The sequence below is a fragment of the Eubalaena glacialis genome, chromosome 20 (genome assembly GCF_028564815.1).
Source record: "Eubalaena glacialis isolate mEubGla1 chromosome 20, mEubGla1.1.hap2.+ XY, whole genome shotgun sequence".
Classification (NCBI taxonomy): domain Eukaryota; kingdom Metazoa; phylum Chordata; class Mammalia; order Artiodactyla; family Balaenidae; genus Eubalaena; species Eubalaena glacialis.
In genome coordinates, this window is record NC_083735.1 from 27,088,687 (window position 1) to 27,232,865 (window position 144,179).

At 41.3% G+C, this 144,179-nt stretch overlaps 1 long non-coding RNA gene across 4 annotated transcripts; it reads left to right on the forward strand.

Annotated features, from left to right (window-relative positions):
- The first annotated feature begins 2,768 nt into the window (after positions 1-2,768).
- LOC133081360 (uncharacterized) lies at positions 2,769-96,731 on the forward strand. Of its 4 annotated transcripts, none has more exons than XR_009698790.1 (9): positions 2,769-2,975; positions 14,333-14,603; positions 35,716-35,814; positions 70,482-70,571; positions 73,391-73,781; positions 83,001-83,040; positions 85,066-85,122; positions 90,520-90,577; positions 95,868-96,731. It is a non-coding gene; the product is annotated as an uncharacterized LOC133081360 (long non-coding RNA). The 4 variants fall into 4 exon arrangements; XR_009698791.1 differs by having other exon boundaries at positions 85,083-85,122; XR_009698792.1 differs by lacking the exon at positions 70,482-70,571.
- Positions 96,732-144,179: the final 47,448 nt, after the last annotated feature.

Here is a 144,179-nt window from a genome sequence, read left to right on the forward strand (position 1 = left end):
GATGGGGATGGGAGAAATAGGTTACCACACCAAGGCTAAGTGTTTTGAAGTCAAGCATTCTGTTCCTGTTTCTTTGTGTTCCCCGCATGAAATGCAGATGTATAATAAATGCCATGTACGTATTGAAATGGATTCTCCTGCTCTTTTGAATTCAGCAGCAAAACCAAAGAGAATATAAATAGCAAGTAAATAATGTTACAGATTATGGCCCAGATCCACACCTTGGACTTTATGTTTTTTGGGTTCATGCTGCTGTTGTCTGAAATATTTCTGTATGCAGAGTGATGTTTTCCTCTGGGGCCCTAGAGACTCCTTGGCTAAAGCTCAGAGCACATGATTTTATTTTAACTGCATAACCGATCTTATAGGAATCCTATCTCATCTATTCTAAGTTGGTGAGCAAATAGTTATCTACCAGGGCCAAATAATGAGTGGTAATATGCCAATAATATCCATCTCCCAGCTTAGGAAAGAAAATTCTGAAATTACTCACTGCAGTATGAATTTGATAAGAGATGCCATTTACAGAACACCCTATGACATAAATCACAGCAAGATCCTTTTTGACCTACCTCCTAGAGAAATGGAAATAAAAACAAAAATAAACAAATGGGACCTAATGAAACTTGAAAGCTTTTGCACAGCAAAGGAAACCATAAACAAAATGAAAAGACAACCCTCAGAATGGGAGAAAATATTTGCAAATGAAGCAACTGAAAAAGGATTAATCTCCAAAATTTACAAGCAGCTCATTCAGCTCAGTATCAAAAAACCAAACAACCCAATCCAAAAATGGGCAGAAGACCTAAATAGACATTTCTCCAAAGAAGATATACAGATTGCCAACAAACACATGAAAGGATGCTCAACATCTCTAATCATTAGAGAAATGCAAATCAAAACTACAATGAGGTATCACCTCACACCAGTCAGAATGGCCATCATCAAAAAATCTAGAAACAATAAATGCTGGAGAGGGTGTGGAGAAAAGGAAACCCTCCTGCACTGTTGGTGGGAATGTAAATTGATAGAGCCACTATGGAGAACAGTATGGAGGTTCCTTAAAAAACTAAAAATAGAACTACCATATGACCCAGCAATCCCACTACTGGGCATATACCCTGAGAAAACCATAATTCAGAAAGAGTCATGTACCAAAATATTCATTGCAGCTCTGTTTACAATAGCCAGGACATGGAAGCAACCTAGGTGTCCATCATCGGATGAATGGATAAAGAAGATGTGGCACATATATACAATGGAATATTACTCAGCCATAAAAAGAAATGAAATGGAGGTATTTGTAATGAGGTGGATGGAGTTAGAGTCTGTCATACAGAGTGAAGTAAGTCAGAAAGAGAAAAAGAAATACAGTATGCTAACACATATATATGGAATCTAAGGGAAAAAAAAAAAAAAAGAGGTCATGAAGAACCTAGTGGCAAGATGGGAATAAAGACACAGACCTACTAGAGAATGGACTTGAGGATATGGGGAGGGGGAAGGGTGAGGTGTGACAGGGTGAGAGAGTGATACGGACATATATACAGTACCAAACATAAAATAGATAACTAGTGGGAAGCAGCCGCATAGCACAGGGAGATCAGCTCGGTGCTTTGTGACCACCTAGAGGGGTGGGATAGGGAGGGTGGGAGGGAGGGAGATGCAAGAGGGAAGAGATATGGCAACATATGTATATGTGTAACTGATTCACTTTGTTGTAAAGCAGAAGCTAGCACACCATTGTAAAGCAATTATACTTCAATAAAGATGTTTAAAAAAAAAAAAAAAAAAAAGAGTCATGAACCACAATGTTCATTGCAGCTCTATTTACAATAGCCAGGACATGGAAGCAACCTAAGTGTCCATTGACAGATGAATGGATAAAGAAGATGTGGCACATTTATACAATGGAATATTACTCAGCCATAAAAAGAAACAAAATTGAGTTTTTTGTAGTGAGGTGGATGGACCTAGAGTCTGTCATACAGAGTGAAGTAAGTCAGAAAGAGAAAAACAAATACCGTATGCTAACACATATATATGGAATCTAAAAAAAAAAAAAAAAGGTTCTGAAGAAACTAGGGGCAGGACAGGAATAAAGTTGCAGACATAGAGAGTGGACTTGAGGACACGGGGAGGGGGAAAGGTAAGCTGGGACAAAGTGAGAGAGTAGCATGGACATATATACACTACCATATGTAAAATAGATAGCTAGTGGGAAGCAGCCACATAGCACAGGGAGATCAGCTCAGTGCTTTGTGTCCACCAAGACGGGGGGTGGGGGGATAGGGAGGGTGGGAGGGAGATGCAAGAGGGAGGAGATATGGGGATATATGTATACACATAGCTGATTCACTTTGTTATAAAGCAGAAACTAACACACCAGTGTAAAGCAATTATACTCCAGTAAAGATGTTAAAAAAAAAAAAGAGATGCCATTTAATTTAGCCTTTGCTGGAGCTGTAAGGAAAACTCATCTGGCAAAGGGTCCTTCTACATAGTTTTCCTATTAAAGTTTAGATTTCTCTTTTTTGTTTATTTGTTTTGTTTTTTTTGGCCACACCACACAGCATGTGGGATCTTAGTTCCCTGACCAGGGATCAAACCTGCGCCCCCTGCAGTGGAAGCACGGAGTCTTAACCACTGGACCCCCAGGGAAGTCCCAACATACCAATATTTGAGGGTAGTTAATATATTAAGTAATTAGGCACAGTAACTTGGCTTTCAGTTTATGTGATTTGCCAGAAACAATTAACCAGATCATTCAGGAGTGGAAACTGGGGTAGTAAGTTTCCATGGGGGTGTGTGGTCAGTGGTGCTTGAGGGGGAAATCTGGAAAGGTCCGAGTCTGGGAGGTCCCAGATTTTACAATACGCTTCGTTGAGTATCTCTGAAAGATGTTGGACAACTAAAGCTCATCAAAAGTTGTGGGCATGGAAAGCAGGAGAAACGGGAAAATACATCTCCAAAAGGTGAGTAGAATGCTGAACATTAACTTGGCTTATGTCATAAGTTTTCTGAAATCTGGCTCCATCTCTGTTTTGCTTAATTGTACTTAGGTCAGTGTGTGTACATTTCAGGCGCAATAGAGGGTCCGAACATTCTATGTTTAACTAAATATTCTTTTAATGCCTACATATTAAACAAAGTCTCCTACTCAGTATACCTGGGTGTATACATATATAAAACTTAAGAGGAGAAATGTGATGGGTGTGCACTTATTATGTCTCCCTTGTACTCAGGCTATTTTTTTTTTTAAATTGGAGGATAGTTGATTTACAATGTTGTGTTCGTTTCAGCGGTACAGCAAAGCGACTCAGTTATACATAGGTGATTGTATATCTATTCTTTTTCGGATTCTTTTCCCTTATAGGTTCTTACAAAATACTGAGTAGAGTTCCCTGTGCTGTGTAGTAGGTCCTTGTTGGTTATCTATTTTATATATAGTAGTGGTACACAGGCTATTTTTGAGACACGAGGAGATGGTCTCATAATGGTCTTATAATGACGGGGCTCATCGTAAATTCTGACACTACAAACAGTGTTTCAACATTAAGTAATCCATCTTGAGTAAACGAAAGGAAAGAAAACAGAAAGCCTAGTTGCTGCATAAGGGGCGAAGTCTGTAAAACAATGTAGGTAAAAGGGTAAGTTAGCAAAACAGCCAGATGAGTGTAGGTAAGTGGAAGGGTAACCTAATTCAATAATGTGCTGAGCTACTGGGATAACAGAATATTTACCTAAGACAAGGAGCACACATTTGCCATGGCATCAATGATCTTTTCATTCTTTCCATCCGAGGAAAGCGATTTCACTTCCATACAGCAGGTGGCAGCATTGTGGGCCACAACCCCTGCTCAGCCATGGTTGGCTGACTTTGATGAATCCGACAAGGCAGACATGCTTGTTTGCATTACAAGAGACTGTAGCTTTTTAGAATTTCATTAGGAAGAGAAAGACCACACTTATTGCTTTACAATCATTTAACATTTTCAATATGTCCTTAGAGCAGGCAAATAAGGTAGCTGTGTTACAAGCTCCTGGGTGGCTATTTCAAAATCAGAGATAAGATTTTGTTAAATTCTTGCCCTCAGTGAAAATAGATCTGCTTTTAATTATATTTACAAAATAATATTAGTGGCTACATCTTGGTGAGGTTACAGTCTGAAAACAATCATTGTGTTGCTAAAGCCAGACTCTTAGTTTTCAGCTGGAGAAGTTATTCTTTTACATATTTTATTTTCTTGATTCTGTTCATATTTTGAAGAATGCCTTCTTTAACAATAATAACTGGTAAGTTTCTACCATTTGCTGAGTTTTGTTCAGAACATTTAAATTCTTAGATTATGAGCTCCTCGAGAGTAGCCATTGTGTCTTAATTATGGTGTATTATCAACACTTTTTTTTTCTTTTTTTTTTTGGGCCACACCACGATGTGGCACGCAGGATCTTAGTTCCCCGACCAGGGATTGAACCTGTGCCCACCTGCAGTGGAATTGCGGAGGCTTAACCACTGGACCACCAGGGAAGTCCCTGTGGTGTATTAATTATCAATACTGATAGAATACATGTAAAAATAATGATATTTAATATTTATTGAGGGCCTACTCTGTGCCAGTCACTGTTCCAAATGCTTTACAGGTATTAATACATTTAATTCTCATCACAAGGCTCTAAGGAAGATACTATTATTATCTCTGTTTTATAGATGAGGAAAGGAGGCATAGAGAGATTAAGCAGCCTCTAGAGAATTTCCGGGATGTGATAATCTTGGTTATTTTCTGGTTTCTGAATGGTTTTCTGGTTTGGTATCCCTCAGAATGCTAAACTTGTGAGTTCCTTAAAAGTTGATGCAAAGCAACGTTTCATATATTTTATAAATTTTATTTTGCGATGTATGGAAATGCTGTGTGATTCCACTTATAGGAGGTCCCTAGAGTAGTGAAATTCATGGAAATAGGAAGTAGAATGGTGGTTACCAGGCCCTGGGGAAAAGGAGAAATGAGGACTTCTTTAATGGATATAGGATTTTACTTTGCGAGATGAAAAAATTTCTGGAGATGTGTCAACACATCAGTGTGAATATACTTAACACTACTGAACTGTACACTCAAAAATTGTTAAGATGGTAAATTTTGTGTTATGTTTTTATCATAATTAAAAATGAAAAAAAAAAAAAGAAACTTGTCCAAGAGGGACAAACTAAACATCATATTTTGTCATTATGTAGTAGATTGTTTGTAGTTAATTAAAATTTTGTTTGAGGCTCTTAACACATTAAAATCATATTTGTTGGACCAGGAAGCAAAGTAGCATGTTTGCTTCTATTCTTTTAATATTCCTGACAATGAACTCTTAAAGAAAATCCATTTGAAATGCCAAAGCCCTTGATAAGGAGCTTTAATGGTATGCAAACGTTTTTGTGTGTGTATGTGATAAAAAACACACCACAATTTACCGTTTTAACCATTTTTAAGTGTATATTCAGTTCTGTTAAGTGTATTCACATTGTAGTGCAACAGATATCTACAACCTTTTCATCTTGCAACACTGAAAGTCTATACCCACTAAACCCTAATTTGTTACCCCCCGACCCCAGCCTTTTCTGCTTTCTGTTTCTATGACTTTGACTACTTTAGATGCTTCATATGCATGCAATTGTACAGGATTTGTCCTTTTGTGACTGGTTTATTTTGCTTAGCATAATGTCCTTGAAGTTCATCCATGTTAATGCATGTGACAGGATTTTTCTTCTTTTTTAAGGCTGCGTAACATTCCATTGTATGTATATACCACATTTTCTTTATCCATTCATCTGTTGATCGACATTTGGGTTGCTTCCACCTCTTGGCTATTGTGAATGATACTGAGATGAACTTGGGTGTGTAGATATCTCTTCAAGATCCTGCTTTGAATTCTTTTGGATACATCCCCAAAAGCGGGATTGCTGGATCATGTGGTAATTTTATTTTTAATTTTTTGAGAGACCTCATACTGTTTTCCATAATGGTTGCACCATATTATATTCCCACCAACAAGATTTCCAATTTTTTCACATCTTTGCCAACACACGTTATTTTCTGTTCTTTTGATAGCGACCATCCTAATGGGTGTGAGGTGATATCTTGTTGTGATTTTGATTTGTGTTTCTCTCGTGATTAGTGATGTTGAACAGTTTCATATGGTTATTCATATATCTTCTTTGGAGAATTGTCTACTCAAATCCTTTGACCATTTTTAAATTGGGTTATTTATTTTCTTGTTGTTGAGTTGTAGAAATTCCTTATATCTTCTGGATATTAACTCCATCAGATATATGACTTGCAAATATTTTCTTCCATTCCTTAGGCTGCCTTTTCACTCTGTTGATTGTTTCCTTTGATGTGCAGAAGTTTCCAGGTTTGATGTAATACTATTTGTCTCTTTTAGCTTTTGTTGCCTGTGCTTTTGGTGTCATATCCAAGAAACCATTGCCAAATCCAATGTCCCAAAGCTCCCCCTCCAATGTTTTCTTCCAGTTTTATAGTTTTAGGTCTTACATTTAAATATTTAATTCATTTGGAATTAATTTTTGTATGTGGTATAAGGTAAGGGTCCAACTTCATTCATTTGCATGTGGATATCCAGTTTTCTCAGCACAATTTGTTGAAGGAGCTGTCTTTTTCCCATTGTGTAGTCTTGGCACCCTTGTTGAAAATCATTTGCCATATATGCAGGGGTTTATTTCTGGGCTCTCTGTTCTATTCCATTGGTCTATGTATCTGTCTTTATGCCAGTACCACACTGTCTTAATTACTGTTGCTTTGTAGTAGGTTTTGAAATCAGGAAGTGTGAGGCCTCCAAGTTTGTCCTTCTTTTTCAAGATTGTTTTGGCTATTCAGGGTTTCTTGAGATTCCTTATTAATTTTAGGATGGTTCTAATTCTGAAAAAGTGCCATTGGGATTTTGATAGGGATTGCATTGAATCTATAGATTGCTCTGGGTAGTATGGATACTCCATAAACAGTTTTTAAATGGAGATGTAAAGTGTCAATAAAGGCACAATGTGTTAATGTACTAATTACTCCTAGTTTGTAAATATTACCATAAATATGGTACAGTGGGAAGAATCCTAGACTTTGAAACAGAAGATTTGGATTTAAATAATTACTTTGCTCTGTGACCTCATGCAAATTACTGCATATCTCTGAGCCATAGTTTTTTCATCTTTAATGAGGATAATAATCCTTTGTGTCTCCTAGAATTACTGAATGGATTGAATGAGTTAATGGCAAAAAAGCACTTAGGAATATTAATGATTATAATTATAAAATTGTGATCAATACTAGTAATGCTTTACATTTACATGACAAATTATATAGGAAGTCTATGCTTTATGTCAGAGTAGACTATCTTAGCTTGTGAAATGATAGAAGACAAAGAGTAGTGCTTGTTTACTTTTTGTATGTGTCACGTAGAAACACAAACAACAAATCTCTGGGCAAGCTTTCTGGTGATGCTGCCAATGATAGTTAAGATGGTCATGGATGATATTCCCAAACAGCAAAAGACAGTTTTACTTAGGAAAGAGATATATCTGTAGTTTGACTCTCTTAAGTGAGCCCACTTAAGATAACCCCTTATTATAAGTGTGGACTTTTTAGAAAGTGGAATTTCTTTTTTTTTTTCTTGTTGTTTTGTTCATCCTACCACCTAGAGATCTAGCACCCACCGCTGTTAACATTCTGGGACAAATTTCCTTCCTGTTTTTTTATACATATTTTTACATAGCTGAGCTCAAACTCTAGATGTAATTTTGCATCCTACTTTTCATATTTAAAAACATACTGTAGTCATTTTCCTATGTCTTTAACGCTCCATAAAATCATATTGATGGCTGCATAATATGATGCATTTAACCAATTGCCTACTGTTGGACTTTTAATATTATTCAATTTTTAACATTAATACTAGGATTTTGTTGCTTCCACTAAGGAAGAACTGATCCAGACCCGACTTTGTTCCTTTCTTAGGAGAACGATCCAGATTCTCTGGGCCTAAGAACTATGGTTCCTATGAGAATTTTCCATCAAGGGGGATGTGGAGGTCTCTCTGAGATTTAATGGGGTCTTCAAGGACTCTCTGAAATCTGTACCCGTGTTGGTCCCCCAACCTTTTCTTTTGTGAAGATGGGAACAGCACGTGGTATTGCCATTTCCTCTTTTTAAACCATCACCAGGCTGTCATTTCAACAACGTCTTAACAAATGAAAATCCTCCTCTGAGTCAATAGTAATTATAGGAATTTATCACAATTGCCAATCAAGGTGTTCTGAAGAGACTCATCTTTCTTGTTAAATTATCTTTCACTGCACGCAAACAGTGAGTTATCTTTAGGAAATCAATTGCAGGGAAATTACAGCTTTCATGGAGGGATATAACCTTGCCAACTGTCTTGTTATACATAATTCCTCTACCAAGAAATTCTGCTGGGCTCATATGACTTACTTTTTGGATTCATATTTCAACGCAGAAAAAGTGGACAAGTCAACTTCTAAAAGCCCAGGAAGGAGGTGGAGGCAAGGACCAAGACACTTGCAGCTACTTAAATCATCACCCCAGTAGAGGTCAGTAGGCTGGAGCTTGTCGTCACAAGGGACTTTGATCCAATGGATTTGGGGGGAACATTTGGTTACAGGTGGTAGATGTTATTGACTACTCTTTTTATGTTTTAAACATCCTTATTGGAGTATAATTGCTTTACAATGGTGTGTTAGTTTCTGCTTTATAACAAAGTGAATCAGCTATACGTATACATACATCCCCATATCTCCTCCCTCCCTATCCTCACCTCTAGGTGGTCACAAAGCACCGAGCTGATCTCCCTGTGCTATGTGGCTGCTTCCCAATAGCTAACTGACTACTGTTTACATACCTACACTAGAAGAAACTCTAGTTGGAGGATACTTTAGGCAATTAGTGAGCTCTTAAAAAAACAGTAACATAGGAGGTTTTTCTGAAAAGCCATGGCGATATGCAGTGATCAGGGATCATTTCATGCAGCAGTAGGAGAAAGTTCATTTTAGTATTTAATCTCTGCTGCAGGTTCCCACATCAAATGTATGGCTCATTGATGCTATAACAAGATGGTAATTAACATGTTATTAACCCAGAATTACTAGGGATTTACCATGTGGTTTTTAAATGAACTTGACTTAGCAATTTTTATAATTATTGGCTGTGCCCAGTGCATGTTTTCTTCTTGGAACATGTGTGAATATACTACGTGATGCCAGTGGTCATGAAAATCAGACAAAATCTTAGACTCTCACATTAGCATGATCTACCTTGGCTTGGCATGTGTATAAAATAGATATGCTATTATACACTTTGGGATTGGGAGGTTATTAGCAGAAGGCAGAAGGACTTCTTTTAAGTTACGCGTCAGTACCATGTTAATCACTTCTTCTGTGAGTTATCTCATTTAATTCTCACCTCAACACTATGGGATCAGACTGTTACTGTTCCCATTTTACAGATCAGGAAACTGAAACACTTGCCCAAGGTCACAAAGCTAGGAAATGGCAGAGGAAGGGTTTGAACCCAGCCAGTGGACTCTGAAGTCCATTTTCAATGGCTCTTTCCTTACTGTGTTCTCTAACAAGGACCCCTGGGGCCCCTGCACTAACAGTCATGCACGAAAGCACAACACCTTCATTATCTCAGTCTGTTGGGTATTGCCTTTCTTGAGAATATCAGAGACCATTTCCCTATATAGAAGCTTGGTCTCTCCTTGGTAGATGGATAAATGCAGCTTCCGGGGAAGGACAGATTGCAAGGGCTGCACTCGACTCCTAGTTTTGCACAAACACTTGTCTGACTTGGGGTAAGTCACTTAATATTTCTAGCCTCAGTTGCTTCATTTTCTTTTTTTTTTAATATACAATTTTTAAAGGTTACTTTCCATTTACAGTTACTAAAAAATATTGGCTGTATTCCCCACGCTGTACAATACATCCTTGAGCCTATCTTGCTTCCATATTTGGCAATTGTAAATAAGTCTGCTATGAACATTAGGATGAATGTATCTTTTTGAATTAGTGTTTTTGGTCTTTTTTGGATATAAACCCATGAGTGGAACTGCTGGGTCATGCTTCATTTTCTTTTTAAAAGATAAAATTGCATCAGTTGAAGGTTTCGACCCCTTCCAGAAACTGGATTTTTAATTCTATGGAACTAATCGTTTTAGACACCTTCCTGAATTCTCATACAGTTTCAGGGCTCTGTAACATAGTTCTAAAGTTGTGAATTCAGACAGAAGGCCTGGTTAGGAACATGATGACATTATTCTCAAAGGGCCACTAAGGCTGGAAGAAGGAAGGTGCGAGGCAAGGAAGACAAAGCTCCGAGGGAGGGTGGCCAATGCAAGAGGATCTCATGGGGACAGTCAAGGAGAAGGGAGTAAGGCTGGCATTGTCAGGGGTCAAACACAGGGGAACTTGCAAGGGAAAACGACTGAACATAAGAACCGTTGATGGTGGGACCTAAAAGGAAAATCTGATTTGGAAGTTAAATGAAGCCTAGGGTAGTTTGTCGGTGTCTAAAGAATTTTTAAAATAGAGTGGAATGGAATAGAATAGAATTGAATAGAATAAAGTAAAACAAAATAAAACAGAATAAAGTAAAATAAAATAAAATAAAATAAAATAAAATAAAATGCTAGGCTTCTCTATCTGGACAGTCGATGCCCAGTTTTCAGGCAGATTTCTGTGCTATTCGGATATGGGACACAGACACGTGTTGGATGGCTTTCTGGTTTTGCACAGGTAGGGCTGTTGCTGTTACGTTCGGTGCTTTGTGTGGAAAAGGTCCCCCAGGGCAGGCACAGCCCCTTAGGAATGTGGCTTGCGAGCCAATCATGTGTTTGTGGGAAAGGTGCTCCTTCTCGCAGGCAGCTCTCCACGTGCCAGGGGCGTGACCAGGTGCGGGGCCCAGATGCTGGAGGTCACCCCGCTTTCCCGCTCAGCCAGGCACCTTTGTGTGTATTCAGCTTGCACACCGACCCGCAGCGCCTCCACCTTGGGAACAGGGGTCCTGGTGCTGGAAGAATCAGAGGCTTAGCCCATGTCTCTACAGGGTTAAATGTTCTCTGTCTATGTGACTGGCCTTCTGTCTGCAGAGCGAAATTGAGATGTCTCCCTGATTCTGTTCCTCCTGTTTATAGGCTGCGGCTTCTGATGGATGTCAAGGGTGCTAATACTCATTGGTTCTACAGGTTGATAGACTGGGGAGATAGCACAAGGGCATAAAATCAACCTGCCTGTCCTAGTTTCTCTCCTTGATCTAGTTATGAGCTTAGCAGCCAAAATAGTTTATGACCCTCTCCTGTCTGGAGAGGATGTTGGGGGCAACCCTGCTCCGAGAAATAATGTCCTTGCACTAATTCAGCCAGCATCTGAGCAAATCAAAACGAGGGTCGCAAGCATCTGGAGTCAGTACCTTTTCTTTCAGAGTGGGAAGGGTGAGGGCCTTGGAAACAGCAGCCTTTGAATCAGAGCCCAAGGCCAAACACAGTTTGATGGCACTTCCCGTGCCCTCAGCATCCTCTGGAGCCCTGACTCGCAAATCTGTAGAAGGCGGCAGCTCTTTACCCTGAAAGGGCCTTGGAGCATCCTCCGGTTCTGTGCAAGCTTCTGTCATTGCTAGAAGCAAATGCTACCCTCTGAGCCTCCAGGGCTTAATGGTACAGGGCCTCCGAGCATCTTGGAAGCTGGTGGGGGCAGGGATTGTGGGTAAGTAGTCAGCAGAGAAACCAGCTGATAAACGTTTACAAAAGGAATGTATTACTTTTTCTCTTGTCCTCATTTGTTACGGCAAAAACAATAAAACAACATAAAATGAAATTAAAAAAAGAAAAATGTAACCCACAGCCCCCCATCTCTACACAGCTATTTTCCCTTTTGCACATTGACTCCCGTTCTTGTATCGGTATAGTTACACAGTTCTACATCAGCGATGCAATTTGTAATATATTAGGTGAAGGTAGTCAAATACTAAATGCCTTCTCCTGTTTCTTCTTCCTGTCTTCCTGTTTCTCAATTTTAATGGCTGGATAATATTCATATGTTAAAGTAAGAACATACTTTCAAAACCTTGCTCTTTTTTTTTTTTTTATAAACTTACAATGTATTTTTTTTGTTTGTTTTGCTTTTTTCTTTAATTTTATTTATTTATTTATTTATTTATTTATGGCTGTGTTGGGTCTTCATTTCTGTGCGAGGGCTTTCTCTAGTTGTGGCAAGCGGGGGCCACTCTTCATCGCGGTGCGCGGGCCTCTCACTGTCGCGGCCTCTCTTGTTGCGGAGCACAGGCTTCAGACGCGCAGGCTCAGTAGTTGTGGCTCCCGGGCTTAGTTGCTCCGCGGCATGTGGGATCTTCCCAGACCAGGGCTCGAACCCGTGTCCCCTGCGTTGGCAGGCAGATTCTCAACCACTGCGCCACCAGGGAAGCCCCCAAAACCTTGCTCTTTAACCTTTATTCCTTCTCTGCCCTTCCATCTTTCTTAACTCCATCCTGCATGGATAGGAAGGAGTGCATATCATGTTTAAACTTTAGAAAATATTCTGGGCTGGCCAAAGCCGAGATAATGGAAACATGAAGGTCTTGCCTTCAATAATTATACTTTATATCACTTGTCATCAGTAAATTTATATTGGAAAATCCTCCTGTAGTTTGTAAAACCATTTCAGGCATGTTATCTCATGAGATCCTCACCACAAGTGTATGGTGGATCTTGTCTCACTTTTATAGATGAGGAAAAAGAACCACATAAAAGGAAGTGGCAGTTCCAGGACGTAAAGTCAGACTTCTGACTCATTGTCCGGTGAACGCCTATTCACCCTTCAAAGCCCAGATCACACATAATGATTTCTCAGTAACTTTTTTTTTTTAAAGTGAATAATTCAGTGGCAATCCATTATTATTATTATTTTTTTAATATCTTTTTTTTAAAAATAAATTTATTTATTTATTTATTTTTGGCTGTGCTGGGTCTTCGTTTCTGTGCGAGGGCTTTCTCCAGTTGCGGTGAGCGGGGGCCACTCTTCATCGCGGTGCGCGGGCCTCCCACTGTCGTGGCCTCTCTTGTTGCGGAGCACGGGCTCCAGACGCGCAGGCTCAGTAGTTGTGGCTCACGGGCCTAGTTGCTCCGCGGCATGTGGGATCTTCCCAGACCAGGGCTCGAACCCGTGTCCCCTGCATTGGCAGGCAGATTCTCAACCACTGTGCCACCAGGGAAGCCTGATTTCTCAGTAACTTTTGTTATCAGTGTTCTCCTAAATTTCATTCTGGTAGAGTGAAAATTTCCCTTCCTTGCTTTAAAAAAAATTGTGGTAAAATGGACACAACATAAAATTGACCATCTTAACCATTATTAAGTCCACAGTTCAGGGGCATGAAGTACATACACTCTGTTGTGCGGCCATCACCACCATCCATCTCCAGAATGTTTTCATCATCCCAGACAGAAACTCTGTACCCATTAAATACTAAGCTCCCCATCCCCTTCAGCCTCTGGTAACCTCCCTTATTCTTTCTGTCTTTATGAATTTGCCTGTCCTAGGTACCTCATATAAGTGGGATCATACAATATTTGTCCTTTGTGCCTGATTTATTTTACTTAGCATAATGTCCTCAAGGTTCTTTCATGTTATAGCATGTATCAGAATTTCCTTTCTTTCGAAGGCTGTAAAATATACCTCTGTGTGTGTGTGTGTATCACATTTTGTTTATCTAGTTATCTGTTGGTGGAGACTTGGGTTTTTCTATCTTTTGCCTTTTATATATAATGCTGCTGTGAACATGGGTGTTTAAGTGTTTGGGTCCCAACTTTTAATTTTTTGAAAGTGGAATTGCTGGATCCTAGAAGTGGAATTGCTGGACCCTGTGATAAATCTATGTTTAACTTTTTGAGGAACCACCCAACAGTTTTCCATAATGGCTGCACCATTTTATATTCCCACTCGTGATGCCCGAGAGTTCCAATTTCTCCTCACTAACAGTTGTTTTTGATAATAACCATCCTAATGGGTGTGAAGTGGTACCTTCATTGCCTTTTAAACATCTATTAAACGTGTCTCTATTGCCCGCTCCACGCCACGTGCCATCTTGGGTGCTTTATGTGCCTGAATCCTGTGGGAGACGGTGAGGCGCCTGAAGATGGGAACGGCACATCCCCAGCCCCTAGCATGGTGCCTGGCAGAGCACAGGTGCTCATGAAATGCTTGTCGAGTTGAATTCTGACTGCTTACTAGCTCCCCATTCTGATTTACCCACTGCCATTTCTTTTTCAGAAGTGCCCTTTCGTTGTTTTGGCATAGGAGGGCATGATGACGACGAAAAGGGTTTTTGTCCCCTGAGGAGTCTGGAATAATGAACCATTGCTGGACATCATTTGGCCTTTCCATTTCTTCACAGCTACCAAGAGCCTCACAACTTCACTGCACCTTCCCTGGTTTTTACTGAACGAAATGCTTGAGAGCACCTCTTGTATGATAGACAGTGGGTTGGCGCTCAAGATGCAAAGTTGAACAAGACACAGTGCCTGCACTCAAGAAGTTCCTGGTCTGTTGGGGGAAATACGTATAAACAGAGCAATAAAACAGCGTGGAAAGGGCATTGTGTACTATACTATGACAAGAACGAGGAAGATGGAACTGATCGTGTGGAGGAGCTGGCGGGGGGGTCTAACAGAGGAGTTAATATTTAATTTGTCTCTTAAGTATGAGTAGGGAGAGGTGGGGAGAGGGGGGATCCCAGGAAGTAGGACCAGCCGTGCAAAGTCAGGGAGGGAGGTGAGAATGAGAATCTCGGAGTAATGGAGTATTGGGCAAGACTGTGAGCCAAAGGGAAGTCATGGAAGAATTGTAAACAGGAAAGGGAAGGGTGGATTAGAGGAGGCTGAGGTAGGAGGCAAGGAGACCCATCGGGAGGGTCTTGTCATCCACAGTCTTGGAGAGAGAAGACGGGGGCTGGAGCCACATCATTGACCGTGGGAGTGAGAGGCAGGGAGAGGCGCTACAGGTATTTCTAGGTATTTGTAGGTAGTGGCCAATTGAATAGAGGGGATGAGAAAGAAGAAAGTGATGTATATGGCTCCAAAATGTCTGCATAGGGTAATTCCTCTCTCTTCATCAATGTTTTAAGAGTATCTTATACTGAACACTGCGTGATAAGTCTTTTACCAGACTTTTGAATGTGTCTCAAAATACCAAAGGTGCATTTATTTATTTATGTTTAGTTCTTTAGAGGATAATGTTTGCATGTGTTTGGCTCATCTTCCTTGTCATGTCTTCATATATCAGTATCAATTTTTAGGAGTCTCTTTATTATGTGCCAGGTGCTTTACATATATGCATCCTACCCAAATTCCCACAGGGTAGTTATCACTTTTCCCAGGTAGCAGAGAGACGCATTTGTTATGTCATAGACAGGGGTGTTGAAGAAGTCATATTATTAAATCAACTCTATTCCAATATAAAATAAAAATTTAAAAAAAGAAGTCATATTATCTTATCTTAATGGAATCAATCTAACTTCATGTATCCATTGGAGTGGCAGGAAATTCAATCTGTCATTATTGGAATTCTTTTATCACCCTCTCCCTTGGGTCTTAAGGGTCTTGCCTCAAACAGAAGCTTTGGAGAAAGCCCTTTGGTTTCCTATCCATGCTGATCACAGCTCATTTGCACATTGCCAAGTCCACATGTTTTTTTAAAGGCATCCTTGTCAAGACTGGGCATAAAGGTACTCATGGTTTTGACTTCCCTGTGAAACTATTCAGCCATCCCCTCTTATGTACTGCATTCTCTTAGGGATCCTGCCAGGTTAGGCTTTTTGAAAACAAAAGCCAAGAGAAAAGCTGTCTTCAGTCATCATAAAACCCCCTGAGTTGAGGGAGGCCTAGATACCTTCTTAGAATGGGAAGGTCAAAATGCAGCAATAACAAAATAAAACAAAAGAATAGTAATTCAGTAAAGCATCCTGCCTTTTAGAGTTGAGGATCGTTACTCAGGTGATTTGCCAAAGTCATTCTCCAACATATAATAATAGTGGCTCCACAAAGGTGTCCACGCCCTAATCCCTGGAAGTTGTGAATATGTTACTTTACATGGCACAAGGGAAATTACAGATGGACTTAAAGGGAGAATGATTATGGATAATTTGAGTGGGTCCAGTCTAATCACATGAATCCTTAAAAGTGGAAGAGGGAAGCAGTAGGTGGGTCAGATGTGAGTGAGGACTTGACTCCATATTGCTGGCTTTGCAGGAATATGGCAGACGTTAGAAACCTCTAGAAGCCGTGAACAGCCCTTAGCTACAGCCAACAAGAAAACAGGGATCTTGGTCCTACAGCCACATAGAACAGAACTCTGCCAACAACTGGATGAACAAGGTAACAGACCCTCCCCTAGAACTTCTGGAAAGAAACACAGCCTTGCCAACACCTGAGTCTGTAGGTATGACTTAATAACTTAAGTTCTCAAGAACTTAAGAACTGTAAGATAATACATTTTTGTATTGTTTTTTTGGCCGCAGGGCATGTGGGATCTCAGTTCCCCGACCAGGGATTGAACCCATGTCCCCTGCAGTGGAAGCGCAGAGTCTTAACCACTGGACTGCCAGGGAAGTCCCTAAATTTGTGTTGTTTAAACTGCTAAGTTTGTGATAATTTGTTATGGTAGCAGTAGAAAGCGAATATAGTCACAAAGCTAGTAAAAGCGAAGATTGCACCTGAGGTCATATTCCAAAGCCCACGTTCTCTCCATTATATAATGTTTCAGGTTAAAAATGTTTCCAGGTCCAGCACTATCCTACACTAAGTTAAATTAGAAAACAGAAGATGTGATTTTTCTTTTTTTCTTTTGTTGAAAAAACAATAGATCTTCTTTAAAGAGAGTCAAACAATACATAAAAATACACAAAAGTAAGTAAAAGCTCCCAGAAATTGCATAACCTAAAAGTCATCGCTAACACCATTTTCACAAACATCTTTCCAGAAAAGTTGCTTTGCATGTGTGTATGATATTTATATTTTTATATATGTTTCTGTAATGGCTTTCTTTTTTTTTTTTTTGGAATTTTAATTAATTAATTAATTAATTAATTTTATTTCATTTTTGGCTGCGTTTGGTCTTCGTTGCTGTGTGCAGGCTTTCTCTAGTTGCAGCGAGTGGGGCTACTCTTCATTGCAGTGTGCAGGCTTCTCACTGTGGTGGCTTCTCTTTTTGCAAAGTTCAGGCTGTAGGTGCTTGGGCTTCAGTAGTTGCAGTATGCGGGCTCAGTAGTTGTGGCTCACGGTCTCTAGAGCACAGGCTCAGTAGTTGTGGCGCACGGGCTTAGTTGCTCCGCGGCATGTGGGATCTTCCCGGACCAGGGCTTGAACCCGTGTCCCCTGCATTGGCAGGTGGATTCTTAACCACTGTGCCACCAGGGAAGTCCCTGTAATTGCTTTCTTGACTGGACAATTTTTCATCAATATCTTTGTGTCAGTAAATATAGATCAACACCATTATTTTAGGTGACTGAATACTATTCTATTGGATGGATGTTTCATAATTTATTTAAGCAATTCTTATAAATGGACATTTATGTGTTTACAATATTTTGCTCTTAAAAACAATACTGTGGGGCTTCCCTGGTGGCGCAGTGGTTAAGAATCTGCCTGCCAATGCAGGGCACACAGGTTCGAGCCCTGGTCTGGGAAGATCCCACATGCCACAGAGCAACTAAGCCCATGAGCCACAACTACTGAGCCTGCGCATCTGGAGCCTGTGCTCCGCAACAGGAGAGGCCGCGATAGTGAGAGGCCCGCGCACCGCGATGAAGAGTGGCCCCCGCTCGCCGCAACTGGAGAAAGCCCTCGCACAGAAACGAAGACCCAACACAGCCAAAAATAAATAAATAAATAATAAATAAATTTATTAAAAAAACAAAAAAAAAACCAATACTGTGATTAATGCCTTTTTATCTTATCTTACTCATTTAAATATCCCATAAAGGTAATTCCTGGGAGTGGAGATTTTCAAGGAGCATGCATAAATTACATTTTTATATACTTTGAAAAAGCTACCTTCCAGGATGATTTTATAACTGGCATGCTCACCAGCACTACATAAGTGAGTTAGTGTTTCCATAGAGCCATTATCACTAGGCTTTGTTAATCTTAATCTTTGTCTACCTGATAAGCAAATAAATAAATAAATTCATCATTATTCTTTTGGTTTAGACTTTTTGGTTACTATCACAATGAAATGTTTTAAAAATGTTTTTTGGTCACTTATATTTCTTTCTTTGTGGGCCGCCTGTGAAAAATTGATGTGACATGTGTAAAAGTACAGACTTTCAACAGACAGACCTGGTCTGAATCATTGTTTCATCATCTGCTAGTTGTGAGAGCTTGAGCAAGTTACTCAAATGATCTAAGCCTCAGTTTTTCCATCTGCCAAATGGGTATAGCATTATTTACCTCCTAAAGTATCTGAGAGATTTAAGGGAGATAATTTAAAGCTTTTAGGCTATGCCTGGTATGTAGTAAGGTTTTCATAAATATTAGTTATTATTAATGCTTATGCTTTGTGATTTGCAGGAGCTTAGCAGCTCTTTAATTATTAAGGCTATTTATCCTTTGACATGGATGTTGCAAAATGTTTTGTGCAAGTATGTTTTAAACTGGTAGAAATGGAGAGGAAAAACACACCTGTAGGGCTTCCCTGGTGGCGCAGTGGTTGAGAATCTGCCTGCCAATGCAGGGGACACGGGTTTGAGCCCTGGTCTGGGAAGATCCCACATGCCGCGGAGCAACTGGGCCTGTGAGCCACAATTACTGAGCCTGCGCGTCTGGAGCCTGTGCTCTGCAGCAACAGAGGCCGCGATAGTGAGAGGCCCGTGCACTGCGATGAAGAGTGGCCTCCGCTTGCCGCAACTAGAGAAAGCCCTCGCACAGAAACGAAGACCCAACACAGCCAAAAAATAAATAAATAAATAAATAAATAAAAAGACATTCATGGAGTGAAACGTTTATTTAAAAAAAAAAAAAAAAAAAGAATAAAGGGCCAGTTAGGAAATTCAGAAAAGAAGGAAAAATGACATATTTAAAACAACCCCCCCCCAAAAAAACACACCTGTACAGTCATATACACGGTGGAGGGCCACACCATCAAAACTTAAGCTGTACCCCAAACAAAACCTGGTAGTCTTCTTAGCAGGTTAGACCCGGCCTCACAAACCCTTTCATTAGCATGATATTAGCAGATCTAAATTCTAGGTCTTTAGGGGGCCAGGAGCCCTGCCCTTTATGGCTTCTTCTTGGCTATGAGGCCCTGTACGGGGGTTTCTGGTTGACCTTTATGTCTCTAACTGGTGTGCATCTCCTTGGGGCCTTGTTGCTATGCTGAGTCCTCCTCTCCTTCCTTGTAGGCGGTAGCTGGCTCAGGTTGGAACAGGGGCCAATGCCCTGGTCCCTTCCCTTGCTGAGACTTGCCCTGAATCGTCAGCTTTCTTTCTCTTTACCGATTGACTCGGGGGCCCAGCCTGACAGCCGCTGACAGAGGAGTGATCCGTTGATTCATGTTAACAACTATTAATAGGGCTCGTTATGTCCCAGGAAACCGACAGGATGATGCTCCTCCTTGTCTTCTGTTTTCAGGGCGCAGTTGATTCCTCTTCACCACATTAAGTGGCAGCCGTTTAAATCAAATTGATGTCTCCAGTTCAAAGTGATGCCTCTGCTGTCTTACCTGTTAATAAATTAAATATGGACGCTGGACTCCTGAGCGTGCCATTTCCCTGCTTTCCGACACGGGATGGAGCTCATTGCTTGGAGTGAGGCAATGGGGTTTTTTATTCTGAGGCATAAGTGTGGGCATACAGCCTATTTGTGTGGAGTTTCCATAGACGTGTCTTTGCGTCTGTCATCTGTCTCTGTATGCATTTTTTTTCCTGGATTTCCCTCTTTTTATTTATTGCTAAGTTTTATTTTACACCCCCAGTGCCTCAGTGGAATTAATCAAGAGGATTTTACAAGGTCTGGGCTTTCTGGTCTCTTCTAGAAGGATGCTGAATTTGTTTAAAGTGCATATGTATTGGGTAGGTGGAATGGACAGTCAGGCGAGTGTGAATAAGAAGTTAAAGTGGGCTTGGAAGGAGAAAACATAAGATTCAAGATAAGTTACCTCTAAAAAGATGTTAAAAAACGTCTAAAATAAAGTCACCTAATATGGATAGCAGCACAGCCTGAAATAACCCAGGACACTGGACTATTATGGTTTACCAGTTGTTTTTTATTGAAAACAAAATGCAAATGAACAAAACCATTGTCCTTTCATCTACTGTGGCCTACCTGCTTGCATTGTTTGTTTTTTTTTCAATTTTTTTTCACTGAAGTATAGTTGATTTATAATGTTGTGTCAGTCTCTGCTGTACAGCAAAGTGACTCAGTTATACACATAGAGACATTCTTTTTTTATATTCTTTGCCATTATGGTTTATTACAGGATATTGAATATAGTTCCCTGTGCTATATGTTAGGACCTTCTTGTTTATCCATTCTAAATGTAATAGTTTGCATCTACCAACCTTAAACACCCAATCCATCCCTCTCCCTCCCCACCTCCCCCCTTGTCAACCACAAGTCTGTTCTCTATGTCTGTGAGTCTGTTTCTGTTTTGTAGATATGTTCATTTGTGCCATATTTTAGATTCCACACATAAGTGATATCCCATGGTATTTGTCTTCCTCTTTATGACTTACTTCACTTAGTATGATCATCTCTAGTTGCATCCATGTTGCTGCAAATGACATTGTTTTGTTCTTTTTTATGGATGAGTAATATTCCATTTATAAATGTATCACATCTTCTTTATCCATTCATCTGTCGATGGACATTTAGATTATTTCCCATGTTTTGGCTGTTGTGAATAATGCTTCTATGAACATACGGGTGCATGTATCTTTTTGAATTATAGTTTTGTCTGGATATATGCCCAGGAGTGGGATTGCTGGATCATATAGTAATTCCATTTTTAGTTTTCCGAGGAACCTCCATACTGTTTTCCATAGTGATTGCACCGACTTATATTCCCACCAGCAGTGTAGGTGGGTTCCCTTTTCCCTACACCCTCTCTAGCATTTATTTGTAGACTTTTTGATGATGGCCATTCTGACTGGTGTGAGGTGGTACCTCATTGTAGCTTTGATTTGCATTTCTCTAATAATTAGCGAAGTTGAGCATCTTTTCATGTGCCTACTGGCCATCTGTATGTCTTCTTTGGAGAAATGTCTATTAAGGTCTTCTGCCCATTTTTTGATTGGGTTGTTTGTTTTTTTGTTGTTGAGTTGTATGAGCTGTTTGTATATTTTGGAGATTAAGCCCTTGTCTGCTGCATCATTTGCAAATATTATCTCTCATTCTCTAGGTTGTCTTTTCATTTTGTTTATGGTTTCCTTTGCTGTGCAAAAGCTTATAAGTTTGATTAGGTCAAGAGGGGACATTGTTGATTGATCTTCTCTTTTCCTCTGACATGTCATTTCTTCAGGGAGGGGTCTGCACCATGTGACCTGGTCAGCGAGACTGCGGTACTGCCAGTGGTCCTGTGCCCCAGGGGGTATGCATCCTTCCAATTGTCTGCGGGAGGATGCTCCCCGCTCCCTGGGGAAGCCTATTTCTGTGTGGGTGCATTTCAGAATATATGTGGCTTGCCTGGGAGTTACTGATTAACCAAGTGCAGCCCAAAGCCATTGAGGGAGGAAAGACCCCTGAAGGATTGATGTGTAATGGCTTCACAAAGTGGACTGGACTCAAATAAAACCTCCCAGAGAAGGAGCTGACGTGGCGATTGCTTCCCTCAAACCTCTTAAGTGAGTTGGCAGGCCCAGTTTCTGTGGGTGGCACACCTGATGGATTGATTGAACATTACAGCCTGGAAAAACATGGAGGAGCGGTGATTGCTGCTGGTGGTGGCTGTCAGCCTCCTGCTGAGTGAGTGACTGGTACCTGAGAGACCCCCAGGGTGTGGGGGGAAGCTCCTGCTAGCTCAGAGCCAGAGGGCTCCCTTCTCTTTTTTTTTTTTTTTTAATTTTATTTTATGGCCACACCACACAGCATGCGGATCTTGGTTCCCCAACCAGGGACCTGCGCCCACTGCAATGGAAGCATGGAGTCTTAACCACTGGACTTTCAGGGAAGTCCCGAGGGCTCCCTTCTTGTTTCACCAGCCTTGCTGTTGCTTAGCTGACCCTGGGGTGTCCAGACAGTTTAAGAACTCTGAAGGTCATTGTGCAGACAACACGCACATGCATGCATGCACGTGCGCACACGTGGTATCTTCTGGGGTCTCACAGCCAAGGGGCAAAAGGAACGAGACCAGTGAGCTAGCTATTTATTGGAGCAGAGTCACAGAAGAGTCCCTGCATGCAGGCCTAACATGCTGGCTGTGTGTGTGTGGGACAGGTGCGCCACAGAAAAAGAATACAGTGCAGGCAAGCAGGAAATGTGTTTACCCCCAGGGGACTCCACATCCTCCTTCTGGAACAGTCAAGGAAACCACTTTGAGTTGTATGGGCAGCCCTACTATTTTCTCAGGAGGTGGCCACAGAGGAATGTGAGTCCAAGGCCACTGACCCTTACATTCCCTTAGTCTGTGGCCAGATATTTCATTACTTTGTCCCTTGGTTTAGGGTGTTGGCTACGTTAAAGCTCCAGTATCCCTAGGGGAGGAGTGTTTTCACTTGTTTCTTCTTTTACTCATTTACCCCCTACTGTGAGTTGATTTATTAGATCCCCTTCCATGAACATGTTTTGAGGGGGTGAGTGAGCGGGTATGGTGGGCACCAGAGGATTCCTTAGGAGATAACTAGCCCTGCTGTCTAGGGGGATGGATGTGATGACTCACAATCTAATTGAATGTGACTCCGGGGACACTTGGCTGTCCTCTTGAAATCGAGCGGGACCTTGTGGGCCTTACCAGGTATAAAAGGCTTTCCATGCCCCCCATTTCTTGTTTGTAGGAAAAAGACTCAGCCTCCTAGACTTGCCCTGAGTTCCAAGGGGCAGATTCAAACAGATCCTAATTAGGGAAGTGAGGGGATGCAGAAAGTAACAATAGTGCAATGATGGGCTAGGGTCCTGGTCCCTCCTTGGGTGATGTACATGACGATCTCATACACATCTCTGAGTTCTTCTACAGGAACGCAGGCCCCCACCCAGGTAGAGGATGGTCACTTCAGGCTGAGCGCAAGCACGTGAACCCAGACTGGTTGGAATCGGAAGGCTGATGCCTGGAACGCCACCCTCTCACCTCACCACCAACCAATCAGAGGATGGTCACATACCTTGCAGACCTCCCCTCAAATTTTGCCGATAAAAACTCTTCCCCCAAAACCATCTGGGAGTTTGGGCTTTTTAAGCACGAGCTGCCCATTCTCCTTGCTTGGCCCTGCAATAAACCTTTCTCTCCTCCAGACTCTGATGTTTCAGCTTGTTTGGCCTCACTGTGCATCAGACACATGAACTTGGGTTCGACAACACTCTTGAAGAGGTGGCAGAGGTGGTGGGCGTGGGGAGACATTCATATAGGGGGAACTAAATCCACTCATGCTTCTTTCGATCTTTGTTTCTTTAGATTTGTTTGTTCCATTGCATGGGGGAAACTGAGGGCTTAAAATATGCTTCAGGACAATTCTTGCTGAACGTGGCCTGAAGGCCAATGGCATCGATAAATGATGTGCTGCATCTTACATCCAGGCCAAGCTACAGGGAGATGTGGGAGGTGTGAGGTCTGTGCTTGCTGCATCCCCTCTAAGCCCCCACCTCCTCTTGCCACTTCACCCCAAACTCCTGATCTTCCACCCCCACCTACTCAGTGGCAGCCTTCCCTGTCTCAGTTGACAAGTTGACAGCCACTTCATCCTTCCAGTAGCTCAGGGCCAAGACCTTGTACATCACTCCTTCCGGTGAGCCTGGTGGTCCCACCCTCAGCATCTAGACAGGAGCTAAGCCTCTTCATGCCTCCACTGCTGTCGTCCTGGCTCAACCACTCTCAGTGCTTGCCTGTGAAGTTCAATATAAGGGTCTCCCAGAAGCTCACCTGCATCTACCTTTGTCTCTATAGGCTTGAGTCTGTTCTTAGCACAATAGTCAATGTGGTCCATCTGACCATAATCCAGATCAGGCCACTTTGGCTCACAACCTGGTCATAGCTCCCTACTACAGAGTGAAACCAAATTCCTTACAGTGGCCTGCGAGGCCCTGCACGATTCAGCCCCTTCAGCTGTTTCACCTCTTGTCCTCTAGTCTCTTCCTTATGGACCCAGCTCCAACTGTACTGGTTTCATTATTCTTGGAACAGCCCAGAAAGCTCCCACCTGGGCTTTTGCTCTAGACGTCCCTTTTGCCTGGAAAGCTCTTCTCCATTGAGATCTGTGTGGCTAACTCCCTCACCTCCTTCAACGCTTTACTCATCTTTTCAATTATCATTTCCTTGATCATCCTATTTAAAACGGAATCTCCCACTCTTTATTCCCCCAATCATTCTTTACCTTTTCTTCTTTTCTATAGAATATATTACCTTTTAATATACTATATCAACTTAATTATGTTTATTTATTTACCTGTTTTTTGGTCTGTTCCTTACATTCACCAGAATGTAAGTTCCATGAATTGCTGTGTCCATCAGTGATGTATTCCCAATATCTAGAACAATGGCTTGCACAGTATAGGTGCTCAGGATATGGGTTGCTTGCTTTTTGATTGATTTCCTCTCTTAGTTTTGTGCCCTCGCCTTAAAAACTCTCCTCTGACTACTCATTCTGACCTTGTAAACTTATCTACCTTCCCAGGCAATGCCTTGAGCTTCTAGATATTTTTAGATTTTCTATCCATCCCCTTTATAAAAACTTACACATTCTGTGTTCTGTTCTTTGGGGACTTTGCTTTTAGGTAGATAGTTACTCAATCATCCCTGCTACAATGCTATCATTCATTTTTTTGCCCTTTGAGGTGTTTACAGTATAATATACAGTTGAGTCCCCTACATACAAACCTTCAAGTTTTGGACTTTCAAAGATGTGAACATGCGCTCCATCAGCGTCAGGCATGAGGGAAATGGCAGCTTGCCCTCCGTCTCCTATTGCTGACGATCCTTCAGCTCTACCATCTCCCACCTGCTCTCCCTCCTCCCGTCAGTAACTCTTCTTGCCTGTTCACTTGATGCCAGCCCCTGTATACCGGCTGTTGTACTGTACTACTGTACTTTTCAAGGTACTGTACTGTAAGATAAAAAATGTTTTTTTAATTTTTTGTGTTTGTTTGTTTTTTCATGTATTATTTATGTGAGAAGTATTATAAACCTATTAGAGTGCAGTACTATATAGCCGATTGTGTTAGTTGGGTATCTAGGCTAACTTGCTGGACTTAACGAAGAAACTGGACTTACAAATGCGCTCTCGGAATGAAACTCGTTCGTATGTAGGGGACTTACTGTATTTTGTTTCTAAAAACCAAACATGCTACTCCCACGAGTTGCTACTGTTTGCTTTTCAAGTTTCCAGCAGGGCAGTGGGGCAGATAGCTTTCAATGGTGGAGGAAAAAACTTATATCTCAAATCAGGTAATAATATAGGCGGTGCCATCTGGGCTGGCCCTGCCTCTTTCAGTGCCTCTTTCAGTCTGGAATCCTAGTCCCAGCCTCTGCCCCAAGTTCCTCATATAATTCTCCTATTATTCTTAGTTAAGCAAACATTGACTGTGTGTCTATACTTATTACTTCATTTTAACCTTTGCAACATTTCTATCTGGAAGATATTATCATTCTCATTTTTGTAGATGAGGCCACTGAGGCCCAGAGAAGCCGAGTAATTTGTCCAAGTTGGCACAGCCAGACTGAGACCAAGACCATGATAGAATTAGACTCCATATATTTTGAGTCCAAGTTTAATACTTTTTTGTTTTATGAATAAATTTTATTTATTAAAAATTTTTTTTTTATTTTTTAGGCCACGCCGTGCAGCATGTGGGATCTTAGTTCCCCAACCAGGGATCAAACCCGTGCCCCTGCAGTGGAAGCGTGTAGTCTTAACCACTGGACCGCCAGGGAAGTCCCTAAACTTTATTTTTTATGAGCAGTTTTAGGTTCATAGCAAAATTGAGCAGAAAATACGGAAAGTTCCCATACATTCCCTGTTCTCACACATGTACAAAAGCCCCTGACCACAGTGGTACATTTGTTACAATCAATGAACTTACATTGATACCTCACCATCACTCAAAGTCTTAGTTGACAGACACTAGGGTTCACTCTTGGTGTTGTATGTTTCATGGGTTTGGACAAATGTATGAATGACATATATCCATCATAATATCATACCAAATCGTCTCACTGCCCTAAAAATCCTCTGTGCTCTATCTGTTTATCCCTCTCTCCCTCCTGCCTCTAAAAACCGCAGGTCTTGTTACTGTCTCCTTAGTTTTACCTTTTCCAGAATGTCATGGAGTTGGAATCGTAAGGCATGTAGCCTTTTCAGGTGGCTTCTTTCACTTAGTAATATGCACTTAATGCTCTTTTCAATATAACAGATGCCTCTTGGGTCCAAAAAAGTACCCTCTATTGCCCAGAGTATAAAGGCACTCAAACGTGGCTGATTTTGTCATTGTAATGCATTTGTATAATACGTATTTATAAGATGCCTTAATTATAGCCGATTGTGAACATGCAATATGATTTCATTTATTCTGACTTCCCTCCTCCTGGTCCTCAGCCTCTCTTGAAGACAGACCCTCTCCCAAGCCCATAGCAACACACTCTGAGCTGGTGGCTTCCTTATAACTAATGAGGTGCAAATGGTAAGACAAACAAGATGGGGAGGGAGAAGCCAGGAAGGAAGCGGGGGACAAGGACGCAGACACAGAGATGTGGTGACCTCTGATTATCCAAAGCTGTTTATTGAACACATTCTTGTGCTGAGACCGCCTGCTGTCTCCAGTCTGCATGCTGCCTTCACTCCTCCTAATTAAAGCCAGCGGGCTAGGATGGAAGAAAACAATTTCAAGGCAAGGGGGTGGGGGAGGGAGCCAGCAATCACTTTCTTTTCTCTTTTTTTAGGGAGACTCTGAGCTTGTTCTAGGTGAAGCTGGCCTGAAGGACATGCCTGGGAAATTAAAATCCAAGGTAGTCAAAGGCAACCTTTGAATTTACTGTGTTCTATTTCACCCAGGCCTCTGGGACTTCCCTGGCGGTCCAGTGGTTAAGACTCCACGCTCCCAATGCAGGGGGCACGGGTTCGATCCCTGTTCAGGGAACTAAGATCCTGCGTGCCATAACGGGGATGCCAAAAAAAGAAAAAAAAGAAAAGAATATACAACGTGTCACCCAGGACTCTGGACCTAGGGCTCAGCCTGCCGTAAGAAAGGGAACCATGAATGAGGACAAGTTAGCCTTTGTCAGGCTGATGCTCCCAATCTGCATGACTCTCTCTCCTTGCCTGGATTATTGCTGGAGTCTCAGCTGGAGGAAATAGCTATTCAGAAATGACTGCATTTGCCATCCCTCTCCTTTCTTCAGTCTACGACACAAGAGGTCCTCAAATTTTGGTGGACGTCAGAATGACCCAGAGGGCTTTTTAAAATACAGATAACTGGGCCCCATCCCTGAGTTTCTGATTCAGTAGAACCGGGTGGGATCCAAGAATATGCGTTTCTAACAAGTTCCCAGGTGGTTTTGATACTGCTGGTCTGGGGACCACACTTGGAGAAGCACTGCCTCAATCAGCTCTTCCCAGACTTTCTCATGTATAGACCTTCAAAGTCACACATTCTTTTTTATATTCTTCCAAATTTTACTTTATTTTATTTTAAGAATGATAAACTTTATTTTTTAATTTTTTAAAATTTATTTTTCATTGAAGTGTAGTTGAATTACAATGTTGTGTTAATTATAGCAAATTTACTCAGTTATACATATATATAAATTCTTTTTCATATTCTTTTCCATTATGGTTTATCACGGATTGAACATAGTTCCCTGTGCTATACAGTAGGACCTTGTTGTTTATCCATTCCATATATACCAGTTTGCATCTGTTAATCCCAAACTCCCAATCCAACCCTCTCCTATCCCCCTCCCTCTTGGCAACCACCAGTCTGTTCTCTATGTCCCTGATTCTATTTCTGTTTCATAGATAGGTTCATTTGTGTCATATTTTAGATTCCACATATAAGTGATGTATGGTATTTGTCTTTTTCTGACTTACTTCACTTAGGATGATCATCTCTAGTTGCACCCATGTTGCTGCAAATGGCATTATTTTGTTCTTTCTTATGGCTAATATTCCATTGTATATATGTACCACATCTTCTTTATCCATTCATCTGTCACTGGACATATAGGTTGTTTCCATGTCTTGGCTATTTTGAATAGTGCTGCTATCAACATAGGGGTGCATGTATCTATTTGAATTATAGTTTTGTCTGGATATATGCCCAGGAGAGGGATTGCTGGATCATATAGTAATTCTATTTTTAGTTTTCTGAGGAACCTCCATACCGTTTTCCACAGTGGGTGCATCAACCTACATTCCCAGCTAACAGTGTAGGAGGGTTCCCTTTTCCCTACACCCTCTCCAGCATTTGTTATTTGTAGACTTTTTAGTGATGGCCATTCTGACCAGCGCAAAGTCATGCATTCTTCAATTTTCCTGATTTGTATTATCCCCACGATACATGGAGCTGAATTGTGCCATCATGAGAGGTAATGTTTTCAGCTGAGGGCATTTGTATTGCTAAGGCCGTGGGGCAGGGAGTGGGGAGGCTTTACTATTGGATTATAATTTCTGTTTGGAAGACAAAATCTATACCTGTTTTTCTGGTTCCACTAAAACTTCTTGGCTGGTGGGAATACTCAGCGGGGCGGCCCTGTGTTTCCTCTCCAGGGGGCCTGTGAGAGTGTATGTTTATCAGAAGGGGTTGCCGGTGACCGGGTTTAATAAACGTATCCACAAAATGCAGCCCCTTGGCTTGTTGAATATTTCAAGCTGAAGGAATTTGAGAAACAGCAGGTGCAGGAAGGATTTTCTGACCCTCCCCTGAAGCAAATCATAAGACCCTCCCATAAGAGATGTCCTCCCTGTACCCAGAGGAAAGGAACCGCTTGTCTCTGAAGATGGAGGGATGCTGACAGCATGTGAACCAACAGGCCTTGCTCAGTTTCTTCCAGTTTACTAGTCTTAGCTTTTTGTCCTGTCACGTTTTTCCATGACCCTCTTCTTCTCCTCAAACCTGGCACAGAAGGCCGTTTCTGGGGTCTTTATTTCCTATGAAGGCTCCTGTATCACGTAAAGCTTGTGTTAAATACATTTGTATGCTTTTCTGTTGCTAATCTGTCTTTGGTTTTAGGGGTCTCAGGTGAGAACTTAGAAGGGTGGAGGAAAAAGATATTTTTTCTCCCCTACACGGGGTTAAGAAACTTCAGAAAGATTACCGGATGCCTCTTAGACACTTTTTAATCTCTGGTTCTGAGGATCCAAATCGTCTTTGTCATCTAGATTGGCCACTGAGGCAGGGGGGATGTCAGGTACCCTGGAAGACGTCTCTGTCCCTCTGCCCCCTGCCCCTTCCACCCTTCCTCAACGGGCTGCAGGCACACGTGGGAAGTTAAACCTTCCGTCTCTTCCCAGTATCTGACATGCTTTTTAAAGAGAGGAAAAGGTAAAAGCATAAGGACCAGTTGAAGCCCTGGAGTGAGATGGGTGGGGCAGGGTGAAAACGGAAAACAATCAGGTATTTTGCATCCTTGATTGTAAGGAAAGGCATGGGTTTGGCTTCAGACAGGCCCAAGGTTGAATTCTAGCAACTCCACTTAGACTTTGGGCCAAATACTTAAGCTTTCTTTGTCATCCATGAAATGAAAACAATGATGATGATGATGATGGTGATAAATTTAGTGCCTGCTTCTCCATTGCCCCATCCTCTCCTGCTCAGGTGAGAAGTGTTTGCTTTTGTCTGGGCTTCACATTTTAGGGGAGAAAGACATAAACTGCGTCAATCTACATCAGATGCTGCCTTTGCGATGGGAATCGCCTTTTAAAAGGGAGCGTTGGGCTTCCCTGGTGGCGCAGTGGTTGAGAGTCTGCCTGCTAATGCAGGGGACACGGGTTCGGGCCCTGGTCTGGGAGGATCCCACGTGCCGCGGAGCAGCTGGGCCCGTGGGCCACGGCGTCTGGAGCCTGTGCTCCGCAGGGAGAGGGGCCGCGATGGTGAGGGGCCCCGCGCGCCGCGATGGGGTGGGTGGCCCTCGCTCGCTGCAGCTGGGGAGGGCCCTCGCACAGAAGCGAGGACCCAACACAGCCAAAAATAAATGAATAAAAAAAAGGGAGCGTTCTGTGGAGAAGGTGAAGCTTAATACCCAAGCTAGAATTTCAGTCTTCCAAGGCAAAACTCAGTTGGGGTGAGGGTGGATCGGAGACTTTCTGGTGTCGGTCAGAACCCCGCTCCAAATCACCTGTCTGGTTCTCATCCCTGGATCTTAGAAAGTGGGTATTTGCACCACGTTTGCAATTGGCATGCTCGCTGCGGGAGAGGCTTCTCTGTGAGAGCAAGCGGGTAAGCAAGACCCTTTCTGGCCCTTAACAGGGTTCTGTTAGTTTCTGCCCACAATCTGGTGGTGATGCTGGTGGTGATGCTGGTGGTGCATGTGTGTGTGTGTGTGTGTGTGTGTGTAAAATTATATATACATATAAAATAGCTATATAGAAAAATAAATAGATAAATATGTATATATAATAGCTGTATATATAATAGTTATATATATAAAGTAGTACTATATATGATAACTCTGTAGATGGTAAAATTATATATATTACATATATGTATATATAATAGCTATATAAAAATATATAAAGATAAACATATAAATAGATACATATTTATATATGTACATATAATAGCTATATTAATAATAGCTATATATAATAGTTATATATATTATATATATAAAGTAGTACTATATATGATAACTCTGTAGATGGTAAAATTATATATATTATATATATGTATATATAATAGCTATATATAAATATATAATATATATAGATACATATTTGTATATGTATATGTAATAGCTATATATAAATATATAAAATATATATAAATAGATACATATTTATATATGTATATATAAGAGCTATATATAAATATATAAAATATATATAAATAGATACATATTTATATATGTATATATAATAGCTATATATAAATATATAAAATATATATAAATAGATACATATTTATATATGTATATATAATAGCTATATATAAATATATAAAATATATATAAATAGATACATATTTATATATGTATATATAATAGCTATATATAAATATATAAAATATATATAGATACATATTTATATATGTATATATACTAGCTCTATATATTTGTATATATATTAAATAGCACTATATATAGTAACACTGTAGATGTGACTTGTTGTTGTTACTTGTTTCCAAGATAGGCTGTGACAAATGCTACACTAGTGGTAGCAGTGAAGGGCCCCGGGGCACAGGTGAGTTGGTTGGCGGTGCTTGGAGGAAGAGGAGTGCAGCTGGCAGGAAGGGCACCTCGGGCAGAGGGAGGGGCCCGAGCAAAGGCGCTTATCCAGACAGCTCGCATCCTGGGTGAAGTGATGGAGGGCAGTGCAGGAGCACGGATAGAGCTGTGGCCTCTGGTCCCGGGTTCCTGTCCCCTCCCCATCACCTCAGGGCCTTCCAAACCACTGAGCTGATAGCAATTCATTTGTCTTGAAGGACAAACTCCATACCCTTGCTTTACTCTAATGCTGCATTCTTTGGGTGTCAGATTCCAAACAGCCCAGGAATGGTGCAGCTCTGTCCACACGTGGCTTTTTGAGAGGCTGATCGTAACCTTTTGGGTCCCTGGGTAGCTCACCTCTGCGGCTGTTTGGCCCATTTGCTATAAATGACTATCTCTAGCATTTGGTTAATTATGTGATTACAGCACTCAGTGACAAGGAGAAAATTAAAAACCCGTGCTGCATTTTCTATAACACTTTATTGCTCTATGCAAAAGAGGGCAAAGGCAATTTAGCTGAGCTGCGGTGGGCAAGAGCTGTTTCCTTTCCCTCATTTCGGCCCCTCTCTCGTCTTGCCCTGGGGAGAAGTTGTGTTCGCAGTTGACTAAAGCAGGGAAGAGAGCAGGTGTGGAAGAAAACATAAATTACCATTATCCCTGACAATTCTGGGCAGTGCCCCCCACAGAGAAGGCGCTCAGCCAGACATTTCCCCTCCTAATTTCAATAAAGGCCAGGAAGTTGTGGGCTTTGGGTTGAGTGCATTACACTGCATAGAACACAGATTCAGCCTGGGCTCTGCATTGGATCTTTATTTCCTTATGTTCACCTGTTGTGATTGTGCCTCCTTAGAAAAACCCAAGAGACACAGACGAGGATGCACTAATGCACTTTGCTAATATGCAAAGACTACATTTCTTGGAGCCAAGAGACCCGAGTTTGCTTCCTAATTCTTCCACCTGCCTGGTGTCTGATGCTGGGCCAGTGCTTACTCTCTCTAAGCTTTGGTTTCCTCACTTATAAAATGGAGAGTTTTAAGATGCACTTTTTTTTTTCTCACATTTTACCATCTCTGAAATCAGGATGCCCTTGTAACAGATGGTGTCTGGGCAGGTGTCAAAGTTTAACTGACCTCATTTTTTCTTTTTTAGTGTTCCATAAAATAATATTGGGTCTTAGAATTGGCATTTTAGGCTTGATGAATTAAGGTACTGTGTAGTCTCATAGGGATCTGAAGAGGAAATAGATGTAATCCACGTGGCTCCCTATAATATTGTAAGACTCTGAGGATATGAATTCTAATTCTGGCACCTTGGTGTCACCTAGGCAAGTTATTCAAACTTGACTCTCTCATCTGGACAGTAGAATAATCCCCCAAATCGCCTTAAGAATTATCATAAGGCAGTCTAGGACTGAAGAAGTAAACAAGGATTAGAAGGCAATATTATCTGTACCGTCTCTACCTTCAACAGATGTTTGTGGATATGCAAAGATTCATGGAGGATAGAAAGATGAAGAAAAGCTGGTCTCAGATGGGGCTTATGGTTTATGGGTGGAGGTGGCATATCTGGACGCAATAATATTAATATACTATGTACTATTAATACACTAATATTAATAATACAAATCCAAGGTGGAATGGGATACATGTGGTAATTGAAGTACAAAAAGCATTGTGAATAGAAGAGAGAATTTCAGCAGACAAATGCAGGAAATAGAACATTGGCTTTGAATCTTGAACTATGTCTAGGGTTTGAAAATGCAGAAATGAAGGAAATGGACAATGAAACATACTAGAAAAGAGCAGGGTGTGCTCAAGAGGTGACATGTGATCTCGTTTGACTCTAGTGTTTGGGGGCTTGAGGGACACGTAAGAGGACACGACAGCAACTCTGTAAATGGCACCACTGTCGGCCTGCATGCTCAAGCCAAGCACTTCGAAGTCATCTCTGACGTCTTTCACTCTTCTTTTTCCTCTGCCTCTCTCACGTGTGATCCAAGAGTACATTTTGGTGATCTACATCCCCGACATACCAAGACTCAGTTCATCTCTCTCTGTCTCTCTTGCTTCCACTCTGGTCCAAGCCACAATCATCTCTCACTTGAACTTGACCTCAGCTTCCGACTGGGCTCTCAGCTTCATCCCTTGCCCCACTGCCACCCCTTGTAACTGACCCACTTAAATTGAATATCACATTAGTTTGCTTCCTTGCTTAAAATCTACTAATGGCTTCTCATCAGACATGGAGTAAAAATCCAGATTTCTCCCCTTGCCTGCAAGGCCTCAGTGGTCCACGCATGTCCCCTCCCCACCCTCATCTTACACTGCTCTTCCCCATGTATCAGATAACCTGCCCTCTGTGGTCTTCTTCATGGTTCCGCCAGGTCTTTGTCTTGGCTGGGTCCTTTATTTGACACCCTTACCCCCTAGAGGGTCACATGGCTTGCCCTTTGTTCTTCACATCTCAGCTTAAATGTCAGTTGCTCTGATGCTCTAGCAAAACTCCCCTGCCATCCTCTGTCACTCAGCTTCTTTTTTCTTCACAGCATTTATCACCATTTGAAATTTTTGCTTGCTTGCTTAATTTATCTCCCTTCTACTATTGTACTATGAAACTAGGAATCTTTTTTTTAAAATTTCTCTTTGACATTAAAAAGATTGAGATATAGTTGATATATGATATTATATAAGTTATAGGTGTACAATATAGTGACTCACAATTTTTAAAGGTTATTCTTCATATATAGTTATTTTAAAACATTTGCTCTATTCCTCGTGTTGTACAACATATCCTTGTAGCTTATCTATTTTTTTATTTTTTTGTTTTTTGGCCACGCCATGCGGCTTGTGGGATCTTAGTTCCCCGACCAGGGATTGAACCCGTGCCCCCTGTAGTGGAAGCTCCACGGAGTCCTAACCACTGGACAGCCAGGGAATTCCCGACATACCCTCGTAGCTTATCTTACACTTCATGAAACTAGAAGTCTTGACGGTCTTGTTTCCCCAGTATCTCTCGTGTCCGGAACAGTGCCTGACACTTACTAGATATGTATTGAATAAATAAGCAAGGCTGGAACGGAGGTGGAGGCTGGGTTTTGGAGTGCTTGGTGCCATGCTAAGCAGTCTGGACTCCGCTTAATAATCAAGAGGAGAAGCATTGCAAGTCTTTCAGCAGGGGATTAACCCAATTAGAATTAAACTTTAGGAGTATTACCTAGTGGCAGGATGAAAGAGGAATTAGGAAGGAGACTAGAAGTAAGAGGTTACTTAGGAAACCAAACCTCAAGTACTAGACTACTTGACTTTTTCTAAAATATTTGTTGATTTTCTGCCTTCTTTCTTTAGCCTTGTGCACAAGAAATAGTATTTGGATGCTCATATAATCCCCTGGGCATAAACCATTACAGCATCTATCACTTTCAGATGTCCTTCTTTGTACTCATTTGTTTCCTCCTCCTTTCCTCCCATCACTAGGCTCTGGCCTCATCGAGGCTGTGGACCATGTCTTGCTTTTCTCTTGCTCTCAGAGTCTGACACAATGTAAGGCACATGGCAAGTGCTTAATACATATTTGTGGAGTGAACAGATGTGAACAGTAAACACCTTCAAGTGTTTGTGGAAGGCTATTATCCTGACTCCTTTCAGGTTGGTCAATAGGCAAAAGCCTTTCTTGTTGCAGAAATCTAGAAATGAAGGCTTTAACGACTTGGGAGGCTGAGGTACAGAGATAAAAGAATGATGAGTGAAAAGATGATGAGATTTTATTTTAGTCTCTTCTCTAGACTTTGACCTATTACAGAGTTTTTCAGGTCGTAAATGAAGAAGAGATGTTTAGATCATTTCTAGGAGTGCTGAGAAGGTGTCTGTGGTCATAATTCAGTATGTTTTATTTTGGGGAATGAGAAATCCTGTTTTCATTTCATTTGTTGTTTCTAAGCTCTGAAGATTGCCAATTAGCCCTTGCCCTCACTGGATGCCTCTGTAAATTTTTAAAATTCATGGTCCTTGAAAAAACAAAGCAAACAACCCTATTATTTTTTCTGCACTTTTGTATCTTTATTATAGCACTCATTATAGCCTGCTTTTTTTTTTTTTCAGGCCACACCATGCAGCATGTGGGATCTTAGTTCCCCGACCAGGGATCGAACCCGGGCCCTCTGCGGTGGGAGCGCAGAGTCTTAACCACTGGACCGCCAGGTAAGTCCCTATAGCCTGCTTTATATTATGGTTATTCTTTGGTGAGTCTTCTCTGCTAGATTTTTTTAAAAAAATTAATTAATTTATTATTTGTTTTTGGTTGCATTGGGTCTTTGTTACTGTGCTCGGGCTTTCTCTAGTTGCAGCGAGCCAGGGGTACTCTTCGTTGAGGTGCGCGGGCTTCTCGTTGCGGTGGCTTCTCTTGTTGTGGAGCACGGGCTCTAGGTGTGTGGGTTTCAGTAGTTGTGGCACACAGGCTCAGTAGTTGTGGCTTGTGGGCTCTAGAGCACAGGCTCAGTAGTTGTGGTGCACGGGCTTAGTTGCTCTGCGGCATGTGGGATCATCCCAGACCAGGGCTCGAACCAGTGTCCCCTGAATTGGCAGGTGGGTTCTTAACCACTGTGTCACCAGGGAAGCCCTCTGCTAGATTTTTAAGGCAGGCACTATGCTCATTCATTTCTTAGCATGGAGCCAGGTACATGGAAGGAGCTTAATTGATGCAGGTTGTATTGAATTTATTAAAATTGTTCATTAAGAAACAGAGAAGGGACTGTTTAGCTTTTTCTCAATCCCCACAGAAACTAGGAGTTCACGTCATGTTTTTTCATCTTTGCTAAAGCTGAAAACATTTGTACATTGCCTTCAGATAATTCACAAAAATTGTATATACCTGTTGTATGGGTCTATCTATCATCTATGTATGTAAGTATGTATGTATATATGTTTCTGTCCATTTTCTGTCTATCTATATCTATCTATCTACCTATCTATCTATCTACCTATCTATAATGTATGTATGTACATATTGATCATCTATATATGTAAGTATGTATGTATCTATTATCTATCATCTATGTATGTATGTAGTACGTATCTGGCTATTATCTATCTATCATCTATCTATCTATCTATCTATCTATCTATCTATCTATCTATCTATCTATCTATCTACCAATCTATCTATCTATATCTATCTGAGTCTAACAATACAGACGTCTCTCTCACATTAGATACCTGTTCAGAAACTGGGTGGTATCTGTGGTATGAAGATTGCCCTTGAAAGACCTCTATTGATGTCTTTTTGACATTTTTGCATTATTTTGCAGCTTCCGGGGTGTGGGCAGGAGGGATTTCCTGAGTCTTTGTCAACGATGACTTCTGTGGAGTTTTCCTAAGAGGAGGACTCTGTCTGAGGTGGTGGGTAGAACCAGAGCTTAAAGCCATTCTTCCTTGAAGAGCGGGTAGCTGCAAAGCCTCTCTGTGGTCTTGGGCTGAACTTGAGCTGTACAGATATATTTAGCCCTGGCGCAGGCACTCAGAACCCCAGGAGATGTTGGTTCTGAATCTTGAGGGGGCCTTGGAAATCCCTAATGGGATTGCTGGAGCTGCCATCACTGGCACATTTATCCCCAAAGGTCTGATTCTCTAGACTCAGTCAGAGTTTGGTCAGGCAACCCCCTTCTTTTTCCCCTTAACTCAAGAGGAAATCAGCAAACTGGGAATGGGAAAGCCAACTTCCAAACAGCAGCTTGGTAGGACCTGTGAAACATAGGCAGGTACTGGTGGCAAACGGTCTTCTTGGCTGCCGGACTGTGGTCATGCTGGAAATCAGGATTCAGTCCATACATCCAGGTAGACATCCAAGTTACTTTACTCCATGAGCCCTAGTTTCTTTTTGGGTTTTGATTTTAAGTCTAGGTTTCACAGAGCTAATTAAAAAATCATAGTATTGATGTATGTATGTATGGAGCCCGGAGAAGAGAAACCTGAGGCCTTGGGGAAATGCATCAGAGTGAGGCCGGGAGACAGTCAGTGCCCTTAAAAGATTCACAAAGGTGGCCCCAGCAGTTAAAAGGAACCCCTGTGAGCCAGCCCCGAGCTAGCCATCTTCAAATGATAGCCTGGGAGGGAAAATTTCCAACAGCCGTCCATTAGCGGCTGACAGTTACTGATTTCCAGAGGAAGCCATGGCACTAAGGTATAACTGGCCACAGAGAAGAGTATTATACAGAATGGTACCTGTAAGAATGAACAAGTTACTGATCCTCTCAAGGTAAATCAGTATAAAAGATTTTTACATAAGTGGTCACGTCAATGATGGAGAAAAATGATTACGGTCAAATGAACTAAATAGATTCTGGAGATGGAAGAGAGAGGACTTTGGGATGAACAGGCACCATGCCCACAAGCCAGGCCAGGTGATGATTTCTTGGCTTCTGGGTTATTTTCTAACCTGGGTCACTGAAGGGGAGGGTGTTAGCCACGAAGTTCCTACTGCAGAGATAAAAACCATCAATTTATTCTTCTTGCCAATGGACCACCTGTAGAAATGACCTAGAGGGCATGATAGATAGCTCTTTCTTGTCTGGCAGGGGGGAGGTTAGGGACAGTTCTGCACAGAGGCAGAAGAATGGCCATACCACCCTGTGGCTGCAGCTCCCTCGAAGAGGTCGGGAGCCCTCAGGGTGGATGAACAGGCAGCTGCAAGGCGTCGCACAGGGAGACGGTCGTGAGACTGTAGTTATGGGTCTAGCTGGTAGATTCCTTGGTGTGTGCCCAGCACAGACACTCATGACCCGTGGGACCTGGCAAGTATTTCCTGTTTTGGTGCCTTGGATTCCTTACCTGTCAAGTGGGGATAATAAAGGTACCTCCTGCATAGGCTTTTGCTGGGGAAAAAACCCACTAAGTATTATTATAGAGCAGGTGTCCACAAACTATAGCCAGTGGGCTAAATCCAGCAAGCCACCTGTTTTTGTAAATAAAGCTTGATTGGACCTCCGCCACACCCATTCGTTTCCTGTTGTCTGTGGCTGCTTTCAGGCCACAACGGCAGAGCTGAGTAGTTGTGACAGATGCCATACATCCCACAAAGCCTAACATATTTATTCTCTGGCCCTTACAGAAAAAGTTTCCCGACCTCTGTTAGAAGCATAAAAATCAAGAGGAACAACTATGAAAGAGAATTTGCAAAGTGTCAGTGTTGGTAGATAAGAAGACTAGGGGTGGGGTACATGTGGGGAGGTAGGGTTTGACTCACAACCTTAATTTTTCCAAAATGTGTGTGTGTCAGTCATATTTAGAATGCAGCCCTGTGGTATTTTCCACTGCATCTCACATACAGAGTTACGCTACCTGGCTGCCAGCGCACCAGGCTTTATCCCCTGCCAGGGAAGTGTGTTGGCTGTTCCTACTGGGCCTCTCTTTTGACCTTTGGGCTTTCTACCCATCCTTCTCTGATCGTGGAACACAGTTGTATGTTGGGATCTCAGGTTGGTAGGAATGAGATGCCAGAGCAGGAGACACAGGAATGCATTTTTGTTTACTGTGTTTGAGTTAACGTGTTTCCATGAACTCCCTTCAGGCAGAAGGGAGTCTGCAGCCTCATAAAAAAAAAATCAGTGTACTTTCCTAGTGATCAGAGATTTGGGCTCACTCAGGGGAATGCTCAGAAAATGCTTTGAATTTGAAGCCTGATGGGGCAGGACCAGGCTTTGTGGTATAATTGGAAGAATTCATATAAACCAGCTTTAACTGAAATATCCCTGTTCCCTCTCAGGGACTGAAGCCTGAGGGTTGATACCTAATAGGCTTCAGGAATCATCCTGAAGCGTCCTTAGGAAGGAGATCTGGGTTTTGATGGTATTTATAATATGCTGTTACCTGGGGGAGCTGACTCCCAAACTAACAAACGCATTTGAAGGATTAGGGTCTTAGAATCACAAAATGACAGGGACAGCAAGGCCCTAGAGACCATCCAACTGCATCCTCTTCAGGAGGCAGAAGAAGAGACCCAGAAATGAGATGAGACCAATCCAAAGCCATACTGTCAGTCACAAACCAATGCTCCGACGTTAAAGAAGGTGACATGAAAGGTCTGACTCAGTGGGACCCCTAGACCTCTAGGCTGTTTTGAAGCTTTTATTAGGAGATTTGTGAGTGGTTTTCTGTACCTATATTTATACGTGTTTAGGTCAAATAGGTTAACTTGAATGTCAGGTTTTATTATTTTGGTTAGAAATATATTAACCTAGTGTGTTAACACTGGTTCTTGCCTGCAACTAGAAAACTCTGGTTGGCATTATATATATGTTTATATATATACATATAAATCAGAGCTTATTACTGTGCAAATATATAATAGATATCATATAGTATATTTATAATTCAGTTGGAGAACTAATTCTATCCAGAAAATGCAGTGGATTTGATAGATACAATATTTCTAAGTATGGCATCTATTAGGTGATGGCTAATAAGAGGGTTTCCCAGTAGGGAAATAATTTGGGACCACTGATCTAGACCAGGGTCAACAAACTATAGCTGGCAGGCCAAACTTGTTTTTGCAAGTAAAAATTTATTAGAACCCAGACACACTCACTGTACTGTCTGTGGCTGCTCTCCTAATAGCAGCGGAGATGAGAAGTTACACAGAGACCACATAGCCCCCCCCAAAGCCTAAAATGTTTGCCTTCTGGCCCATTACAGGAAAAACCTGTAGACCTCTGACCTGGTCTGCCCTCTCATTTCTCATATCCCGTGAGGACACTAGCCTGGGAGGTAGAGTGACCTGCCCTGGGTCCTGTGGCTGCACCAGGCAGAGCCTGAACGGAAACCATCTTTTCTGTTTCCCTCTTTGTGCTTCTGGGCCTACATCACAGGGTACCGCCCACACCGTCCCAAGATTCTGCTCCTCCAGTTACCATCCATTTACATCAGGAGGAAATGGGTCCTATGAAGTGTAAGGTTTTGAAAAGGGAAATGGAGGGAAAGGTCTGGAACATGGTGACTCTTGGGGTCCAGGGAGGTCACAGTGGGAGATTTGGGCAGGGTCCACAGTAAGAGAGAATTCATAGTTAGGTGTCATCAACTTCTTCAACTTAACATTTTTAGTTTTTCTGCTGTAGGAGGCTTAGGTCCCTGCCTTTACAGAGCATGTATTATGTGCCAAGCCCTGGCTATGTCTTTGTAAGGGTATGTCATCAATTCTTATGACAAACATATGGGGTAGGGGGTATTTTTATTCCTATTTCAAAGAGGATGAGACAGAGTCACAGAGATGTAAAGTCACATGGCCACTATCACAGAGCTGGAACATGGTAGGGCTGGGGTTTGGACCTGTGAAGATAAACTCTAGGGCTAGCCTCATCTTAATAGTCCCTTGTATACAACATTCTTGCTTCTTTTCTGATGCTGGGCCTGTCGTAATGCGGAGAAGCTCTTATTTCTTCTTTGGGAAAAAAAAGCAGAATTTGCATTTATATTAACTCTAGTTTCCTTCTCTGTGACTCAGCACAGAGAATCTTTCTTACAGGGTTCTGTTTTCTTCCAGGATGAAGCTGCTGATCCTTCAGACACCGCATACAGAAGAAGCAACTAATAATAATAATAATGCTTACCTCCTGTTTACAGGACCCCTTTCCATATAATTTACTCCAAGAGACCAGGATGCTCCAAGACAGAGAAAGAATAAGATTAATTTCTAGGGAAGGAAGTTCTGTAACTGAATCCAAATTATAGTTTGAAAATAATAAACAAATCCAAATGGAATTATCTTTGAAACTGTCTTTAGTGTGATTAGAAAGGAAATCATCTTTAGAAAAATAACGGTTAACATTTTATTTATTTATTTATTTATTTTTGGCTGCCTTGGGTCTTCGTTGCTGCATGCGGGCTTTCTCTAGTTGTGGCGAACAGGGGCTACTCTCCGTTGCAGTGGGTGGGCTTCTCATTACGGTAGCTTCTCTTGTTGTGGAACACGGGCTCTAGAGTGCAGGCTCAGTAGTTGTGGCACATGGGCTCAGTAGTTGTGGCATGCAGGCTCAGTAGTTGTGGCTCGTGGGCTCTAGAGTGCAGGCTCAGTAGTTGTGGTGCACGGGCTTAGTTGCTCCGTGGCATGTGGGATCTTCCTGGACCAGGGCTCGAACCCGTGTCCCCTGCATTGGCAGGTGGATTCTTAACCACTGCACCACCAGGGAAGTCCCGACAACTAATATTTTTTTAGAAACGTTTTTTTTGTAAATCACTAGAGACTCATAGAAAGTTACAAGAAAAGAAAAAAATATATATACAGGGAAGACCTATTTTTCCCGAATGGTAATATCTTGCATAGCTAGAGGATAATATCAAAACCAGGAAATTGACATTGGTACAAACGTCCACCCACAAAACTTATCCAGATTTCAGTAGTTTGACATATACTCATTTGTGTCCATATATGTATAGTTCTTTGCAATTTTATCACATGTGTACATTTGTGTAGCCATGACTGCAATCAAGATATGAATTGTTTCATCACCACCAGGCTCCCTTGTGCAACTGCTTTATAACCACCCCCATGGCCCCTCTCAACCATGTCTCTGTTATCACTCTGTATAATATTGTTATTTCAAGACTCATGTTAAATGCAGTCATGCAGTATTTAGCCTTCTGAGACTGATTTTCTTTTTCCCTTTTTTTTTTTTGGCCACACTGCGGGGCTTGCGGGATCTTAGTTCCCGACCAGGGATTTAACCAGGGCCCTCTGCAGTGAAAGCACTGAGTCCTAACCACTGGACCACCAGGGAATTCTCCGAGGCTGATTTTTTTAACTCAGCAGAATGCCCTTGAGATCCATCTAAGTTGTTACATGTGTCAGTGGTTCATTCCTTTTTATGGCTGTGTAGTATTCCATGGTGAGGATGTACCACTGTTTGTTTAACAATTCACCTGTTGAAGGACATTTTAGTTGTTTCCAGTTTGCTTGACTATAATAAATAAGCTTCTATGTACATTCAAGTACAGGTTTTTTTTTTTTTTGACGTAAATTTTCATTTCTGGAACTTCCCTGGTGGTCCAGTGGTTAAGACTCCACACTTCCAATGCAGGGGGCATGGGTTCGATCCCTGGTTGGGGAACTAAGATCCAAAACGCTGTGTGGTATGGCCAAATAATTTTTTTTTTTCATTTCTCTGGGATGAATGCACAGGAGTACCATGTTGGGTCATACAGTAAGGACATGCTTAGTTTCTAAGAAACTGCCAAACTGCTTTCCAGAGTAGCTGAACCATGTTACAGTGTATGAGTGACCCCATTTCTCTGCATCTTCACCAGCATTAGGTGTTATCACTATTTTTCATTTTAACAGTTCTAATATGTGCATAATGATATATTATTATGGTTTTAATTTGCATTTCCCTAATGGCTAATAATGTTGATTATGCTTTCATGTGCTTGTTTGTCATCTGTATATCCTTTTCAGTGAAATGTCTATTCATGTGTGATGCTTATTATCTAATTGGATCATTTGTTTTTTATTGCTGAGTTTTGAGAGTCTTTTATATACTTTATATCTGAGTCCATTGTTGAATGTGTAGTGTAGTGTGTATTTTCTCCCACTCTGTGGCTTGGCTTGTCATTTTCTTCACAGGTAGTTTTTTTTTTCAGAGTAAAATTTTTTATTTTCATGAAGTTCAATTTTATCAGTTTTTCCTTTTATGGATTGTGCTTTTGGTGTCAAATGAAATGATCTTTTACTGGAAGGTGGGAGTTGGCTGGGAGTAGTGAGAGGGCAAGAACAAGGGGGTTAATGATAAAGCCCTAAAAAGCTAAGTGACCTTTTTATTCTCCCTGCATGAAGGGTGGTCTTGGGCCTTGTTTTAGCATCAAGCCATCAGGGGAGTGCGAGTCAAGCCCTCGGCATGCCACGAGGCTTCAGGGAAGGAGACAGAGGCGGGGTGTCAGTGGTGTGGGCTCAGAATAAAATCCTCAAGAGCCAAGAGCTCTCTGTGAGAATTAATGGACTGCTTTCCTCCAGCCTAGTCAAATAATCCAGCTCATTTCATGTGAGATAAATTACAGGACCTCGTCACCCTGGCTCCTAGGGGAGGACACTTCTGTGATTCATGGCGTTCGCCCCCTGGGAGCCCAAGGCGGCAGAGGACCTGCCTTGCTGACTGATGACTTGTGGCTCTGTGACCTCGCCACAAGGCTGCTATTCAAGGAGACGGGGTGGGGTGGGAGGCGTGTGCTGGGGAGGATTTCAAATGAAGTCACTGCTCCCGGCACAGACTCGGAGCCGGCCACCCAAGAAGGACAGTCTTTAGGACTACTGTCAGGTTATACCCAGCATCACTATTTAGTCTTCTGAGGGGCCTGGCCTGACTCAAGCAAATGTCCCAAACAGTCAGCGTTCAGCTTCGTGGTGCTTGGCGTTTGTGGGTGGCTGTGCTGTTTGGTGCTGTTGCATATGCGTTCAGTGTGTGGAGGGCTGTTTGGCAAGGGAGTGGAGAATGCTGGGTGTATGCCAGTACGAATGGGGCTGGCAGAAATGGAATGGATCGTGATCTTGGGGGCACAAGGGATTCTACCAAGTGGCATGTGTATCTGGTCCTTTGAACGATGGAGATGAATGGAAATTAACCACGGAGCAGCATCCTGCCACCATTGCCCCTTTAAACCTATTCACAGCAGCTGGTTTTCTTGCCGCTAGATAACAACTCAGATATCTGCTGACTTTCCTGGTCACTCGGAGGTAGTATAAAATCCAACAATTCTTTTCAGTAACTAACAGCCTAGTTTCAGAATGTAGAATGCCTACTGCCTGATAGTAACCTGTAAGTCAATTCTAACTCACAGTTAAGACTTCTCCCCTTCCTCCAGCCCTAGCCAAGTCTAAGAGAGAAGCCTATAGCAGATGAAGAGGGCTGTGGTCAGCTTCTCCTACATTTCCTTCTCCTACATTCCTGCTTTCCTACATTTCCTACATTTTCTGTCTGACTCCCTGTTATTTCTGACCCTTCCAGGTTAGAGATGAGAGGCCAGATGGAGGTGACCAGGGGAGCAGAATATTATTTAATGGACCTCGTAAGGAGCTGGCTTCAAGCTCTCTAAGCTTGACAGATATTTAAAATAGAATCTTTCTGTCTTATGGTACTCTGGTTGGTTCTTTGGACATGCTTCACCTCCCAGTTGCTGGAGGTCTCTCACCAGCTGTCTCCTGACTGCAGCTGGAGATACCTGTATTCTGGCCAGTCACTTAACTTCTTCTACAGCCCTTGGGAATTTGGCAATACCTTCAGCTAGCATCTCTCTAGTACAGTGTCTGAATGGGGGTGATTTTTTCTTCCAGGGCACATTTGGCAATATCTGGAAACACTTTTGGTTGTCACAACTATCGGCATCTAGTAGATAGTGACCAGGAATGCTACTATGCATCGTACAAGGCATAGGACAGCCCCACACAACAAAGAATGATCCATCCCCAAATGTCAATAGTACCAAGGTTGAACAACCCAACTCTAGTACAAGGAAAACTCTCATACATCCTTTGCGCTAACAAATTCTGGGCTTGCAGGTGGCTATCGTTGGAGTCCGTCTCCTTCAGCTTACCTGTCAACAGCCAGCCGGCACATCCCTTGCCTGAATCCACCAAACTGCAGTTCTCTGAGTGGTCCTGCTGAAATCTGGCTTCCTTGGCTTGGGGGTGGGGCACACAGTACAACGTTTTTCAGAGAAATTTTCCTAATAAATCTCTCTTCTTCCACTTTTACTCCCTTGGTGTGGGTAATGGACTTAGGAGTTATCTAACTGAGTATTATAAAATTTATCAGCTATTTATTGTCGCAAGAATTCTGTGTAACAACCTCAAAACCTCCATGGTGTACAACAATGTGCATATTTATTACCTGTGTCCTTCGTGTGGTCGACTAAGGTTCTGTTAATCTGAACTTGCTCATATATCTGGGGGTCAACTGGCCATTTCCGGATCTGGGCTGGGGCTTGGTTGGGGCGATTGCCCTATGTGTCTTTCATCCTCCGGATGCCTTGCTTGGACACGTTCCCATGGCAATGACAGAGGAGCAAGAGTGTGGGCAAGTTCAATTAGCTTTTTAAGCCTCTGCTTGTGTCATATTTGCTAATACCCCAATCACCAAACCTAGTCACATAGCCAGGTCTAGAAGTCCAGAGTCAGCGTGGCAGAGCACAGGAAGGCAAAGTGGATGGATACAAGAAGGGGTGAAAGATTGGAGACACTGATGCCAGAGACCTATCCCACTTCCTTTCAAGTTTCTACAATGTATTCACTTAAGAATGTGGCATCTCTTAGCTTCAAGGCTCAGCTGAAACATACACAGGAAGATTCTCATATTAACATACAATAAACACATATATATGTTTATCTTACACACTGTTGTACGTAGAGTTGGCATGCAACTGATATAATTGCTTTTATTGCAAAAAATAAAGAAAATAAATGAATGAATGGGTGAGTAGATGAATGAGATGGGAGCAGCTTGATAGCCAGCATCTGAGGAGGCAAAAACCTACTAGCTCTATCTGACCTGGCCTCTCTCAGCCACTTGTTACCACGTCCCCAAGAAACACAGGTTATAAACCCATACCCGATCTCACACCTTCAAATCAGGGAAATAAAAAGTAGAAACTTTTCAGGAAAAAGACAAGAAACTCCAGAGGTATAGGAAAGAAATGTTAGGATTTCTTTGAATTCAGATAGGCACCAAAGCGGAAAAGCTCAGTAAGACAGGGTTGGACTTACCCACACCTGTCTTTTCTTCTTCTTTTCTCCTTTCTCTGTTATGTAACAATCTCAGACATTTATTGGGAGCTAAATATGTGTAAGGCACTGACATACCAGTTTCACAAGCGTTATTTCTTTACAACAACTTGGAGAGGCCTGTATGATGGTTATTTTACTACGGAGGAAACTGAGGCTTGGAGAGAGGTTACAGAACTTGTTTAATCTCACAGAGCTGGTAACTAGTCAAATAAAAAAAAGTTGAATTCAAGTCTGTCTGGCATTTAATCACTGTATTTTTCTGCCTCATACCTTAAGTTTGGGTGTGCTTTGTTTGAAAAAAAGAAATCTCAAGCCATACTTTGTTCATACTTTCCTCTAGTTTGGTGGAAGAAATGGGTTGATTCATTTCAAGCACTGAGAAAGCTTTACCCCTTCAAACATCAGCCCTTCACCCCATACGTCTGTCACCCAGAGATGTGTTTTCTTCTCCTCCTCTGGGCCACTTAATTACATTCCCTCTTCTTTAGGAGGAAAGCTGACGTGTAATTACTTCCACGATTAGCACTCTTGTGCAGCTAATTGTAATTATGCCTTATAATCACAGTTATAATCATCAATTACTCATTGCTGCTTCATTTGAATGTTTTCCTTTATCCCAGCTTCACAAAGTTGATGGAGGTAATGTGCCTGCTTACACACACACACACACACACACACACACACACTTATAAATCATGCATGGTCATTATTTGGTCTTCTCTGTTCTCACCTTTGTTCTTGTCCCAAATTTCATTACAGTATTTCACTGGCCACTGCCCAGTTGGTATCGCCTCTCGTTTCTGGCTTGGCTTGCTTTAAGCACCTTCTATTGACCCTACAGGTGAGGGAGGGATTCTTACCCTAGAATCTGGGGGATGGCTAAACACATGACACTGGACACTGGGCAGGTGAGATGGACAGCAGTTGATTAATCACATATACTCACAGCCCTGGGGAGGGGAACACTGGGCCATGCCAGCCTACACGGCAGTTGTCCTTGGGAGCAGAGTGAACAACCAGGGGCTGTAGGAGGCTGACTTTGTAGTATCAAGAGATTGGGGTGCCCCTGGAAGGAAGTGATTGGCTTAAATCATTCTGTGCCTGCTTCCCATGATAGGGAGGGTCCTTTAGGCTGTGGGGCTTTACCTGTGGGAGCATAATGGCAAGTGGAACTTGCAGTTAGGCTGTTCAAGAATTTCACCAGGTGTCAAGGCAGCGCATAATATTGGTCTTATTTCAGGCCTTAGACCACACCAGTCCCACCTAGATGTGGGAACAGGGTTGCTGTAGAAAAAGAGGTTATAAGCCCGGGCCCTGGTGGTGGACAGTGCAGGTTTGAGCTTCAATACTTTGATCATGGGAAAGTTCCTTAACACTCCTGTGTCCTGATTTCCCCACCTGCAAACGGGAGTGATTCTGCATGTACTTCATCAGGTCGTTGCAAATATTACTCCTGTTCTGTCTTGTCTATAAAGCACTTAGCTCCGTGCCTACCCCACTGCACTGCTCCAAACATGTATCTAATCTTCAGGACAAGATGTCTCCGGTTTTGATCTTCCAGTGAGTTCTCTAGGCTCTAGAGGACAATTACATTTTCTCTATTTTTTTCATTTCTAAGATGCTTGAGGAAAATGATGCTGCTAATAGAGTTCTAAGATTGCAGAACTCAAATTCTGGGGCCAGGCTGCACAGTCCTCATAAAGAAGAACCATGTGTGGTCTAGGGACCTCGTGCATCTCTCCTTGTCACCATCAGATTATTTAAATATCACTAGTAAGCATCACACACCATTCAAAATTCCTTAAATATTCTTTGGCCTGGGCTGCAGCCTGAACAACTTTGAGACCCTCAATCCAATACTGTTTTCCAAGAACTTCAAGACACATGAAGATGAACCACCAGGCAGCCTGGATATTGTTCTGTTTTGCAGGCATCACTGTCTGCTTCAGGGATGCCTCTCCATACTCCCTGACTATCAAAAGCTCTAAATCCATTAATCCGTTCTATTCTTCAAGTCCTGGATGGCATCTTCCCATCAAACTTTCCCTTTTCTCCTAAGACATGATACTGTCCTTTTCTAAATGCCTCTATTCATGGTCTGTTCCAATCTTGGACACTTATCTATATCATTGCAGTGTCTTGTGTTGCTGATTATATTTTTATAAAAGCAAACCTCATCTGTCCACCTAAGATGTGAGTCTGGCACAGAATGGGCAGTGGTTGTACTGCTGCTAATTAACCTTCCAAAAACAGTGTGTGTGATGATCTCTGTGTTCCAAGCCCTGGTGGGATTGTGTAGATGGTCCCAGAGGAGGAAAAGGGCCCGAGGTTGTTGACAGGCAAAATCTCCTAGTTCTTATTTTTGGTCCCACTGCTGATGCTATACTTGGCTTTTGCCACCTGATAGAGGAAAGCTGATTCTGGGCTTCGTCATCATTTCTGGTCTCAAATCAGAGTCAAACAGAAAAGGGCCCTGATCCTGGAGAGTTTAGTAGCAGGTTTGCTGTGAAATTGCCCTCTGGGAAAGCTGAGAGAAGTAAGAGAAACTAATATTGAGTGTCTTCTATGTTAATCACATGACAGATGTTACCACCCCAAAAATGGCATCTCTGCGTTACAATCATAGTGCACACATGTGGCAGGTTGGATTCTCCAAGAAGCAGGCTCTGAGATGGAGATTGTCATGTGGGAAATTGACTAGGGAAATTTATTAGGGTTTAACACCTGAGTGAGGGCAGGAGGGTGGGGAAGGGAGGAAGCAGGCATTGGGTGGAGGGAGAAGCTGGGCTGCAGTGTAGTCACCACAAAGGCCCCAGCAAGCCCATGGGAAGTTCTAGAGCTGGGATCAGGGGCCCAGGCCTTTATAACCTCAGCCAGCAGTCACTGGATGTGTGTTGTCTCTGGGAAGGGATGCAATTTGGGGCAAAGCAAGGTGGCTCTCTTTCTTCAAGGACAATTCCCAAAGAGGGATGACAGCTGCGGGCAGCATCCACAGACACTGAGGAAACAAGTCATTGACTTCTGAAGGGGGGATTTCATGGCCCAGCATGGCACCCAGCACACATTTCTGATGTCCGTGGAGCCTGTGCTCTTCATCTCTGAAAAATGCTTCTCACTCATCCTGGCAGGTCCCAGTGCCCATGTTTTCTTTTGACACCGTTCTCCTGACCTTAGGTGAATGGACCAGGCATGGATCCTGGATCAAGTTGGGCCAATCAACTGTTCTGTCCCAGGGACAGATACACTGGATACCAGTTGTTTGGAGTGGTGGCCTTCGTTTTATGCCATATGCACAGAGATGCTGAGAAAGCCAGTCTGTAAAGAGACACAGATGTGATAACTCATGGGGTCAAAAGGAGGTGAAGGGACAGACTGTCTGGATTCCTGAGGACTTTGTGTTTCCTGGTGCTCTTTGCCCGTGAGGCCTGATTGAACTTCCTGTTCTTGCGTTCTGTATTAAAAAAGCCTGGTGTTCTCTTATTTCCCATCTCCTTTTCCTCAAGTCAAAGAGGGCTTCTGTTACTTCCAAAAAAAAAAAAAAAAAAAAGAAAGAAAGAAAGAAAGAAAGAAAAAAAAAAAGAACACTGATTAAGACCACAGATGATGGAATTGAGGTTCAGAGAGGTCAAGGAACTTACCCCCAAATCACAGCAAATTAGTGACAGAATAATGATTCAAATTCAGTTTTTTAAAAATTTCCAACAGAAAAATTTCTTTTCTACTATACAGTGTAACACATTTAAAGTTAACCAAAATGAAATCCAAGGTTTGGGATTATTATATTCATCTACATATGTTTTATCTTTTAAGGTTTTAAAGTACATTCACATTCATCATTTCATTAGATTTGATCAATATGGAGAACTTGGGTGTAGACAAAGCAGATCTAATAATCTCCATTTTGCAGATAAGGAATCTGAGCCCAGGGCCAAAGTCCAAGATAGAGAGAGAGAGACTGAATTTTGGAGGTGGGTCCAATTGAGCCTAGAAGTATCTCTCTTCGATGCCAGTATATTCAGTTTTGGCCTCAACTGTTGGCTCAAAGGGACAGAAGCCAAAAGGCTGTGTTAGGTGCTGGCTTCTGTGGAATCAGAGTTGTGTGGAGCTTTCTGGCTGAAGGATCATAAGATGCTGAAAACTGGAAGGAAAAAGAAAAGTCAGGATCCTAATCCTGTAGAGATCAGGGACAAACACCAAATCCTGGGATTGGAGGGGGTCCCTTGATTCTCATAGATCCAAGAGTCTAGAGAGGAGATTGGAGCAAAGCCCCAGGAGACTCCTGGGTCTGTGTGGCTCCCTGTCTGCTGTGGGGTTGGCCGTGACCATGAAGATGAGCTTGAAGAATGAGAAGCTGGGAGACGGTTTACTCAAGAGCATCGTGTGACAGAGACTGGCTGGTCCTGTGCACATTTTCCCAGTCAGTGGCAAATTCTTTTTCAGAATGAGGCCATGTATAAATAAATATCGAACCAATAAGGGAAGAAAGAGTGCTTCTGGCTGATGTGAATTTAATATAATCAGCCCCACTTCTTAGACTCTGAGCTATTTTATCTTTGGAGTCTTGAAAACAGATCTAATATAAACCATGACTACTTTGAACTCTGTAAGTTATAAGATAGGCATAGAACTGCCAGTTTCTTCCTGAAAATTTTCCGCTAGTTATCTCATTCTCTACATATTCAGGATATACCTTTGGGAATTGAGTGCCAGCCTTCTGTTGCCGTATTACAATTGGTACATGTGGATGCTCCTTGTCATTGGTTAACAAATTCCTACCCGTGTCTCCCTGTTGGAGATTCTGGTGAGCAGAGTAACCATGGTTACCTGGCTGGGTGGATCATCTTATTCTAATATTTCCATGTCCAGTCCTTATTCTTAAGGTTGACCCAATAACAATTGCCGATGAGGGAGCAGTGGTCGTCTGAAAGTTAAATGGATTTTTCTGGGGTCCATGATGGAATCTGGCACACAATTTTTTGAGAAGGTATTGATAAATAAGCAGCTTTAAGAGACACAAGAGGGAATTCCCTGGCAGTCCAATGGTTAGGACTCTGTGCTCTCACTGCCGAGGGCCCGGCCAAAAGAAAAAAAAAAAAAGAGAGAGAGAGAGAGATACGAGAGAGGTGGTAGTGTGTGTGCCTGTGCCTGAGTGTGTGATGGACGGAGATGAGGAATCTGTGGGTATGGTGGACACAGAGTGCTAAAATGGCTTTGTTAGTCAATGATTTCATTCTTTTTTTTTTTCCTCTTTATTTTTTCCCCTGATAGAACTCTGGCTAGATTTTTGTACAAATTATGCCAAGTTAATTATTTCATTCTTTTCAACTAAACAAGGACAGTTAGGAAAATTACTTCTGTGGTCCTAGATTTCACTGAAACTTGGATTCAGACCATGTTTCTTACCTCACCTCTAACAAAGGGCGCTGGTGGGGGGCGGGGAAGGGCAAGATTAGAGCTGCAAAATGATTCTGTTTCTTATTCTGAGGAAGCCAGACTCTTTTGCAGATGAATAAATAAAGAACAGTCCTCCAACTCTGAGGTGACTGCTTTCTTAATAAAACTTACAGGAATATATATACTTCTTATTTTTGATAAATTTTTTTTTGCAAAATTAGAGAGGAGTAGAAAAAAGAACAAAAATTCTTGCACCCAAATTCCACCTCTCAGACTTTTTCCATTACATTAAGTGTTCATCCTTCTATTCATAGACACTGTACATATAGACAGAGAGAAAGGAATAATCCCATAAGATAGGATAGACCAATATGTTGCTTTTTGCACAACGTTTTAACTTTAGTTTTATATGACGTCAACAGAAGAAAAAGAAACAAGTGAATTTTTAGGCGTTGCAGAACTTACATAAATGTTTCTTCACCTCAAGAGTTTTTAGGTTTTGAAAAGATCTTGTTAAGGTTATGAGCAAAGACTAGGGAAAAAATTAGGAAATGGAAACCCTGTTGTGTGTTTTATAACTCGATGCTTCCATTTTTGACAGTATTGAGTGGCTCCTTGCTATGAAGATGAAGAAATTAGCACTTTGAACAGCTATCTGCATCTCCTCTCTCCTCCCAGACTCCCAACTACTATTTTTACTGTGTCAATGTTTATAACATTTACATTCTATTCTGTAACCATAATTTTGGCACTTACTGAGTTTAAGTTCTGTGTTTAAGAACTTTCAAATTCCAAAGATGGTAACACATATCTCAATGACATTCCTTCTCCCACCCAACATCAGAGTTCTCTCTCCAGGAGCCAAGCCCTGTCCAGATCCATCTAATCTTTCTGTGGCCTTTCATTTCTCTCCTGGGTGGGATTCATGGTTGCCTGGACCAAAAGACATCTTCTTTCTTGGTTTATTCCATGTATTTTGGGGAATATTTACTCAACTAACTTCCTGGGGACACCTTGTTTTATGAGACTAGACTCTTTAAAAATGTTTGTGGGTTGCTGCATTTGGCAAAATCTGAAGGTTGACAACAAACACAGGTACAGATTTTAAAACCCTGACATGATTGTTTGAGAAGGTGAGACATGCTTCTATTTTAAAAAAACCCTTTATTTTCTTTAAAGTAAAACATGTCCTTTATATATAATTTAGGAAATAGAGATAAACAAAAAGCAAACAATGAATCTCTCCCACAATTCGACCACCCAGAGATAAGAATTGCTAAAAATCGTAGTAATTAGGTTATTTTGTATTCTTATAATCACCTTCTGTATTCACAGAAAAATACCTATTTATCTTTAAAAATAGAGATATGATTATACTATAATATTGTTTGTAGTCTGATTTTTTAAAACTCAGTGTTATTGGGAAATATCTTAATTGCATTTTCATTTATTGTTTTAAATAAGTGTAGCCTTTTAAAACCAATTCAGAAAATGTCAGAATCAGGATGATCTGAAATAACATTACCATCAAGTAATACAATACTTTTATTTTAAATAGGTCTAAGGATTTTACCTATATCATTACATTTATTAAACACACACACACACACCCTCAAAAGCATGGAATAGGGAGGAGACATTTGTAACCTGTTCAATTTTTTTTCTTTTCTTCTGAACACAATAATTGAGACAGATAATGATTTGTATACAGATGGTAATTGTGATGGTTAATTTTATACATCAACTTGACGGGGATGAAGGGAGCCCATATTAAACGTTATTTCTGGGTGTGTCTGTGAGGGTGTTTCAGATGAGATTAGAGCTTGAATCAGTAAAGTGGATGACTTTCCCCAGTATGGGTGGGTTATCATCCAACCCATTAAAGACCTGAATAGAACAAAACGGCTAGGAAAGGGAGAGTTCTCCGCAGGGAAAACATTTCCTGATCTTTCCTAAAAGCTACATATCTCAAATGTACAGTGATAGCCAGGAAAAGCTTTTTATATTCCATCTGCCTCTGTTTCATCATTGTCTAGTGAAAGTCTGAATCAGTGGTATGAGGTCATATTTTCATGTAAATTCATTTCACTGACCATTCAATCCCCTACAATAATAGTTATAATTTTCTTCAGTTGGTCTGCAGTTGGTTGAAGACCCCTTGGGGTAAGTCTGAGGTCCTCAGGTAGAGGGACTTCTGCTGAGATGGCCGGAGCCACATAGAGAGTCCAGGCACCTTTCTCCACTTAAACCCAACTGCCCAGGTCAAAGGAAATATCAAGAAAGAAATGAGAGAATGGCTGGATTAGTTTGCTAGGGCTGCCATAACAAAGGACAGCAAACAATGTGGCTTAAAACAACAGAAATGTATTCTCTTACAGTTCTGGAGGCTAGAAATCCAAAATCAAGGTATCGGCAGGGCAGTGTTCCCTCTGAATCCTTCCTTGCCTCTTTCTAGCTTCTGGTGGTACCATCCATCCTTGATGTCCCTTGGCTTGCAGAGATGCAGAGCTCCAATCTCTGCCTCCATCTTCACATGGTACCTTTCTATCTTCATGCCATCTTCTTATGAAGACCCCAGTCTGACTGAAATAAGGACCCACACTATTCCAGCATTACCTCCTCTTAACTAATTGTATCTGCAAAGGCCCTGAGTCCAAATAAGTCACACTCTGGCGTCCTGGGGGGTTAGGACTTCAACATCTCTTTTTGTGGGACACAATTCAACCCATGACCATGGCTGCTAAGATTTTAGCCTTGGATGTAAGGCTTTAAAAAGTAATGACAGATGTCACACAGCCAATACTATGCTTTTCTTTCTTTTGCCAAATCTACACTTGCCTGATGACAGCGAGGAAAAGGGCAAAGGAAATGATATGATATTTTGTTTCCTGAGAAATTGTGACCCTTGGAAGGTCTAGTTATTAGAGGTAGTTTTGAAAAATAACCACTGTGCCTATCATTAGTGTAACCTTTTAGAGTTTACAAGATGCTGTCACATACGTTGTCACTTTGATCCTGACAAGGATCCTGTGGGATGGACAGGGCAGGCATTGCCATTTCCTCCATTTTACAAAAGTGAAAGCAGGTTACACAGCTACTAAGTTGTGGTCTCTGACGGCAGATTACTTTTTCACACCACCCACAGTGACTCAAATCTCTCTCTTCTCTGGCCCCTGTATTATATTTAGTAGGTATTAACAGGCATTTCCTTGGGCCACATCAGCCTAGGACAATTGTGGAGAAACAGCAGAATAATAAACCCATCAATCCCTGGGAATGGCTGATAAACATTCTCTCCAGCTTTTTCAAGTGCCTAGGAGCTCCTGGATGGCTTTAGGGCTTTTTGTTCCTTCAGGAGATTTAACAGAAAGTCTATGCTTTCCTTCCAGTCTTTCGCTCCGTGTGTGAGCAGTTATAAACACATGTTTATATAGGCAAAAAGAGAATCTTATGAAGAGAGGGTACTTTTATTTATTTATTAATTTAATTTATTTTATTAAAAATTTTATTGGATTATAGTTGATTTACAATGTTGTGTTAGTTTCAGGTGTACAGCAAAGTAAATCAGTTATACGTATACATATATTCATTCTTTTTCAGATTCTTTTCTCATATAGGTTATCACAGAATGATGGGTAGAGCTCCCTGTGCTATACAGTAGGTCCCCGTCGGTCATCTATCCTATATATAGTAGTTTGTGTGTGTTCATCCCAAGCTCCTGATTTATCCCTCCTCCCGACGTTTCCCCTGTGGTAACCATAAGTTTGTTTTCGATATCTGTAAGTCTGTTTCTGTTTTGTAAATAAATTCATTTGTATCATTTTCTTAAATTAGATTCCACATATGAGTGATATCATATGATATTTGTCTTTCTCTGTCTGACTTCACTTGGTATGATCATCTCTAGGTCCATCCATGTTGCTGCAAATGGCATTATTTCATTCTTTAAAAAATTTTTTTTAATTTTTTTAATTTAATTTAACTTTATTTTTTAATACAGCAGGTTCTTATTAGTTATCTATTTTATACATATTAGTGTATATATGTCAATCCCAATCTCCCAATTCATCCCACCCCCTCACCCCCGCTTTCCCCCTTGGTGTCCATACGTTTGTTCTCTACATCTGTGTCTCTATTTCTGCCTTGCAAACCAGTTCATCTGTACCATGTTTCTAGATTCTACATATATGCGTCAATATACGATATTTGTTTTTCTCTTTCTAACTTACCTCACTCTGTATGACAGTCTCTAGGTCCATCCACGTCTCTACAAATGACCCAATTTTGTTCCTTTTTATGGCTCAGCAATATTCCATTGTATATAGGTACCACATCTTCTTTATCCATTCCTCTGTTGATGGACATTTGGGTTGCTTCCATGTCTTAGCTATTGTAAATAGTGCTGCTATGAACACTGGGGTGCAAGGTTCTTTGGGGTGCAGTGTATCTTTTCGAATTATGGTTTTCTCTGGATATATGCCCAAGAGTGGGATTGCTAGATCATATGGTAATTCTATTTTTAGTTTTTAAAGGAGCCTCCAGACTGTTCTCCATAGTGGTTGTACCAATTTACATTCCCACCAAGAGTGTAAGAGGGTTTGCTTTTCTCCACATGAGAGGGTGCTTTTAAAGGGAAGGGAGATTTAGGCTTTTTCTTACCTGGAGAAGGCTTATGATCCTCACTCACAGTTACTTATTTAAAAAAAATTTTTTTTTCTTTTTTAATAAATTTATTTATTTATTTTTGGCTGCGTTGGGTCTTCGTTGCTGCGCGTGGGCTTTTCTCTAGTTGCGGCGAGCGGGGGCTACTCTTCGTTGCGGTGCGCGGGCTTCTCATTGCGGTGGCTTCTCTCGTTGCGGAGCACGGCCTCCAGGCGCGTGGGCTTCAGTAGTTGTGGCTCCCGGGCTCTAGAGCGCAGGCTCAGTAGTTGTGGCGCACGGGCTTACTTGCTCCGCGGCACGTGGAATCTTCCCGGACCAGGGCTCGAACCCGTGTCCCCTGCATTGGCAGGCGGATTCTTAACCCCTGCGCCACCAGGGAAGCCCAAAAAAACATTTTACCAGTAATACATGTAGATGGAGCATAAATCAAAACTACATAAAAAGTACACACTGAACCACCCCAATTCTCCTCATGCCTCCATTGCCTGTTTCCATCCTCTGCAAATAGGAACATATATTTTTATTTCCCCAACACCCTACCTTTTACACAAAAGGAAGCATACTATATACAGTTCTCTGAATATTGCTTTTTTCATTCAGCAATGCATTTTGGAAGCCTTTCCATAACAGTGTATAGACAACTTCTTCATTCTGTGTTACACTGCACAGGAATCTATTATATGAATGACCATAAGTAACTTAAATAGTCCCCCATGGAAGAACCCCTGCATGTTCAAACTTGTTATTATAGACAATGCTGGAAAAAAATGTGTACACACACCAGTTAGTACATATGCAAATATATCTAGGACCAATTCCAAGAAATGAGGTATCTGGGTCAAAGGATAAATGGATGAACTTTGAAAATGTTATGTTAAATGAAAGAAGTCTGACACAAAAAGGCCACATGTTGTCTAATTCCATTTATATGAAATGTTCAGAATAGGTAATTCCAAAGAAATCGACAGTAGTTTAGTGGTTGCCAGGGGCTGGAGGGAGGGGGGAATGGAGAGTTTCTGCTTATGGGTCTGGGCTTTCTTTTTGGGGTGATGAAAATGGTCTAAAATTACATAGTGTTGATGGCTGCATGACTCTGTGAATATACTAAAGACTACTGAATTGTATACTTTTGCAAGATGAATTTTATGGTGTGCAAATTATAGCTCAATAAAGCTGTGACAAAAAATAGTTAAGATCTTGGGGTGTCAGAGGGCAGGAATAGTTCCCTGATCAGGCTGTGCTCAGGTTTCCAGAGAAATCCCCCAAGATGGGTAACGTGGAAGCACTGAGCCATGTCACTAAATTCCACTGCATTGCCTGGAGACCCCTGCCCTAAATTATCCTGAAGACTTTGCAGTACCAATTCAGAAAATTAATTCAAAACTGGAATTGGGAGAAATTCTCAGGAGGGAAGGTATGCATGTCACTGAGCCCCTTCTGACATGCTAGACAGACAGAATGAAGAATTGATCAGATGGAATGATTAGGAAGAGATGCCATCCCCCAAAGAATCCAATTTTGTTATTGCGGGCATCTCTGCTCATTATTTTGATGAAAGGTGTGAGCCTCTGCCTTTCTGTGCAGATGAATATGGACGTGGGGTGTCTGCTGGAAGATGAAAGCATGCCAGCTGGCTGGGGCAGATTATGGTACCCAGAGTTAGACTTAATCAGCGGCAAACACGGTCATCCACACTCCCTCTTGCTTGTTCCAGGTCGCCCCAAAGAGGCCACCAGCTGGTGTTTTGGGGATTGAGCTGATGAGATATTATTACCTGACAGTCTTCATTTTCAAAAATAAAAAGAGATTCAAATGAATGCAGGGATCCTTGTTTTTAGCTCTCAGCCAAAGTATGCATGACGTTTGGGCAACTGTGTATAGAGTTTAAAGGGTAGGGAGTTGGAGAATGGAGGCGCTCATGGGCCATCTGCGGGTGACCCTAGGAAGAGGGAAGGTGTCCAATACACACTCCTTTCTCTCTTTTCCATCCCCAACATCCTAGTTTTGGTTCTCCCGTCTCCTATTCTGTCTTTGAAATTTCCCTTTTGCCAAGTTTCTCTGTCTTCACTTTTCGTTACTCTACTTGAATCACTCCTCTTTCTCAAATACACATTTGACACTGTGGCTCCCATGCTGAAAAATCCCTGGTAACAGTTTTAGACCGTAGAATAAAGTACAAAGTCTTTACCTAGGATTCAAGTTCCTCATCGGGTCACAACAGATCCATCCACTTTGGCTTTCCAGCCATACATCCTGAGTCCCCGATACATTTAAAGAGTTTAGAGAGCATCTGTATCTCCCTTCATTTATGTTGGATATTTTTATTAATCCTTGAAGGCTCAGCTCAAATATATCTTCTCTAAGAAGCCTTTTTCTGATTCCTCCAAGCAGGATTAAATTCACCCTCCATGCCTACACCCCATCCCCCAGACAGATTGCTTATGGGGGTTCGATCAGTTTTCTACACTAGGCTAAATGCCCTAAGAACAGGCTCTTATCCAGCTCTGTATTTTTAGTTCCTAGCACAATCAATATCTTGTTCATTGCTGGTTCTCTGTCTCTCTGTTTCTCTCTCTCTCTCTCTCTCTATCTATCTATATAAATGAAAAGGTGGACAGTGGGACCAGATACATGAATAAAATATAGGCTAAGATGAAATTCAAACTGGGAAAGATTATGCTAAATTTGGAACTTGCATGTTCTGTTTTTCCTTTGCAAATGAAGGGCACCAAAAAGGAAGGCAACAAAAAGGAAGGCAGTGAGAAATGCCAGAATTGTCAGGAGCCTTTGTGATTTGAAAATGGTGTCCTTACCAAGAAATTAAACTGAGCTCATTATCTCATTAACTTTTGACTGGAGAGGGAATATGCAGCTGAAACTGTGTTATCTTTCCAATATGACAAGTTGGTAACAACCTGGGATTTTGAAAGACATTTTGTTTTCTTAGCAAGAAATTCCACCCATACAAATGAGGATCCATGGAGAGGAATTCCATTTGAGAAAGATTCTTAAAGGCAAGAAGCATGTGTGTCTAAATTGCTTTGAGTGCATGATAAATCCCAGTGGGTGATAAAGGTATCCTTACACTAAGATTAAATCTTACCACCAACATATTGGAGTAGTTAAAATTTTTAACTGCTATACAAGATAATTGTGCTTGACCAACCTTTTTCCTTCTCTCAAGAGATGCTTTGAAATGTGGATAGCAATGCCAGCATGCTTATTAGTGGCCACCATTTTTAACGTCCTTCAACATCTAACAGGATATTACAAATGGAGATTCTTAAACTGCTTGTTGGTCAGACACTTACTGTATAAACCAGAGGGGATCTGTGTTCCTGGAATGAATTATTTTATTTCTAAAAGTAGGAGGAATGGCATAGAGTGGGAAGAACAGTGAACCTGAAGTCAGGGACGTGGGTTTTTTCCTGAATTTTATTTTATTTTTTTATACAGCAGGTTCTTATTAGTTACCCATTTTATACATATTGGTGTATACATGTCAATCCCAATCTCCCAATTCATCCCACCACCACCACCCCCCACCACCTTCCCCCCTTGGTGTCCATACGTTTGTTCTCTACATCTGTGTCTCTATTTCTGCAGTCAGGGACATGGGTTTTAATTCCAATCCTTCCCCAAATTTGTTTACATTTAGCCTCAATTCTCTTAACTATAAAATAGGTAGAAAATATATGCCATAAGATTTTTTTTTCGTGGGGTGCTACTAAGTAGGATCAAAACGGTAGACCCCTTGGATGTCTTCTCTGGCTCACAAAGACCCCCCTGCCTTAGACTGGCTGGAGAAGGTTCTAAAACATGCTAAGCAAATAGTCTGAGGAGTGATTTTAATTGATGTCTTTCAAACAAACCACTTTGTATATTGTACCTCTTAAAACTTGCAGTTAATACTGGGAGGTAAGGAGTTTAGTATTTTTATTTATTTATTTACTTATTCTTTTATATATTTATTTATTGATTGGCTGCGTGGCATGCGAGATCTTACTTCCTCGACCAGGGATCGAACCCGTGCCCCCTGCAGTGGGAGCGTGGACTCCTAACCACTGGACCACCAGGGAAGTCCCAGGAACTCAGTATTTTTAAACTCCCTGATGACTATCATCGCTGTTCGCAGGGTGAGTGCCTATAAGCACTGTACTTGGATATGACAGCAAAAATCTGAGGAGACACCCAGCGAGGTCACTTTCTTGAAAAGCAGGCTTCTCCATCTGTGTGAAGGCAAGTGGAGGGAGTGCCATCAGGGTAGCCCCAAATTCCCTTTGTAAAATTATTTTGAATCTGCTCTCTCTCACAAAGTAATGAGCACTTAATGTTTGAGAAACTAAAATCGCACCCTCTTTACCTAATATAGGTTTTTCTTTCTGTTTTCCATAGCAAGATGGGCATGCACCTGCACAGTAAAGAGGTCACAAATAAACAAGTTTAGAGAGTAGAGAAAACTATTCATTCTACGGGATCCCTACCCAAAGCTCAAGATCTGCACTCGGAAATAAAGGAGCGTGGGGTGAAAGAGATTGCCTATGAGGACGAAGACACGGCTTTTCAGAGCTGGGGCAGTTAGGGGTGGGGAAAGCCTTTCTTAACATCTGCAGATAACTTTGCACTGAGATGAAAAGGTAACAACATCTGAAAGAATGTTACAGGTGGCTGAATTAATTAACTCCAAATCCCAACACCCCTGAGCATCCGGTATTGGGATTAGGGAATCAGAGCTAGTTTACTAGGGAATCCCAAATCTCAGACATTATTTGGATTCAAATTGGAACAGTTGCAGATGGATCCAGGTGGGAAAAGGATTAGGGAAATAGGGTGGTTGGATATTTTCTTTCTCCTCTGGGAAAAATGATTCTATTTCTTTCCTTTGTCCTCTCGTGCTCTCTTCTTTCTGTCTCTTCCATGGACCATTCTTTTCTTTCTTCCCTCCATCCATCCGTCTGTCTCTCTGCTCCATGGCACGTCTGTTTCTTATCTCTTCTCACTCCTGTCACCATTGCTCTGTCTCCACTCTTTTTCTTTCTCCTTCCTTTCATTTGTGGTTTATTTTTGCTTAAAGGCACAAACGTGCTGCTTGATGAGTTTCTGTCATTTCCAGAAAATCTGATTTAACTACAAAAGTGAAAAAAATACTGCTGGTATGAAAGTGGGAGTATTAAGGATGTAAATGAACAGCCATCAAGATTGGCAAGAATGCAGTAAAGACATGACTTCTAAGGCCATATTAAGGTAGCATGGGTGTACCCACTACTGGCTGAGCACATCAGTGGCTAATGGGATTTTATTTTCATGAGGACTAAGCATCGCATCATCAAATCGAGGAACCCTGGGTATCCTCAGCTTCCATGGCAATGTTTCTGGAGGAGAAAGATGAGATTTAAGGGGAAAATAAGCCAAGGGAATCTATTATGTGTAGGGTTTTTAGAATTAGGGATGGGATGGATTTGACGAAAAAAAATTTGGGTGCGACAGAGTAGGGTGTTAATCCCAATTTATCTTCCCTGGGGATGGACATTTGATTCTTATATGATGAACTGGGCTTTGGAGTTAGACAGACTTGAATTTTCACTTGACCTCGTATTGGCTGCTTGACCTTGGGAACATTGCTTAAATTTCCTAAGCTTTGGTCTACTCACCTTAAAAAGGGGGATGATGAAACCTGCTTCAAGGGATTGCAGAGAATTTGAATGGCATAACACCTGGAAGTGCCTGGAACAGAGTGTGTGTTCAATAAGTGAGTTACTATTATTCTTATTTCCATGGGAAAAAAGCCTATGCAAATGCTTTGGTCATACTTAAAACACCCTGCTACTGAAATAATCACCTGGTACCTTCAACTTCTTTTAGAAAGAATGCTTTATATGAATACGAGTGAGGAATTCTCTGGTAGAGTTTGGTATATTAATGGAGCAGCTTGGAATGATGATTTAGACCAGGCTCAGCAAACTTTTCCTGTGAAGAGCCAGCTAGCAAATATTTGAGGCTTTGTGGGCTGCAGTCTCTGTTGCAGCTCTTCAACTCTGCCGTTGGAGCGTGAAAGCAGCCGCAGACGGTATGTAAATGAATAAACGTGGCAGTGTTCCAATACGACTTAATTATTAATGGCTGCTGAAATTAGGATTTCATATACTTTTCCTGTACCATGAAACATTAGTTTTCATTTGTTTTTTGTTCCCCCAACCATTAAAAAAAATGTAAAAAAACCATTCTTGGCTAGTGGGCTGTGCAATAACAGGCAGCTGGCTAGATTTGACCTGAGTGGTATTTTGCTGACCCCCATTTTCAATCTACAAGATGCTAAGACATCAGTTTGCTTTCTGAGTCACAGATGAGGACTCAGAAGCACAGAGATATTCTGTCATGTGGCTGGAGTCTCTCTAAGCTGAGTGGCAGAGCTGGTATTAGAACCCAGATCTTTTTTTTTTTAGTAGTTTATTTAAACAGATATATCCAAAATATTTTTACTTCAACATGCTGTCAAATAAAAATTAATGAGATACCTTACACTTTTTCGTGTTAAGTCTTTGAAATTCAGTGTGTTTTATACTTACAGCATACCTTTCAATTAAGATGCTAATTTTTCAATGATTAAAGAGAAATGTAGTCCTACCAAAACAATAATTTTGTGTTTAATTGAAAAATATTTTACACTGCTTCACTGTTTTTTTTTTAACATCTTTATTAGAGTATAATTGCTTTACAATGGTGTGTTAGTTTCTGCTTTATAACAAAGTGAATCATCTATACATATACATATATCCCCATATCTCTTCCCTCTCGTGTCTCCCTCCCTCCCACCCTCCCTATCCCACCCCTCTAGGTGGTCACAAAGCACCGAGCTCATCTCCCTGTGCCATGCAGCTGCTTCCCACTAGCTATCGGTTTTACAGTTGGTAGTGTGTATATGTCCATGCCACTCTCTCACTTTGTCCCAGCTTACCCTTCCCCCTCCCCGTGTCCTCAAGTCCATTCTCTAGTAGGTCTGCGTCTTTATTCCCATCCTGCCCCTAGGTTCTTCATGACCATTTTTTTTTTTTTTTTTTTAGATTCCATATATATGTGTTAGTATATGGTATTTGTTTTTCTCTTTCTGACTTACTTCACTCTGTATGACAGACTCTAGGTCCATCCACCTCACTACAAATAACTCAATTTAGTTTCTTTTTATGGCTGAGTAATATTCCATTGTATATATGTGCCACATCTTCTTTATCCATTCATCTGTTGATGGACACTTAGGTTGCTTCCATGTCCTGGCTATTGTAAATAGAGCTGCAATGAACATTGTGGTACATGACTCTCTTTGAATTATGGTTTTCTCAGGGTATACGCCCAGTAGTGGGATTGCTGGGTTGTATGGTAGTTCTATTTTTAGTTTTTTAAGGAACCTCCATACTGTTCTCCATAGTGGCTGTAGAACCCAGATCTTTTGACTATTGGATTCGTGATGGTTTGTCCCTGCTACGTTTTGCTGATTTTATTTTATTTATTATTTTTTAAAATTTTATTATTTATTTTAGGCTGCATTGGGTCTTTGTTGCTGTGCACGGGCTTTCTCTAGTTGCAGTGAGCGGGGGCTACTCTTCGTTGCGGTGCATGGGCTTCTCATTGTGGTGGCTTCTCTCGTTGCAGGGCATGGGCTCTAGGTGCCCGGGCTTTAGGAGTTGTGGCACGTGGGCTCAGTAGTTGTGGCACACGGGCTTAGTTGTTCTGCGGCATGTGGGAGCTTCACGGACCAGGGATCAAACCCGTGTCCCCTGCATTGACAGGTGGATTCTTACCCACTGCGCCACCAGGGAAGCCTCCCTTTTGCTGATTTTAGTTTCTTTTTGCTCTAAAACGTCCCTTGGTCTTGACACTCTTCTATTGTTTTGTTCTCTCAGAATACAGTCTCAGTCATCTTGGGTATTGATTTCTGCTGTGATCCCATTGCTTAGCAAGGGACACAAACCCAGATGCCTCAGGGGCCAAGCAATTAACTAACCTCGTTACAAGACCATATTGAGGGGTGGGAAATGTAGCAAATTGGAGACCACATGTCACATCTAACGGAGGAAATTCTATTCAGCTCAGATGACGGCGGCCCTCGGGAGTGAGTCAGAGGCACCAGGTCTCCTGCCTTCTCAGGAGGTGCCAGAAATCTGGATTTTTTGTGGGATTTTAAGATATTAGCATAATTTTAAAAAGCCTACGATGACCATACAAAGCACATCTAAGGACTACAGCCAGCCTTCAGGAGATCCGTTTGTGATCTTTATCTCAGACTGTGATTTCTTCATGGCATGACAGAAACATGCACTATAAATATTTTGAAAAGGCTTTCTTGTTTCATTTAGAAATAGAGTGGTTAAAATATATTTATTCAAAAGATGACAAGTAAAAATATTTGCTTGAAAGATGACAGCAACGAACACTGGTCAAGGACAAATAGTTAGCCTTTATTTACTTTTTTACCTGTGTATTACTGTACTTGAAAACCCGCCCGTGAGATTTTGGAGGGGGACTGAACAGAAATTGCAAAGCACTTCAGATTTAAAACTTGTGAGATCCTTGAAGCCTCCTGGAATCTTATATTGCTTGTCTTTCTCCACCACAAAGAGCCAACTGTCATGGCAGTGGTTTTGTTTATTGAAGAAGTGAGATTCTTGTGGTGACTTATTTCTCCTCATTTCATGGATACCTAAAATCATAAGGTTCTCTCCTGAGGTGCTGCCTCGCTACGGAAGTTTAGAGGAGTTTGGGATTGATGTATACACACTACTCTAAAGTAGATAACCAGCAAGGACCTACTGTATAGCACAGGGAACTCTACTCAATATTCTGTAATAACCTAAATGGGAAAAGAATTTGAAAAAGAATAGATATATGTATATATATAACTGAATCACTTTGCTGTACACCTGAAATTAACACAACATTGTAAATCTACTATACTCCAATATCAAATAAAAATTAAAAAAAATAAAGTGAGGGAACTGCAGCTATGATGGGTGACAGTGGGGAAGAGAGGAGAGCTCTTGTGATGGTGACAAACTGGTTGGGCAGAAATCAGCTACATTAGAAGTTCCCAGGTTTGGATACTCAACATGAGCCAGACTGGCTGCATGATAATCATCTGGGAGCTTGTAGGTTTCTGGACTTCATCTTCAGAGACTCTGATTCAGTGGATCTGGGGTTGCATATGGGGATGTGCGTTTAAAAATCCACACAGATGCTTCTGATGCCCAGCCAGGTTTGGGAAGCATTAGTCCACACTGGTCCCAGGCTGGCAGTTCTAGTATCAAGAAGACTCTCTCAGAATTCCCAGAGAAACCCCCTTTGGGGAGTGTTGCCCCCCAGCTAGGGAACACTAGGAAGGGGTGCTCTGTATTGGCACAGAACCAATGGAAATGGCCAAAGCTTAAAACAGAGACACAAGCAAAGCATACTTTCTGTAGATGGAGCGAAGTCTCTCTCAAGGAAGAAATCAAAGCTTGAGGACTCTTGGTGGTGAGTGGGTTAGAGTAACCTGTGTCACAGTGTACTTAAACCACACAACCTCTGCCAAGGGGGAAGGGGGGGAAGGATCAATTGGGAGATTGGGGTTGACATAAACACCCTACTATATATAAAATAGATAACTATTAAGGACCTACTGTATAGACAGGGAACTCTACTCAATACTCTGTAGTGACCTATATGGGAAAAGAATCTAAAATAAGAGTGGATATATGTATATGTATAACTGATTCACTTTGCTGTACAGCAGAAAGTAACACAACACTGTAAATCAACTATACTCCAACAAAAATTAAAAAGAAAAACACAACCTCTAAAAAATGTTCTATTCAGGGTATACTTCGAGCAGCATCTCATTTCCCACTCAGCCTTCTTGTTCTCATTTGTTACTTTCCTTCAGAATTATTATTTTAAAAGAATGTTATACACACACTAAATGCTTCCTTCTTATAATGTTGAAATCACTGCTCTCCCTAGGTAGGGAGTTTGGGAAGTAGGTACCAACCAGCACTACCCTGCAATATATGCTGCCTTCATACCAAGAGGTGGAGTCCTTTTCCCTGCCCCTTGCATCTATCTGGGCTGACTTTGGGATGGACCTTGACCAATAGAAGTGATTCTCTAGAAGTGGTGTGGTGCCTGTAGGCAGCCTCCAATTCCGCCCTCTTGGAAACCAGCCCCCAGGTAAAAGGTCTGCCTCTCTTGAGAGCATCAGGCTGTGAGGAAGCCACCGCATGGAGAGGTCATACAGAGAAAGAAGGTATCCAGTGTTGGGGGGGTGCAGCTCTGCATGTTCCTAGATGTCTGTGACAGCTTTGGTCTTGAACTGTCTTTTCAAGGATATCTGTATAAAAAAGATCCTTGAAGGATAGAGATAGGGTCTCCCTCCTGGGCAGAGGGGAGGTTTGTTTCCTGACCAGGATAATAAAGATAACGTTTCCTTCTGGGACAAAGTTGGGTGTGTTTGCTAGCAGTTCCCTTGTAAGATTGGGAGTTTCCTAAGCTCAGGGTCCCTCAGCTGTTGGTACAACCCAATGAGAGCGGCCTGAGTCACTCCATATTGCTGCTGGGGCACCTGAGGGGGACAAGGGGAACCCATGCAAACACGAAGCTCATGCTGACTCCTGTGCCATGAACAATAAAGTCCTCTGTTGCTCACATAAGATTCTGCCAGCATCTATGAAACTGTGACTAATCTGCAATCAGGGTCAATCTCATACCCTTCACAGTTCTTGACCCCTGGCCAGCCCCTAGGCATAGATGTGGTTCAGAGGCAGCTGATGAGTGATGAAGCCATCTTGTTCATTTCAGCCCCAGTAGACACCACACAGAGTAGAAAAACTGCTCTGCTGAGCCCAGCCCGGAGTGCAGAATCATGAAAAATTATAAATTATTTTGAGCTAAGTTTTGAGGGTTTGATATGTAGAAGTGGATAACTGAAATAGAGAGCATAGCTGTCATCTTCTCCTTCCGAGACAAGCTCAGACGGTTTCCATAGTCCTTTCTGTTCGTTCCTCATAAATCCCTACATATCTAAAATCTTACTTTAATGTCCAAATAGATGTGCCTATATCTTGAAACAATATATATATATATATATTTCAAAATTGAACATTCAGGCTCAACAATGGCCAGTGGCCCCCATTGCTGATAGGATAAAATTTAAGGTTCTCTGTTCTGCCTCTATCCTCCTTATCAGATGATATTATCCATAGCTTCCCTGCCAGAATTTTTTTTCCTATTGTAGCCCGTGCATGTCATTCTCCTTGTTGACTCTGAACTTAATCTCCTACTGTCCCTCCGGACTAACATGCCCTCTCTCTGCCACTACTAAGTCATCTCCATTCTTCCAGCTTGTACTCTTGTTGATTTTCCTTTTCTGCATTCTTAGTGTTACGCAGATTATTAATCACATATTGATTTATGTTGTATTTTAAAAAGTGGAATTTTATATGCAAAAGCAAATGTATTCATTGTAAAACAAATGCAAAACTACAGCTATTCAGATGAAAAACAAAAACAAAACTCATTCTACCGAACATGAGCAACTTCTAATTTCCTGTTACTATATTTTCGGAACTTTTTTTTACATACAAGTGTGCACATATACACACATTTACATGTGATCATTTTATTGATCATTTTATTTATATAAGTGAATGTCATAAGTAATTTTAAAAATTATGTAATTTTATTTATTTATTTATTAATTAAAATTTCTATTGGAGTATAGTTGATTTACAATGTTGTATTAGTTTCAGGTGTACAGCAAAGTGAATCAGTTATACATATACATATATCCACTTTTTTTTCTTTTTTTTTTTAGCATTCTTTTCCCATGTAGGCCATTACAGAGTATTGAGTAGAGTTCCCTGTGCTATGTAATTTATTTTATTTTTATGTGAAGTTACTGGAAAACGGACGTTATTGGCAACATTCTCGACACTAGAATTGCTCTAACGAGTACTGAGTTGGACACATGTTACAAATCCACATGTCACTTTGGCATGCTACGACAGCAAATTAAATAAGAGCAAGGCAGTGGATGTCTTGGATCAAAAGGTACGTGCATATTGAATGTCTTTTGATATAGATTGGTAAATTGCAAAATTTAAGCCTGTTTGTCCTTGCTCCTGCAGTGTTATAGAGGGTACATTTTCCCCACCCTGCCAAGATTGGAGATAAAATATATATATGATTCATCCTTGAAGAACTTGGGGTTAGGGGCCCTGACCCTCTGCACTGTGGAAAATCCAAGTACCCTAAGTCCCATATATACAAAGGAGTCCCGTTCTGAGAGCGCGTTCGTAAGTCCAATTTGTTCGTAAGTCTAACAAAGTTAGCCTAGGTACCCAACTAACACAGTTAGCTATATAATACTGTACTGTAATAGGTTTATAATACTTTTCACACAAATAATACATAAAAGAACACAGAAAAAAAAGAAAACATTTTTAATCTTACAGTACCTTGAAAAGTATAGTAGTACAGTACAACAGCTGGCATACAGGGGCTGGCATCGAGTGAACAGGCAAGAAGAGTTACTGACGGGAGGAGGGAGAGGAGGTGGGAGATGGTAGAGCTGAAGGATTGTCAGCAGCAGGAGATGGAGGGCAAGCTGCCATCTCCCTCACGCCTGACGTCGATGGCACAAGTTCTGGTTCCTTGCTGGATTCAATTCTATCTACCCTCTTGAAAAAATGATCCAGGGATGTCTGGGTAGTAGCTCTTTTTTTCTCATCATCGATGACGCGGTAGCACTGGATTGCATTCTGAATGGCTGCTGCAACCTTTGTGTACCGTTCTACGTTCAGGTCCTGTGCCTCAAAATCTAACAGTGCCTCCACAAATAAAGAAGATCCCCTTGCCATTTCCTGTATCGTGAATCTCTTCAGTTCTTCAGTTACTTCTTCTTCCTCTTGTCTCTCTTTGTCCTTTCTCTGGGCCTCCAATTCCGTCAGGTCTTCATTAGTTATCTCCTCGTGTTGCACAGCAAGGAGTTCAATGAAGTCGTCCTCTTGCAGATCTACCTCCAGCTTCTCGCTGAGGGTCACTAAGTTGCTGAAGACCTCTTTGGCCTCCTTACCCACCTTCTTAAATCCACGAAAATCGTGAACAAACTGCGGGCAAATGTTCCTCCAAACCCCATTCATGGTGATGGCCGTAACCTCACGCCAAGCAAAGCTGCTTTTACGCTTGCTTCCGGATATCCTGGGCTTGAAATAAAGATACTGGTACTACTGTACTCTATACAGTACTGTGCAGTAAAGTACACAAAAACACAACCACTTGTAGAGGATGCACGCACGGGACAAAGTACGCCAGACATGTGAACTAACACGTGACTGGACATGCGAACGCACGTTCGCATCTTCGGAAGTTCGCAACTTGATGGTTTGTATGTAGGGGACTTACTGTATAACCTTGTAGCTGGCCTTCCTTAGCTGCAGATTCAACCAACTGCAGACTGTGTAGTACTGTAGTATTTACTATTGAAAAATACCTGTGTGAAAGTAGATCCACGCAGTTCAAGGGTCAACTATATATAAAACTTCAATACTCCTTTACATCACTTCTTAGTTATTATCCTAATGCTTTCTGTGTACAAAGAGCTTTCATAAATACCATCTCCTTTATCTTCACAGCAATGCCACGAGTAGAAAGAACAGGTATGTTTCTTCCCACTTCACAAAAGAGGAGATCAACACTTAGAGAAATCAAATAGCTCACATGGTTTGCATGGGGAGCAAGAGAGCCCAGAGGAGAACTCAGTCCTGTATGTCCTCTCCGGGAGTCACAGGCACCCCGTCCAAAGGTGTCCCTTGGAGAGAACTGTGTGGGAGCCCTGGTCTCCCCGTATTCCCGTTCTGAGAGGTGGTGCGGAGTTGGGGATCCCAGCCTGTCCCGACAGCTGCTGGCCCATCTGATGGGTTTCCTGATGCTCTCAGGATCTTCTTCCTTACTTGGACTCCTTATGAGCCCACCAATATACCCCTGGCTTGTAAAGACCATCGATTTTGATTTCATTCTCTTAATGCAGAGTTGTATGAAGGCTGTGTCGATGAAAATGAGAAAATGAGACAGCTCAGCCATTTTCTTCATTAATCACAGTAGAGTCTACAACCCCAAGGTAAGGGGGAAAATAGAGGTAGGACGACTGGGAACAAGAGGAGAATGTGTGCATTTCAGTTCGGTCTCCGATGGCTCTTCTCCAAGCTGCCAGCCAGCGTTAGCAGAGTGATGGAGAGAGCCCCGTCCCTCTGGCACACCAGCAAATCTTGCTAATGTAATGGAAATGATAATTATTCCCAGTGCCTAGCATTTCACTTCCTCTGGACTGTAGGGGTATTAAAGTTGATTAAACACATATGCTTTGGGTAGACAGCGCATGCAGTTACGTATGGAGCCGTGAGTTTTCTTTGTGCTCAGGAAAGAGACACCAAGACCACAAGAGCCAGGCAAAGGCTGAGCAGGACTTAGGAGATCATAAATGAGGGTGTCCACGTCCTTTTACAGGCCAGACAGGAGCAAAAACCTAAAGACTTTTTTTTTTTTTTTTTATTCCCCACATCTCTGTACAGGAAAAAAAAAGCTCAAAAAGGCTTATTAAAGTTAAAATTCAGTTTTAATAATTTTAATAGGATTTGCATTTCCCCTCTCCTCTCAAAATATACATATTTGACACAGATGAATAGGTTATACCCGTTTATCTGAAATTTGCAATTTAGGTACACATGTAAGTATATATGTCATGGATTATGAGTTGGAAGAACTAGTCCATTTTACAGTGTGTGGGAAATGACTCACATGTCCTCAGGATGCAATTATTTTTAAAAAAATGTGTTTCTCCAAATGACTGTTCTGCAACATTTCTCAGAGCCAAGAAGTGATGTTTATCTCATTCGGAATCCTATGTTTGATTAATCACAGCTTGATTTTTCCACACCATTGGCATGAGGAACTATTAAGAGGCTATTCTAAACAGGCTTTGGAATAGTTGATGCTGGGTCTTGAGATTAAACTTTTGAACACTCCACTGCTTGCTCTGTAGCCTCACCAGTCTCTCCCAGTCCTGACATAATGAAGGGCAACAGCCCACAGCTTCCCTGCTATGGATGGCTATGTTGGCTCCAAGTCTAGGCTGGACGGCAGGTTGGCTGTTTGTGCAACAGCTGGGCTACAGTTATTCTCCTGGGCTATGGAGATATTTTGCTTGGCCACATTTCACTTGCTTCAGAATAAGGAAAGTCCCTTCCCACTCCATGTATTAAATCCATGTATTAAAATATCTGTATTATATGGGGGAGGATATATTAGGACTATGGGATTGACAGATAAACATTACCGTATATCAAATAGATAAATGACAAGGATTTACTGTATAGCACAGAGAACTATATGCAATATCTTGTAATAACCTATAATGGAAAAGAATTGAAAAAAAGGAATATATATATCAATATAAGGTATATATATATTTCTGAATCACTTTGCTGTATACCTGAAACTAACACAGTATTGTAAATCAACTATACTTCAATAAAAATTTAATTAAAAATATATGTATTATATCTACAAGAAGGGAATTCATAGAACTGGGTACAAAAAATATTTTAAAAAATATTTTAAATATTTAAAAAATGCCCATTTTTGCCAATATCAACTCCCCTATATTTTTAATTCTTGAAAAAAAGAATCTTTGTTGTTTGCTGTGTTCTAATTCAGAAAAATTTAAGGAAAAAGTTAAGGTCACTCCAATCCTGCCATTTGGAAAATTTGGAAAATTAGAAACATGAAGGAATATAAATCACAGAAGAGCCCATCAAGTGATCAACAAATATTTTTAGTGTATTTTTTTCTCTCGCAATCCCCCTTCTTTTATACACAAGCACATGACACACACACACGATGATTACCTATATATGTGGATGTGTTAAATTTTGAAAAAAGTCGAATTGAGTGATTTTTAATCTTTTATTTAAAACTAGTTTGAAAATTTTCCAATGGCTTTACAAAATCTTTGACAACCTTAATCTAATATCTATATAATATTTCATCATATGGATGTACCATCACTCACTTACTAGTCTTATATTGTTGATATTTAGATTGCTTGCAACTTTTTGTTATTGTAAATATTGGAGCAAACTGCATTCATATGTAAAACTTGTGAACCCATCATTAGGGACTTCCTAGGACAGTTTCTTAGAAGGGGTATAGTAGGGCCAAAGGAGACAATGTGAGTCTTCTGCCATGTACTGCATAGGACTCCCCAGAAGCTTTTCCCCTGGTGTGTATCCTCCTACAGGACCTGAGAGGGCGTGTCGCTCTCAGCCCCATGGTCTGTCCTCTGTACCTCACTGCTGCTCTTCCAGTGAGCAGTGGAAAGACTAGCTGTTCTTTCCACTTTCAATAGATGAAGAAATGGCGGGCGGCTCAGGTAACCTTACCAGAGACATATGAACAAACAAGTGGTTAAGAAAAGTAGCTAACTGACCTGAATCTTAACTCAGTGCTAGATCCTTGAAACAAAATAAAGTAAAATAAACGCCATTTGTGATGCCCAGAGGCAATGGAACTGATGCAAAGCAATGAAAGAGATACAGATCAACAGGTCTTCTGGTATCACCAGCCAGTTGGCGACCCTAAAGGGAGAGACAGAAATAGCTTGTTGCTCTGAAATGTGCCTTGGTCTGTCTGGGGAAAAAAAAGTGTGAGAGTTCTAATTTGTGGAAGTCACAAACTAAAGGGCTTTGAAATGTACTTAAGGAAAAAAAAAAAATCAAAGTGCTGAGACAGCTTTGTTCCCCAATAACCACAATAGAAATTTGAGATATAGTTTTTAATCAGATGTTTAGGGAATCCATGTGGGTATTCTCTCGATGGTGGCTGTATTTATTTATGTATTCATTTGTTTGCTTATTTATTTATTTATTTTTAATTTTTAAGAGGGAGCCAGACAAAAGTTCCTGAGGATAAAATGCTTCGGACCTATATTAAACTAACAGAAAGCCAAACTCAAGCATTAGCTCTTTGATGGCTCATTGTATTGGAAAACAAGCCTCAGAATTCATCACACTGGACACCGATCACGGAGTTTCGCGCAGACGCTGGTGTATTCTATTCTGCAGCCGCCCCCTGGTCCTGCTGTTCACATCTGGATCAATCTTCTGAATCCTGGCAGCCTGAGCTGGTGTTTCGCTGAGGGATGTTTACTCTCACACAGCTGTTCAGCAGTAGGAGCAGAAAATCAACTCAGATGCAATTAATACCATGTTGTAATGAGGAGACATCACCAAAAGAAACAGTTGCTGAATTGATTCCGATGATGCCGAGGAAGGTAACTCTAATGATAACGGTGATTAATATAACCATTACTGGGTAGAGACTCATAGAAGGAACATATTTTAGTCCTGGCTTTGCTTACACTGTTGCAATCTTTCATGCTCCAGTTACCCACATAGATCATGCACAGCTGCAAATAAACTTTGCTTTGGTCTGAATTCTCTATATAATCGATGAAAACACAGGTAGATGATGGAAGGACACCCAAATACCAGTACGATTTTTTTTTTTTTTTCTGCTGGAGATAAACTTGTCTGAAATTGCCAGAGTTCTCATAAACTGAATCTCTTAGAGATGGCCAAGTAAGACTGGTTACTCAGTATTCCTCCGTGTCCTGTTGGGGGGTGGGACTATTAGAACTCCTGTACTAGACACTGTATCTCCATCCCCTAAGGGGGTTTCTCCATGGCTACCCTTCTTGCACCTGGAGGGCAATTCCCCTTTATTGGACCTGTTTAGAGAGCTGTGGACCGTTTAGCATCTGCAGGGTCTACCTGCCCTTAGTTCCCAGTCATTGTGACAATCTAAAATGTCCCTGCATGTTCCCAGATTGCCTTCCCTGCGTAGAGATCCATTGACCTGGGCGTCAATGGGTGTCAAATCCATTGACTTTGTTCACTTTGACTTTTAAGGTTGGAAAGAATTCACTGAGATCTGTGAATTCAAATCTCCTTATTTCACAGATGAAGTGTAAGAATGTGTGACCCTTTAAGACCCTCCCTTAAAACTGATGCCTAAACTCCCACCACGGGGGATTGTTATGACTTATTACCTGGGTTCCAATCCTGGGTTTTCCACTTCTTAGCTGGGTGATCGTGCACGCGTCGCTGAACCTCGTGCTGCAGTGTTGTCATGGTTCAAAGGGGGACAAAGTAGTCCCTTCCTCACAGGATTGTTCGGATGATAATCAAGATAATGCATGTAAGAGACTGACCCCAGATGACCACTCCGGCAACCTTCTCTCTGTGCATGCGTGGTCTGCTTTTATTAAGAGCCGGACTTGAGTTCCGCAGTAACAGTGGCTGCCAGAGACGGCCAGCGTTTGTGACCCAGGGGGAGGTCCTGGCTGGGAGAGAACGGCAGGCGAGACAGAGCTGCAGCTTGCCAAGGATGACTCGGATGTTAGCAATGGTTATTACCCTGTTCACCAGGATCCCTACCTCTTGCTGATTTCAAGTGCCCCAAGAAGAGAGACAAATCCTGTTAGAGCCTTCCTCCTCTGCGTGGGTAGCTAGTCAGAACCAGCGGTTAGTCCTGCGTCTCAGAGATCTCTCCTAGGCTAGGGGCTCTCAAACTTGACTGTGAAGGGACTATTACAAATACAGATTCTGGGTATCTATCTTCTTGGACCCCAGTGGTTTCAAGTGGGCCCGAGGTTCTGCATTTTCAAACAAACTCCCCAGGTGATTCTGAAGTCGGTGTCTCATTTGAGAAACATTGACCCAGAAAATGTTTTCATCTTTAAAGATGAGAAGGACTTCCCTGGCGGTCCAGTAGTTAAGACTCCCCACTTCCACTACAGGGGGGCAAGGGTTCTATCCCTGGTCCGGGAACTAAGATCCCGAATGCCGCGAGGACAAAAAAAAAAAAAAAAGAGAACATGAGGCCCACAGCTGCCCAGCATCTTGGTGGCAGCATGGGGCCGGAGAGCTGGCAGCCTGATAGCCTGATAACGGCCTGTATTATGTAAAGGAGACCTCAGGAAGACAGATGTCCCACCACTCAGCATCAGAACTTCATTTCTCTAGTTCTCTGCCCTTAGGGCCTTTCAGCCTTTTCATTTAAGCTTCCAACACGCTAATTTGGCCATCAGAAGTAAATCCTGGAGGATCTTTTTGCGAGCCATTTCTTAAAAGGTTGTTGAGACATTTGCTCTAATGAGCAGTGGTGTTTCTGCCCACCTGGAGAGAATCAGAGAAGGATGGAAGGCAAGGGTTTGGGAAGGCCTTGGTCCCTGTACGGTGCCACGGTGGGAGCTTTGGCCCCCTCCCTTGGCCACCTGCTACTCCACCCAATATGGGTATGTGGCAGGGAAACCACAGAAAAATTCCGGTTATTGGTATCCTACTCACCACCACATCACCAAATGTGCTTATATATTATTTTTAAATGAACTTCACAGTGAGAAGATAAATTTCACTCCTTAACCCCCTGCCAGCAAACTTACTCTGAACATGGCTTTCACCTGCCAGTCAATATTCCCAGGCTGGGCAATCACTATTTATGGGCGTTCCGTGAGACAGAGACAGTTGGATACCAGCCTCCCTCCCTAACAGAATAATGTGAATGATAATAATGTCTCCCATTTCTTACAAGGTATCAGGTACTAGGCCAAAAGCACTCTATATGTAATTTCTCATTTAATCCGCACAAAAACCCATGAGATAAGTGGTATTATTACCATTTTATGAATGCAATACTGAGGCTTAGTGAGATGAAGTCATTTGTCCAAGGTTACCCTGCTAAGAAGTGGTTCAGGTAGGGCCCAAGGTAAGACTCCCTGACTCCCAGGACCATATTCTTGGCCGGTATGTTCTACTGCATCTTGTAAAATCTCAGTCTGCCCTTTGAAACCTGAGTTGCCCACTCCTGCCTAGGACTGGGATGTCTTGTCAGGGATGGGGATGGAAAAGATGGATTTGGTGCTTGTGGGTCCATCACTGTTCCTCCTGTTAGTGACATTTCTTCCACATTTGGAAACTGAAACTGGCTTCAGGATCCCCTTTGTTAGAAATGGAGACAACAGAGGAGAGAAAGAAGCAGATTTGGACTTGTAGAGAGTGAGGGCTCTGGGAAGGTAGAGAGAAAGCCATTTGCCTGGACCCAGTTGACAAGAGAACGAAAATTCCTCTGTTTCCCGTTGAATTTCATTTGACGTGAGCCATTGGGTGAAGGGGCTCAGAGAACACTAGAATGTGGGGGGAGATGGAAATGGAAGGATGGAAGATTTGAACTTGGCAGAATTAGACGTTTTGGGGTGCTTACACATGTCTTTTGCTGAAATCCAGCTCCCAAATAGATAGCAGGCCACAGATACAATCTTCCTCCTCTGATCCAGTGGGTCCCTCCCCCTGAAGTTTATTTCTACTTGTTTCAGCCATCAGAACTCCTGTTCGAGGATAGAAAGCCCAGAGATAAACCCACGCACATATGGTCACCTTATCTTTGATAAAGGAGGCAAGCATATACAGTGGAGAAAAGACAGCCTCTTCAATAAGTGGTGCTGGGAAAATTGGACAGCTACATGTAAAAGAATGAAATTAGAACACTCCCTGACACCATACACAAAAATAAACTCAAAATGGATTAAAGACCTAAGTGTAAGGCCAGACACTATCAAACTCTTAGAGGAAAACATAGGCAGAACACTCTATGACATAAATCACAGCAAGATCCTTTTTGACCCAGCTCCTAGAGAAATGGAAATAAAAACACAAATAAACAAATGGGACCTAATGAAACTTAAAAGCTTTTGCACAGCAAAGGAAACCATAAACAAGATGAAAAGACAACCCTCAGAATGGGAGAAAATATTTGCAAATGAAGCAACTGACAAAGGATTACTCTCCAAGATTTACAAGCAGCTCATGCAGCTCAATAACAATAAAACAAACAACCCAATCCAAAAATGGGCAGAAGACCTAAATAGACATTTCTCCAAAGAAGATATACAGATTGCCAACAGACACATGAAAGAATGCTCAACATCATTAATCATTAGAGAAATGCAAATCAAAACTACAATGAGATATCATCTCACACCGGTCAGAATGGCCATCATCAAAAAATCTAGAAACAATAAATGCTGGAGAGGGTGTGGAGAAAAGGGAACCCTCTTGCACTGTTGGTGGGAATGTAAATTGATACAGCCACTATGGAGAACAGTATGGAGGTTCCTTAAAAAACTAAAAATAGAACTACTATACAACCCAGTAATCCCACTACTGGGCATATACCCTGAGAAAACCGTAATTCAAAAAGAGTCATGTACCAAAATGTTCATTGCAGCTCTATTTACAATAGCCAGGACATGGAAGCAACCTAAGTGTCCATCATCGGATGAATGGATAAAGAAGATGTGGCACATATATACAATGGAATATTACTCGGCCATAAAAAGAAATGAAATGGAGGTATTTGTAATGAGGTGGATGGAGTTAGAGTCTGTCATACAGAGTGAAGTAAGTCAGAAAGAGAAAAACAAATACAGTATGCTAACACATATATATGGAATCTAAGGGAAAAAAAAAAAAGGTCATGAAGAACCTAGTGGCAAGACGGGAATAAAGACACAGACCTACTAGAGAATGGACTTGAGGATATGGGGAGGGGGAGGGGTGAGATGTGACAGGGTGAGAGAGTGTCATGGACATATATACACTACCAAATGTAAAATAGATAGCTAGTGGGAAGCAGCCGCATAGCACAGGGAGATCAGCTCGGTGCTTTGTGACCACCTAGAGGGGTGGGATAGGGAGGGTGGGAGGGAGGGAGATGCAAGAGGGAAGAGATATGGGAACATATGTATATGTATAACTGATTCACTTTGTTATAAAGCAGAAACTAACACACCATTGTAAAGCAATTATACTTCAATAAAGATGTTTAAAAAAAAAAAAAAAGAACTCCTGTTCGTTGAAAAATTGGCCCTGTGATAAATGTCGATGATGGTGAACCATCCGCCTTGCACTGGCATTTGTTCACGTGGTGATGACTCCTTTCCAACCGTATCCTTTTCCTCTCATCAGCACCAGTTGACCAGCCATCATCCTTCCCAGGGTCCGCTCAGTGAAGGAAGGAGACAGAGATGGGTTCTAAAGTGACTGGACAGCAAGGCTCCCAGATGGATTTGCTTCCCCTTCCCCTTCCATTCCTCATCCTGGGCTCTACAGGTTGGCATAGAGAAGCTCACAATTCCCTGGTGAGCAAGGTCTTGAAGGATTTCTCCCCCTGGCCATCCTTTTGCCAAACTCAACTGAAATCCAACATGGGGGATCAGAAACAGAACTGAGAAATATACTTATTAGCTGTGATGTGTGAAGCCTGGGACCCCAGTGGAACTAGAACGACAGCCTGGCAGCTGGTTTCCTGCTTCTGCTCTTGCCTCCCACGGTGTATTTCGCACAAAGCAATCAGAGTGATCCTTGAAAAACTTCCGTCAGGGCATACCCATCTCTGTTCTAAACTGGCCAAGGATTCCCTTCTCACTCAGAATATAATCTAAACTTCTCAGTGCCGTTTGGCCACTAACACTTTTCCCATATCCTCTCTCTCCCACCCCTCATTCGCTCCCCACCAGCCATGTTAGTGTCTTTGCTGTGACTCAGAGGCAGAGATAATCCTGCCTCAAGGCTTCACATTTACTCTTTCCTCTGCCTGGAATGCTCGTCTCCAGCCGTCCATATGGATTGTCCCCTCAACTTTCTTCAAGTGTTCCTTCAAGATATTATCAGTAAGACCATCCATAAACACCCCAAATATAATAACACCCACTCCTGTTACTCTTCTCACCTTTAACTATTATTCATTTCTTTATAGCACTTACAGTTAGAACTATTATACATTTAGGTATTGATTGTCTGTCTGTCCCCCACTAGACTGTAAGCTGGGACATTGTCTGTTTCCATCACTATCGCTTAGAAGGGTGCTTGGCACATGGTAGGTGCTGACTAAATATTTGTTGAACAAATGATTGACTGCTTTGTGTGTCCTCAACCAATAGTCTCTTGAGGAGATCAGAGGTGACTAGATGATTTAGCGATCACGAAATCTCCAGTCTTCTCCCTATATCAGCACTTACACCTCTCACAACCACCTCCGTGCAGATCTTGGAAAATTGCAAAACATGGCCACAATTTCTTTCCTTCCCTGTATTCATGCCTTGGCAACGTGACTTCATAACTTCTTTCAAAAAGTGAGTTTTTCTCAGCTCTTGGGCTAGGTTTGTGTCTTGCTTTGGCGAATGAACATAAATGGACATGAAATACTCGAGACTTGGAAAGTTCCTGTGCAATGGAACCCCACTGCGACCAAGACATGGCTAGCCTGCAGCGTTATGGCACATGTGGCCCAGTTGCCCTTGTGCCCCAGCTGGCACTGAGCCAACGTTTAAAAGACAAGTCTTTGACTTCAGACACATGAATGATCCCAGCTGAGAGCAGCTGAGCCCACACCAGAACTGCCCACTGAACCAGCCCAAACTGCTGATCTGCAGAATCATGGCCTAAATGGCTACTGGGTTAAGCCACCATGTTTGGAATGGTTTGTCTCATGGCAAAAAGTTACTGATGTATATGTGAGAAGGTAAGAGTTAAATAGTGAGAGAAAGAGATTTTAGTCGGCTTTGCCAGATGCTGGTGTAAGATTTCATAGTTCCAATAACTAGGTCAAGCCCAAGTGGTAACGTTATCACTGCTGGGCCATGGAGTGGATATACTTGGCCTTTAATGAGGCTTTTTTTAAATGCAGAGAATTAGTGCTTTCTAATTCTCCTGGTACCCTTTCTCTTTTGGAGGCAGAGAGGCAGGTCTGCAAAGCAGGTGTGTCTTTATGGCTTCGAGACCTTAGCGTGGTGGATCATATTAGCAAGAGATTTGGATAATTTTTTCTAGTAGGTTAGAGATAAAGATCACGGAGGTCTAATTTTTGAGATGTTAGAGTAGAGAATCCAGGGCATCAGCCAGCAGGGCCACTAATTTCCCTGGAATTGGTTATCTCAGGAGTAATCGCATCATAAATGAAGGGGGATCCCCAGGAGAAGAATGATTGAAAAACCCAAGGCTGGTGCAGCATCAAGGTGTGGGGGTCACTTGTGAAGTCCAGCAACGTAAGCAACGTGATCTTATCTCACTGCCGTTAATCAATTTTTGTGACCTTGTGTGAAGCTTTTCATATCTAGGAACTTTGGATAATTTATCCTAAGACACGAATATCTGGCTCCCTGCCACAGTTTCTGGATGGATGGATGGTCCTCAGACTGGGATGTGCCAGTTGAGAGTTGCCTGTGGGAGGAGTATTGGGTGGGAGAAGCATAAAGTCTGTGCTGGTGTATGAGCGTGTCTGGGCTGGGCGGGGAGTTTTCCCTTGTTCAGAAGCCAGTTGCTGAGTCTGGGGGAGGGGCGGATATTTACAGCTCCATTCGGGGATCAGACTCTAGCAATCTGCTCATGCTTGAACTGTGTACTACGTTGAAGGCTATAACATACCTTTGGAATACATGCTTGTTGGCATGTAAGAGAGTTGATGGAACTTCTATAACATGTTTCCTAAATGCACACATCCTGTGCATCACACCGTGAGTGCACTTCCACAAGAAAAGAAGAGATATTACATCAGTCTCAGAAATGAAACCTCTGAATCAAGCTGATGGACGACCCAGATGCTCACTGATTGAGGGATGATCTGTGAAGGGAAACCACGGGACACTGATTTGTGGAAAGTCAGTCGCACAGTGAGATCAGTGAGCTGTGAGGACGCATCCACTCATTAACCAAAACCTGTTCAAGGGTTTGGGTGGTTTACTGTCTACACTCCTGGATGCATTCATTACAAAAATGGTCATTTTTGTTATAAGTCCTTAATAATTCCTGGAGGTTCTTCAGGAGATAGTAAAGAATGTATTTGGGCTCTGAGAGAAACATTAATATTTTCATTCAACAACACTTTATTGAATGTTTACTCTGTGCCAGGCACTGTTCTAGGTCCTTAAAGTACATCAGGGAATAAAACTCACAAAGATTCCCTGTCCTGGTGATGGTGTGTGTGTGTGGAAACTGACAATAAGTAATAAGCATAATAAAGTAAGTAAATGTAAAGTTTGGCCAAAGGAGACATTTTCCTGTGTGTGCCAAGGAAAAAAAGGATAACATAGGGATAAGAGATATCAGGAGTGCTGAAGGCAGTGGCAGTGTTTAAAATGTGGTTGGAGTGGACCTCACTGGGAAGGTGAGATCTGGGCAAAGACATGAAGGAGGTAAGGCTCACGTGGAGAGATGGCAAGTCCTCTTGTTTATCCCTGCATCCCTTCTCCCGAGAATCTAGTCAAATACTTTATAGACAGTATTGGCTTAATAAAACTTGATATACATTGAATTAAAGATGACCAGATATTTCTTCAGCATGATGTGGGTGGTTTTTCAACAGATGAATGGATAAAGAAGATGTGGTATATAGATAGACGAAGAGATAGACAGACAGAGATGGAGATAGGTAGATATATAGAATGGAACACTACTCAGCCATAAAAAAAAGAATGAAATTTTGTCATTTGCAGTAACATGGATGCATTTAGAGGGTATGATGCTTAGTGATACAAGTCAGACAGAGAAAGACAAATACTGTATTATATCACTTATGTGTGGATCTAAAAAATACAACAAACTAGTGAATATAACAAAACAGAAGCAAACACAGATAAAGAGAACAAACTAGTGGGTACCAGCGGGGAGAGGCAAGGGGCGGCATGATAGGGGAAGGGAATTAAGAGGTACAGACTATTATGTATAAAATAAATAAGCTGCAAGGATATATAGTACAGCACAGGGAATATAGCCAATATTAAATAATAACTATCAAAAAATTAAAGAAGACCACACACTTCTTCAGCATGGGATGGGGTGCCTTTTCCCAGAGAGGAAGGTGGCTAGTTTTATCCATGATGTGTCTCTATTTTATTCTTTATTCTTTTACTATCCTCTTGCTCTTGCCCATTGCAATCTGGAGTCTGTCTGGATCACCCCAATGAACAGTCACCATTTTTGCCTTGGTCAAGCTCTAGCTAAGGGTGAAATCCTAGAGCTGCTGTGATTTTTCTATTCAGCAGCCGCATTCTAGCTAGTGATGCTGCGGGAATATGTACTGACGTTCCCCTTTCCGCTGGCCCACACGGCCAAGGCACTGCCGGGACTGCCAGGACACAGCCTCTTTCTTCTCTCTCCTCCTGCCGTGAAATCCCTGGCAGGAAGCAAGAAGAAACTCACTTGCCTCAACTGTTAGAGGGGTAAGATGTTAACTTCCTTGATTCAGGGGAAAATAAAATTGATTGACAAACTAGAGAGAGCTGCTCGTCATTTACCCAGCAGAAGATATTATATGGCTGTAGGCAGGGTTCAGGAGCATGAGAAGGTAATAAGCAATGTGTATAAGCTTGGCTCTCAAGGGAAGGAGAGCTGCTACCAAACCCACACTCAAATTGTTTCTTTCTTTCTTATTTCAGGGCCTCTGTGCATGCCATGCGTAATAAAGGTAATAAAAAGGTAAGTTTATAAAGAAGAAAGAGACCCGTCAAGGACGGAAGCCTCTTTATTTGCTCTCCTGTCGTGGAATTCTTCTCAATGAAGAATGAGAAGTGACTGGCTGAATGGCAGGCGTAGAACAGAAGAGCAGATGAGGGTCAGATGGATTATTCAATGAATTTACAGTGTCCCCAGTGCTGTCATGGTTTTTTTTTTTTTGATGGCAATCCACCCATCTACCTCTCAAGAGACTGATAGCTCGTTCTCAAAAAGTAGAGCTGCTTCTTGATCTACTAGGTGGTGTGTCAAAAAACTGGGTCAGAACTCAGGCTCTGTGCTGCGGTATTGGGTCACCTTAGACAGGTGGTGTACTGTTCATGTGTATCTTCCATCACTGAGTCCACAACTGGGTACACTGCAGGTGCCAAGTAAAGATTCATTTATAAATGAATTAGTCTCCTCTATGCCTTTGATGCCTCCATTTCCTCAACTGTAAAATAGTACATAATACATTAAAAATATCCTTCCCGTTCTTTCCTCCAACTCTACATGAAAATACTTCATCTGCATGTTATTCACTAGAATGAGACTAAGTCTGTGGAGTTTATGAACTCCTTAAGGTAGAGTCTTTGTAAATAAACACCAGAGAGTATTACCTTGCCTTTCTTGGAAACTTCCAGGTCTTAGGAGGTCCTGGGAAGAGTCCTGACAGAACAGGATAATCATGTGACCCTTGCATATTCAGCGATAATAAGGGATGTATGTTGAACACAATGTATCAGATCCTGTGCTTCTGTGTGTTAATTTCTTTAACCCTCACAACGTGAGGGGCATGGGGACTACTATTATCCCCATATTATAGATGGGAAAACTGAGCTGCACAGAGCTTGAATAGCTATGTTTCCTAAGATTGACAGTTAACAAGTAGCAGAACCAAGATTTGAACCCTGGCAGTCTAGCCCCAGAAACTTCTCTTGTAGCCACCAAGATAGAATGGCTCTTTGGAGGAGACTTTCACAGGAACCTTAAGCAAGATTTGCTGATAAAGGAAATATTATAATGACTTCCAGGGGACTGTTATTTATTCAGAGTTTGTCACCTTTCTCTTCACTGCTCAATTTTTTTTTTTTCAAGTTTCAATTTAAGAAGAACCCATAATTACTGGGGCAATTATTCGTTTGGACAGACAATATAAATAGCCATAGAAATTCCTCCCCGTTCATTTATCCAGCTGACTAACACAGGCCACTGTATTATTTACTGTGGGCTAAGGACGATGGGGATTATATGGAAGCCACAATTTCTGTCCTCCAAGAGCTTTGCCATCCATTGGAGAAACAAGAATATACACCTGAATCCTGAATGGATATGGTGAAGCCATACATGGTATGTGTCCAAGGGGATGACACAGACACTCTGCTTCATGGAAATTGAGCTTATAATGGAGCTGGAAGGACTGGGGGATGTCATGGGGGAGGGGCAGCTTGACCCTGCACCTTGTGGGGAAGGTAAGAATTTGATGGAAGTGGAGGTGACAGCACAATTCCAGCCTAGTGTGTTAGTGAGGTAGTGTGTCAGCGGCTACACGAGAAGTTTCTGGAGCTAGATTGGTTGGGGTCAAATCCTGGTTCTGCTACTTATTAGCTTTAAGCCTTGAGAAACTTGACAATTTGACCTCTGTGAGGCTCAGTTTTCTCATCTAGAAGGAGGGAAAGAGAGGGTCCCAACGGATGCAGTACTCTAAATAGGTAAGAGGAGCATGATTTGTTTACAAGTAACCTGGAGCAGTGGGGCGAGGGAGGAGGGAGGGCTATTATCCTCAGACCTCTAGGACTGAGAGAAAGAACAGTCATTAGAACCAGCAGGCACAGTGTAGAGGGAGCCGCCTCTCAGGGAGCACTGCCCTTTAGGTGAGGGGCACAGCTAGCTTTTTAATTTTTTTAATTAATTTTTATTGGAGTATAGTTGCTTTACAATGTTGTGTTAGTTTCTGCTGTACAGCAAAATGAATCAGTTATATGTATACATATATCCCCTCTTTTTTAGATTTCCTTCCCTTTCAGGTCACCACAGAGCACTGAGCAGAGTTTCCTGTGCTATACGGTAGGTTCTCATTAGTTCTCTGTTTTATACATAGTAGTGTACATATGTCAATCCCAATCTCCTAATTTGTCCCACCACCCCGCCCTTCCCCCCCTTGGTAACCGTACGTTTGTCCTCTACATCTGTGACTGTTTCTGCTTTGCCAATAAGTTCATCTGTACTGTTTTTCTAGATTCCACATATACGCGATATTACATGATATAGCTTAAAGGAGACAGAAAGGGAAGAAGTCAGGACAGTGGATACCTCCTTTCTGCCCCATCCCTCTGACCTCCTGCCTGGCTCCGCCCCTCTCTCCCTATTGGCTGAGCCCAACCAGGAAGCCACCATCCTTGGGAACTGGATGAAATCCCACAGGTCAGGCTCCCAGGATGAGAGCTGGTGCAGATAGGCAGATCGTGGGTCTGGAGGGGCAGACAGAAAATATCCGGCACAGAGTGGGAACACCAAATTGCAGAGGCAGGGAAAGGCTTGCTGGTGCCATCTTGCCAATTCTTGAGAACGGCATGTAGGGATTTGGACTTGGTTCTGAAGGCAGTGGGACCATGGAGAATTTTTCAACAGGAGGGTGACACAGTGAAGGCGTAAGTCAACCTCAGTGTCTCAGGTGGACTGAAAGGCAGAAAGACAGAATAAATCAACGCTGGGAGGAAACGTTCTGGGTTAGACCTCAGGCCCCGTGCTTCATCCCCTGCCTTCACTTTGCAGCAGGCTTCCCGGAGGAAACTCTTTTTCTGGATTGCCTCTCTCTCTCCTTCCTTGCCCGTGGTTTTAAGATCTGCCCTGATAACTGTAGCCTGGTTGGCTATGAACTTTCCAGAAAAGACAGAAAGCTGGATCTGAAGCAGCTCCCTGAACCACAATCTCGCAGCTGTCACAGAGCCAGGCCACCGAACACTGTTTTGGAAGGAAAGTGAACGTGCCTCATTACAGCCTGATGCAGATCGCCTCTGACAGACACCGCGGTAATGGCTCCGAATGAGCACACTCCCACGAACAACGGGAAAAGAGGCTTCGCATTGTTCTCCGGGCCCATAATTCGTTTGCTGTAAAAATGACTGTGTTGTTTGTAGGACATGTTTCCCCTCTGAACGATGCCTTTATTGCATCAATTTAAATATTTTAGGAACGAAGCACTTTGTGAAAGAAGCAACCTGATGCCTGGATGTGGGCTTGAAACATCGAGGTGTCCCTGGAACCAAGTCTTTAGGGGCTGTTTCTCTACCCCCTGACAGTTGTATGCATGTCTGCCTTGCCACAAAGGACTTGACCCTGTGTTTTTCCATCATTTTTGTGTGGCAATGGACGGCAGGGGTAAGTGGCAACCGGAAACCAGCAACAGTGACCTCAGGGAACAGGTGGATTTACTCATGTCCCTTTGTGAGTGGGCTTTGGAGGAAGATGCCTGTCCAGAGATGGCTCGCGATTAGATCAGTTGGGAAGCTTCAGTTCTTCTTCCTTTCAGGTGCTCATTCCAAGCCTCTAAACTCCAAACCAGGGATGCTACTGCTTCCTTAGAGAAACAATCACATGGCAAGACATTACGTTTCTTTCTAGAAAGACATTCATTGATGCGTCTCTCATCCAAACTGTAGGCCACTCAGAAGGCTGGCTGATTGCAAAGAGGCTCGATTTCAAGGTGGGAGGAGTAAAAACAGGCCTCTTTTTTGGATGAATGCAGATGAAGTTGCAATTTGCCGTTTTTCAATCAACAGCATCAGGCCACATCAGCAAAGGTCACCCACTAACCATGTTTTATAAGAGAAATCTGAGCTCCCTTCATATTCCAGTCCTCAAGGGCAGTTTTCTGCCTTTTCCTGCCATGCCCTTCAATTACAGGATGATCTCAGATGAATCTGGATTGGGCTTTAGCTTTGCTTTTGGTTACACATAAAATAATTGTTTTCGAAACAATACCCCTGTGATTAAAAACCACTGCAGCTAAAAATATTTCAATCAGGAAGCATCCCAAATAAAGGACTTGGCAAAACACATCAGGACAAAAATTTTGCTGCAGAATGTAAAATAAATATCAAAAGACTAAACTACACATAAGGCACCACGAAGCATCGGAGTTTTGATGGGTACCATTTGCCCGAGATGTTTATACATCTCCGTGAAATTGCAGCTAATCATATAAATTCTTTGTTTCAGCTTGAAATCTGTTCCGGTTGACACCTTCACTTCTGTGTTGACTATTTTTCTCCCATCTTCTGATCTCTTTCTGCCTCTTTTTTTTAAAAGAATAAATTATTGGCAGAGCATGGGCTTGTGAAGCAGGGATTTGATTCTATTTAACTCTTTTTTTCCCCTTTTCCTCATTTTCTTTGGTTTATTTCCAGCAACTCGCAGGCTTAAGCTCCAGATGCATCTCAGATTCTCTCAATAAATCCTTCTTATTTTAAGTTTTACCTGTTACACTGATTTCCTCCCTTCTTCTTCCTTCTTTTCTTCCCTTTCTCTTTCTTATTTCCTTAACTGGACTTTCTCTGTTTTATAGGGTAGTTATAAGCTATATACTCGCAGGTATTGTGGATGGATTGTCCTGCTTGGGGGGCTGAGGCGTCACAACTACATGTCATGACATCAATTTCCCCTCTTGGAAGAGAAAGGCTTACACTGAAATGAGGACTGTTCTTCCTCCTTTTGTCACTGCTTTCCCTGACCAGTTGACCAAATTCAAGTTGGGAAACAGGAAGGGTGAATAACGGTCACGATTATTTTCCTCTCCCTTCCCCCAACAGGGCAGCTGTACCCAGGGATTGTGAAGTTTGTGGATAGACAAAGGTGATCCATGAGAGTGATGGGAGTTTCTGTGCTTCTATGGTCTGAACGTTTGTGTCTCCCCCAAATTCATATGTTGAAATCGTTACCTCCAAGGTGATGGTATTAGGAGGCAGGGCCTTTACGGGGTGATTAGATCATGAGGTGGAGCCCTCATGATTGGGATCAGTGCCCTTGTAAGAAGAGGCCCCAGAGAGCTAGCTTGTCCCTTTGGCTGTGTGAGGGCACAGAGTGGTTGTGAAAGAGGAAGAATGCCCTCACCAGAACCGATCTGCCAGCGTTTTGACCTTGGACTCCCCAGCCTCCAGACTGTGAGAAATAAATTTCTATTGTTCATAAGCCACCCAGGTAATGGTATTTTTGTATAGCAGCCTGAACAGACTGAGACAGATAGAGAGTAGTGTTTTGGAGACATGAAGGACAGGAGCAGGATGATGCTAATGTAGAACAGAGGGTTTATCTCACTCATTCCCTCCCTTCAGCATCTGTGTCCCTAGAAGGGAAAAGAGGCAGGTGCAACTGCAGGCACCAGGCAGAGCTGCCCTTCCTGTCAGGCCTCACCGCCCTCTGACTCGCCACTTCCTTGGATCATCAGTGTCGGTGTTAACTAGGCGTGATCCCAAGGTTGAGAGCTAGGGATTTTTACTTCCCTACGGATCTTGGAGTAGCATCATTTTAGAATATTTTCCCTTCTGCAACATTTCAATTCATTTGACACCCTCCCCCCATGAACATCCCCAATGTTAAAACAACAGGGCATCAATTTCCATCCAGAATTTACTAACTTCCTGCTTCCTGTGATTTCAAATTGCATTTTTTCTGATTGCTCAGCCCACAATGATCTTTCCATTTCAAACTCCCCTATGTGATACTCTGTTTCCATGAGGGTGGGCACTGCACCTTGCTCTCTTTGAATCCCCAGCATTTAGCAAAAGGCATGCCACATGGCTGGAACTCAAGAAATACCTTCCAGCATTCACCATGTATTGATGGTGCGTTTAATTTTTTTCATTTAAATATGCTTTGCTTTCCAACTGGATTGTAGCTGTTGGAGGGCGCTGCACACCCACCACTGCAGTGTGCATGAAGTAGGTGCTCGTTAGAGACTTGTTTTGATGATGATGATTAAACTCCACAAATATTTTGTTGAATCCTTTCTCTGTGCCAGAAAGTGTAGTGGGTACATAGGATGAAAACATTCAAAAAAAAAAAAAAAGAAAGAAAGAAAGAAAAGAACCCTGCCCTCTAGGAAGTCATAATATACATGATAATAATAACATATCCCTGGGGTCTGGCAGAGAGATGCACCTTATTCGAATAGCTGTTGATTTAATCATCATTATGTAGCCCCGATTTAAGAAGTACCTGGGCTTTGTCATCCGATCACCTGACATGATTAATGCAAGGCAGGGATTGAATTAATTACCTTTGAAGTGCCCTGAGTTTTTTAGCTTTTTTAGCCAGTAAATTGCATGTATTGCTTCTCATTTAATAACTTTCCCAAAGAAAATTCGAAACAACCATCTGCACAGGCTCTGTGCTGGGCACTGGGCAGAGAGAGAGAGGATGTAGTGGATAAAATACGAGGTCTCAGGGACTCACAACTGGGACTCATACCAACACTGCTTACCCCTCCTGTGAGGCCGATCTGCTAAGTGCAAGACAGTAAAAACCAAGTGTTACCGGAATGATTAATTTTGACTGCAGTGATTCTGGCAGACTTCACAAACAAATTGACATTTGAGTTGGACCTTGATACTGGATTTTGACAAGCAGAGACTGGAGGAAAGACCAACTCAGACAGGTGAAACAGGATAAACAAAGGCATGGAAGTCTGAAAGTTTCTGCCCTTAGTACGCAGTAGAGGCCTAATATTTGGGTGTGGTTGGAATACAGATTTTTCAAGGGCTGTGAATGACTGCAGGCAGGGGTTGCCTTGGCATTTTCAAGGTCAAATTAGGCCTTTGGCCAGGTTTTGTTTGGCTCAGCACAAGGTTTTAAATGTTTTGATTTGCTGCCAACATTTAAAAATCAGGAGATTTCACAGACACGTTCAGATTTCAGGCTTCTCTTAAAAACAATCTAGCAATACTGTGCCTGCATTTCCTCTAGGTGACAAGTGGCTGGAATTGAGTAAGGGCTGTTCTTTGTAAACAGGCAAGTGGAGTTCTTCAGCTTGTCACCATCCCTGGCTAACTGGCCACCATCAAATGGCACAGACAGGTATTTGAGTTCGTACCCTCTGACCCAAAAGCTTTACTGACTGCTGCATGCTGGGAGAGCTGGTGTTTGTTTCAGGGAACTTGATACAGTGGGTGACTTACACACACATCTGGATGGCTCTTGGGAGTTGGCAGACTCTTCAAGGAAGGAAACGTGTCAGGAGGTCATCCCAGATGCTGCTCTGAGGAATCTTGTTTGTCTAATGAGATCCTAAGCTGGCACACCTGGTGGATTTTGAAAGGCGGGGGGGGGGGATAATGACCCTCACGGTTGAAAAGATCTCTTTCCATGGCAACCCACAATGCTTTCGTCAATCTGAGAGCTTGTTAGCCTCCCTTCTCTGGTTTCTCTTTCCCTGATAAGTGAGTTTTCTTTTCTTCTGGAATGCAGGCTGGCAGCGTGCCAACAAGAACTGGAATTCATTTTCGGAACAAAGGAGGACACGTAGGTATGTTGTTCTCTTTTCATTTCCTTTGTTCAGCGGTTATGCCAATCAGGTGTTCGTACTTCTTGGACCTTCATGAACTAACTTTTCATTTCCCTTTTTCTCATGGAAAAGTGCACTTTGGGTGTACTGGTGCCCATGGATTTGTGCTGGACTTTGCACGCAAAGGCATATGAGCGCCCCCAAATGCAAACACAGGGTGATGATACACACACAAAATGCAGGTGTTTGTGGACTCTGCACGCAGGCAGACTTGTGTGCTCTTGCTCGTGTACAGACATGCTGAGCCTGATGCCCAGTAAGAGTGAGAGGTTCCTGACAAAACCTTCTTTTTAGAAGGATAAAATTGAAGGTTACTGAGTCGACGAACTAATCTATCTAATTAGATGCCTCTGAGCAAAATGCATAAAATTTGCATGAATTATCTTAACAGGCAAAGAATAGGACACAGGAAGGAAAATCGCCAGGAAATTTGCAGTTTGATGGGGGAGGGGGAGGCTTGGGGACTAAAATCCAGAAGGTCCTTTCTGCTTTTATGTTTTGGAACTACACTCAGGAGGACCTAACCTGTGCTGCCTGTTGTCAGCAAAGACGGCCCTTGTATCCTTGGCTTTGCGAACAGTTCCTCCAAGTCTTGTCTGCGGACTGCCTGCCGGGGAAGCAGCCAGCAGGCGGCGGAAGCTCCATTACAGCAGTGCCCGAGGACGGGGATGATCAGTTTCAGTCCTGGCCTCTCCCTGGCTGGAGGGACAGTTGCCTCTTGGCCTCTAGGTGGCACTGTTGTATCTATTGTAAGAAGCACTTCACTTTGTAGCTACATCCCTGCTATTGAAGCTCCTGGAGGGGGGAAAAAGAGAGAATAAAATACAGCTCCCTCTTCCTGCTGCCCCCCGCCGCCCTCCGCCTAACGTCACAACCCTTTCCACCTAGGCACAGCTGCTCCATGCAGCCCAAAGGATATTATATCCTGTTTAACCTCATATGATTTATTTAAAATCAGTGGTTCTTTTAGTTCCTTTGCTCTGTGTGCACATATTAAGCTCAGGGATAATTCATTTGAGAGCTAAACTACCCAAGATAACACTTGCCTCTCTCCATTTTACTCCCCCCCCCACCCCATCCCTCCCAGTTCTCTGCCTCGTTGCTGCTCATATTCACATGGTGATGGGAGCGCTGTTGGAAGGAGGGCCGCGGTAGGGTATGTTCCTTGGACCCTGAAGGCACGGCTTAGTAGGGCAAGTCAGGGCTGAAAGGAGCAGATTGGCAGTGCTGTGACAGGGAAGATGGCAACCTGACCAAAACGCGGCCCATTCCATTCTTTCCGGCCACCTGGAAAACCTGTCTCCTCCTGGGCTGACAGGTTTGGGCCAAGTGTGAGAATCACATTCTGATGTCTAATTAGAGGTAGTGAGGTGGAGATGGAGAAGGAAGAGCTCACTCATTAAGATTGCCTCAGTTTCCCCGGTGCTGAGACTGGAAATCTTACTGACCCATTAGGCAAAGACTTGAGGACAATCGAAAAGGTATTTGCAAAAAATATGGTAGGCGTTCGGGAGATGGGGACTAATTCTCACAACATCTTAACATACACAGTCTGTCCTCGGTATCCAAGGATTTCGCGTCCGTGGATTTCGAATCCGCGAATACGGGGGACCGACCGTGTCCACGGTACTTCACCGTTTTACATAAGGGACTTGAGCATCCGAGGGTTTTGGTATGAGCGGGGGTAGGGGTGGGGTCCCGAAACCAATGCCCTACGGATACCGAGGGGTGACGGCAGTGAATAAGAGGGAAAGATACTGGGAAAATAGATAACATTTGGCGGCACTACTATGTTTGCAAAGACGTTTTTCTCTCTGATGTTAATCATCCCCTTCCCTCCACACAGTGATGTTATCCCTACCTCACCTGGGAGGATCCTGGGTCCATTCAGTGACTTGCTCAGATTCACAGAGTTAAGGAACAGAGCCAGTTCTTAAAACCGGTATCTGCCTCCAAGTTCTACTCTCCCTGCATAGTTGTTTTATTTTTATCCTGAACAGATTCTTCAGTTGGGAAGCAATATTCAAGTCTAGCCATCAACATTTGCCTTACTTGCCACCCAAGAATCAAATCAAGATATCCTTAGGGCAAAGTAATAAAAGAAGCACCAGTTTTCTTTTGTTTTTGTTTTTTTAATGAAAATTCTGACTTTATTTTGACCTGAGAAGCAATAACTTTAGGGTATACTCTTTGTTCGCTTTCAATTTTGCTGTAGTTGTTTTTTGTTTGTTTGTTTTTGTTTTATTTTGAATTTTAGTTTATAATTTTATCTGTTTGAGTCTTAATGGTACCTTCTGTAAAATAGGTTGAATAAACTTTATCTGGGCCTTGGGAATCAAGGGAAAATAATGTTTTATGAGTCACTCAGGGGTCTTTGAATGAAAGATTCAAGACAAGCATTAGTTTTTATCATTGTTTTAATAGCAATTTATTAAGCCCAAACCTTAAGGAATTATGGAAGAATATATGATTTCCTCTGCCTGATTACATCTTTGAGTTTTGTAAAAGTTTATAATGGATGAAATAGTACTTAACAGCTTCATAAACCAAACTGTTACGCACGTTTAAATGGTCTTCACTCTTATTATCTTAACTAATGAATTTTGCCAGGCATCTCTGTTATAGCTGTATGATTTATAAAGATTATATTTACTTTTTCTCCTTATAAGAACCTAATGAGACCAAATTGGTCGCATGTAATCAGCCACTGGCCTTTTTCATCTCTTCGGGTTTTATTTACGAAAGCTTATTAGAGCAAACGTACTGAGTAATATGCAGCGATAGCTAGATTTTGCCCAATGATCCCAAACAGCCAACACAGAATGCAGATAATGAAATGACAGGCTGATTAAAATGCAAGGAGAAAAGTAAATGCACTCAGGGCCCATTTCGAAAATCCTTACCTAGGCAGAACACCCATTAACATGTTTTCAACCTAAGAACGTCTTTTTGTACAGAGACCCGGAATGATACTGTAACACATGTCTCAGAAAATGAGGGTTGAGCTCTTTGTTTTCCAGTAGTGCAGGACTGGGTTAAAGTACGATGCACAAGTGGTTGTACGGAATGGTGAGTGCTGTGGCACCAAAGATTGGATGACCCCTAATTCATGACGAGAAACCATAGGATGTAGTCCGCAGGGCTTAAATTCAACAACTGAAATAAATAATAATTTGGACTAACATGGGTATTTTCCTCCTAGAATCTCTTTATTAGAGCCAACATCTAATACAACCTGGATCGTTATGACCCAAGTTAGAATTTATCACATGTCAATCCTCTCTCAAAGACATAAGCAAAGCACATGATGACAGGGTTGGACCAAGCACTCACCACCATCATTGGTGTATCATGACTTTACACAATCTTTTGTTGTCTTTCATCCAGAGCATCTTCTTTTTTTCCCTGTTGTGATGTTCCTTTCATTTTTTTTTTTTTAAGATTTTCTTTTTTGCTGTGGACCATTTTTAAAGCCTTTATTGAGTTTGTTACAATATTGCTTCCGTTTTATGTTCTGGTTCTTTGGCTGAGAGGCATGTGGGATCCTAGCTCCCTGACCAGGGATTGAACCCACACCCCCTGCATGGGAAGGCAAAGTCTTAACCACTGGGCCTCCAGGGAAGTCCCGATGTTCCTTTCATTTTACTAAAACAAAGACTCGCTACACTCTCAGCAGAACATCGAACTGACATTTTCCTAACCTGACTTCAAAGGCCCTTAGGGATGAGGGACAGCTTAATTGTTTTCCCAGATGTCAACCTTAAATGTTTCCAGTCCTCTGTAATGTTCTAGTCTGTCATGATTGGCCATTCATAAAACTTTCTGAAATTGTTTGAAACCATTTATACATTTGTTTCCTTTCTGTACCACCTGTTGGTGTAATGCATTTGGTAAGTAACAACTTCCTCTATAAAGTTTCAAAGGGTGTCTCCTTGTACTAGTATTTTGAGATCTGTTTTCACCTTCTTCACATTACTGAAGATTTTATAGTTTAAGACAATGTTCCCTTTCTAGTCTTCATGTTTCTAGGCCACTGATATCCTAAGACCTTGGACCGCCAGTTGGTTTGTGAAATAGTCTCTTCAGGCTATCCCACTAGGAGAGCAACATTTGGGTTATTTATTGACTTATTCAGACCTTTGCTCTGCAACTTTGTTTCCTTCACCTAGACTATACTGCACTCATCTAGAATGACCTAAATTAAAGGGTGAAAGCAATTATGGAATCAGAGAATGTTAGAGGTCACCCTTATTTGTAGGATGAAGAAAGTCAGGCTTAAAGAAATAGGTGACTTGCCCAAGGTCAGACTATTAAAGAGAGAGTTAAAGAGAGACCTGGATTAGAACTGGACTCTCAGGCTGATATTCTCTCCAAGGTCTTGCTTAAGGTCAAATGGACAACTATTGTTTTTTTGTTTGTTTGTTTTTTGTTTGTTTTTGGTTGCTGTTGTTATCCAAATGTGGTCAAAAGTTCATGGTCAAAAAGTATCAAGGGTGAAATTGTAAAGTAGGCTATCCCTGTCTTCAGTGTTTCTCTGTCCCCTACATGCCTCCCAGTCTGGTGAAGGTGTTCCTGGTCATGCTTGCCGAACACCCGGGGTCCTGGTGCCACTCCTGTCTCCCATCCACACCCATCAATGTGACCTATAAGGGGTGTGTTCCTTGCTGCCCCTTCTGACCTTTTTCTGCTGCCTTCCATCAACCTGCTACGTGGCCCCTGCGTCGAGATTTCCTAGTCTGGTACCATACGATGGTCTTGGGACCCTGAGGATAACACTCTAATCGGATACACCACTTCCAGCTGAGATACTCAGGGCCCCAAATTCATGTTTTTTTCCCTGTCTTCCTCTTATTACAATGACACAAAGAGTGAATATTGTGTAAATAACAAGGTCCTACTGTATAGCACAGGGAACTATATTCAATATCCCGTGATAAGCCATAAAAGAATATTTAAAAAAAAGAATTTCTATATGTGTAAAACTGAGTCACTCTGCTGTAGAGCAGAGATTGGCACAGCATTGTAAATCAACTATACTTCAAAAAAATTAAAAAAGAAAAAGAGTGAATATTGTGGAGCTCTGGAAATCATGACCACCCTGTGGAGAAGATGCTTTTGCACAGAAGGGCCTTTCCACTGTCTATTGCTTTTAGGTGTTGGCTTGGGCTATAGCTGGTCCTATATATGATTCTGAACCCACCTTGTGCATAGAGGTTACAGCTCTGCCATTTTGATCCTCCTCCATCTTCAGGTCCTTTCCTCCCAGAAGAAGGCACGGATGTTGAATAACCATGGATGTGACTAGACATGGAACTCAGCCAGGAGCAGCATGAGGGCACCTGGGAGAGGGCGCTTGAAGGCAAGGACGCTCAAGGGAGGGGCATATGGAGAAGGGGGAGGAGTAAAGGACAAAGGAAAGTAGGTTTTCCTGTTCCCACGTTTTCGTTGTTTTATTACATCTCTCCTCCCACAGTTTTGGTTCACTTTTCCTCATTTTGCTTTGTTTTATAGTTTTTAATCTCCTTCCTGAGTTTCTCCTGTTCTACTTCCTGCAGTGCCCTTATAGGCACATTTCTTCTTGAACTGCTGAGCAATTTTTCTCTGCTACATTGTCCTGGAGAAGTTTCCCCTGGTGAACTTTCTCCAGTTATCTGCCTATTGGTTTTAGATATTCTTCACATTTGCCTGTGTTGTTTGGGATTCTGGATTTGAAGCAAACATTGACTCCTTTGCATTCTGAGTCTCGAAAGATGATATTTCAGAGCTTAGTGCCTTCACTCCTTCTATCTGAAGCGTCTGAACCTAAAAGAATTCCCCAAATTTGACACTCCACATTTATGAGCATCTTGTAATAGCAATGGTGGATGTTATCATGTGTCTATTACCTTGAAGACTGCAAAGTGTATCTGCAGGGCTTGCCTCACGGAGCTGCCCAATCTGCCTGCTGTGTAAAGGTTCCAGGTACCTGATGTTTCTACCCTCCTTATCATTGTAAACTCATGGGTAGAAATGCCACTAATTCCTCCTTTCCAAACTTCGCCCCCTTGTTGAAGAATGCTCTGCACACAATGGGCACTCAGTTTTCTAAATGGTAACTCTCAATCCTGAACTTAAATGTCCCCAGTACAGATGTACTGTACTTTAAGAAAATCCAATATATAAAAACTAGAATTTACAGAAAAATATATTATTTGTATTACAAAAGAATTTATCATAGGGCTTCCTCTAATAGCAAACTCCTGTAGTGGATTCAAGTTATCTTTTTTCTTAGAAGGCAGTTTAATGTATATGGAAAAAAATAGATGGATTGACAGGGTCATATTGATTGCATAAAATAAAAACCTTTGCTTCTTTGTGACTAAGGGCTAGGTATCTCTTCTTTTGTTTGTTTTTTTAAAATAACAGAGGTCTTTAGAGTATTTGTTTATTTATTTATTTATGGCTGTGTTGGGTCTTCGTTTCTGTGCGAGGGCTTTCTCTAGTTGTGGCGAGCGGGGGCCACTCTTCATCGCGGTGCGCGGGTCTCTCACTGTCGCGGCCTCTCTTGTTGCGGAGCACAGGCTCCAGACGCGCAGGCTCAGTAATTGTGGCTCACGGGCCCAGTTGGTCTGCGGCATGTGGGATCTTCCCAGACCAGGGCTCGAACCCGTGTCCCCTGCACTGGCAGGCAGATTCTCAACCACTGCGCCACCAGGGAAGCCCTAGGTATCTCTTTTGAGCATATAGTTCTGTCATATACAGAGGTAACTGTTTGTCATTATTATGAACCACAAGTTCTCAATTTATGGAAATGGAAAGTATGTAAGGTTAAGGAGCACAGAGCGAAACAGCAGTGGTCTCCCGGGTTTCAGCCCAGAGATTAAGGTCTATCCTATCACAGGTAACTTGAAAGGGAATTGGACACACACACACAATATTCCCCCTTTCCCAGGTAGGAAGAGTGCACAGCACTGGTCTGCAACCCAGAATGACCCTGGCTTTGCTTGTGGACCTCCCCCAGCCCTGCTCTGACCTGTCCTAAGCTCTGTGATGCTGTCTTTGCACTCGTGGATAGCTTTCCCAGGGCCCCGGTCATACCCATGCTGCAGGACCGGCCGGGGAAGCGGACACAAACGTTCCCCAGCCGGTTCAGCTCAGCCACGGTGGAAACACTCCCTCACTGGCTCTCCTCTGATGGAAATAGTCCCGACCTCTCAGCCCTTTCTCTCTCTCTCTCACTCTTGAAAGCCAATTTCCTGCTTCAATCTTATTCTTATGAATAGAAACACGGAGCTTGCATGGAGAATGAGAAACTACTGTATCATAGGAAGCAATCACACAGAACACAAAAAGCCATTCAAAGTAATTAAACGACTCCCATCCCCTTTTCTATATTTCTTTTCAGCTCCGCGCTGACGGGCTGCTTATCTTTGCCATCACAACTGCGGCAGCCGCAGCGGCGGAGGAAACGGCAAGCCATTCTGTGCCTCGGCTGATGCCGAGAGGCCAGAATTCAGACAAACACTTTCATTCTCGGCTGCCAAAGCGTTTTAGCTTCCGAAAAGCAAGGGAGGCGAACGCCATCACCCCGTAAGGAAATACATACATACATACATACATACATACATACATACATACATACATAAAGGCCCCGGGGGTGAGAGAAGCTTCTGGGTGATTTTCCACTTGTCGGAGGAAAGGGGGTGGGACCAGTCAGGATGGGGTGGGGGGCAGGGGAAGGATGGGGGAGCTCATTGTTTCCAGCCGCTGGAAGCTTTTGTTCTCTTCAGCTGGGGCAAGGAGGCTGCAGCTCGGGTCCCAGCTGTGCAGGAGCTTGTAGGCGATGTAAGGAGAGGGTGATGCGTCCCCAGCAGGCTTTGCCTGGGGAGGCGACAGCGGGGCGGGAAGGTGGAAGCCGCTGGTTCTGACTGAGCAGGGCTGAGTTAACAGGGCTCCCCATGTTACTTCCGGCATAGATGCCCTTTTCCAGGGCAGTTGCAGAGAGAGAGCTGAGAGGTTTGCCAGAGGGCTTAAACAAAAAAATTTCCCCCTTGTCCTGGTCCCAGCGGGTCTGTGGCTGCGGCTTCAGAGAGTGGGTACCTTGGATAGCGTCACGGGGCTTAGAGTTGGAGAAAAAAGGAGGGGCTCAAAGTGGGTCAGTAGCCTGTGCTCTTCCATCAGCCCAACCTCACTAGTGCAGCTGGAATGTATTTGTTCGCTGGTGAGAATCAATGTTTCTTCAGAATACATGGTGCTGGGGCACTGGTGAGAGAGCCTGGGGAGGTTTGCCCAAGAAAGGGCTTCTGGGCTGTCAAGATGTTGGTCACTCAGTCAATAGCACTTTTTAGGTGGGAACTGAGAGGTGTCACAAAGGACCCACATGAAAAAGCTCGTAACATCAGAATCTCCAAGGAGCAGGCTGGGCTGCTTTGGAACATAACTCCCTTGTGTGGACTTTCACCTGCTCTTACCCCTAAGGACCAGCTCTGCGGCTACCCTTTTTGGGTTTAAAGAAACTTTGCATCTAACAGGCAACCTCTCCCAGATTGAAAATTGTGCAGAAGATGGTCCTTAAAAAGCCAAATCAAGCTACACTGACCATCTCAATTTTAGAGACTAAAGGACTTGCATTCCATTCCTCACTCACCACTGCTGCCATAGACTTATTGTAGTAGGTTTCGCTTCCTGGTTTCTGTCAATTTCATTGCAGGTCCAGAGGCCCTGGATCCACTTCTTCCGCAGTCTCACTGACCCTGCGCGTGGAGTTGCCTGTTTGGTTTAGTTTGGGGAGCTGGCACCTTGCCCATTCCCCCCTGACAGACCTGCAGTATTCAGTGCTCATTTTGCATCTGTCATTATCTTTTGTATGCAAGGCAGTTTAACGTGCACTAAATGCAAATGGGCAATGTATACTCTGCGTTTTATTAACTCTCACTTGAGCCTGTTGTTGTCAGAGATGGCTCTGCCTTGCCAGGATTCATCAGCAAGACCCTCAGTACTTGGTTTCCTCTGCTTGCCCCTTCTCATTTCTGAAAGCTGCTTGTATCCAAGGTCTATTTTCTGCAGAGGCCACTGTGCCCTCCTCCTCTGGCTCGTGGAGTGATGGGTACACCCACACTTCAGATGGCAAAATCTTTCTGGGACAGTGTACTTCAATCATGACCCAGATTTGGAGGCAGGGGTCGGAGGAGAGTGGAGAGAAAGGCTTCTTGTGCACTTGTCACCTACCTTACAAGTGAATATTTCAGCAGATAGAGAACAATGAAAATATTTCCTGATAGGTAAACGCAAATGTTGCTGCCTAGACAGGAACATTAAATCCTTTCCCCCCATTTAAACATTTTTAACAGGATGTAGTCTTGCAATAATTTCACTCTCTTTGCAAAAGTGTTCAAAATGCTAAATGAAAATGGTCATTCAATTTACTCTCTCAGTAGGAATCCTTGTAAGGTACAAGGGAGGTGGGGCATTGCCTACTGAAAATTAAATTGAGTCTTTGGGCGCAATGGCAAAAGATCTTGGAATTCTTGACTGCCAGGGCAAGTACATTGACATTCGAAGGTCACTGGGGTTAATATGCCTCCTTAAATACTCACCTTACTCCTTAGGGTGGCTTCAAGTAATGCGACAGATTTTAATTCTGACTTTTGGGTGAGAATTGGAAGTAGTAAATCAATGGAAAATGCATTCTTATAATATTTTCTTGGAGACGTAGCCAGTGAATATTTCTGGTTTGAGGACAAGAGGGTATCCACAGTTGAATGTCAGACACAGGGCGGCGGGGACACATCGTGCTAGCAGAGTGTGTCTGTCAAGGTCCTGGAAGGTTGGAGTGGCTGTAATTGCTTCAAAGCTGTGGTTGTATTTGAGAGGGCAATCAGAACCCACAGCCATACAGCACAAAGGTCTACTACTTTATATATTTAAAATCATACTCCATCCTATCAACTTTGATTTCAGCAGGACTTCTGTGTGTGGAATTTAAAGTTCCCCTTTTTTGTTTCATAATATATTATCCATGAGGATGTTGATAATTTGAGAATGTTCCAAATTATCCTTGGTGTAAGCTCAGTGATAAGGCTTAGCTCCTGTTTTGTGGTTACTGTAAGTCTCAGTTGCTTTATGATTTGTGGAAGTGGTTGACCCAGCAAGGGAAAGCCTTGTGCAAATTAAATAGGAGAATTAAAATTAAAAAAAGAATCAAACAAACACTTGAGGGATTTGATTTCATAAGTTTGAGGGTTACTTATTTTGTTTGTGTCAATGATGCTGTGAGGCAGGGCGGTTGAGTGAGGTTATTTTAGGTCCTTTGTACTCGAGTGACGTGTAGGCTATTCAGTAATCATTTTTTAAAAAATTAAGTAATTTATTTATTTTTGGCTGCACTGGGTCTTCGTTGTTGGTTCTTTATTGCTGCGTGTGGGCTTTTCTCTAGTTGAGGCGAGCTGGGTCCACTCTTCTTTGCGGTGTGCGGACTTCTCATTGTGGTGGCTTCTCTTGTTGCAGAGCTCGGGCTCTAGAGCACAGGCTCAGTAGTTGTGGCACATGGGCTTAGTTGCTCTGCGGCATGTGGGATCTTCCCAGACCAGGGCTCGAACCCGTGTCCCCTGCATTGGCAGGCGGATTCTCAACCACTGCGCCACCAGGGAAGTCTCAGTAATCATTCTTCAAAACAAAAATAGTATTTCTTCTGAATAAAAAAAAATCAGTGCTTGTTTAGAGTTTGACAGTTAGGATCTCCAGTTGCTGAGTGGACATGTGGAAGTCTGCATTATTAGAAATGGGGTCCTCGTTCAGAGATTGTATGATGGTGGGCGGTATTTTTCTGGGCTTTCCAGAGAAACAGAATAAATGGAAGAGGGAGGGAGAGAGATAGAGAGAGAGAGGGAGAAGTGAGATTTATTATAAAGAAATGGTCCATGTGATTATGGAGGCTGAGAAGTTCCAAGATCTGCAGTTGGCAAGCTGGAGACTTAAGAGAGCTTGTAGTACAGCTCCAGTCTGAGTCCAAAGGCCTGAGAACCAGCAGAGCGGATGGTGTATATTCCATTCTGACCCCAAGTCCTAGGACAGGAGAAGACCACTATCCCAGCTAGAAGACAGTCAGATAAGGAGAGAGAATTCTCTCTTACTCTGCCTTTTTGTTCTATTCAGCCCTTGGACAGATGGGGTGATGCCTACCCACCTAGGGAGGGCAATCTGCTTTACATAGTCTGCAGATTCAAATGTTAATCTCATCCAGAAACACCCTCACAGACGCCCAGAGTAATTCAAATATCCGGGCACCCTGTGGCCCAGTCAAGATGACACATTAAATGAACCATCATGAAGGTATTGTAGAGGCAATACCCTGTGTCAGGGTATTGACACATGTGTCAGCTCTGCAGTGTCTACTAAAATCCCTGGAAAATAATTTCTTAAAGCTGTACCCTGCTTAGTGGGGTGATATGATCCCATAAATTGCAATCTTAAAAACACCCTAAAGAAAGAACTGTTTCAAAGAGACAGGATACACTTTCATCTGCTCTTGTTTTCCCAACTCATACCGGCTCTGCCTACATCTCAGACCATTTTTTATTAAAGATTCACATAATTTGGAGAAGGTTGAAACAGTGCCCAGGATTCAGGATAGTATATGATCTACTAATCCTTTCAGTGGGCAACTGGACTCTCCTTCAGAACACCTTTGGGAGATAAGTTTCTCATGGCAGCCGTTGCTGCTGGTCCAGAATTTAATTATCACATACTCTTGCATGAATAAGTGCAAATGCAGCTGTACCAGGCCAAGAATACAGCCTTCAGCCTGTGCCCAGGCTTAAAAATCACCAGCACCTTCAGAAGAGAAGGGCTCTTCATATCACTAGTGTTGCCATTTTGGAAATGTCAATAATTACTGAGTGTGTCCCATGGAAGGCTTTGGTTCTGGGATATGAAGTGAGAAAGATGACATTAGCTTTATAGGTCCCCTTGTATAGCAGGCATCTGCTTTCTGCCATCGTGTTTATATCTCTTAGGAATATTTTAAACCCCTTTGGCAACTGAACACACTTTCCACTGACTATGGGATATTAATGGGTTATATAAACAAAGAACCAGTGAAACTAATTGAAAACAGAAAAATTTAGTCAAACAGCCATTTAGAGTCCAGGGGAGGGGGTAGGGGAGGAAGTGGATAGCAGACAATAGGCAACACATTATCAGATAATCATTTTTTTTTAATGTATTACCCCCAGTGAATTTATTGAATGTGTGAGCAGGTTGCCGTGAAACCAAAGCAGCCAAGCTGAATGGTCAATTCAGTCAATTAGCACTGGCTTCTTTTCAGGCTTGCTCTCAGAGGTGCGCATAAATTATGCAGGGTTGGCTCCAGGCTTTTGGGCAGGTAAAACCTTTGCAAGAGAGCAGTCTCTTTGCCCTCTCAAAATGTGCTACATTTGCAACTCCTAAGTCTGTGTGGTTTTCTGTCATGGTAGGGTTGGACAGCAGATGAAATTCTTTGTGGTTTGAAAACCCGAAACCAATATGATTTGGAGCCAGAAAAGAATGGGCCCAGTGATTATGAATCTAGCTGTTGGGCTCTTTCAACCAGACAGAAACTCGGAAGATGAGTAAAAGGGCTGAAATCTATACACATTTTCTTGCATGTTATTAAACTGAGAAGTAAAGATTTGTGACTATTTCCCCAACCCTGTCTCCTTCAATCAGATATCAATTCACCATCCTTGAACCCCCTTGTAATTTTGTGCTTTTTCCTCTTCCTCTTTTTCTTTCTTCTTCTGCTTCTTCAATCAGACACTAGAGTTTTTTAAAGCATTTGTCTTATTTCATTTTACTTCATCCTTCTTGTATTCAGGAATGTTCATATTTATCTTCTTATATTTTCTAGCCTCCCAGCACAATGAATTATGCATATGTTTTGCAAATAAGTGAATGAATGAATGTATACCCAACTTGATTTGAACTTTACTAGGTTTCATGTAGAACAAGAGGAGTGATTCAAATTCACAAAGAGATAGTCCACTCTAAAATGCTGGTAGTTGAATTTGAATGTCAAAATCACTTATTTTTTAAAACAAAGAAGGCCTTTTCCCTATGGTACCTAGAGGGGCATAGTTATTCTTGAAAATGTTGGACTGACAATTCCTGCAGGTTTCTATCATATGAAGAAAAAATTCAAAATTGTAACACTTTTGTCCTAAATCAGTTGTTTTGGAGAATATCTCCTTTACCGCATGTCTTAAATTTTAACTTGTGAAACATGGCATGTACTGGGTTGGGCAAAAAGTTCGTTCGGGTTCGTAACCTCTTACAGAAAAACCCAAATGAGCTTTTTGGCCAACCCAATATACAAAAAGGTTTATCAAATGTATATATCCAGTTTAAAGAATGATTTTAGAATAAACATCCATATACCCACCACTCAGGTTAAGGAATAAACTATTACCTTAGAAAAGCCTTTGCGCTTTCTCTTCTGAGAAAGTCTTATCGCACATCCCTCTCTTGCCCTCACAGACAACCACTAGATGTTGAATGAATCATTTCCTGGCTATTCTTTATACTTTCAATTTCTTTTCTTTATACTTTTAATGAGTACATACCTATGAATAGACAGTCAACAGGGTCTTTCTTAGTGTTTTCTAAATTACATATAATAACGTTCTTGGAGGGAAAGATTTAATCTGATGAAGATGTCATTTATTCCCAGATTGGATTAAATTTGATTCCCAGATTGAACAAAATTTACATAGATTTAGTAAATTTCAATAAAAATCTGCATTTCCGTGGAGTTTGAAAATATGATTCTAAAATTTATACAGAGTGGCGAAGGGTCAAAAACAGCCAAGACACTCCTGAAAAAGTGGCAAAAAGTATGTATGTGTGGAATGGGAGGCTTTACCTAACAGATACCAAGATTTCTTATAAAGCTAGAGCAATTAAGACAGTGTGGCATTGGTGCAGAGATTGACAAGTAGAACCACACAGCAAGATAGTTAGATCAGAAGCAGGTCCATGATTGTATGGGAACTTGATATACAGCAGAAGAAGCACTGCAGACCACCAGGAAGAAAAATGAACTATCTAGAAAACCATTATCCATATGGACAAAATAAAATTGGATGTCTCCTTCAAACCATGCACAATAATACACACCTATTGAATTAAATATGAACATGAAAGTTAAGAAAGTCAAAACTATAAACATTTGTGAAGAAAATATTGGAGAATATCTTTAACAACTCTGGCTGTGAATGACTTCTTTCACAAGATGAATTAAAAAAAATACAAACATAAAGGAAAAGGTTGATAAATTCAACTACATTAAAAAATAGGAACTTCTGTTCATCAAAAGACACCATAAAGAGACAAATCGTAAACTGAGAGAAGATATTTGCAACAAATGTAACTGACAAAGATTTAGTATCCTGAACATATAAAAACCTCCCATGAATCATTAAGCAATAGGCAAACAACTAAATTTTAAAATGGGCAAAAGACAGGAATATAAAGTTCAGAGGCGAGGTAACCTATAACCCATAAACACATGAAAAGATACTCAACATCATTAGTATTCAGTGAAATGCAAATTGAAATCACAATGAAACTTTACTGCATATCTACCAGATGGGCAAAAGTTAATAAAAGGTCTCTCTCTACCATTTGTGAGAATGTGGAGAAACAGGACAGGATCTCTCATCCACTTCTAGGGTGGAATGTAAACTGGTTCAAAAAAGTGTGACTCTACTTAATACATTTAAAAACACCATATCGTGTTGTCTTATTAATAGAAAAGAGATGACAGGGAAGGTGGCAGTTCCTTGAAATTATCATTAAATGCTCTTAGAAGTCAAACTGTTTGGGGACTTCCCTGGTGGTCCAGTGGTTAAGACTCTGCCCTCCCAACACAGGGGTCACCTGGTCAGGGAACTAGGATCCCCCAGGCTGCATGGCCAAAAAAAAGTCAAACTCTTCAGAGGAAGATTGGGGTGCATTGTTGATTGGAAAAACTCTCGATGGCTTTTTTTTTGAAGCGTGGCATTTTTGCATGGGTCAATTTGTTTCTTAGGAAAATGGATGAAGTTTCATCAATTTTAGAAATCTTTGGTGCTAAGAACTGGTTTATATAACTAAAATAATCACAACATAGATCTACCATCCACACACCCTTTGTGGGACCTGTACTGTGGCCTTAGGATTGTATTAAGTTAGAAGTGGTAGGGGAGATCTCAGAGGTTGTTCTGTCTAAAAGCTCTGACCACCAGTCCCAAATGGGTGGGGAATTGTGGGTCCTGACTAGCAGGTTACAGACTGAGGGTAAGTTAGGAACCAACTTTTGAGTCACAATGCCTGAGTTAGACTTCTAGCTCTTCCAAGGGACTTTAAAACACAGTGATTTGACTGTACATTTCTAATGGTATATACCCTAGGAACAAAAAGAACTGTTAAAAAAACCCTTAAACTGATTATGTTCTTTATATGATTGGCAATAGTTGTAGTACTGGTGCTCTTGTAAATATTGTATATATTGTAGAATAAATTTAAAAAGCTTTTATGTGGAGAATCTAATTCTATCATTTCTGGTGTCATTGAGAACTGTAATTCTTTGTGTGGGAGAAAGGAAATAGAGATGTAAATTTGAAAATATTAAGTATGAACTATGAGGTCTGAATTTGAAGTGGTATTGAAATGAGTATAAACTCGTGATGTATTTTGCCTTAATATTTTTTCTTAGTTCTGTCCATGGAAGAGGTCTAGAAGGAATGATCAATTCAGTAACAATGTGCAGATTGATGTCTTTAAATATCACTTCCACTGAAAGGAACCAGCCATCCTTGGAGAGAGGTCTGGGAAAGGAAATTACGTGGGATTAACTTGGAAAATCCTGTCTGGGCAGATAGCAAGGCAGCTATCAAAAACCACTAGGGTTTTGCCAAAAGGTTTCAGGAAGCAACTTGAGTTGGCCAAGTATGGAATAAATGAACATCAGTAAGCATAACTACAACGAATTTAAATACACATAGAATTAAATCCATGAGTTTACCATGAGTTAATAATAATCCTGAGAAAACAAACATTACTGTTCATCATGGAAGGATGCCAGCAAATCCACTTATTTAGAAAACTGGTATAAAAATGGAAAAAATCAAGCATTTATGCTGCCTAATCATTATAGAAGTATTCCTGCTACTAAATGAAGAAGGAAGATGTAGTTAGAATATCACCATTTGTTGCAGGGCAGAAACTGAGACACAGATGTAGAGAACAAACGTATGGACACCAAGGGGGGAAAGTGGCGGGGGGCGGGTGGTGGTGTGATGAATTGGGAGATTGGGATTGACATATATACACTAATATGTATAAAATGGATAACTAATAAGAACCTGCTCTATAAAAAAATAAATAAAATTCTAAAATTAAAAAAAAAAATCACCATTTGGCAACCCCTGATGAACTACTAGATCTAGGTGTTGAACATCAGTGGCTGCTAACATTATAAAAGAGAAAGAATTAGGCATTACGTATCCTTACAGGAGAGCACACACTGCTTATGAAGCAGTCTTGTTAAAAAAAATCAATCAAAAAAATTAATTTATTTATTTTTGGCTGCATTGGGTCTTCGCTGCTGTGCGCGGGATTTCTCTAGTTGCGGTGATCAGGGGCTACTCTTCGTTGCGGTGTGCAAACTTCTCATTGCGGTGGCTTCTCTTGTTGTGGAGCACAGGCTCTAGAGCGCAGGCTCAGTAGTTGTGGCGCACGGGCTTAGTTGCTTTGCGGCATGTGGGATCTTCCCGGACCAGGGCTCAAACCTGTGTCCGCTGCTTTGGCAGGTGGATTCTTAACCACTGTGCCACCAGGGAAGCCCAAAAAATCAAATTTGAATGTGATCACTCCTTTAGGTTGACCCAGCAGTACAGGAAGTTCAAGGAACCAAGGAACATGTTTGACAACACCATGAACATGTAATCAGTGGAATCCAGACTATTGGAAATTGTACAAGACAAATGATCCGGTTTCCTTAACAATTAATTTACAAGAAAAAAAGAAAAAAGAAAAAGAAGGAAAGAAAGAAGGAAAGGAAGGAAGGAAGGAAGAAGGCACTTTTAAATGAGACTAGCCAAAAGGTGTATCAGTTGGAAAGAATGGGCTTCATTTAGATCTTGATCCAAACAAGCAAACTGTAGAAACCAAACAAAAGCATTAGCTTTGCTGTTGATGCTTAAAAGTGTTTTCTTAAAAATAAGTTTATTTATTCTCTGTAAGCCTTAGTTTCCCCATCTGTGTAATGGAGATAGTAAACATAGCTTCCCTCATAGGGCTTTAGTTGGAGTTAAATAAAAAGATGGTCATAGGGACTTCTCTGGTGGCGCAGTGCTTAAGAATCCGCCTGCCAATGCAGGGGACGTGGGTTCGAGCCCTGGTCCGGGAAGATCCCACATGCCACGGAGCAACTAAGGCCGTGCGCCACAACTACTGAGCCTGTGCTCTAGAGCCGCTGTTCTGCAACAAGAGAAGACACCTCAATGAGAAGCCCGTACACCACAACAAAGAGTAGCCCCTGCTCGCCACAACTAGAGAAAACCAGCACGCAGCAACGAAGACCCAATGCAGCCATAAATAAATAAATAAATAAATTTATTTAAAAAAAAAAAAGATGGTCATAAACAACAAAGACCTACTGTATAGCACAAGGAGCTATATTCAATATCTTGTAATAACCTGTAATGAAAAGAATCTGAAAAAGATTATATATATATATCTGAATCACTTTGCTGTATACTTGAAACTAACACAATATTGTAAATCCACTATACTTCCGTGAAAGAATAAATAAATGAAATGGTATTTGTAAAGCACTTAGCACAGTGTCTAGTACATTGTAAGGACTCAATAAATGTTTGTTGTTGTTATTATTTTATTGTTATTATTATTACCATGAAAGATGCTTGTTAGAAGCTTGGGAAGCAGTCTTGTGTCACACTATCATATTCAAAATTGGAAAATCAGAAAACAATAGGAAAGCCAATCAGGTTGGCACTGGGCATGACTGGAGGTGGAAGTAGGTTGTCAGAAAAGTGAGACTAAGGAACACTTTCATCCAGAGTTCTGGAATGAACTGCAGCCTTCTAACAAGTGTTCAGAAACTCTGGTGTGGGTTTGCCAAGAGCAGAGACAGCAACTACCAAGAAGTGAATACAACCTACAGCATGTTAGTGGTTAAGGATGGGATTTGCTTCAAGACTGTGGCAGAGCTGGGGCTCAAATCCAGGTTTCTTGGCTGCTGGGTTCAGGGCTCTTTTTCTTCCCCCACACCCCATCATTATACATTTCGCTGAAGTCAAAATGCAAAGAAAGTAGGGGCCTAAGTGCAAAGTGCACATGATGGTCTTTGCAATATTGCCAGGAATACTTGTGGAACAGGAAAACATGCTGAAAGACGTGAAAAACGGCAAATAGGTAGTCTTGTATTTCGCCCCCATCCTGCCTTTATAGCTTGAATGTTTCCTGAATATAAGAGCGGTTGGAAGTTGCCAGGCGAAGCTCTACAACTCGAATTGATGTGATAAGAGAGAGGACATGCTCTTTATTTATTTATTTATTTTATTTATTTATTTTGCATGCCACACGGCATGTGGGATTTTAGTTCCCCAACCAGGGATCGAACCCGTGCTCCCTGCGGTGGAAGCGTGGAGCCTTAACCACTGGACCACCAGGGAAGTCCCGGACATGCTCTTTCATCCTCAAAATAGCCTTGAGAATTCATATTATTATTAGAACCGTATTTCAGATGAAGAAACTGAGGATTAGAAAAGTTAAGTATCAGCCAAGTTCACAGAACCAGAGAAGGCTGAGCTAGGACTCAGACCTAGCCATGCTTTTTATATTCCACCATCACTGAGATAAAGCATAGCCTTTAAAAAGGGAACAGTCCTAGTATTTTCATGAATAGAGAGGCAAAATCTTGTTCATTAGTTAAAAGAAACTAGATGTTTCTCCTCTCTTTCCCTTCAAAGTGTGGTTTTAAACCCTGAAATAAGATCACTGTTAAGGCCAAAGTAATGGTTACAGTAAGATCTCAGTTATTCCAGTTTTAAGTGCTCCATGTACCTATCATTCCTTAATTTTAAACCCTATCCATTACCATCAGGCCCATCTGATGTGCTCTTACACTTACCGTTGGGGCCCCATTCAATTCCTCTGTGGTCGTTACACATTAGGAGAAGGAGAGAAATCTCATTAAAGACACTACCAGTATTAAAATTAATTTTTCTCTTATTCTTGTAATTTGCTGTTATTATCATGGAAATCATATCTTTTTAAGACTGTAGAAAATTCTCCCTTCTGGTTGTTTTAATAAAAGATTGTATTTAGGGATGTCAATTGAAACTTGATTGTGAGCTACATTTGAATTAGGGAGCCGGAAGAAATGAACTTAAGATTAACCAGTGTTCAGAAAGACAGAAATCATCTTACTATGACCACTAAGACTTGGTCTCGAGACAAGTCATTTCATTTCCACCCATGGCAAAGAGAGCTTTCAGAGAATGACTCCAGGCAGACTAGAGGTGTTATATCTCTCAATGCATTTCTTCTCATTCTCTTTTTCTTAGAAGACCATCTCAAAACTTTAGGAGACTTTTGGGGGCTTTTCTTTGGGCTGTCTGTATTACTGAATTCCCCAGTGTGTCAAAGAAAAAGCTCTAGAATCATAGAATGAGAATTAGAGAATATTGCTTAAATGGAAAAAAAGCTCTTCTAGTGTGTTTTTCGATAGCTCACGGATCACTCTTTTTCACTGCACTTTTATGTCACTTAGTTTTGTGCCTTAATACTATCTAATGCGCCATCCTGTATATGAAACATTTCTAGGAACTGACCTAGACTGACTCCTCATCTACTGGGCCCTCTGCAGGATTAAGTTTTGTCACGGATGGTTCAGAAAGAATTTAAAGTGATTAAACTATGTCATGTGATCGAGTTTACAAAAGGGACCTGCTGATGAGAATGAAATGGACTTTAATTCTATCATTATAATGAAATATCTTTAACTCCCAAACAGACATTAATATCATTTCTGCTCAAAAATCACTGCAGAACTTTTCATGCCATAACATCACCCACAGAATTCCAATTTGCTGTAGGTATTACAAGCATCATTGAATCTTCTGGGCCAAGAAAACCCCCAAACAAACCACCAAACCACCAAACCTGTGCCAGGGCTCTCTGTAGCCTGGATCGGTAGAGATTTTCTCTTGTTCTGGACTGCAGTAAAAAGTTCCATCCTTGGTACGTAAGTCACGGCAACACATCCACAATGCCGTGTGTTGGTTTCAAAAAGCTCACCCGAGCACTGGGCCATTTTTTATAGTAGTGGTAGGGGATATAAAGTAGAGCAACTTGTCTTTCGCTTTGGAGGATATCCAGTCTAGACCACTGCACTTCCAGATAGTTCACTGAGTTGAATCATCTTGGCATTTATTGCCCATCTTCTATCACAACTGTGTCTAACCAAGGCATTTAAGGTACCTGCTGCTTCTTGTTCACCACGTTGTATTCATGTGATGTTACTAATAACGTGGACCAGTATGATGTGCTAGGAAATGGGGAGACCATCAGAATCCCTGTGAACAAAAATATGGCAGAAGTTTGGATAGTTGATGTGTGCCTGGAGCAAGAGAGTGAAGTTATATTTCTGACCAAAAAGAGTAAGTAATCCACTTCTGGTGATTTCTGTTCCATGCTTTAGAAAATGAAGCATTTTCCACATCAGTGCTACATACCAGGTGCTTCACTTTGTGTTGACTTGCCCCAGTAAAGAGACCACGTCTGGAATAGCAGGTTGATTTAACGATTAAGTTTATGATAATTTACTGTCCTTCTTCAAGACCCATCTGCCTTTTGCACAAGCCAAGCCAGAGAGTTAAATGGGAATGGTAAGAATCCTCACCCCTGAATCTTTCAAGTTATTGGTAGTGGCACTAATTTCTAATACCCCAGTATTGGTTCTGGTTCACTATTGTGATCAAGAGATGGGACCCTATGGACCTCCTTTATGTGCTTCTTACAGTCTAGTCCTCCACCACTGGCCAGAGAACTAGTGAAGGTGTTTTGCTAGTTTTTGACCATCCCATTTCAACTCTATATTTAACTATTCTGGGAGAAATAGCCATAGGATGAACTAGACCCGTTATGAAATAGACTGGGGCCAAAATTTGCTTTCAAACCCACATAAGCTCTGGTAGACCTCAGAATATCTGAGGGACTTATGCTTCAGTAAGTTTGACATATTAGATATCTGGGGAGGGAGTATCTTCAAATTAAAAAAATGGGAGTCTCATTAAAAAAGATTTTATTGCATAGTTGGGCTCTCCAGATGTAAGGAGATCTTCATGGGGCAAGGAAAAAGAAAGAGGAGGAAATAACATAAGCTGAAACTAAAATTGTAAACAATGAGCACATTTGAAGAGGTTCTCTGCAGGGGTTTTACATCACCTGCATAACTTTCCTCTGTGGCCCTGTTTTTCTGAGGGCATGTGGATATACTTTCTCTACTATAGAAAAAGTGCTTTGGGCAGTGGAAAAAATGAGGGAGTTGAACTCAAGACTCCCAGATATAACGTGTGAGATTGGGAATAAACCCCAGAGATCCCAGATAGGTAGAGCCTCTGGCTTCCAGCAGAAGCAAAACCAAATAATGTAAGGAGGAATGTCATCTCAATTTAAATTCTGAGCTCTCCCACAGGCTAAAATCAACATTATGAGCTCACAAATCATCCTGAGGGAGAGAAATAATAGATTTAGTTCCTCAAACATTTCAGATGATGGAACTATTATGTATGGATATAAGACAACTATGTGTATTGATTTTCTATGGTTACTGTAACATATTACCACAAACCTAGTGGGTTAAAAAAACAACACAAATTTATTCGTGTACGGTTCTGGACTTCAGAAATCTAAAATCAAGGTGTTGGCTGGAATGTGTTCATTTTGGAGGTCTCAGAGGAGAATATGTTTCTTTTACTTTTCCAGCTTCTAGAGGCTGCCTGCATTCCTTGGCTCACAGCCCCTTCCTCCATCTTCAAAGTGCATCACTCAACTTCTGGTTCCATTATCCCACCTCCTTTTTCTGACTTTGCCCTCTTTTTTTCTTTTATAAAGACTCTTGTGATTACATTACCTTGGTCCCACCCAGATAATCCAGGATAATCTCCCCATCTCAAGATCCTTAATCACATCTGAAAAGTCCCTTTTACCATATAAGGTAACATATTCACAGTTTTGGGGGGATTAGAATGAGAATATCATTGGGGGAGGTACATTATTCTGTGTACCACACTATGCATGAATATTTAAAGTTTTTTTTAAAAGAATGGAATCACAAAAATGACAAGCACCATGGCAATATATGAGTAACCATATAGATTTGAAAAGAACCAGATAAAAATGTTAAAATAAAATGTAATTGTCAGTTTAAAAAAAAAAACGTTTAAGATGTGGGCCAAACAACAGAGTAGATGCAGCTGAAGAGAGAACTAGTGAACTGGAAGATAAAATTGAATAGTAATTCTGTTGGATAAAAAGGAGGAAAGAATAAAGAAACCAATATTAAGAATGAAAAAAAGGACATTACTACATATTTGACAGAGAGTTAAAAAATGAAGATATTATAAATAAATTTACGAGTGAATATTTTAAAATTGAGTAAAGTAGGTAATATTTTGAAAAAAATGCAACTTACCAAAACTGATACAAGAAGAAATAAACAATTTTATGAGTATAAAAAAATCTTAAATCTACTATTTTCTTTCCACAAAGAAATCTAGGCCCAGATTGTTTCACCTGAGAATTCTAGCAAACAAATACTAAAAAAGCCAAGTCAACCCAACACAAATTTATCCTTTTTACTGGTCATTAAGCTATTGTGTCCCAGCTCCAAGCCCATTCTTTAATACTTTGCTTTCTGATGCCAGAGCTGGGATTTTGCAATTCACAGTTCTTTTTGATTGGCTTCCTGTTAGGCTCTGTAGAAAGAGTGCACTAGGGGGAGACTGGAAAAAAGGAGGTGGAATTATATTATATCAAATATCAAAAAAATTATATATTAATTAAAAAACAGATTATAAAAATCAAAAGACAAAGTAGATAGTGGTCAAAAGAGAAGTCAAATACAATGAAGACCAAATATAATCTGTGAATTCTGTGAGGTAACCATTGTACATTTAGGGAGAGCTGCTGAGGGGTAATGATGGGACAGAAGCTAGATTAGAACAGGTTTACAAGTGAGTAGACAGTAACCATGGAGACCTATGGTGTGGGCTGGTGCTCACTATTTCTGGGCCCAGATGGTACTGCAACTATAGGTTTCAGGTCTTTAGCAGCTATATTTTGACATGGCTGGAACAAGCATGGACTGACAGCATGGACCCCAAGTTCTAAATGTTATGAGGCTTAAGTGTGGATTAGGTATTAATTCAGGGCTTTATCTAGAGTTAGCTCCATAAACCATACGTTGGTATTGCAGAGCTAATATATTGTGGTTGATTGATTCACCCTAGTTCTTTTAATGTCAAACCTTGTTGTACAATAAAATTGTTCTTGATGATCCAGGCCACCTGAGAATTTTCCATTCGATTCTGGTTTTCTATTAACACAGATATTTAGTCTTCTTCCATAGCAGATGTTTATGCCTCTAAGTGAGTCTAACTTTACTACTTAATTAATAGTTGATAGGATCTGGTTATAGGATTAGATGGTCCAGTCCATTAAAACAGTCTTTGAGTCCAAGCTTCTGCCACTAGTTACTTGTGTTTGGGTAGGAGATTTGGCAGGAAGGAAAGTTTTGCTCCTGTAGGCTATTTCCAGGAAGTGATTTTAATCTGAACTACATTCACGGCGGTTCTCCTTGGTGTCACATCTCGTGTTGTGTTGGAAGATCTTGGTTTTACAGAACAGCTACAGCAGTGTTTCAGATGAGCTGGTAAAAAGGTCATGGCAGGGAATCTATTAATGAGGGAACCTCAAAAATTTTGTGAAGGAAAACCTCCTTCCTGGGATCAGTATTAAAATTTTTATAAATAATGTCCATATGTGCTTAAAATGAAAGAGTTTGGTTCAGTTTATGAAGTTTACCTTTTGCATAAAATTCAAGTAATTTATTAGGCCATGGAACTTCCCTTGGTCCTTAGGGAACAACCAAGAAGGGCAAAGAGGCACAAAGCAATTCATGCCCATCCCTTGAGAAACAACTCAGGCAGAGAGTCATCCAATAAGAAGCCTCTCTGTTCCTCCACGAGCTCCCTCCAGGTACCACTTGACTGCTTGATTCTCCCAGGACTTCTTTGTTTCTTCTTTCCTGGGAAACTGGAACCTCATTAGCCTGTTTTCCTTACCCTCAGAATTTTTTTTTCCCCAATAACAACTTGTTCCCAGACTTTAAAGACACTGGATAAAGAGGAAAAGCTGGAACAGGACACCTGCTAATCTCAGACCAATCTAAACAGAATCACAGTAGTTGGTCAGGGTCCCAGGGAGAGCGTATGAACAGGAAATGTTAGCTGATGGGGAGAAGGAATCCACCCTGAAATGTCTTCTTCACATTTCTCTTGTTCATTCTCTCTTTCTCATTTTTGTTCATGGCAGGAAGTATGTGTATCTTGTGTTAAAGAAGCCATCAATCATCTTTTATAACCCAGGGGTGTATTTCATTTAAGTGTGTCTTCAAGGTAAAGTGTGCCCTACAGAACACACAATGCAAAGATTTTTAGACTGTTTGAATTCAGACACGTCATCCTTTATAGGAAGGGACAATTTCCAGTATCTTTGGGCAATTATATGATACTGGGCCACGTGGTAGATTGTTATGTAATGACTTCCAATGAGTCATACCTTCTAGTATCCAAGCACTTATGTACTCCTGTCCCACGAGGACTTGACGTGGGCCACAGGCTTGCTTTGGCCAGTGATCCAAGTAAGACATTGTCAAGCACTTGCATATTGGGGCTTTCTTCTTGGAATGCTGCCCTTGGCCGTTGCCATGTCAAAAGCCAGAATGAAAGGCCACAGAGAGAGAGAGGGGCTGAGCCACCCCGGTTGTCTCTGCTGAGCCCAGCTGCTAGCTGTCTTGCCAGCTGAATGAGCCACATGGATGGTCCAGCGAGAGAGCAGAGGAAGGACCACTCAGTCAATTTACAGGATCATGAAAAATAATGTCACCTCTTTGAAGAAAAGCAGTAAGTTTTGGGGTGTTTTGTTGTACAAATATAACTAAAATGGGTCAGGACCTTATATTTTCATATTACATTAATTTTTGGCATATTTTTGAGGGTAATTATATTTATGATATTTCACAGCAAATCACTATGTGTAGACCTATACATATCCCTGCACATATACATTAAAATATGACTCTACAGGAAGAATAGATTGGTGGTTGCCAGGGGCTGGGGGTGGGGGAAATGGGGAGATGCTTGTCAAAGGGTACAAACTTCCAGTTATAAGATGAACAAGTTCTGGGGATCTAATGTACAGTATGGTGACTATAGTTAACAACACTATTATATATACTTGAAAGATGTTAAGAGAGTAGATCTTAAATGTTTTCATCACAGACACACACACACACACGTAATTACGTGAGATGATAGAGGTGTTAACTAATCTTATTGTGGCCATAATTTCATAATCTATATGTATATCAAATTATCACTTTGTACACCTTAAACTTACACAATGTTTTATGTTAATTATATCTTAATAAAGCTGGAAAAAATTTTAAAAAATGACTAAATAGAAATGGGACAAATTTCCATAAGGCAAAGCCAAAATCTGTTTCTTTGTTCAGGACTCTATGTGTATATATTGTATAACTAAGGGTGGTAAGAGATTATAAAGGTTGGGTTGAAGGGTATGTGTAATTGGGTGACTAGAGAAGACTATGGCTGTGTGTGTGTTTGTTACATGCATGTGCATTCAGAGAAAATGAGAGAGAGAGAGATCAGGGAAATGATTAGAGGAAGCTAGTTAAATAGATAGGGTTCTCGGTGGGTGATGATGCACTAAACAGCGCAGGTGGGAGAAACATGCTAACTTCTGAGTTCAGGACCTACTGATTAAAACAATTTCCATGTGGTGTTGAAGCAGTGGCTCATAATTAAAAGTCAGATGAATAAATGAATAAAAACATTGGTATTCCAGGGGATTCATTCCTAGGGTTCTTTTTTACTTTTTCATTATAGTGTTTGAAATTCTTTGCAAATTAAATGTGTAATATTGGAGCCACAAAGAAAAATGGGGCATTAAAAAAGCAAATAATCTTACTTTATACCAAGTTGCCTATAGACTGTCCTATGATAGTCCGGATTTTTTTTAACTACACAGGACACAGAAAAACATAGACTTTTCCCAATGAATAGGAAAACACAATATATTAAAAGATATTCATAATCAGAATTATGTTTGTAAAGCAATGCTGAGCCTTATTTAAAACATTCTTTCTAATGTGTGTGTACACATGTACGTATGTGTGTTTTGCAAAGCACATTTTCAGTAGCTAAGGTGTTCTCCAAGTTGAGGTTTCACAGCCCTCGTACCGTCATTGAGGGCACTGAGGCTTTAGTAGTAGGACAGTCGATGGGTTACCACCTCCTTGTCTGAACAGCTTTGTTCTGTGTATACATGTAATGCCCATTTGCAGTGAAACAAAATAAATCCTCTTGCAATAAGCACTTCCCACAGATCTGCAAAGTAGTGAGGAAACTATGCATAAATAATTACTTTTGATTTATAATAAGCAATTAAAATGTACATGACCACCCATCCACACACACACACACACACAGATACATCACACATATTAAAAGACACCACCACTGCTGCACCCCTTTGGGATCTAAACCTCTTGACTGTTTCTGGCATAGAAACCCACATTTTTGTTAGCTGGGAATAATTGGAAGCAGTATTAATCAAATCCTTCTCACTGCTTCCCTAATTGTCTTGGTATTATAACAGCGATGATTTCTTCAGAAGAAATCACTTGATGTGAAGCAAAGCGCTATTTGCCGAACGCCCCATCCAGTCTCACCAGGTTAGATGGCTTTCTTCCTCCCCAGAAATTGATAAGAACACAAATGGAAAGGAAGCACATGTGGCCGTGGGATGTGCTGTGTCAGATGCTCCTTGGGGTCTAAGGATACCTTGCCTTGCCGAGGAGTATGAAGGAGAATCTCAATGGTCTTATTTCTAAACGATTAGCTTAAGGACTCTTCTTTGTGCTCATAAATCATTTAAAATTACAATCTTACCTCTTCCCTCTTCTCACTTTACACCCTCCACCTGCGTCACAGGGCTCCACCATCCACAACACATTCTCCGTGAAAATTAAGGAATCCCTAAGCCAGTGTCAATGGTGAGGTCGTTCACAGTGAGTTTGCAATGAGTTCGGGTTAAACGACTGTACTTCCGTTTAAAAGCAGTGTTGCTGAAAGTGTGGTCTGGAGACCAGTGCTTCCACAGAGGGTGAATGGCACTCCAGGGGCTGTGGAATGTGTTTGCACTTGCTCTCCCAAGGCCGTGCTTAGAATTTTCCTGGGAAATAAACACATAGCAAAAAATGTTTCTACATTCCTAGGAAAACCAGTCTGAAGACCAATGAATTGAATTTTCCTACTGGCATCTTTGAAGGGTCTCAGAACGTGTGCTGTCCATCTTTTCCCAATCCCCCTCTGCTGGAGACCAACTGCCTTGGTTACTTATTAAAGCTACTTGTGAAAATACGGATTCCTGGAACCGCTGGGAAAATTCTGGTTTAGTAGGTCTAGCGTGGGAGCAAGGAGTCTGTGTATTGTACAAGCACCTGGAAGATATCTGTGCTCACCAGTGCTTGAGAACTCCTGTTAAAGATGAGTGAAAGCTTAGATAGCATGAGGATTAACACCCTGACACACAGGATTGCTCTTGGAACAATTTGTTTGTAATTCACCAAAGATAAGTGCTATTTTATACTGTGAAGTAATTTGTATCATCAAAATGCTGTGTGTGTGTCTGTGTGTATACATATCTATCTATCATTCTATCTATCTATCTATCTATGTATCTATCTACCTATCTATCTATAAGAGACATTTGGTCTTCAGAATCAGTAGGGAAAGGAAGTTAACATATATCAAGTGTCTACCACCAGTCAGGTACTCTGGCCCCATTTTTCTGTTGTTACATCATTTTATATACATGCTGAGCAGTACTGCCATCTTCATTTTATGGAGGGGATTACAAGACAGATACTACTGATTAACTTTGGTCCCATAGTCTTTCATATATGAGGATACCAGAGGCTGTCAGTGGTCCCCCAATATCGATGCTCCCTTTCTTCCTATGCGATAAACTAAAGCTCTTTGTAACTGGGCACATGGACCCAAGGACTAATGACTGCGTTATCCAGCCTTCCTTTCAGCTAGATGTGAGCATGTGATAAAGTTTAGCTCTTGGTATATAAAGAGGAGCCATTTGAAGCTTCCAGGAGTATCCTTTTGCTATTTTTCATTTTATTTGATTAACTTTTATCTTGTGGAAAATTTCAAACTTTTAGAAAAGTAGAGAGAATAATACAATAAATCTCTAGGTACGTGTTGCCCAGCTTTAACAGTTATCAACACTTGGTGAATCTTATTCTATTTCTTCCCTTTCTTCTACTCACTTGCAATGCCTGCCACCTTCCACTGGCCATTAAATGCCACTAAAAGGGGAGGTATGCACTGCCCTTGTTACTTCCTGCCAGCTGGGTCATGTATGTGACAGGTGAAACCTGAGTAAACATCTCCCATCATAGGTGGAAGCCACAGGATAAAGATGGCAGAGAAAAAAGAAAGAAGGGTCCTGGGTTCCTGATGTCTTTGTGAAGTCATACTTACATCCAGGACTATACACTGTTAGACTTTTGTGTGTGAGAGAAATACGTTTCTACAAAGTTTAAGCCACTATTCTATAACTTGCAGCCAAAATTATCTCTAATGTTTACAGTGGGTCAAATAGAAGAGCCTGTTGAACCATTCTTACCAAAACAAAGCAGCACCAAACCACTCTTGTCCACATTCCTGCCTTAGTAAATTCAATGTCACGCATAAAAATGGAATCCTTTTTTTTTTTGAATTTTATTTTATTTATTTTTTATACAGCAGGTTCTTATTAGTTATCCATTTTATACATATTAGTGTATACAAGTCAATCCCAATCTCCCGATTCATCCCACCACCACCACCCCCTGCCCGCTACTTTCCCCCCTTGGTGTCCATATGTTTGTTCTCTACATCTGTGTCTCTATCTCTGCCCTGCAAACCGGTTCATCTGTTCCATTTTTCTAGGTTCCACATATGTGCATTAATATACGATATTTTTTTTTCTCTTTCTGACTTACTTCACTCTGTATGACAGCCTCTAGATCTATCCACATCTCTACAAATGACCCAATTTTGTTCCTTTTTATGGCTGAGTAATATTCCATTGTATATATGTACAACATTTTCTCTATCCATTCATCTGTAGATGGGCATTTAGGTTGCTTCCATGACCTGGCTATTGTAAATAGTGCTGCAATGAACATTGGGGTGCATGTGTCTTTTTGAATTATGGTTTTCTCTGGGTATATGCCCAGTAGTGGGATTGCTGGGTCATATGGTAATTCTATTTTTAGTTTTTTAAGGAACCTCCATACTGTTCTCCATAGTGGCTGTATCAATTTACATTCCCACCAACGGTGCAAGAGGGTTCCCTTTTCTCCACACCCCTCCAGCATTGGTTGTTTGTAGATTTTCGGATGATGCCCATTCTGGTGTGAGGTGATACCTCATTGTAGTTTTGATTGGCATTTCTCTAATAATTAGTGATGTTGAGCAGCTTTTCATGTGCTTCTTGGCCATCTGTATGTCTTCTTTGGAGAAATGTCTATTTAGGTCTTCTACCCATTTTTGGATTGGGTTGTTTGTTTTTTTAATATTGAGCTGCATGAACTATTTATATAAAAAATGGAATCCTTGTTAATTAAAGATGTTCACAGGTTTCAAATGATCAATCTGATCACCTTGAAGTCTTTACTGTAGACTCGGTATACATAGGCCACCGAGTAGACTATGTATTGATTATAACATGAACTTAGTAGTTGGGTTTTGGGCCAATAATTGACATTAGTTAATAAAAGTTGAGGCAGACTACTTATGGTTTGTTCTCTATTATCTGCTTTTCTTTTTTTCCCCCTTATATTCGGCCCCAAGTTTTCAACTGAGCACATGACCTTATAGAATAAAGTGTGTACTTCCTAGCCTTATTTGTATCCAGGGGCCATCAGGTTACTAAGTTCTGAACAGGGAATGCAAGTTGGAGAGATATATTCGGCTTAAGGGAAGTATTCATAGGAGACAGATAAGCTCTTCTGTTACTCCATCCTCCCCTTCTTACTGCCTGGGATACAGATGTGATGCCTGGAGTGTACAGGCATTTGGGACCATGATGTAGAAGCCTCGTGTTGAGCATGGTGAAGTGACCAGTGAGAATAAGCCCAGCCCTGAACCATTTACCTCTAGACATCATTTCTGTGTGAGAAAAATACATTTCTATTTTATTTAAGTCATGTTATTTCAGGTTTTCTATTGCTTGCAGCCACACCTAATCCACACTGATTACTATTCTCACACTTTTTAAAGAAACATGAAGTGTGACTGTAATTTGAATTTTGTTTAGGTTAGCTGGATTTTTATTTAATTGAGGCATACCATAATATTTTAAACAGATCCTACCTTGGGTGTATAATTTATAATGTATGTATATATATATATTTTTTAAAATTTTGGCTGCACTGTGCAGCTTGCAGGATCTTAGTTCCCTGACCAGAGATTGAACCCAGGCCACCACAGTGAAAGCACTGAATCCTAACCACCGGACTGCCAGGGAATTCCCTATAATTTATAATGTATTATTATAAATATGTGTTGAGAAGGCAGTACAAGATAGTCATCCTTGACCTGGGTCTATACAAGAAAGTAGACTTGGAATAAATATACTTCTTCCCAACCTTTTCCTATTGCTATTGACTAAAAATTCTTCGTTCCCAAATCTTGTTTTGTGATTCTTTTTGGAGGCTCCAATGTAACTGCAGATACTTGATCAAAATCTCTAGATATTCTTTGAATTAGAAAACAGATGAGTGGGTATGGTGTGTCTCTTCGGTTTTCTTCTTCCAGGCCCACTCTCTAACTTTCTTCATCCTGCTCTGTGCCTTGGGAGGCTGACCTATATGAAACCCATGAATGGGTTCTGTCACTCTGCTGTTAGATGAATAGCAGGCACTCACAGGTGATCCAATGGACAGAAAGAATAAGTCAGGACACTTATTCTTATGACTTCCTACCTTGGCTGCTTCTCTTGACTAAAAGTTTATATCAATCAGCCATTGCTGCATTTAAAAGTTTTCCCCAATTTAATGACTTAAAAAGCCATTTAAGGCTCATGGTTCTGTGGGGTGGAAAATTATGTTGGGCTCAGTTGGCTGGCTCTGGTCTGAGCCTGGCTTGGCCAATTCATTGTGGAATCTGCAGTCAGTTGGTAGGTTGGCTGGGTACTGACTGGCTCAGGATGGCTTCCCTGAGAAATTTGCCAGTTGACTAACTGTCAGGTGGGACAAGGGAGATAAGGATATATGTGTCTTATCATCCAGCAAGGCTCTAGGTCATTCTCATGGAGGCTGGCGGGGGGGTGGTTTTAAAGGAGCAAGTGAAACACACCAGGTGTCTTGGGGCCTCATCTTCACTTCTGCTACATTCTATTGGCTAATACAACAGAAGATCAACCCGTATTCAAGGGGCGGGTGGGGGGAGATTCTGGCTTTTAGTAAAAAGAACTACAAAACTGCATTGCAAAGAGCATGGTATGCCCTTGCACAAGAAAAGAATTGTGGTCGTTTTGATGATGTAATAGGTCACATCCTCCATCCAAAAGCTCTCACCATGCAGATTTTTCTTTGAGTTCTGGTAACATCTCTCTATTTTTGTTCATTATCCTTAGGGGTACTAATGGCTCATGCTGTCATTAGCAGATTGCTAAGCCATCTTTGTTCATACCTTCCTAAAGAGATAACTTCACTAAACTTTCCTGTTATCCAGCTTGAGTTTGTCTTCTTTTCCCTACCAAGACCTAGCCTGAACTATTGGCGTTTTTCTATTAAACCTGGCAAACTGAACATCTGTTTTTACCTCTGGAAATCCCACTTTGAGGGGAAAAAAGCTTTAAACCCATAAGGACAAAAATAATGTGAGAGCTGACAAAATTAATCAAACAATATTTTTGAAATATGGAACACTTTCCACCTTTATAGATGGAAACATAGAAATCTAAAAGGAGCAGGAAAATCTGAAATGAAGAGTTTGCAGAAGGGTAAGCCAACAAGAAGCAAGTCAGTTCCTGCCGCAGGACTACACGGAAAACCTCAGGAAACTGAGGTACCAGGTACCTGAAAGTAGGGATAAAGGATGAGGAGAGAACAGGAGGATTGAATAAGGTCTGCAGGAGGGGCAAATCCAGGATGCCTTCTAAACACTTGTTGAAGGCAGGTGGTTTTTCTAGAGAAACTGAACCCTTGAGAATCTGGATTTGGGGGCAACTGGCATAGAAATGAGCAGGAACAATTTACCTTAATGAGAACAGGGGACATGAAGTGAGAATCCATACACTGAAATGTCAGAACCCATGGTTTCCCCTTCCATCTCTCAGCCCTCACCGTTCCAAGAATGCTTGCAGCCAGGTATCTATTGCCTCTACGTTGGCAGAGCAGAAAATTGGGGCATTCTTCTCTGCTGAAGTTGGCTGATCCTAGAAAAAAAATCTATAGATACTGACATCTGGATGTCCCCCAATGAAAAGGTTGGGCCCTGACAGATGATAGTGGAGCTCACTTATTGACTGTCTACCTTACACACAGAAGTTCCATTTCGCTGCTCAGTGCTTCAATACTCAATATTCCATTAAGCTAAGGATCATTGCACAATCAAGAAATGGTCCAAACATGACAATGTCAAAAATCAACCCAAGTGAATAAGAGTAAATTCGAGAATACAGAAACAATGCAGAGAGCTAAAAATAATACACACGAAACAACCAGCATAGTCATGATCTATAGTCTCAGATCCATAGAAGCAGATATCATGTCCATAAAACAAAAATAGGATAGTCTTCCCAAAAGCAACCATAGCAACTATGACAACAACAAAAAAACCAGAAAAACGATGTAAGAGAACCAGGCAGAACTCTTGGAATGCAAAAATATAACCCCAGAAATGAGAAAAAAAAGTCAATCGAAGAGTTAGAAGTTAAAATTGAAGAAAACTCCCCAAATGTATGAAATGACAAAATGGTAAAAATTGGGGGCTCAATTTAAGAGCCCTGTCTTCAGCTATAGGAATTTAGAATGAAAGAGAAAATGTAGAGGGGATATCAAGGAAATAATTTATTACAATTTCTCTGAACTGAAAAGCATGAGTTTTCATATATGAAGGGTCTACTAAGTGCTCATTATAATTAATGAAAAAAATCTTGCACCAAGGTATTCATGGCGGGTTGAAAAGTCATAAGAGAACTTCACTTGAAAGTTTCCGAAGAGCAAAAAAAAAAAAAAAAAAAAACAGGTCACAAACGCAAGATCAGGAATCGGATTGGTACTGGGCTTCTCCAGAGCATCCCTGGAAGGTAAGAAGACAATGTGAAGATGAAGCAGTTGGACAGAGAGAAAGAGGTTTGAAGATCTAGCTGCTGGTTTTGAAGATAGGGGAAGGGAGCCAAAGCCAAAGGATGCAGGAGGCTTCTGGAAACTGGAATGGGCAAGGAAAAGGATTCTCCGCTGGAACTGTTCACAGGAAAGTAGTCCTGAAGGGTTTATTTGAGACTTCTGACTTCTGGAACTGTAATAACACATTTACATTTTAAGCCACTAGGTTGGTGGTCATATGTTACAGCAGCAAAAGGAAACGAAGTTACTGGCCAAAATATCAACGAAGTGTGCCGGCAAAGTAAAGATATTTTAGATACTCATGTCTCAAAACTTTTACCTCCCTTTTCCTTTTATCAGGAATTTACAAGAGAACATGCTCTATTAAAAGAGAGGGGACTTTCCTGGTGGTTCAGTGGTTAAGACTCTGTGCTTCTACTGCAGGGGGTGCAGGTTGGATCCCTGGTTGGGGAAATAAGATCCCATGTGCCACATGGTGAGGCGAAAAATAAAGGGTCCAGCACGAGAAAGAGTATGACATGAGGTCCAGAAAACAAGATGCCCATAGGAGGGGGATGAGGGACATTCCCATGATAAGGGTATAAGGAAGTCCCAGGTAGATAACAGGGCAGAATTTTGAAAAGCAACTGTTCCCTACTGGAGCATCGCCAGGCAGGGGTGTACGAGGTTCTTCATCTGTGCATTTTGTGAGAGTGAAGAGCTCAAGCGGTCAGAAGCCAGAATGCCTAGGTTTCAACTCAGTTTCATCACTGACTATCCATGCAGCCGAATTATTTCACTCAGTTCTCTTTTTTTGCAAAGTGGAATAATAGTCCTACCACGTAGTGTTGAGGTGAGGATTAAATTCATACATGTGGAATGCTTAAAATAGTTTCTGGTACATAAGAGCTCAATTGTTGTTACCTTTTTATTATTAAAAATGTTTTAGAGTTCCGTTGGATATTTCAGGAGAGGAATTACTGATAGGCACGTGGAATATTGAACAAATACACCTCTTTCCATGAGTCAATTATAAACAGTGTTGCAGTGCAAGTTACAGACGTCAAGGCTATTTACCATCATAATTGCTTACTTTTGATTTAACCAACATCGTAGTTTAAGTGCTTTGGGAGGTTGGTAGAAGGTGTGGTGTGTGTGGTGGGAAAATGAGTTGGGTGAATAGGACATCAAACGATAAAGTATCAAACAGTAAAATCAGGTATAGCGGTATAAGCATATTATTTAGATACAGGTAAAAGAGTTAACATTGATTGCCTCTACAGATTAGGTATCGAAGTGGGAGAAACTATTTATTTCTATTATAAGCCCCATGGCACTATTTGACTTTTTAAAATGTGTACATAGATACTTTGTTAAGATTTTAAAAAATGGATAATTAAATTAACATATGCTATAGAACACATTTAGTAAGGTAGGGCAAGCCACATAAGCTTTATTACCAATAGTGATATATTTAAAATTCTTTGACTCTTTTGTCCAAAAATGTGAGCTATAGAACAAAAATTAACTTCAAAGTTTTGGAAATTGCAAATATTCAGCAACCTTTAGGTCTTATCTCTAGCGATATTTCAAAGTCAATGGTGCTCAACATGGGCTGCAAATAAAAATCATCTGGGTTATACATTGCAGTCACCTAGGGAACTTTTAAAACTTCTAATGCCTCAGCTCTAACCCAGACCAATTAAATCAGAATCTCTGGGGGTGGATCCAAAAATCAGTATTTTAAAGCTCCCCAGGTGATTATAACGTGTGACCAAGTTGAAGACACTTGAAGGAAAACATTTTAAGTGATGTTTGATAGAATTGTTTTCACTCATTGGCTTTATAGTAAGCAACACCCCACATTCATCAGCTTGGTAGGAACAGATGTGGAACTGGTGGTAGTTTACAGACATAAATATATATAAAGTATAAATATATACATCTGTGGGTGGGTATGGGTGTGTATTTCCTACATGTTGTAATTTGGATTAAGATCACAGTTGAGCATTTCTTTGGTTAATTTTGACAAACAATATGTAGATTTACACTTTTTTGGGGGTTATTTAATGCACGAGTCAGATTCCCAAACCTTAGATGTTTAAATAGTGATTTCTGTTGTTGAAACACACTGACTTGTGTGAATACAAGATTTATTAATGAACTAATGAATAATAACTAAATGACACCAGGAAGACCTAGTATTAATTACCATGTAATTCATACTGCGGTTTATAAATCAGATACAAAATCCAATAATTATAGGACAATTGCTATGTTGCTATTGCCTTGACTCCACATAGTAATTACAGGGTAATTTTGTCAATAGTTCACATCACATATCCATAAAGAGAACTGCTATTACTTTGCACCCTGGAGTTGAAAATAACTGGCTAGATTATTCTAGCATCGGTTTAGGGAGGAAAAAATATATGATCTTTACTCTAGTTTAGGCTATAGAAGTCATCTCAGATTTCGTTTGTAACCTGCTCAGAATTTGGCACTGTAATCATTGATACTAGAGATATTTAACATGTAACACAATTAGTACGGAAGGTTTTAAGCATTCCGTTATTCTGTAGCATCCAATATTTAAATTAAATCATACCTAACTAAGCAAATGAAAGTGGATATCTATGTGTAAGAATGGACTTTGATTAAGAACAATTAGAACATGGTAGAAAATGCTGCTCTTCCTTTGAAGATACAGCCGGAATAGTTTTATTCTCGCTGAACTTGAGTTGGCCAAAGCCTTCCTTAGCAAGTGAGTAGACTACGATTTACTTAGCTCTCCGCAGGGAGTTTTTTTTGGGTTTTTTTTTTTCCAGATGTTTCAGCTCCATTGGCAGCACACAGTGCTGGGGAGCTAAGGAAGAGACATCCAAGAGGAGGAGGAACCAATAGAATCGCTGTGAAATGGGGGGAAAACCCAATATCATCCCCTGCCCAGAAAAGGGGCTTTCAGTCTAAGACCGAATCTAAAGAAGGACAAAAACGTTTCTGCCCACATCCAAGTAGAGCTGAAACTGGAGGGAGATTGAACCTGGAAGACTGGTGTGTGGGTGCACTTCCTATGGTTCATTGGCATATGCCAATGACTGAGGCGAGTCGTCTCAGGGATTTCATTAGAGAGGTGGAGAAACAGTGATAAGACATAGATGTATGTGCCAGACTTCTGCTGCCCACACAAAGGGTTAATCCTGGACTGTCAGCTCCCTGGGGGAACAGAAAAATCCCAAACAAGATGAGGTCCAGGAAAATGTTCAGAAAAGCCTCTTTCTTCATTACGGTCATAGAAGTCCTCAGACGTAGAGTTGAGAGGATGATCCTTCTGAGACTCTAGGCTGAGGTTCTGGATATCCTGGATTTGGAACATTTTATTCTAATTGTTTAAAGTGGTGACAGTAATAACCACAACAATCTTTGGAAGGTTATAAAAATAAAGTTCAATTAAATGATGACGGCTAATCTGTTAACTCTCAAAGCTTTCCTGCCGGGTTAAGGATGGCCAAAGCTCAGTTCCTGGAACCATGGGAGTGTTTATAATAAGGAACCACAGAGGTGTTTGGATCAACTTTCAACTACACCAAAATAGGCTGCAGACTCCCTGATTCCTGTTCACCCAAACATAATGAGGTCATTGCTAGCAGATCAATAAAGCAATGAAACTACAAACAGGATGCAAAATCCACTGGGGCAAGACTTCGTAAATGGAACAAATGGTTCTGTAAATGTATCCTCGCCTTCCTGAAGTCTGAAATGCCCACCAAATTAGGAAGAAAAAAAAAAAAAAGAACTCCAAAGTTTGGCCTTTAATGCCCTGCACAAAGTATCTTCCTATTATAACTGGAGTCTTTTCTCCCACTGTGCACCTGAGTGCATCCAATAACTCGGTCGTTTAGAATCTCATCTTTTTTTAGGCAAACCCTGCAGTTTCCTGTTACCAGGCTCTTCCCTTTATATGAAAGACCCATCCATCAGTAATGTCTCCTGCCCAAATCTTATTCTTTAAGGTCTAGCATAAATGTTACCTCTGCCAGGAAGCATTTTCTTATCACCCCAGTAAAGAGATTCCTCTTCTTTCTTGGAAATCCTAGACATATTCTCTCTGTATTTTTATGCACATCTTTTCTATTGGCTCTTACCATGATTTACACATCTTCAGATTATTCCAAGATATGTATTAAATTTCACAATACAGGTAAAACTGGAATGAATGTACTTTTTGGTATTTCCTTTTTTATTTTATTTTATTTTTTAAATTAATTAATTTATTTATTTTGGCTGTGTTGGGTCTTCGTTTCCATGCGAGGGCTTTCTCTAGTTGCGGCGAGCGGGGGCCACTCTTCATCGCGGTGTGCGGGCCTCTCACTGTCGCGGCCTCTCTTGTTGCGGAGCACAGGCTCCAGACGCGCAGGCTCAGTAGTTGTGGCTCACGGGCCCAGTTGCTCCGCGGCATGTGGGATCTTCCCAGACCAGGGCTCGAACCCGTGTCCCCTGCATTGGCAGGCAGATTCTCAACCACTGCGCCACCAGGGAAGCCCCAGTATTTCCTTTGTTAGAGTTTAAGCATTTTTACGCTATACAAATTACTGGACTCCAGAAGTGCTGATCCGTAGAGTAAACATTTTTAGTGTGAGATTTTGACCAAAAAAAGGTCCATTTTACCCTAGAAGTATTTTCTTGTTATTATACTGATGATTATTAGCAACTTGCTTTTTGATTGACACTGAAGGTTCAGTGTAGGAAATTGAAGGTGACAGCTTTGAGTAATGTTAACAGAAGATCTAAGATTATATAATTAGACACAAGTAGCACTTTTGGAGGAGTTAAGGTATAGTCCCCTTAAAGCTTTACAAGTACCATCAGATTTGAAAGTGGGGACAGTGAAACAGGTCATGTGTGCTGTTGGAAGAGCCCAGATGGGGGTTCAGGAGATGGAAGGCTGCCCATTTCCCTCAATGACTAGCCATGTAGTTTCCATCAAGAACTAGTGGGGCAGGCCAAGGAACACCTCTGTAAAATCAGGGATTTAGTTTAGGCGTGCTGCAAGGCATCTTTGGGCTCTAAGACTTCATGAGTCTTAAGACCAACATGCTGTGAATAAATATCGTGGAGAGAAATACTGTAATGAAAAGGAAACAGAAGGCTGTGATGAAACCTTGAACTATTGGAAACGGTAATTATGAAGCACAGATAAATTTTTCTTCAGACTTGTCCCGAGGAAAATCATGGCTAGGCACCCCTCTCTCTTTTTCTCCGCTGTCCTGGTCATTTATCCTTGTTTCAATCGCAAGGGCATTGCTCTCAGATTTCTCAACGGATTCCAATGAAGGTAGAGCAGAAAGCAAGTTAAGGTATTTTTTTCTCCTGCAGAGCTCTTTGCAGGAGGCGCAAGAGGCCTGGCAGTTTTCCAAGGCTCAAAGAAGAAGGTTTTTAGGTACCCTCACCTGGGACAGGCCTCTCAACTGTCATCCCATCCACCCTCATCTCAGGGAAGAGTTGAGCAATTAGGATAAATCATTCGTTCTAATAATTTAGAAATATCTACTATTATTATTTCAATCACACTGGCACCATCACTTTAAAAGCAGCTGAAAGTATTTTAGCTCAAATCATTTTCCCAGAGCACGTGGAATTAAAATGTTCCAATTATCAGGGCACTGCAGGGCTGAGCGACCAGCCAGGGCGGAGAGGTACTCAGTTTGCTTTCTGTCCAGTCACCATTACATCATGAGCAAGCACGAGGTTCCCGCCGTCTCAAAGTGACTGGTCCTTAGCCTTCCATGACAATGGAGATTTATTGCTGGGGCATGTGTCTGTCCCCACCACCTAAAACAATGCCTGGCACAGAGTTGGATGTTAATATACATTAATTGAAAAACAATCCTAATTGCATTATGTAATTAATGAATGTATTACACAAACACTCTTATCAGGTTACTATTTCCATCTCTGTGGGGTAATTGACAAATAAATCTTCTGAATTATATTAATGTTGGGTGAATTAGAATCTAATTATTTGGAAAGCTCAGATTTTAAGGAGAGTAATTCAAGGTCTTATAAGCAATATCTTCTTAGGAAATTACAGGCTAGCAGGTGTATAGGTCATTTCCCTGAAGTGACCCAATTTTTCTGGCTGAGCAAAGTATACTTTTATTTTTACTTACTATTTCTGGTCTTCTGAGTTGTTGAAAATTCAATTGGCTTTCACTTCTCTTGACCAAGACTTACTTGAAATGAGCCTAGAGGTGTCTTGCAAAACCATATTAGGATTTAATGAGGGACCGGAGTATGGTGATGAAACATATGATTTACAAAGTAAAGAATAGATCCTTTGTGGAGAATGGAATTCAGAGTTCTGTTTATTTGCTTGTGGCTTCAGGGAGATTGTAGCCGGTAGTGCTTCTTCATTGGCTTCCAAACTATTTGACTTAAATAGACCAAGGAAATGCAGAGACTATCCATTTGTCTACCATAGAAGAAAGTAGTCAGTCATTGATTTAGGGCCCTGCCCCAAATGGCAAGGCCACTGTGATGAGTATAACTCAAGACCATTTATAAATATGCTAAAGAGTAGAGCAAGACTGGAAAATCTCATGATTGATTGTCCTGGAAACACTCACAATAAAACACTACCATTTTTCTAAGGAGTGTCCACCCCTTGCAAAATGAAGTCACTTCTCTCCAAATTACCCAGTAAGGGTAGTCAGCAGGAGTGTAGCTGATACCCCCAAATAATCCAAAAGTAACTTTAGATGCTCCAGTTGATTTACCTTCCTAATTATGTTTTACATCACTTGATACCCAATAAAAACTTGGCACATTTTCATAGTGTTTAAGGTTGACTTAATAATCTTTCAATTAAAAATGAACATATATAATCTACAAAGTCATTAGGAAAAAAGATCTGTCAGATCTTAAAAGAAAAGGACCACTGAAACACAGCCCCAGCTCTCATTCACAGCTGCTGTAAGTAAATTATCTAATCTTCTGGAGAACAACTTGGCAATACGAATGAAAAATGGTATAATGTACATTTATAAAAATACAGCAATTCCCATTCTAGGAGTTTACCGAGAAGAAATAATGTGTGTATAAATATGTGTTGAATATACCAGGAATATTCCACACAGTTTGGCTTACACTACCAAAAATTGGAGTCAAAGTAAATGTTCAGCAACAGAGACTTGGTAGCATAAATTAGCAATCATGAATACTGAGGATGCAGATCTATATTTTTTCAGAATATATTGCTAAGTGGAAAAGCAGCTTTGAAACAAAGTGTATGATATGAAACCATTTTATAATTAAAAAAATTTTTTTCATGTATAGGAAAAAGTCTGGCAGGCTATGAATTAGTTTTCAACTGTGGTTATATTTAGATGATAGAATTATGGGTGATTGTTTTTCCTTTTACTTATCTACCTCTTCTATTTTTTTCTCATAAGGAACATGAATTACTTATGTAACGATCTACCCCAGTTATTGTCCTCTTAGAACTTAGGAAATAACAACTCTACCGATATTTTTTAGACATTAGAGTTGTATTATTATATGGGACATGTCAAAGAAAAAGTTTAATTTTTTATTTAACAAATATTTCTAGAGTGCTTACTATATTGCTATATGCCAGACACAATATTCTCTCTCTGTGTTACTATCTGTCTCCTTGTCTTTTATTTATTTATTTAACTTTATTTATTTATTTATTTATTTTTGGCTGTGTCGGGTCTTAGTTGCGGCATGCGGGATCTTTCATTGTGGCGTGCGGGCTTCTCTCTAGTTGTGGCATGTGGGTTTTCTCTTCTCTAGTTGTGGCGCATGGCCTCCAGGGTGCGTGGGCTCTGTAGTTTGCGGCAGGTGGGCTCTCTAGTTGAGGCGCTCAAGCTCAGTAATTGTGGCGCGTGGGCTTAGTTGCCCCGCGGCACGTGGGATCTCAGTTCCCTGACCAGGGAACCTGCGTCCCCGGCATTGAAAGGCGGATTCTTTACCACTGGACCACTAGGAAAGTCCCTCCCTGTCTTTTACATGTACGGTTATTAAGATAAAATTTACTATTTTTGGTGTACAGGTCTATATGTAGTGTAGTAGTGTAACCACCTCTGTCATCAAGATACAGAACAGTTCCAGGACTGCAAATGTCCTTGTGTTCCTTTGTGGTAAGTTCCTATACTCTCAACCTCTAGTTCCTGGAAGCCATTGATCTGTGTTTTGTTCCTATACTTAGTTTTTGCTTTTTCCATAATGTCATCTAATTGCAATCACGCAGCATGTAGCCTTTAGGGTCTGGCTTCTTTTACTTAGCATAATGCATTTAAGATTCAAGTTGTATGGCTCAGTGGTTTGCTCTTTTTTATTTATGAGTAGTATTCAATTACATGGATGTACTACAGTGTGTTTATCCATTCCTCAACTGAAGAACACTTGAGTTGTTTCCAGTTTTTAGCAGTTTTGAATAAAGCAGCTACAAACATTGGCATATAAATTTTGCTGTTGTTGTATCAGTACTTCATTGCTTTTTATTTTTGAGTAATAGTCCATTGTATGGACGCACTGCAATTCTTTTTTTCTAATTGAAGTACAGTTGATTTACAGTGTTGTGTTAGTTTCAGGTGTACAGCAAAGTGATTCAGTTATACATACATATATATACACACACATATATATACACACATATATATTTTCTTTTCCATTATAGGTTATTATAAGATATTGAATATAGTTCCCTGTGCTATACAGCAGGTGCATACAGATTTGTATGTGAACATAAGTTTTCATTTCTTTTGTGCCAATACCTAGGAATGAGATTACTGGGTCATATGGTTAATATCAACTTTATAAGAAGCTGCCAAAGTGTTCTCCAAAGTTGCTGTACCATTTTGTATTCCCAATGGTAATGTATGAGAATTCCAGTTTCTCTGCCTCTTTTTCAGCACTTGGTATTGTCAGTTTTTTTAAAAAAAAAATTAGCAGCTGCTATCTGAAATATTTACAAACACTAACTCATTTAATCCTATGAGATAAATAGTATTATTCATCTTTAGCTCATGATAAATAATAGTAATAAAATTTAATAATTATTTAAATAAATATCTCATCACTTTACTGATGGACAGTAAACTGGAAGGGACATCAAATTACTGTCTTAAGGTTGCATAGCCAGTGGGTGGCAGAGCTGCATTGGAACCCAGGCAGTTTAACCTCAGAACACATGCTCTTAGTATTATACTCTGCTATGATTGTCTTTCAATCAGTAAAGGAAGGGAAGGCTTTTAATATTTCCATTGCCAGTTTGAAAGTTTATCTTCTCATCTTGGAAAGTTGGCTAAAATTTATTGAATTTCAATTTAATTTTCCCAAAATGTACAGTGTCGTTCAGCATAGTACATTCCCATCAGCTAATTAAAGGATGTCAGTAGGCTCCTGAGAGATCTTTCATGATGCTGTGAACTTGCTGGATTCCCCATGGCCCAGCATCCTGCTTTCAGCACTGAAACCCAGAAGCCTGATCCTTTTGGTGTCCCAGAAATGACTGAACTCAGCCATGCTGGAAAAATCAGGATACAAAGTTCATCAGACTCTGATACTTTAAACACAATGGCAATTTATTAATTTACGGTGAGACATATAATGATTAAAGAGAACAAATATTCGTTTCCACTTGACAGCATATCTTCTCCCTGTAGAAAAACTTCATGGGATCCAAATTATAATGTGAAGTTTTCTAGGTGTGCCTAGAAACTTAAGTAGGAGAGTTCACTGCTTTTAATAGCCTGAAGCCTTTAAACACTCATTCACAAAACTAAGTCTTGGTAGTTTGTACCTGAAATACCCTTATTTGTTCACTTCTACTGACTGCATTAATCTGCCCAGGGGCCACTGAGAAAGATCAAATGCTCTGAATGGCCACGTCCAACATCTGCCTTTTCATTGCTTCACCGCTGATCAATCCAACTTCTCATGAATATCACCTTTCCTTAGATGGGAATCTTCAGCCTAATTAAAATCAATCCTTATTCATCTTTGACAACCTAATATTTGTTGATCATCGGTTATGTGCCAAGACTGTTGTAGAAGCAGGGGATATAGATTATTTTAGGAATCATTCTATTCTTTTAAGATTTTGAGGTACCTCTTAAATGATAAATAAGGCTGTCCTTAGAAGGTTATATATTGACATGAAATAGATCTATTTCCATGACATGTGCTCATCTTTGATTTAACCTGGTTGCTAAACATAAAAACTTCTTTTATTTCCCTTAATCTATAGAAATTCCATTCTTTAAGCAAATTCATTTTTCCCTTGAATTCTTTCCTGTTACCCCCCAATCAGAAAAGTATCCTCTGCTGCTTTTAAATTAGAAAAGTGCTTTCTTTTAAGGTCATATTTTACTGTACTTAAAAGTTATTTGTATATCTATTCCCTACTTTTCCAGATTATAAATTTATTGAAGATAGAAGCTAATGCACATTAGCTTTTAGTTTCCCATGCACTTCCTAGCAGGTTCTCTGCCACTCGAAGGAGCTTGATGACTTAAATCTACTGAATGAACAAAGGACAGGGCGATGAGTCACCTCAGCCTTACACATGTGTTCTGTTGTTCTCCACTCATCCCATCACACGACTTTTTCTTTTACTCCATACATGTAGATGGGCCACCATTTTCAGGCAAAGCCCACAGTTTGTTCCCTTCTGCCACCTTAAAGCCCTCATCATGGACCATAGCCCCAAGAGTACCCTTCTTTCCTCTGATTCCTCCTTTTCTGAATCTAGTTACAGGTGTGCAGGCTGCAGCCCTCCCTCCCTCTGCTGGCTGCATGGGAAATTCCTGACATAATGGTCTGACCTGAAATGTCACTGAGGCCGGTTTTGTGCTGGCTCCAAGCCGAATGCAAACAGTGGGAAGAAACGACAGTGCCCTGCTCAACTCCCCACCAGTTAAGCTGTCACTGAAAGGGAAACACCTGCTACCCAGAGAGTCTTTATATTTCACTTTACCGCAGGAGTCTGCTCTGGACTTGTCAACTGATTGCTTTGGGGCTAAGTTGGAAAAAAAATTACATTATCTCCCCATGTAACTATCAAGTAAGGAAAGAAGTTTTCTCTGTATGATTGGGCCCATCCACAAAACAGGCTCATGGAGGGTAGAGAAACACAAGCTATACTTTAGAAAAGGAGAAATACACTATGTCTAGCTGTTCTGTGGAAGAATAGAACAGGAGCAGACAATATCATTGTGCAGTTAGAATACTGTGATCATTGGGGTGTCTCTGTCCCACAGCAGCCGTCTCTGTTATTCTAGAATTGTTTGTTAAAAGATGGCAGCGTAAAGCCCAGGTCTGCAGTCTTCTGAATTAGTATAGTGTGGGACGAAGGAGTCACAGGGTTCAAGTCCCAACTCTATGACTTACTGTTTGTTTGACTTTGGGCAAAATAGTTAACTTCTTTGGAACTACTTCTTCACCAGTATCATGTGGGTGTTAGAGTTTGCCTAACTAGTTCTAACAGTTTAAGACTATGGTTAGTTAATGCATCCCAACTCCTGTACTTAACGTTACTTAAAGCACCAGTCAGCATCACTTTATAAGGCAGAGAATTTTCTCAAGATTTACTGTGAAATCTCCCTGGTTTGTGTTCAGAGGGGGAAGTGAATAGTTTGAATTACGAGATACTTTTTCAGCAATGCCATTTTTATTACTTTCAAATGGGCACAGTAAATATGTTAGGCTAACAAAATGTTGCCAGGGTGTATTGCCAAGTATAGATCTTTGTGTGAATGCATCAGAATGATATGTAATTAACTTTTATTGTTTATACATCAGTGTGAACTCCTAAAGTACTTTAAAACAGTTTGTTCCCTTAAGTGGTTTCACAAGTACCTTTGTCACTAGACTCTCATTCACATGATACCTTATGTAAAATCTTTTGGTGCAAAGGTAAAGCTGAACTCATATTTTTCTCTACTATCAGAACTTAAAGACAAGTGTTTATGATGTTTTGAATGATGATGAGTTGGTATTTACAAGATTTTCCTAGATGTATATTTTATCGATGTAAGCATCATTACGAAGCTCTAGAATCCTGAAATCTCTGCAGGCTTTGTCTTCATATTTACACCATTGATTCAGAAGTTCTGCTTCCTTGTCTGGTTCAGCTTGAAGTGCAAGCTTATGTTGAAAACTCCAAGAGGTTCTTTGGATTTGAATCTCTTTTACTCAGTGAGTCACTGGCCATGCCTTCTGTCCTACGCCCTTACCCTCCAGATCCTACTTACCTTAGTACCAACTAGAACCTTAGAACCCTTCCTATCTTCTTATCCCATAGGACTTCTCAACTCTAGCGCTCCTTAGTATAATTCAGGAACACCAGTCTCTATGGGGCAAAGCATTACAGCTTCAGAAATGACAACTGATGGTCACTGACAACCAGGTCTTTGAATTCTTAAGTCAGTATCTATTTATTGAATACCTACCATGAATAAACTGTAGAGGATTGAACAAAGATGAATAAGACACAGCCCTACTCTTAGGAGCTTGCTCACAACCTAGTAGAGGAGGCTAATTCCTTCATAATTATATTTCTATTTTCTAGGAGAACTAATTTTTCCTTTGTCCTCGGGCTTCAATATCTACCGCATTCCGCAGAAAGAAGCTATCACCTTTTCGGCACTACTGACAGCGAAAGGCACACTTTTCATTAGGCTTAAATTATTCCAAGGGAGAAATGACCTCAAGACAATATTACTTGGCTTAATTGCAGCTTGCTTAAAACAAACAATTTACAAAATTATTAGAAACCACAAAATAGCCTAATGATATATTGAAAATCCCAGAACAAGTGCATAGGGAGAAAGAATAATGGGATTTTCTTTTTTTTTTGAAACAAGAAATTAAACTCAGTTGTTGGTAGTGGTTGGGGGGAAGGGATAAGGAGGATTTCGGCTCAAGGCAGCATCAACTGATAGACCACATGAAGGAAGAAAAACCAATGAACTAGAACGTCTTGACTACCTTCCATGAAGCAGAATCTATGCTGACCTCGCCATATAACTTCATTGCTATCCGTATTGTTAGAAAGAGGTAGCACACACTTTTATGACCCGTTGCTTTACCTGTTGACAGAGAAGCAAAGCCTGGTATGCTTTCTGTGTGGTGTGACCCAAGGTATGTCAGGGCGAAGATGACTTCCAATAGTTCTTCCCCTGGTTGGCAGCAACCAAAACTCCCACCTTTAGTGTTTGCAGGTAGGTGCTTTCTGGAGACATTTACTTCATAGACAGATTAAGACCTTATTATCTAGAAGGTTCATGTCTTGGGTAGCTTCTATATAACAGGGCTTTGCTTATCTAGAGAGCCCATTAAATTGTTTCCCCTAAGGGAGAGAAGTGAGCTGGGGAAAAAGAATGGGAAATTGATAAGGTTTAATGAAGGGTGGATGGGAGAGAGAGGACAGAGAAAACAAGTTACGGCTGCTGATTGGTTTTAGAAAAATGTGTTGGGACTTCCCTGGCGGTCCAGTGGTTAAGAATCTGCGCTTCCACTGCAGGGGGCGTGGGTTTAATCCCTGGTCGGGGAAGTAAGATCTGGCATGCTGCGTGGTGCAGCCAAAAAAAAAAAAAAATGTGTTGAAGGCTTTGGTCATCCAGGGCTGGAGGAACCGTGGTTCCTGCCTTCTCACTTCTTTAGCCTCTCCTGATCCAGAGGGATGGCTGAGGTCACTCAGCATCAAATGGTAACATGTATGTGCTTGTTTGCAGGGTCAGGACTGATGGTTTTGCTATGAACCAAACCAGACACCAAGAGAGTCCTTCACTGGGTAGGAGAGTATTTCCATGGGGGTGGAGATAGCACTGGACTGGATACCAGTTCCTTAGGTCCTCAGCTTGGCTCTGCCAGGATTTCCTGGGTGGCCTTAGGCCAATCCATTCCTTTTTCTGGAGACCCAGTTTCACTAACTGTCCGTGCCAGGGGTGTTGGAGGGAAGGGAAGTATAGGAGTAGTTGCCTTGGTCCTAGTTGGAAGTCGTGCCTGTGTTTTATAAAAGCAGAGAAGTCTGTAGTATTTGAGAACTGGATCTTACCCGTCATTATTTCAGAAATATCTAAACTTCAATTTCACAGCACGATGGGGTCCTGAACTCTTCACATGCTGTTTGGGGAGAATTTAATGCATACTAAGGTAGAGAACCAAGCTACCTACCCCAAACCCTTCCCAAGCCTTCTTGACCTTCAGAGTCATCTTCCCAAGTCTGCAGATGTGGCTCCTGGGATATGCCCAGCCTTACTCTGAGCTAGGCAGCAAACATCTACTAAGGGCAGAAGCTTGGATTTTAATATAACAACTGAGACAATTTACAGGAGTAATATGATTTTCTAAATCATTGGAATTAGCTAGTCAAGTCTGAGAGTTACAATTATTCAGAAGCTCACAAGCCCTAATAACATCTGGCAAACTCCAGCTGGGGCAGAAGGAAACAAAACAAAACAAAAAACCCCACACCATATGCAACAAGCAAATAAACCAAAAACAAACCCAAGGCACCATCAACCATTTTTATTATGACATCCTTAGGGTCACCATGTCAAGGGATGAAAGGAAATTAAAAGGAAGCTTCTTAGAGGACACAGCTTACAAGGATTCCTTTACTTAGAGCTTGTTAATTTTCACAGTACAGTTGCCCTGGGTTGTGAATTAAAGAAACAGATGAAAAAAATATTGCGCCTTTAACTGTACTGGAGGCCCCATGTATACTCCTGTGCCTTTTGATGAGAAACATTAAACATTTTTAATTTAGTACATCAATTTGAAAATCTAATTTTTTTTTTAATGCTTTGTAGCAGCAGACGTGTTCACGGTGCTGTCACGACCATCGAAGAATTATGAGAAACTTGAACCGCAAAAAGTAAATTAGAAAAATCTCATTTCAGTTACTCTAAAAAGAGGGGAAATTAGATTTTGATTAAAATCACTCACACATACAATTTTAGGTAAACTAATTTAGCAAGACTGACTATATAATTTTTTTTCCTGTCAGTATGTCCTTTTAATACTGGCTGTGAGGTATTTGTACCCATAACCTTTCTCAGAACCAGTGGATGAAAAAAGAAACTCTAATAAAGTGGCTTCTTGACCACTGTGTATGAGGTCTGGTAGGGAGAGATTAAAGTAGTGTATTTGTCAATATAATAGGCAGAAGCTGGGAATGAATTAAGACTCCTTGTATAGTCTTTCTAGCTGGCCCTCAGCTTTGCCTTTTCAACTTTTTTTTTTTTTAAGTTTTCAACTTGGAAATTTTGACTTTAAGGAATGATGTGTCAGCTAATGTAGGAATTAATTGCATCATTAGTGCTGCATAATGTACAGTCTATGACCAGAGGCCCCAGTCTGGGTTAGACAAATGCTGCCACCTCCAAGGTGAGACAGGAGAACAGCAACCCACGGTTCTCATTAATTACAGGCAGACCCGGGTCCTCTCCAAAGGTGTTGCCAAGTTGAAGTGAAACAATGCATAGCAATATGTTTCGTAAACTCTATAAAGTGCTGCCCAAGACTGTGGTGTCAGTATTATTCTGACATCTAAGTTCGGATGACTGCCCTGTGGTGTCTGAGCTTCGCTTTCTGAAATCCCAGCGTCGAAGCTAGATTCTAGGGGGGAAAAGATTGATAGGGCATTTTAGTTATTAAGCGTTCATACAAACTTCATTTTGAAAATTGCATTGTTAACGATTTAGAAACTTTTAAATTAAAGCTGGGGGGTGAATTATTAACTCTGTAAGGGTGGTGTCCAAAACCCATTTCCTTCCCAACTGAGCACGAGACATGAAGAGGCAGGCTTCCTTGAACTTGCCAATGGCATGTTATGAGACCTCCATGACATAATGGGTGTGAGAGCCTTTGAAAATAGTAACATAATGTATAAGCAAGATACCAATTAAAAAGAAATAAACTCCATGACAGTTCCCTGGTGGTCCAGTGGTTAGGACTCCACGCACTCTCACTGCCAAGGGCAGAAGTTCAATCCCTGGTGGGGGAACTAAGATCCCACAAGCCGCATGGCATGGCCAAAAGAGAAAAAAAAAAAAACAAACTCCAAAAATAACAGTTCAATGGAATGTATGTAAGTAGTAGGACAAGGAGGGTAGAGAGATTAGTTTTATTCACTAATCCCTTTACTGCCACTGTCTCCCAATACTGGTATTCCAAAGGAAGATAGATAAAAGGGATAAGATTGAATCAGGAGAAGAAGAAGAGGAATGAATTAGAAAATCTTATGTAAACTATGGGCTTTGGGTGATAAGGACGTGCCAATAGAGCTTCATCAATTGTTTAACAATTGGACCACTCTGGGTGGGGGGGATGTTGATGGCGTGGGAGCCTGTGCATGTGTTGGGGGAAAAGGGCATATGGGAAATCTCTGTACCTTCCACTCAATTTTTCTGTGAACCTAAAACTGCTCTAAAAAGTAAAGCCTATTAAATAAAAAGACTTAAGATACATGGATGAATATCAATTAATAAATAAATTTGAGGTTACTAAAAGGGGTTATAATGAATATGGAATTTGAAACTAAAAAATTTTTTTGTTTGTTTCTTCTTATCTATGCTTAGAGAGATAGGAAGAGCATGCCCTTAGTATTGGATACAATCATTTGAATCCCAGCTCTGTTATTTACAAACTATGACCTTGGGCAAATTACTTAATCTTTCTCTAAATCTCAGTAATCCCATCTATAAACTGTATACTGTATTCACCCCAATACTGATTTCATTGCATTATTGGCAAGATTAAATGATCTAGCATATGTGATAAATATGGTGTGTTGCACTATAACCTTTGTAGTGGTTAGGAAGAAATGTACTGCTATGTGGTATCATGTGCCATTTGTGGATAGACTATGTTTGTAAAGGACTTTATAGGTTAAGAGATGTTTTGAACATCATTTTTTTTTTTGATATTCACAATAGATCTGTCAGGGAGATATTACTGTCTTTTGTTACAGAGATGAGAGGCTGTTTTCTTATGCAATTGGCTTGCTTAAGATTATATGGCTAGTGTTTATGCTAGAGAGAAAATAAAAATAATACTCTGAATTTTGAAAAAAACAACTGAAATAAAAAGATGTAGGAGTTCAATGACAAAACAAAACAAAAACAAAAACAAAAAATAAAAACCAAAAAATGAATGGTAGAGTTCAGGAAAGGAACTGAAAACAACCATAAATATTTTACCAGAATGAAGCGCCATGTTAGAAGCTGTAAGTAGAATAGATGGAATCTGGGTATGGAGAAGATGCTTGAGAAAATCACATAAAATCAAATGGGGAAGAACCAAGATATAAAGATGATTCTGTTGTGGAAATCTCAGCTTCTCTGTACGCCGGTGCCAAATGAAGTCTCAGAGACGGAGTTTTGGGTGAAGTAGAAAAGGATAGCTTTATTTTTTTGCCAGGCAAAGGGTGACACAGTGGACTCCTGACCTCGAAGAAAACTACGTTTCTCTGTTCGAATCTGCCCTTTGGAACTCAGGGAAGGTCATGGAGGCTGGAGTCTTGCCTGCAGGAAATGGGGGACAAAAGGGCCTCCATGCCCGGGAGCCCCACAGGGCCTCACTCAGTTTCACTCCACCCTTTTTGTTGATACTCCTCAATCTTGAGGACAGATATTGGACAAGAAATGGAACAATCATTTTGGATAGAGATGTTACTCATAAACGGAGGAACCCTGTTTTAGGGAGACTTGGTTTTTTTTTTTTTTTTTTTTTTAAATTAATTATTTATTTATTTATTTATGGCTGTGTTGGGTCCCCGTTTCTGTGCGAGGGCTTTCTGTAGTTGCGGCAAGCGGGGGCCACCCTTCATCGCGGTGCACGGGCCTCTCACTATCGCGGCCTCTCCTGTTGCGGAACACAGGCTCCAGACGCGCAGGCTCAGTAATTGTGGCTCACGGGCCCAGTTGCTCCGCGGCATGTGGGATCCTCCCAGACCAGGGCTCGAACCCGCGTCCCCTGCATCGGCAGGCAGACTCTCAACCACCGCGCCACCAGGGAAGCCCCCGAGACTTGGTTTTAATCCTCACTTCGGTTTTTATCTTTCCCCAAATCTTTCAGGGAAGTGGGCAATGACTGTTCTGAATACTTCCTGCTGAGATGGGGCATAGTCCTGCCTAATTTTGGGGTAATAGATACCAAATTAAAAATATTTGAGTTCCACGTCCTGGATCCAAGTCTTATATGATTAAGATCTCAATTCCCTGGTCCGGTTAGAGGTAAGAGTGATGACTGGAACTTTAGTAGACAGAATGGATCTCATTTCCTTAGGAATTCAGGAGAATAGGTCTGAAGGCCAGTTTGGAACTGGTACTTAGGAGAGACTTGTTGTAGCCAATTGTTTCCAAACCATTCCTTGTATGGGGAAAACCCATCAAGGCAATCCTGAAGACCTGGAAATAGGAAGCTGACTACATATCTAGCAGTTAGAATTATCAAAAGAATCAGCATATGAATCTATAGGTAGAAGGTATGAGAAAGGCTAAGAAAACGGAATTTTCATTCCAATTGTCGGAACAAATACTTGAGTTTCCCAAAGGGTGAGATGTCCGCTTCTTGGGAGTCTGCTCGCTGGCTGTAGGCAGGCTTGGCTGGTCAGTCTCTGGTAATCTTCTTACTCTGGTGTGATGTACCCATGGTTTTACTCCATCCAATTTTAGAGAGACGTGAGTAGTAAGAAGAGTGTCATAGGATCCCTTCCTAGGATCCCTTCTGTTTCTCTTTAAGCTGCTGCTTAGGTCCTTGCTCTTTCCATACTTTCAGCAGCACCTGGTCTTCTGCTTTGAGGGGATGAAAGAGAGCTCCCAGGTGAGGGGGAAACCTGTGGAACATAAACTCATCCATACATACAGTTAACAATTGACCAATCTGTTGTACATACTGTTTAGTTTTTTTCCTCCTGTGTTAGAGATGTTTCTCTTTTTTACTTTTGCTACTTTTTCCCTTCTGACTGGAAAGACCTCTACTCAACCTTGATCCAGGTGTAATCCTCTTAAATCTTTAGCCAAAATCTCATTGAAGAGGGTGGGGGAATTTTTAAATCCTTGTGGCATCCTTGAGTTTGACATAGCTCAGAAAATTCCAAGTTTGCGACAATACAGGAATGAATGTGTCTGAAATCACATCCACAATGGTCATGTAGTTTTATCATAATTACTCCATTTTGACTCTCAAATGCATTCCCCATGTCAATGTTAAAGCAGATGTACAATGCATGTCTGAAAGGCCACAAAACAGGCTGCTTTTTACTGCTTTTTAAAGTTAAACCATGTATAGGCCAGAGTGACTTCCTCATACCTCAATATGTGCAGATTGTTTTCTTTCATTTCCCCTTTTGATTGCAAGTCTTTCAATAGAAGACATTGATGTCTGTCCCTTGGTGCCAGGTTGATTCAGCTGTTTGCCCCAGGTGTAGATCATGTCCCTTGGTGCTAGGCCTCCTTTGTATTTGCCTAGTTAATCCACATTGGAGGAAAACTGATCAGGTATAGTGAACAAGCACAGTGGTATGTTAATGAGGATATGCTTTATAGGCTATACATTTTATCATTTATACCCAATTGTCACACAAGCATTGTACATGTGCTTTCAGCAATAGACCTAAAACAAGCAGTGGTACATGATGAGTAATTACACTCTGATAACTTCACTAGGTAGTTTTTCTTTCTTCCTAAACATCAGGGCAAAAGTGTGGCTAACACAATAACTTTCATAAATTCAAACTTCAATTAACAGAACTAGAATTTCATATCTATTGAAACATAATTCTTTTCTCGAAAATTACCCTCATTTTCA